General features: G+C 45.1%; 3 protein-coding genes across 5 annotated transcripts; 2 read left to right on the forward strand and 1 right to left on the reverse strand.

Annotated features, from left to right (window-relative positions):
- Positions 1-33,192: 33,192 nt before the first annotated feature.
- On the forward strand, positions 33,193-50,068 carry rorca (RAR-related orphan receptor C a). The gene is made up of 10 exons (XM_056275567.1): positions 33,193-33,647; positions 41,120-41,205; positions 41,354-41,495; positions 41,728-42,168; positions 42,346-42,467; positions 42,824-42,956; positions 43,975-44,082; positions 45,643-45,753; positions 46,086-46,198; positions 46,917-50,068. Exons 1-10 carry the CDS (start codon positions 33,641-33,643, stop codon positions 47,076-47,078), a joined length of 1,425 nt encoding a protein of 474 aa, XP_056131542.1. The 5' UTR covers positions 33,193-33,640; the 3' UTR covers positions 47,079-50,068.
- Positions 50,069-51,957: 1,889 nt separating this feature from the next.
- Positions 51,958-86,639, forward strand: sh3gl1b (SH3-domain GRB2-like 1b). The gene is made up of 9 exons (XM_056276264.1): positions 51,958-52,374; positions 65,943-66,011; positions 67,101-67,173; positions 67,395-67,538; positions 67,931-68,064; positions 76,260-76,418; positions 77,361-77,464; positions 79,139-79,272; positions 82,413-86,639. The coding sequence occupies exons 1-9, from the start codon at positions 52,330-52,332 to the stop codon at positions 82,604-82,606; spliced, it is 1,056 nt and encodes a 351-aa protein (XP_056132239.1). The 5' UTR covers positions 51,958-52,329; the 3' UTR covers positions 82,607-86,639.
- A 552-nt stretch (positions 86,640-87,191) lies between these two features.
- On the reverse strand, positions 87,192-98,224 carry mpnd (MPN domain containing). 3 transcript variants are annotated; one of them, XM_056277098.1, is made up of 13 exons: positions 97,758-98,224; positions 96,935-97,137; positions 96,434-96,655; positions 95,847-95,946; positions 95,616-95,694; positions 95,412-95,508; positions 94,461-94,533; positions 94,158-94,234; positions 92,537-92,705; positions 90,860-90,930; positions 90,184-90,273; positions 89,805-89,897; positions 87,192-89,034 (listed from the first exon to the last, which is right to left on the reverse strand). In XM_056277098.1, the coding sequence occupies exons 1-13, from the start codon at positions 97,759-97,761 to the stop codon at positions 88,948-88,950; spliced, it is 1,365 nt and encodes a 454-aa protein (XP_056133073.1). In that variant the 5' UTR covers positions 97,762-98,224; the 3' UTR covers positions 87,192-88,947. The 3 variants fall into 3 exon arrangements, with proteins under 3 accessions (XP_056133073.1, XP_056133074.1, XP_056133075.1); XM_056277099.1 differs by lacking the exon at positions 97,758-98,224 and adding an exon at positions 97,626-97,749; XM_056277100.1 differs by lacking the exon at positions 97,758-98,224 and having other exon boundaries at positions 95,847-95,944; positions 96,935-97,071.
- Positions 98,225-144,179: the final 45,955 nt, after the last annotated feature.

The following is a 144,179-nucleotide window of genomic DNA, read 5'->3' on the forward strand; positions in this document are numbered from 1 at the left end:
CGGCTGGATTATGAAGCCGTTCAGAGTTTTTTTTTTCCTCAGCGCTGAGCTGTAAGTAGGTCAGAACAGATACCCCCCCACCCACCCACCCCCACCCTTTCTCAATTTCTCTCCTCCTTTAGCCCCCTCCCTCCCTTGTACGTTCCCCTCTCCCCCTCCCCTTCCCTCTCCCTCTGACTCCAGCGGGGTTTCTATCCATTATCTCATTCTCTCTGTCTCAGTGTTTTCTCCTTTGTTGTATATTCTGTCATGGAAAATATGTCACCTTTTCCTTTTGACCACTAGCATGAATGTTCAGCGTTAGGTCTGAGTTTTTTCTTCGTCCGTCTCGATAAAAAAGTAGCCCTATTCCAGGTTTCCAATTATTGAGGTTTCCAAACCTCCTGCACACTCGGTACATGCTGCCTGCCTGACTCAGTGATTACATTTTCATCGATTTAGCAGACTAAAATGTTGGAAAATTAAGGCACGCTTCGGGAATTTGAGATGACACAGACTGTGTAGGGTCACAGTTCAGAAAAGTGTTGTCGGGAATGTTTAAGGGTCTCGCATCAAAACGCAACGCAAAGACCAAACGACGATGACACAGCTGTGAGCTGAAGTAACAGCTCTGACACACTGGATCCCAGTCTCTGTGCCAGCAGGGTTGCATAATGTGAGGTGCATTAATCGCGTATGTTCACCTGATTAATCAAGAGAGAACATTCATTCCCTGAGCTCTGCACACACAGAATTATAATGTTCTCATTAGATTAATCTTGCCGTATATGGTCTCATTTACATCTGATGCTCTGTGCTGCTCAGCCAGGCTGAAGTCTATTATGTAAGGAGCCTGAGCAGCCAGGATAACAGTGTGATCACCAGGGGTCGTTGTTTTACTATCTGCGGTTATTAATCAAAACAACCCTCGCCATATGACTCTAATAAACAGAGACGGAGAGGAGGGGAAACATAAACAAAGACTAGTTCCTCACAAACAGACAAAAGATCCCTGTGAACCAAATACAACATTCAAATGATCTACTGTATCTATTAGCCACAAGATGTTGGTCTTCATTCCAGGGATGAGAAAATGAAGAACAAGAGCAATAAGGCATGCTGTCGTGTAATGCAATAAATGTGACTTTAAAAATGCAGCTAAGATGAGAGTGAGGCCTCTCCGTAACTCAGCAGTGGCTGTCTACCAGGTAGTGGTTCTCTCTGCCACCTAGCCAGCTATTCTAACCAAGCAGCTTAGACTTGGCAAGAAAGGTGAACACGATGAACTACCTGGCAGAACCGTGAATAGAAAACCAACTGGAGATCAACTTCCAAAATAAATCGTTCATCCTAGGTAGGTCTTTATCTACAAGTTAAGATGAAGAGACTGTGCTTCGGTGATCCAAGAGGACAACGGAGGACGGTTTCGAGATAAGGAGATAGACGGAAAGGCAAGAGAGGAAGAGTGCAAAGGATGAATGGAGGAATGAATGGATGGAGCTTTCTTCACTCCGCAGAGCCTCAAGGCAACAGGATGGAGGAGGGCCGGCGAGATAGTGAGAATAGAGGAAGTAGGCCACCAGGTCAGAGAAAAAGAGAGTGACAGAGGGACGGCAGAATGAAGGATGGGCGGAGAGGAGAGGGAAAGAACTGGGCAGGGAGTACAATGGTGCGAGTGTGAAAAATACTCTTTTTTTCTGTCTCTTCTCTCCCTTCTGTCGCAGGCTATCAACTGTTCCTGTTTGTGTTTACAGTCACATCCTGTGATTTCATCTTTGTGTATGTGTGTGTGTATGTGCATGTGAGCAAGATTGTGTGTTTGCAATTTTTTTGTGTGTCGTACGTTTATGTGTGTGTGAAGGACGGAAAAAAAAGAGAGAGAGAGAGAGAATATGGATAAGAGAAAATTAGAGGGAGGAGGAAGAGAGCGCATGATTACATGTGTCAAAAGGAATATAAAATAACGTCAGCTTGGACTGATGACCAACACTGCAGCATGGTTTTATTGTCACAACAAGGGCCTGTCATGGTATCTGTCATTATTTGCAAAATGTGTGTGGACGGCGCGTTGCAGTTTCATGTGCAAATGGGTGTAGCCTAGGTAAATAGGTCGGTAACACATGGCATATCATGCTGATTCATCGGGGATAACTAAATCCTCATCGCCATGGTAATCTAATTGCCACATACCACCCACTTATCCTCTCATAATCCATCATTTGCCAATAGTACAACAGTTTGCCGCTCAGCATCTCCTGGTGTGAAGGACCGAACGGTTGTGATTGAGACATTGGCTCTCAAACTAGAGGTTAAGAAAAACCTGGAGAGCCAACAGGCTGCAGGATTAGATGGCAACGTGTTCAACAACCATGAGGGGGCTGGACACAAAAGTATATTTACTAAACGCAAGCAAACAGTTCATCGTTGTTTGTGTTTTAGATTTTTATAATGTACGTTATAAGCGTGTTGTTCTTTTTTTTCCATCTCCCCCCCTTTTTTTCCTCCCCAATTGTACCTGGCCAATCACCTCGCTCTCTGAGCTGTCCTGGTCCACCCCCTCTGCCAATCCGGAGAGGGCTGTAGACTACCACATGTCTCCGCCGATACATGTGGAGTCGCCAGTCGCTTCTTTTCACCTGACAGTTAGGAGTTTCCACAAGGGTACATAGCGTGTGGGAGGATCACGCTATTCCCCCCAGTTCCCCCTCTCCCCTGAACAGGTGCCCCGAATGACCAGAGGAGGTGCTAGTGCAGCGACCAGGACACATACCCACCAGCTTCCCACCCACAGACACAGCCAATTGTGTCTGTAGGGACGCCCAACCAAGCCGGAGGTAACACGGGGATTCGAACTGGCGATCCCTGTGTTGGTAGGCAACAGAACAGACCGGTACACTACCCGGACGCCCTGCGTGCATCGTTCTTGATTATTGCACTTGACTGAGTGGTTCATTGAGTTAGCACAGCATATCACTGGCTCTTGTGTAACTGCTCGCTTCGGTCTCTTTTTGTTGTCTCTTGGTTCTCCAGTTGTTTGCAACAGTGAGGAGGAAGATAAATGGCTCTCTGGACAGGACAGCTGGGTTAGAGCTGGCATGTAGATGGAGAGAAAGAGGGAGAAAGGGAGAGAGAGACAGAGACAGACAGAGAGAGGGGCCCCCAATTCAGCCCTGAACAGCCTCTTCATTGATAGATGGTTTGTCCAAAATCCTGGTTGCCACAGGCCAAAGACAGCAGAGCGGGCATGGGTGTGATTTAAGATCTTTCAAGCATGTGTGGAATTTGAGACTCTTTTACTTTTGAACAGAGTGGCCCAAAACACCTGTTGACTGTTCCAAAATTCACAGGCCAAAATTTTCCAAATTTAACATTAGCACGGCAGGCAGGTATTCCCCTGGTGCTCAGATCCTGCTTGAAAGGTATGACTGACTGTCCCCATAAAGTGCCCTTTCTGTTTTTCTTGGGACCAAGTGAAAACGCATATTCTTGCCCAGTCTGCGCTGGGACACATGCACTCATTTGAGAATGCCTGCCAAAACACAGACATACAAATACATACAACACACACGCACACACACAAATTTACACATGTAAGTATCTATACACACACCTACAATCTCCCATTCTCTCTCTCTCACGCACACTAACATTTTTTCTGTCTCTGCTCTCTATATTTCACACACCCACAGAGAGAGAGAGAGAGAGAGAGAGAGAGAGAGAGAGAGAGAGAGAGAGAGAGAGAGAGAGAGCAAGCAATCCAGGTGTAGTTCAACACCTGTAATCAGCGTTGGTGATCAATCAAATATGGCAGCGTTGGGGCCTTTACACTCCGGGGACGTGACGAATAAACAACATGAAAATGCGAAATACTCTCCTGCGAATATTTCACATTAAAACTATTCACACTGGTACCGATACGAATTTGCGACAGAAATCCAGCTTTCTGTCGCAAATTGACGAGATGCGAGGGGGTCCCCACCCGGCGGGATCAGGTACTGCGGTGCAGTGTATCTTATTCTCTCCCCTTCGCTCAACATGGACTGCAAGACTGCAAGAGAGGGGCGTAACTTAAAGTGGGCGTGATTTAAAGTGCGGAGTTGGGCGTGACTTGCGCAAATCACACAGAACCACACGAGATGTCAATAAACAAAATGGCCACCCGCACTTGTTGTCATTGGCTCATTGGCTTTTGTGAAGTTTAGTTCAAACAAATTAGTTATAACATATTTTGTAAAGTAGTGTATTCCGATCATATCTAAAAAGAGTTTACAGATAACCACCATAGTACAAGTCATTGAAATAATGTTTGTGGCTCACCTCTGCACTTTTAGTTACGCCCACTTACGCCCCTCTCTTGCAGTCTTGCAGTCCACAGACAGACCACTCTTCCTCTTCGGGGTCACGAGGGGGACCGCCGCCCGTTGCCGGTCCGGCCTCCGCCGGGCGCATTTCCTCCATTGTGGTGCGCCGCGACCAGTTTGGGTTGGCAAGGAAGTGTTGCACTGCTACCAACTCCACTACATCCCAAAGTAAACTACATAAGCTACTCACTATCCTGATAGCCTACTTGTTCGGCAATATTCCTCGACAAGTTGTCCTTGAGTTCATTGTCTTTATAATTTTGGTGTCCTTTGTCATACAGGGTGAGATGAGAAAAACAGTCAACAGGTCCACCATTGTCATTAGGGGTTGTGACGTAACGTCCGTTCCATGCAATGTGATTGGTTGATGCCTTTATTTGCTGTGCGAAAACTCGGAAAAAAATGACCTCGTTCCAAAAATAATAATAAATGACGTCACTTTTTCGCCGTGTAATATTTGAGTTCTGTATTTAAAGTACTCGTGACAAAAACAGCAGTTAAAAAAAAAATAGATTGATTGTGATTATTTCGCACAAAAAAAATAACTTCCCCGGTGAATAAAGGCCTTTAGGGTGCTAACTGCCTCTACTGGTGGTTAGAGGCGCTATCTGCTCCTCTGTCAGTTCCTCGGCCTGTGGAGGAAAAACAACCCTCTTGATGTAAACAAGTGTGTTTTTCTCTTGGCTTCGGCTCCCTGAGCGGTAAACAGGGGACTCTGAAAGTCAATCTGGCCTTAAAGGAGAACAAACATTGGCAATATGTAGTGTTAACGTCATGCCAATAAAGCCATTTGAATTTGAATTTGAACAAACATACCTCTCTGTGTGTGTGTGTGTGTGTGTGCCAGATTTTTCTATCATAATGGGGACCAAAAATCTGGAACCATCTACCTTGTGGGGGACATTTTATGGGTCCCCATGAGGAAAATGGTATATTTTAGGGTTAGGACTTGGGTCTAGGATTAAGGTTAGAATTAGGATTAGGTTAAAGTTAGGGTAAAATTTAAGGTTAGGCATGTAGTTGTGATGGTTATGGTTAGGGCTAAGGGCTAGGGAATGAATTTGGTCAATGAGGGGTCCCCACAAGCATAGGGTGACATGGTGTGTGTGTGTGTGTGTGTGTGTGTGTGTGTGTGTGTGTGTGTGTGTGTGTGTGTGTGTGTGTACCCACTAGAATGTGTGTATCGAATCCATTTGTGATGCCAGCGCCACACACAATGTTTATATGTGCGTTTGTGTTATTTATGTGTGCCAACATGGGAATGTGCATGTACACATGTACGTCGCCACAGGCCTGTGCTCACGTGTGCACAAGTGTGTATTTTCAAGTGTAGCCTTGAGGACAGATGATTCATTACAGACAAGCCATGGGGTCTGGGGCCCTGCACGACTGTTGTTATGGGAGCAAGTGCTGGAAACAGAAGATCGCCTTTCAGTGTCATCTTCGGATTGTCGTGACATTGTCTTGATTTTCTCTCTTTCTCCATCTCGCTCTGTTTCTAATTCTTTCTCCACGTGCACGATCTGATGTTGCCATGTTGGTGTGGTTCCCACGGCATCATAATTCATGTTGCTCCAGGACCATCATTGCAACGGCCCAATTTCATTGTTGTGATATTGTGCGTTTGCAACATGGGGAAAAAGCCAAGAAAAATACCAAAGCTAACCTAACCTCAATCTAAACATAACCCTAACCTTAACCTAACACTTCCTTTACCCTAACCTTATTTGATAGCTAACCTTAACCTAACACTTCCCTTATCCTAACCTTAACCAATAGCTAACCTTAACCTAACACTTCCCTTACCCTAACCTTAACCTATAGCTAACCTTAACCTAACACTTCCCTTACCCTAACCTTAACCAATAGCTAACCTTAACCTAACACTTCCCTTACCCTAACCCACAGCTAACCTTAACCTAACACTTCCCTTACCCTAACCTTAACCCATAGCTAACCTTAACCTAACACTTCCCTTACCCTAACCTTAACCCAAAGCTAACCTTAACCTAACACTTCCCTTACCCTAACCCATAGCTAACCTTAACCTAACACTTCCCTTACCCTAACCTTAACCCACAGCTAACCCTAACCTAACACTTCCCTTACCCTAACCTTAACCCACAGCTAACCCAAACCTAACACTTCCTTTACCCTAACCTTAACACATAGCTAACCTTAACCTAACACTTCCCTTAATCTAACCTTAACCAACAGCTAACCTTAACCTAACACTTCCCTTACCCTAACCCACAGCTAACCTTAACCTAACTCCCCTTACCCTAACCTTAACCCATAGATAACCTTAACCTAACACTTCCCTTACCCTAACCTTAACCCAAAGCTAACCTTAACCTAACACGTCCCTTACCCTAACCTTAACCCAAAGCTAACCTTAACCTAACACTTCCCTTACTCTAACCCATAGCTAACCTTAACCTAACACTTCCCTTACCCTAACCTTAACCCACAGCTAACCCTAACCTAACACTTCCTTTACCCTAACCTTAACCCATAGCTAACCTTAACCTAACACTTCCCGTATCCTAACCTTAACCAATAGCTAACCTTAACCTAACACTTCCCTTACCCTAACCTTAACCTATAGCTAACCTTAACCTAACACTTCCCTTACCTTAACCTTAACATATAGCTAACCTTAACCTAACACTTCCCTTACCCTAACCCAGAGCTAACCTTAACCTAACACTTCCCTTACCCTAACCTTAACCCATAGCTAACCTTAACCTAACACTTCCCTTACCCTAACCTTAACCCATAGCTAACCTTAACCTAAGACTTCCCTTACCCTAACCTTAACCAATAGCTAACCTTAACCTAAAACTTCCCTTACCCTAACCCACAGCTAACCTTAACCTAACACTTCCCTTACCCTAACCTTAACCCATAGATAACCTTAACCTAACACTTCCCTTACCCTAACCTTTAACCCAACACTTCCCTTACCCTAACCTTAACCCAAAGCTAAACCTAACCTAACACTTCCCTTACCCTAACCCATAGCTAACCTTAACCTAACACTTCCCTTACCCTAACCTTAACCCACAGCTAACCCTAACCTAACACTGCCCTTACCCTAACCTTAACCCATAGCTAACCCTAACCTAACACTTCCTTTACCCTAACCTTAACCCATAGCTAACCTTAAACTAACACTTCCCTTAATCTAACCTTAACCAATAGCTAACCTTAACCTAACACTTCCCTTACCCTAACCCACAGCTAACCTTAACCTAACACTTCCCTTACCCTAACCTTAACCCATAGATAACCTTAACCTAACACTTCCCTTACCCTAACCTTAACCCAAAGCTAACCTTAACCTAACACTTCCCTTACCCTAACCTTAACCCAAAGCTAACCTTAACCTAACACTTCCCTTACCCTAACTCAAAGCTAACCTTAACCTAACACTTCCCTTACCGTAACCTTAACCCACAGCTAACCCTAACCTAACACTTGCCTTACCCTAACCTTAACCCACAGCTAACCCTAACCTAACACTTCCTTTACCCTAACCTTAACCCATAGCTAACCTTAACCTAACACTTCCCTTAATCTAACCTTAACCAATAGCTAACCTTAACCTAACACTTCCCTTACCCTAACCCACAGCTAACCTTAACCTAACACTTCCCTTACCCTAACCTTAACCCATAGATAACCTTAACCTAACACTTCCCTTACCCTAACGTTAACCCAAAGCTAACCTTAACCTAACACTTCCCTTACCCTAACCTTAACCCAAAGTTAACCTTAACCTAACACTTCCCTTACCCTAATCCATAGCTAACCTTAACCTAACACTTCCCTTACCCTAACCCACAGCTAACCTTAACCTAACACTTCCCTTACCCTAACCTTAACCCACAGCTAACCCTAACCTAACACTTCCTTTACCCTAACCTTAACCAATAGCTAACCTTAACCTAACACTTCCCTTACCCTAACCTTAACCAATAGCTAACCTTAACCTAACACTTCCCTTACCCTAACCCACAGCTAACCTTAACCGAACACTTACCTTACCCTAACCTTAACCCATAGCTAACCTTAACCTAACACTTCCCTTACCCTAACCTTAACCTAACACTTCCCTTACCCTAACCTTAACCCAAATTTAACCTTAACCGAACACTTCCCTTACCCTAACCCATAGCTAACCTTAACCTAACACTTCCCTTACCCTAACCTTAACCCATAGCTAACCTTAACCCAACACGTCCCTTACCCTAACCTTAACCCATAGCTAACCTTAACCTAACACTTCCCTTACCCTAACCTTAACCCATAGCTAACCCTAACCTAACACTTCCTTTACCCTAACCTTAACCAATAGCTAACCTTAACCTAATCGATAACTAACCCCAGGGGCGGAGGCAGACATTGTAAACACTCAGGGCTTAGCCTGAGGCCCAGGGGCATGTTCCCCCGGGGAGGTCCCCCCACCCCCATTTACATCGGCTATATGCACTATTTTTCAAGCCATTTGAGATAAAAGAATGCATAAAAATATGCACTGTACATCATTTGGGAAAAACATGGTAGTTGCCCAGGGGGAAAAAAATCGTCTTGTAGAGCCTACATCCTATTTTCCATCCAATTGTTCTCACACGGTCTTCATCATTCTGAACCCATAAGAACAAATGTGGACGATGACTAATTTCCACTCCTGCCACCTAAAAAGAGGCAAAAATTATCTGACGTTACTATTTTTAAGTTATATAACATAGGTTGGGTAGGAATTTGGTGTAAACAGCACTACTAATGTTGAAACCTATTTTTGTGATACTATGATGGAGTCGAGTTCACAGGATGAATGTTTTGCTGACAAATTTCTATATTTGAATCTCAGCTCATCTCATCTTCAACCACTTTTCCGGGGTCGGGTCACGGTGGCAGCAAGCTAGGTAGGGCACTCCAGACGTCCCTCTCCCCAGCAACACCCTCCAGCTCCTCCTGGGGGATAGTGCAAGTATACTAGTGCTAGTACACAAGTACCAAGTAGTGTCAATTTTGCCACCTTTGCAATAAGTCAGTTCATGAAATTTTTTCCCTGCTAGATATTCCAGTCAACTATAAGTGGTATTATTGAAAAGTGGAAGCGTTTAGGAACAACAGCAACTCAGCCATGAAGTGGCAGACAACGTAAATTCACACAGCGGGGTCAACAAGTGATGAGGTGCATAGTGTGTTAAAGTCGCCAACGCTCTGTTGACTCAATAACTGCAGCATTCCAACCTTCCTCTGGCATTAACATCAGCACAAAAACTGTGCGCCGGGAGCTTCATGGAATGGGTTTTCATGGCCGAGCAGCTGCATTACATCACCAAGTACGATGCCAAGCATCAGATGGAGTGGTGTAAAGCACACTGCCACTGGACTCTGGAGCAGTGGAAATGTGTTGTGTGGAGTGATGAATCACGCTTCTCTGTCTGGCAGTCTGATGGACGAGTCTGGGTTTGGTGGATGCCAGGAGAACGTTACCTGCCTGGTTGCATTGTGCCAACTGTAAAGTTAGGTGGAGGAGGGATAATTGTATGGGGTTGTTTTTCAGGGGTTGGGCTAAGCCCCTTAGTTCCAGTGAAGGGAAATGTTAATGCTTCAGCATACCAAGACAGTTTGGACAATTCTATGCTTCCAACTTTGTGGGAAAAGTTTAGGGAGGGCCTTTTCTGTTCCAGCATGACTGTGCTCCAGTGCACAAAACAAGGTCCATTAAGACATGGTTGGGTGAGTTTGGTGTGGAAGAACTTGACTGGCCCACACAGAGCCCTGACCTCAACCCCATCGAACACCTTTGGGATTAACTAGAACGGTGATTGCGAGCCAGGTCTTCTCATCTAACATCAGCGCCTGACCTCACAAATGCTCTTCTGGATAAATGGGCAAAAATGCCCGCAGACACACTCCAAAATCTTGTGGAAAGCCTTCCCAGAAGAGTGGAAGGTGTACAGCTGCAAAGAGGGGGCCAACTCCATATTAATGCCTATGGATTTAGAATAGGATGTCATAAAAGCTACTGTAGGTGTAACGGCCAGGTGTCCCAATACTTTTGTACATATAGTGTATGTGTTAGTTTAGATATATGTGTTAGTATGTGTGTTCTTGAAGTTCTTTTAGTTTTTAGATGTGTTTTTGTCTTTGTTTTGTTCTGCTGTGGGCTGGGGGGAAACGATATTTCATTTCATTTCCTGTACGGAAGTACAGGAAATGAAACGACAGTGTTCCTGACTCCTGATTCCTGATACGTCTTTATGCATGCTCAATAATCCAGATAAGGAAATCAAAGGAAGAAAGTTGAATCAGTTCATCTGGACACAACGTTTATTAAGAGAGATACGTTTCATCACTCATCTAAGTGAGCTCTTCAGTCTCAACTGACTACAGGTATCCCCACCCTTATAAACAATACAGTGGAATAACAACCGAAAACGATTGGTTTCATATGCAAATTGCCGTGAGCATTAACTAGAGTTTTAATGCCAATGTGATTCAAACCAGGGTTTTACTGCTCCACAAGGCAGCATCGCTAACCGCTCAACCAAAGGGGCTGACCCCCCGGCCAATTGGCCAGTGAGTCTTTTTAGTAGTTTACATGTACTATTCACAGAGGATTGAGGAACAGTTGCAATCACAGCGTTGTAAGATGGTGACAGATGTACTCTTAGCCCCTCCCCCCCGCCCAAGATGGTCGTTCCCTCTTCACATAGATGGCCTCTTTGATTCCCCATTCAAACCAGCGTTGCTCCCTGTCAAGGATGTGCAAACCCTCATCCTTGAATGGGTAGACTGTGGAGTCCTGGCCTGACGTATTAGCTCTCCTGTGTTGAGCCATCCTCTTGGCCGTCCAACATCACCAGAGATGAGAGGAAAGTTCTCATGACTCTCAGTAAGGACAATAATATCATCATCCTTCTGGCAGACAAAGGCAGATGCACTGTTGTATTAAACCAGACAGACTATCATGAGAAAGTTGTGACGTTACTTAGCGATGAGAAAGTTATGACATTACTTAGCAACATGAATACTTGTGAGCCCCTGAAACGAGATCCAGGCAGTGGTTACAAGAAAAAAGTGATAGACTGTCTGAAGCTTTTAGAACAGGACAGCACTATTGACAGAATGTTGTACTGTAGATTATACCCAGAGGAAGCAACACCTAGTCTGGTTTACCTAAGATACATAAACAGGATGTGCCATTACCGCCTATTGTTTGTATGATTAACTCAGTGACCTATATGTCAAGTCAAGTCAATTTTATTTGTATAGCCCAATATCACAAGTTACAAATTTGCCTCAGTGGGCTTAACATCAACACAACATCCTGTCCTTATACCCTCTCATCGGATAAAGAACAATTCCCAAAAAAACCTTTAACATCTCTAACTTTCTTAACCCGTTGGTAGGCAGTAATTAACATCACATTCAGAACACTATGGATTTTGTGGATAAGGTGAGGGACATCATTATGGGGGGGGGGGGGGGACAATGGTCTCTTATGATGCTAAGTCTCTCTTCACGAGTGTTCCTGTTGATGAAGCAGTGGCGGGAGTCCATATGAAATTACAAGGTGACCCCACCCTTAGCAATAGGACCGCCCTTAACACTGACCAAGTGTGTCCGCTCCTGAAGCTGTGTCTTCAGTCCACGTACTTCACATACAGGGGGCAGTACTTTCGGCAGAGGCATGGGTGTGCTATGGGTTCCGCAGTCTCACCTGTAGTGGCCAACCTGAATATGGAAGCAGTGGAAAAGAGGGCTCTGATGTCCTATCCAGGGACACCACCTAGCCATTGGTTCAGATTTGTGGATGACACCTGGGTTAAAATTAAATCTCAGGACGTACCACATTTCACCGTCCACATTAACTCTGTGGACAACCACATCAAGTTCACCAGGGAGGATGTGAAAAATGACAGGTTAGCCTTCTTAGACTGTGAAATTGCAATTGGTGATGGGGGAAACTTGATTGTTAATGTTTGCCATAAACCAACATATACTGATCAGTACTTAAGGTTTGACTCTCATCATCCACCGGAGCACAAACTAGGGGTCATCAGGATGTTGTACCACCGAGCTGACAACGTCCCCACCGACACAGCAGCTGGGGAAGGGGAGAAATCCCACGTTAAACAGGCCCTGGTTAAGTGTGGTTATCCTAACTGAGCATTTGTCAAAGCCAGGAAGACGTCCAAACAGTGCACCAGCCAATCAAAGGGAGAAGGACAACAACTGCCAGTGGTGATTCTGTATGTGGCAGGAGTGTCGAAACAGTTGAGCTGTGTATTTTGCAAACATCACATCTCAGTTGCTTTCAAACCCAAAACCATGTTGCACCAGAAACTGGTCCACCCCAAGGATCGGGTCCCCCAGCACAAACAGAGCAATATAGTAAACACTGTTAAGTGCCAAGAGGATTGCCATGCCTTGAACATCTGGGAAACCAAACCGACACTGGCCAAGAGGATGGCACAACACAGAAGAACTAACACGTCAGGTCAGGACTCCACAGTCTACACCATCTACAGCCCAGTGGCCACTCTTTCAAGGATTAGGATGTGCACATGCTTGATAGGGAGGAATGCTGGTTTGAATGGGGAGTCAAAGAGGCCGTCTATGTGAAGAGGGAACGACCATACCTGAACCGGGGGGCTAAAATTACATCTGTCGCTATCTTACAATGCGATGATTGCAACCATTCCCCTATCCTCTGTGACTAGTACACATTGGCACTGAATCTCTAGTTAATGATCACGGCATTTTGCATATGAAACCGATCATTTTCAGTCATTATGCCACTGTATTGTTTATAAGGGTGGGGATACCTGCAGCCAGTTGAGACTGAAGAGGTCATTTAGATGAGTGATGAAACATTTCTCTCAATAAACATTGTGTCCAGATGAACTGATTCATCTTTCTTCTTTGAATTATTCACATATCGTATCAAAACACTCAAACTGATCTCCAAACCAAACCAGCCGAATAAGCTAATTTTTTGTGTAACCAGTTATCAATATCAATATTAAAAACTCACATTTTGTGCCAAAAACATCTTAAAGTACCCCTCCAGACAAATTTTAAAGTTTAAAATACTCTGAGAGATGGTTAATATGTTGTTTAACATGGTTTTCCCGTATAAAAAGTGGGGGGAAAAACAACTCTGAAAAGGGACTGGAAGCACATCTACTCTTTCTCACTGATTAAGAAATTCAGGCTCTATGAGTATGCAAATATCAAAGGCCTTGCACCCCGCCCACCACCACTACTTGCTCCATATTGACTGGTGAAAGGGCGGTGCGCATCAAGATGGGTAGAGTTAGAGCAAACATCGGAGATTCAGCCATACATGTTCGAGCTTCAGTCAGACCCAGACTCAGACTCAGTTGTGCACCAAAATCAGCAACTAGCAGACAGATGTATCAGAATAATAAGTGTAGTTAGCTTCTTTTTTGGGGGGGGGTTCCCCCTTTTTCTTCCCAGTTGGACTTGGCCAATTACCCCACTCTTTCGAGCTGTTCCGGTCGCTGCTCCACCCCCTCTGCCGATCCAGGGAGGGCTGCAGACTACCATATGTCTCCTCCAATACATGTGGAGTCGCTAGCTGCTTCTTTTCACCTGACAGTGAGGAGTTTCACCAGGGGGACATAGTGCGTGGGATTATCACGCTATTCCCCCCAGTCCTCCCTCCCCGACAGGCACCCCGACCAACCAGAGGAGGTGCTAGTCCAGCGACCAGAACACATACCCACATCCAGCTTCCCACCCGCAGACACGGCCTTATCAAATTGTGTCTGTAGGGATGCCCGACCAAGCCGGAGGTAACACGAGGATTCGAACCGGCAATCCCTGTGTTGGTAGGCAATGGATTGGACCGCCATGCAACCCGGATGCCTTGCTGGCATCTTTTATTTTTGTATGTTATTTGTTAGCTTGTAACAGGCAGTGGCTGACACAGCAGTGGTTGTGAATCTGCTACGATGTTAGTGTGTTCACATTGTCACATTATTAATTATATGCCAGACGTCTAATCAAAGTTTGCATAGAGACATATTCCGTCTGACTAAGATTTTTATATTACGTGTAATATCTATCTTGATAGCCGACCAAGTTTGCCTGGGAGCTGGTTCATTGGCTGTAGTCTAAAATTCAAAACCACTGGGACGTCAGAGTGAGGTGACCCGCACCAAAGTTAAGTTTATGGTTCCCAGAGTTTTGTTTGGGACCAAACCCGTAAAGCAACAGTGGGGTGAACCCCCTGACACCAACGGCTCCTGACGCCGCTCCATCAGCCCTCGGAGCGCATGACGACGGATGCGTTTAGTGGTGCCGCCGGAGCAAGGGGGACCTGCACGAGCCCGGTCGAGATTTAAGTCCAGACTGGAAAAGAGGTTTACATTGCACACTGCGGCTACCATCATCATTTCATATGGCCAAACTTTTGAAATGTTAGTGAAACACATAGTTTACAGTTTTACTATTACCTAACTAACTAGCAAAACGCTAATGTAGATAATGCTATTCATAAGTCACAAAGGACATTTGTTACATACAGAAAGCTTTCATTTGACTGCTGGTTGAGTAAGGGAGATACATAATTTAAACATCGACTCCCGCTCGCTGTCGCAGTTCCAGAATAAATAGTCGGCACAGCATTAAACTTCACAACTTATTACTTGAAAACCCAGTGACTATTACATTAAGTAATGGAAACACTCCATATTGAAATGAGCATTGGAGATACGCTGTCCTTCCAGATTTGGGGGCATGTGAGCCCAATGTAAATAAATTCCAACTATTTTATCAGTGTAGTGGGATTTTTGGGTCGATAGTGCAAGGAAGCTCCAGGGTTGTGTTTACATCCAAAAACTGCACACTCCATCATGTTTGCTGTCAAAACTTTCACTAAGCTAATGCAAACTCGCTCTCTGTACCGACAAGTCCGCTCTGTGCAGGACTTTCCAGGTTTCTTTGCCTACCCTGCATTTGCATATTAGCCAGCAATTGGCTTTCAGATTTGTGACGCGCCAAATCTAGTTTGCCTGGCGTACTTTTGAATCTCAGATTTTAGGGAAGAGCACAGACAGCAAGCACCTCCTCTAATAAAGGAATGTGAAAACACTGCTCTGGTTACACACTTTGCACAGATACAAGTCAGTATAGTCAAGGCCAGACAATTTAGGGGACACAAACGTGAGAAAAACACATTTTTGAGTGTAGGGGTATTTCAAACTCACATTAGACATCACACCAGTGTCAATTTCTCTCATCTCTCATCATCAGCCGCTTCTATGGGGTCAGGTCGTGGTGGCAGCAAGCTAAGTAGGGCACTCCAGACGTCCCTCTCCCCAGCAACGCCCTCCAGCTCCTCCTGGGGGATAGTGCAAGTATACTAGTACTAGTACACAAGTACCAAGTAGTGTCAATTTTTGTGTCAAAAATCGGAGTCATAATTCAATCAAACCTGAACACACAGACATGATACACATATTCTTAGATTCAGTATGACTTACACTTTCAAAGAATTCAATTATATCCAATGTCCATTGCAAATAAATTTCCATAAATCTGTTTAGAAATCAGAGAAAAAGGAGCTCCTTATAACTCCAAAACTTGCTAGGGAATCATCGCGTTTCAACGTTTTCTTCAGTATCAAAGTAATCCAGTGATAGTTGTCAGTACATCGAATGGCATATAGCAAAAAGATATTTATAATAACTAATTTGATATTTTCCAAAATATAAATAAAAGTTAAAAAAAGGGGGCTCGTGTTATAGCCCTGTGGGCTAATGTTTGGCAACATATTTCCTGTTTCTGTTTAGTTTACATCTGTTCATATAAGTGACAACTTTTTAAACCCATCCACTAAGGATGCACAACCCAGTGCATTCTTAGTGCCGGTCCCAAGCCCGGATAAATGGGGAGAGTTGCATCAGGTAGGGCATCTGGCGTAAAACCTTTCCCAAATCAAATATGTGGATCATAAATCAGACTTCCATATCCGATCGGTCGAGGCCCGGGTTACCAAGGACCACCACCGATACTGTTGGCCAGCAGGGTGCCAGTGGAAACTGCTACTGTAAGGCAAAGGAGAAAGAGAGGGGGAGGGCATGTCCAGAGGCAGTGGGAAACGAGGTAGGTAAGAGTGTGGAGGGGTGAGTCGGAAGTTTGAATGTTGGCACTATGACTGGTAAAGGGAGAGAGCTGGCTGATATGATGGAGAGAAGGGAGGTAGATATAGTGTGTGTGCAAGAGACCAGGTGAAAGGGGAGTAAGGCCAGGAGCATCAGAGGTGGGTTCAAACTCTTCTACCATGGTGTGGATGGGAGGAAAAATGGGTTAGGGGTAATTCTGAAGGGAGATTATATCAAGAGTGTGTTGGAGGTGAAGAGAGTGTCAAGACAGAGTGATGAGGCTGCTCCCGTTAGGGGTCGCCACAGCGGATCATCCGTTTCCATTTCTTCCTGTCCTCTGCATCTTCCTCTGTCACACCAGCCAACTGCATGTCCTCTCTCACCACATCCATAAACCTCCTCTTTGGCCTTCCTGTTTTCCTCTTCCCTGGCAGCTCCATATTCAGCATCCTTCTCCCAATATACCCAGCATCTCTCCTCCACAGATGTCCAAGCCATCTCAATCTTGCTTCTCTTGTTTTGTCTCCAAAACATCCGAGGGACAGAGTGATGAGTATGAAGCTGGAAATTAAAGGTGTGAGGATGAATGTTATCAGCACAAATGCCCCACAAGTTGGGTGTGAGATGGAAGAGAAAGAAGAGTGGAGTGAGTTGGATGAAGTGGTAGAGAGTGTATCCAAGGAGAAGAGCATGGTGATTGGAGTGGACTTCAATGGACATGTTGGTGAAGGGAACAGCGATGATGAGGTGGTGATAGGTGGGAATGGTGTCAAGGAGAGAAATGTGAAAGGACATAGGGTGGTTGATTTTGTGAAAAGGACGGAAATGGCTGTGGTGAATACATATTTCAAGAAGAGGGAGTAACACAGGGTGATGTATAAGAGTGGAGGAAGGTGCACACAAGTGGACTATATCATATGCAGGAGGTGCGATCTGAAAGGGATTGATTACTGCAAGGTGGTGACAGGGGAGAATGTAGCTAGGCAGCGTTGCATGGTGGTCTGTAGGATGACTTTGGAGATCAAGAAGAAGAAGAGAGTGAATGCAGAGCCAAGGATCAAATGGTGGAAGTTGAAAGAGGAAGACTGTTGTCTTACTTCTTCAACTTCAACTTGTTGTCTCGAGTTCCGCTTCCCATGTGGGAACATGGCAGCACGATTTCATGTTTGCAGCAGCCTCACCCAGTACTGGTGTGGGAAGATGACGGCGCAAATTCACATTTGCGGCAGCCTCACCCAGTACCGTCCATGCAGTGTCTTTGTCCACGTCTGCATCTAAGTTTTGTCTTCGTTTGATGGCCGGGAGAGCTGGCGCTGGATCGACTTGGAGAGATTGGTCTGCTTCATCCTGTGGGCCCAGGGACCACAGCCTTGCCCGGAACTGCACCTGAGGAGGTAACACTAAGTGCGGTCTAACAGGATGCAGAAGCGGGGCAGGATAAGCTAACTACTATCCCATGCAGACCGGCAGTTCCGATAACACCAAGGGCAGTCTGGTGGCAGCCTCACCTGGCATTGACTGTAGTGTTTTTGATGTCATCATGTGGAGTGCAGGAAGGGGTGTCGAGGTGTCTGACTGAGAGAGCTGCCGCTCGATCAGCTGGGAGAGCTTGGTCTGCTTCATCCAGTGGGCCCAGGGATCACGGCCCCTGCCTGGAGCTGCGCCCAAGGAAGAAACATCGAGCGGTCTGATAGGACACAGAAGCGGAGCAGGCTAAGCTAACTGCTAGCCCATACAGACCAGCAGTTCCAACAGTCATCCTGGCTGGCGCTTGTTCCCTTGGACAGTTTTTTTTTTTTTTTTTTTAGTCTGGATATATGTGTTAGTTTGGATATGTGTGTTCTTGTAGTTTTTGTCTTCGTGTTATACTGCTGTGGGCTGGGGGAAATGGCATTTCATGAAATGAAAGTACATGAAATGAAATGACAAATAAAAGTGTTCCTGATTCCTGATTCAGGGAGGAGTTAAGGCAGGCACTGGGTGGTAGTGAAGAGTTACTGGATGGCTGGGCAACCACTGCAGATACAGTGAGGGAGACAGCTAAGAAGGTACTTGGTGTGTCATCTGGACAGAGGAAGACAATGAGACTTGGTGGTGGAATGAGGAACTACAGCAAAGTGTACAGAGGAAGAGGTTGACAAATCAGAAGTGGGATAATCAGAGAAATGAAAAAAAGCAGACAGGAGTACAAGAAGATCCGATATAAAGTGAAGAGAGGTGGTAAAGGCAAAGGAAAGGGCGTAGGGTGAATTGTATGAGAGGTTAGACACTAAGGAAGGAGAAAAGGACTTGTACCAATTGGCTAGACAGAGGGACCGAGCTGGGAAGGATGTGCAGCAGGTTAGGGCGATGAAGGATAGAGATGAAAATGTGCTGACAAGTGAGGAGAGTGTGTTGAGAAGATGGAAGAAGTACTTTGAGGGGCTGATGAATTAAGAAAATGAGAGAGAGAGGAAGTTGGATTATGTGGGGATAGTGAATCAGGGAGTGCAGTGGATTAGCAAGGAGTAAGTGAGGGCATCTATGAAGAGGATGAATAGTGGAAAAGAGGTTGGTCCAGATGACATACCTGTGGAGGAATGGAGGTGATTAGGAGATATGGCAGTGGAGCTTTTAACTAGATTGTTTAACACAATCTTGGCAAGTGAGAGGATGCCCGGGGTGTGGAGAAGAAGCATACTGGTACCAATTTTCAAGAGTAAGGGTGATTTTCAGAGCTGTAGCAACTACAGAGGTGTAAAGTTTTTTTATCCCCCTTTTCTCCCCAATTGCACCCAGCCAATTACCCCACTCTTCTGAGCCATCCTGGTCACTTCTCCACCTCCTCTGCCGATCCGGGGAGGGCTGCAGATTACCACATGCCTTCTCCGATACGTGTGGAGTTGCCAGCCGCTTCTTTTCACCTGACAGTGAGGAGTTTCACCAGGGGGACGTAGCACATGGTATGATCACGTTATTCCCTCCAGTTCCCCCTCCCCCCAAACAGGCACCCCGACCGACCAGAGGAGGCGCTACTGCAGCGACCAGGACACATACCCACATCCGGCTTCCCATCTGCAGACACAGCCATTTGTGTCTGTCGGGACGCCCAACCAAGCCGGAGGTAGGCAATGGATAGATAGCTATGCTACCCAGACGTCCCTTACAGAGGTATAAAGTTGATCAGCCACAGCATAAAGATATGGGAAAAGAGAAGTGGAAGCTAGGTTAAGAAGAGAGGGGATGATTAGTGAGCAGCAGTATGGTTTCATGCCATGAAAGAGCACTACAGATATGACGTTTGCTTTGAGAATGTTGATGGAGAAGTACAGAAGGAGTTACATTGTGTCTTCATGGATTTAGAGAAAGCATATGACAGGGTGCGGAGAGAGTCGGTGTGTTATTGCATGAGAAAGTCAGGAGTGGCAGAGAAGTAATGTAAGAGTGGTGCAGGATATGTATGAGGGCAGTGTGACTGTGGTGAGGTGTGCGGTTGGAATGACAGATGGGTTCAAGATGGAGCTGGAATTACATCAAGGATCCGTTCTGAGCCCTTTCTTGTTTGCAATGGTGATAGACAAACTGACAGACGAGATCAGGCAGGAGGTGTTCGTGGACTATGATCTATGCAGATGACATTGTGATCTGTCGCAAGAGTAAGGAGCGGGTTGAGGAAGCCTGGAGAGGGGGAGGTATGCACTTGAAAGAAGAGGAATGAAGGTCAGTAGGAGCAAGATGGAATACATATGTGTGAACGAGAGGGAGGACAGCAGAATGGTGAGGATGCAAGGAGTAGAGGTGACGAAGGTGAATGAGTTTAAATACTTGGGGTCAATTGTTCAAAGTAACGGGCCGTGCAGAAGAGAGGTGAAGAAGAGAGTGCAGGCCGGGTGGAGTGGGTGGAGAAGAGTGTCAGGAGTGATTTGTGACAGAAGAGTACCAGCAAGAGTGAAAAGGAAGGCTTATAAGATGGCAGTGAGACCAACTATGCTGTATGGTTTGGAGATGGTAGCACCGATGAAAAGACAGGAGGTGGAGCTGGAGGTGGCAGAGTTGAAGATACTAAGATTTTCATTGGGAGTAATGAAGAAGGATAGGATTAAGAATAAGTATATTAGAGGGGCAGCTCAGGTTGGACGGTTTAGAAACAAAGCAAGAGAGGCAAGATTGAGATGGTTTGGACATATGCGGAGGGGAGAATTTGGTTATGGGTTATTCTCATGTTACGTCACATATCATGTGACGGCAACACATCCGCCATGTTGGAGGACTATGGCTCCAATCCATAGGATACTGTGTTGCTCTCAATGTGTGATGCTAAACGTTTTCTAAACAGTCAGAGTTGACAGAATTTGTTTCAAGGTTTGATTCATTACAGAATAGCTATCGTGGTCCGATATTTTACAATGGTTAATTTCTGTGCTGTTTTTCGTTGTTCCAATCAAGCTGACAGAGAGTGGAACAAGTCCTACTTTTGCTTTCCAAAGATAATCATCCATCAAGGAAAAGCAACCTGAAGGTTGTCAGAGGAAAGAAGAAGAAAACGAATATAGAGGATAAGTCGGGAAGATCTTACAGATGAAAAATTAGTATCATGTAGAATTTAAGATACCTGTGGAAACAGCAGTTTGGTCCTTTACAAATTGAGGCAACAATAAAAATGACATCTGTCCGCATCCATGTGGGGCGTGTCAATGGCCTAGTGTGGATAAAATTTTCAATTTTACAAGGAATTTTACCAACAGACTAACTCAGTAATAAGGACAATGCTGGTAGGACAACAGTGGATAAAATTGCCTTGGTTTCCTGTGCATTGACAAATGTGTGTGACTCTAGTTCCTTCAGACTGATACAACTTTCAAGTTATATATTATTCCTTGTATAAAACTTTTTTAAGAAACAAAAACAATTAAAAATAAAGACAACATTTCAATTTTATTAGACATTTTTCAGTTGTGTGTCAATCATCATCAGCAGTTATAAGCTAAATCTTAAAATTACATGGTTTGAATATAATTAGTACAAGAGGGAGAGAAACTGCTTTTGTTCTGTAAATTTGTTAACATATCGGTCTAACATATTGTAGCGAATTCAGGGGGCAGCCCGACCGGACAGTCACAGCCGGGATGCGAACCTGTGGCTCCCGCACCACGGGCGACAACGTTAACCAGTCGACTAAAGGGTCCGAAACGTTAGCCCTTGGCTAAGGGGTCGAACCCTTTGGTCGAACGGTTAGCAATAGGAAATACAGGTTCGCGTCTCAGCTGCGGCGGTTCCTGCGGTAGCCCCCCCCCCCCAATTCGCTACAATATCAATAAGTGCGAGTTTTTCCATATATCTCTCCTTGGTTTTTTCATCTAAAGCTTGTACATAATTCTTGATTGAAGCCATCGCGGAATTGCATGAGATTGGCCTAACAGCCGAAAATCCTCAAATCGAATCTGATCCCTTGACCCGTTAGGTCAGAACTTTGTAAAATTTATTTTGCAAACTGTTTTTCGAAGAATGGATCACAACTGCGATGTTTTATTTCCGTACGTTTGTCCGATTTTCACTTAAAATTTCGTTCTTGATCGACAATGAGAACTTCAGTGTAAACAGTGGTTGCAAAGGTCTAGCGGTCCTCCAACATGGCGGAGCTGTTCGTTGTCAATGAAAAAGTTACCTGATTGAGAATAACCCATATTAGGAGAAGGATGCTGACTATGAAGCTGCAAGGGAAGAGCAAAAGAAGAAGGCCAAAGAGGAGGTTTATGGAAGTGGTGAGGGAAGACATTCAGGTGGCTGGTGTGACAAAGGAAGATGAAGAGGACAGGAAGCGATGGAAACGGATGATCCACTGTGGCGACCCCTAAAGGCAGCAGCAAAACAGGAAGAGGTGGAAACGGACGACCCACTGTGACAACCCCTAACGGGAGCAGCCGAAAGTAGTAGTAGTAGTAGGTGAAGGCTTTTAACGTTTAATGTAAAATTATGCAAAACAGTTCCTAACATTGTACGTTGCGGTTGTCGCTTATGGCAGACCTGACATAAACTAACTTGACAGCAGCGTAACTCATTTGACTGACAACTGTTTGAAAAAGTAATTATTTGGTGTTGGAGAGGGGTGGGACGTCAGTGTATTTGATTTGATTGCATTTGGCGCAGATCAACTGAATGAAGTTGTGTTGCTTAATGTTTGTACTATGCAGACATGTGAGCTGGTGAGACGATTAGCCTAATGGATCCCTTATCGCGTGACGTAAAAGCTGCGTTGTAAACAAGATGGGCGCGCAGAACGTGTGGCAAAACATGGTTGAGAAACAACGTGCGTACCTATGAAACTCCCAGATGTAGGCGTATAAAACTTAAAATTAAACGGAGAAAAGTTAGAAATTTGAGAAGATGGAAGTCTCAGAATATGTTGAAGGTCTAAGTAAGGAAGACAGAAAGCATTACGAGTCGAAACCTGCGCTAAGCACTGGAGAAAAACTTCCCGATCCGTTTATGCTTGCTGAAGCTCAGTGGACGAGTGATATCACGAAGTTGCCAAACATCGGCAGCAGGGATGTGCCTGACCACCTCATAGACACGCCAAGTATATTTACAAAAGAATCAATGGAGGCATACAAGTCTTTAGAAGCGTACGATTACTTTGTTGGTGGACATGTCCAAGACTGCTTTTACCACCCGTTATCGAAGGAAAACAAGTTTTGCTTCATCAAATCAAAAGGTAAGCCCTCGTAGTGTATCGAATTGTTTGTATTCAAAAAAAGTTGGTTTGTACGGTTATGAGATCGAAGCTGGAGTCAAATATGACCTCAAACATCATGACACAAGAAAGCTGACGGAATCGTTGTCAAACTTGGGAAAGGCTATAGGCATTAACAACTCAAACTTCGGTTTGGCAGTGGCTCTGCTAGGACACTATCGCATTTAGAGCTGTTACTTACGTATGTTCAATCACAATACTTATTTGTGTAAGAAACTGATACATACCAGATGTGAAACGTTCTCCGCAAATCTTCGCATTTGATATTTGCCCTTCTGACCACGCCTCCAATCCTCCCGAGTCGGGTCGCATGAATCCACGCCTGTCTTCTTCGTTTTCCCTTTCGACCTGCGATAAAAACGCAGACGCTTGTTTTTACCGTCTTTGTACAACCGACAGCGCAACAACTGTGAGGCGTTTCGTTTCGTTTTAAATCCATTTCTCAATGATGATCTCTTCGAAATGAACGCAGTATTGGCTACAAAGTACAAACACAAGACTCGTGGCCCCTTTTTGCCTCACAATCTGCACACGCACGTTTGGCGCAGGTAAATAAGGGAACACATTGGCTAACTAGGTAAAGTTAACTGCGGTTAACTCGTTAGCTAGCTAGCCAGCAATCCATATTAGGTTAGTCACCTAAATAACTCACTGCTACTAACCTAAGTGTCACAGGTGCAGATTCAACAACCTCAAAACATCTGGCCGCGGTTGGATGGCAGCCGCGGTTGGATGGCAGCCGAGGTTGACGACGCCTCATGAAAAATTCCATGTGTCCATAGCTAGTTAGCTAGCCTAGCGAGCTTACTCAATGAGGTGACACGACTGAATGAAAACGCCACACACACAAGACGACCCCCCCCATGTCAATGTTAGTGCGGACCTGTAGATGGCGCTATTTCCCCATCCTCGATCCAGATAGAGAGACTGGGGGGAAATGACACGAAGTTGGAAGTTATTTTAAAAACCTAAAAGATTCGGAAATTCTCAGAAGACATTCGGAGCTGGAGCACAAGAAGCCCCCCCCCCTCCGCTCCGCCTCTGGCAAGGGTGGGCAATCTTATCCAGAAAGGGCCGGTGTGGGTGCAGGTTTTTGTTCCAACCAAGCAATTGCACACCTGATCCCACTGATCAACCAGCAGAGTCTTTGCTGAGGAATTTGATTAGGAGACACCTGTGTGCAATTGCTTGGTTGGAACAAAAACCTGCACCCACAGATTTCCCACCCCTGGAAACCACAACCGTCTTTTTCCCCGAGTCACAAATACGTGACAGCACAACAACGTGATTAATCAGTTGCAATGACGGTCCTGGAGCAACGTTAATTATGATGTTGTAGGAACACCCACACGGCAATATCAGATACACCTTCTCACACGTTGCCTTCGGCTGACTTGCCTCGCCTCCGTGTGTTTCGGCGTCTCTCCGGAGTTCTTGGCTGCTTATGCTCCGTCACTTCCCGGCATTTTTTTTCTTTGTGGTATTTTTCATAGCAAACACACTTGAACGCACACACAAACAAGTCATAACATTTAGGCCCTGAGCTCCTCTTTTTAAACTGGAAGCACTAATTGGACGCTTGTGAGAAGCGCTAGTTGAGAGTGCCGCAGGACTGCTGAAATGCCCGTTCAAAGCGTTTAACATCTTCAACTTTAACTCCCGGAATTATGAGGGCTTAAAACACGCTGGGCTCTGATTGCTACCAGGAATTTTAACAATGTTTTCTTCTCCCTTGAAAACAAGATAGCGGAAGCTTGCGCCCACATGCATGGCATGTTATTTTGCTATTTCTCCTACTGTGGACCAGTGGCGTCACTGGCAAGGAAAGCCTGGTGGGGCACAATAAACCCTGTGTGGGCAGCGTCCGACTCGTCAAAGAAACTACACACAAACTTGCTCAGTGAATCCAAACACAATTGTACCTCATCAATGAATGAAATCACAAATGCACGCTGTAAAGCCCCTTGAGGCAAATTTGTAATATGTGATATTGGGCTATGCAAATAAAATTGACTTGACTTGACTTGACATTGACGTAACGCGACGCAGGAGTTAGCGGAAGTGGAGACGGGAAGGACGTCTTCAATAACGGCGTTTGATCTGAAACAACTGGTATATTTGTTATGCAGTGTCACATTACAAATCCAAAGTTGTCGTGCAGTATACGATCATTGTAGTCTGCAACTGTAATAACACATCAAAAGCAGAGCAGGGAACCCCATTGCTTTTCGGGCCTTAACCTACAGCCAAAATAGCACGTCTTGTAATAATACAAACTGGACTCACCAGTGACGTTCATTGCTGTCGTTCATTGCTGTGCATGTCGTTGACATTTATCCATGGTAAATCTTGCAGGCATCGCGAAAAATATGCCATTATCAATAATAGCACACGCCAACCAACAGGAAACTGGTAATGACCGCTGCAGTAGAAACCGGAAGTCAGTGGACTACAGTTATGTGTTGCCCCAGCGTTATTATTTTTCCCACTTGGATTCCGGGAAGACCCGCCCCTACTCTATCCCCGATTGGCTAACCCTATCCCTAACCCCACCCTAACCCTAACCTTAACCAACCTAATTAACGGAGGCAACAAGTACTAGCCAATCAGAGGCAGAGTTCCCGGAATGCGGGTCGGGGAAAAAACAAGGCGTTGCCCCATGGCGTTGCGTTAGCTGCGTAACAACGCCGATACCGTAAACGACGTTTACTAAATGTCTTGAAGTAAGTCATTCATTGTATTATTTTTTTATTGGCTGCGCTCAGCATGGGGCCAACATGATCGTGCCCCACAGCTCAGTATAGCAAATGCGTTGAACATGCGCACAATGTTTTCAACTGCTCACTTGGTCAAACGAACGCTGACGGGCTGGCCCCATGCTCACCAAAAACTGCTAGGAGAGGTACTGACCTTTACGCAACAGGTACAGGAAGACATTTGGGCTGTATCGGACAGAGCTACCGTTGTTATATATAATAAACGCGCAATAAAGTTACTTACAAAAATGGAATGACCTATTTTTTTTCTCCCTGTTAAAGATTTTTTTCTTCTTCTAGGGAGCTGTGCCTTATCCGATGTGAGGGTCTAAGGACAGGGTGTTGCTGTAAAGCCCACTGAGGCAAATTTATGATTTGTGATATTGGGCTATACAAATAAAACTGACTTGACTTGACTTGACCTAATGTAGAGACGCCGCACTTGTGGACAGTTTGCACTTCCTCCGTGCACTGCACGCACAAAAACGTACATCCACACGTGCTTTCATACACACATACCCACCCAGATAGCATCCGGATTTGGGCCACTTCAGGCAATGATGCGGCACTGATGGCCTTCTTCTGGCTCTGACAAAATAGATGTGAGCCTGAAGTGGCCCACATGTATGATAGCAAATATGGCCCAAATATGCCAAATCAAATGTGGGCATTTTTGGCAAAGATTTAGTGCTCTCGGCAACATGTAATCTGGATGTGACCCTGAAGTGGCCCGTGTGGTAAATGGTGAATGTGGCCCAAATATCACAAAACAAATACGGGCCACCTTTGGCAAATATGTGGCACAAGCGACATTGCTATGGTTTGGTTCTGGCCCAGATCTGACAAACAGGAGCGGACCGTCCAAGTGCCATCATTCCATGCAATATGTGGGCCGGATGAAGCGTCGGGGTGTGGGACGAGTCCGGGCCACAGCAATTTTGCTATCTGGGCGTTGACATATTAGATACAATAACGCCCTCTGACCTTATTTGTGTGGCTGAGATTCTTCTCAGTACTTGTTCAGTGTTCTTTCTCTACAACCTGACCTCTCTTCTAACACCTTCCCTTTTTTCATGTTGAGGCAGCAGGTTGCTTTGGAGAGCTGGCTGTGTAATTTCTGTTTTTCCTTTTTTTTCTAAGGGAAATCAAAAGAAGAAAGGCATTAAAAGAATAGCAAATAAGTGAGAAGTGGTTACAAAAAAAAAACACCGAATGTGAGACAGATCGGGTGTTGATCATATTAGATTAAAGAATAATGTGTAACCCTGTTGATTCTTTCCACCGTCAGGTTTTATTTACATCAAATGACAGCATGTGATTATTCCACACAGTAAACAGATATGTCTGCCCATCGTAAACAAGTTGAGATATTCAAAAGTCCCTGATAACCCTGTAAAAGCTTGCTACTCATATTTTTCTGTTGCTCCATCAGCAATGTTTCAATATATTTCTTGTCTCACATGGGTCCCATAGCATGTGGTGATGTTTTTTTCAAGACACACATTGTAACCATGGAAACGAGGAGGTCATTAACACTTAATTAGAAAAGGAGGAAAGGGGGAAAAAAGCTGTTGGGGAAAGATGAGATAATGGAACTTTTAAGGCTTGACCAAAGCACCAATGTTTTTGGCGCTTTATGGCTTTACCACAGCAAACCAGACAAGCCATTACCACAGAGAATGTGGAAATGAAGAGGCTTATTCATCACCAAGGCTGCAGTCACTTTTTTTGTTTTTTTTGCCAACGAAAAAAACAAGTACCAAAATTGTACGGTTCAAAGGCACATTTATAAACGTGAACATATAGTGTTTTCTGAGAAGAAGAAGAAGAAGAAGAAGGTTGCGGAAGTTGTGCGAAGCTTACACAAGACATGATCACAAATGATAAAGCCTGCGCTTTCTTTTATTAATGAGTATATCGCTAATAAAGAAGGCTCAGTCGATCATATCTCATACAATAGTCATCAACTTTAATTCATAGGATGCAATCCCCAGGCCAGGTGCTGTTGGATTACTCAACTTCCTCTCAAACTTCCGCCGCGGCTCACAACTTTCTTGGCATTACCATGATTGGCATAATCTCCCCTAGTTCCTAGTATTCCGTATCATGCTGTCTATGTTGATGTTTATTCCCCTATCTCTTCATCAGATCCCTTTATCTCCCAACTTTGTGCAAGCCTGTGGTTATTCATTCTTATGACAACTGTCAGATGCGATTTTATGTGTACGGCAGCGGAACAACAATGACTGACAGCATGACACACACACACAGATAGGCCTGTGCAGAAGCAGCACGGACAGATCCGCCGTGGTTAATGTCATCTTTAATTGGATCCTTATCGTTTAAATATGCCTGTCAAGACCGGGTAAACAGCGTGAATCAAAATGACAGGATGTGAAACTAATGTGAACCTTGGGGCGAGAAATTCAGCCATTGCTGGTATCAACAGCTGCTGATGGATGGAGGACAAATACCAAGCTGAAACGGAAGCAGTGGGCACCCCAGCTTAATCGCGCTCTTGTTTGTTTGGTTCGTGTTTAATCACGAGGGACACGTTCAATATGTCAAATCTGAGCAAAACTTTGCCTCCAGCCTAACAGCAGCGCATCTCTGCCCCCGCTTAATGAGGTTGGTAACCTGTGCTTATACTACATACTGAAGTAGAAATACTGCGGCTTAAGTTGAATAGTTACTCACAGTAAGAGCGCTTATCTAGAAAAATACTTCAGTGTAAGTGAAACACAAGCTCAAAAATGCTCCAAGCTCTTTCATTTTAAGTGGAAATGATTTGGAATTACGGCATTTTACAAAATCTCGGCCTTTTATGATGACAGACGGGTGACACCAGACTCCACTCGTGCCTCTGCAACGTTGTCCCTTTGTCCAGACTGTTGACAAATAAGAGATGGAAAATAGATCATCAAGATGGAATTACTGCTCAAAGATGTCAAAACAGCAAATCCAACTCAAGCGTTTGCTTGCGGCATGTGTGATTGGCCCTGCCTTCACCATACCATGTCTGTGTATGTAACTGAATACACTTGTTGACTGGACAACCCACCGGTGGGGGTTGGAGGAGAGAGGAGAAGAATGATGATGATAAAGTGTAAAATGAGGAGTAGCAGGTTGCATCCTATAGACTGGCACACTGACCTATTGATATGAACCTAACACAGGTGAAAGAGGCACAACACAGATTACAGGCCCACAGAGAGCCAGAGAGATAGATTAGCGGGCATTTGAAAGAGGAGAAGAGAGAAGGATTTAGCAGGATGAGGGAGAGGAGAGGAGAGAGGATTATGCAAGCCAGAGCTCCATCCTAAAATAATCCTCTCAGCATGCTGGGCTTTATCCATTGCAGGGCAGAGGCAGGTCCGAGCTATCAGGCCGCCGTTGCTTTGCGTTGTTGCCCGCCGTCCGTCCGCCGCGCTTTGCCTGAACACGCATGCACGGTTTGGATTTACGTTTCAACACCTCCCACTGTTTTGGCAATTGTCCTGTTTGCATATGGGGGGTCTGATGCATTGCTCCGTTTCTGACCCCGTCTCGGTTTCTTCCACAGCGGCTACCAACCCCCACCCTTGCGCCACAACCCCCCGCGCTCATTCTATCTGCCTTAATCTGGAAAGCTGGATGTGGCCTGCGTGCCTCTGCGTGAAGTTAAACCACTCCCTCTTTCCGTTCCCTCCATCTCCCATGTTCTAATTTGGGTATTGCCATGGTTACATAAGATTTGAGGTCAGGGGGTCAGTGACGTATGCGAATGCGAGACAGACACACAAGCGCGGTGACTGAGGGCATAATGCGCGCTTCCAAAGATGACAGACAAAGAAACGTTGGGCGGCATCAGGAAGGAAATCATCAAGACTGAGAAAACTTAAAAGTAAATGGGAGGAAGCAGAAGTTTACATCAGAGAAAAATAATGAAGCCGTAATCCTTTCAGCACATTTCCCCCGTCTCGTATTTTTAAACCGCGTCCAGGAAGAAGTAATTTGCAATTGCCTCGAACTTCATTTTCGATGGGGTTCGCGGTGTCAATCAACACCGTAAAACCCATCGAAAATGAAGTTCGAAGCAACTGCAAATTACTTCTTCCTGGACGCAGTGTGAGACAAAAGAAGCGCCACGACAGGTATAAAAAGCAACAGGTTTCGATGGAAGCTGAGGGGAGTTGTGTCAGAAAAGTACGAGTAGACCCTGTTTACACTTGGTTTTAACATGCGTTTTGGGCGATCGGATCACAAGTGGACGGCGAGACTCATCGCCGTTTACACCTGTGTCTAACATGCGTCTCCAAATGCATCCTGCTGACCACTTGTGATCAGATTTCGTTACACCTAAGAAGAAGAAAAATTCCTGTTAAGTCCTTGTCGGGACGCATCAGGGCGCACAAGATATGTGGGTAAATGCGTCCCAGACCACCTTGGCAAGTGGTTTGAGTAACCGGTTCACAAAAAGTTTTGGTGGTCGTTGTGCTTGTATTTAGCGCTGTCCACTTGTGATCCGATCACACAAACAAAACAAAAAAACGCATTTTAAAACCAAGTGTAAACGGGGTCGTATTGACAAAAATTGAGAATGGCGCGAATGTGAACGCCATTCACCCCCACGAGGCCCCAACACAAAGGAGGAAAAATACGACAGGCTAGGAATTGTGAGAAATGTGTGCACAATGGAGAAGGAGAAAGAAAGGGTAAAAGGGGGCCCAGAGAAAGCGAAAAGGACGGGAGGGGAGGAGGGGTGTGAAGGCTCAGTCAGACCTACTGTTGCTGCTCTACTAACCTACTTACTATAATCTCAGTCTTCTCCCCATTTCATAACCCTGCCCGGGTTACATCATACGCTCCTCATTATATACACATTTATAAACACTCTTTTCATCACGGCAATTATCGGCAGTGGTTTTGTATTATAAGCCAAGACTTGCCATGCATGTGGGTTTGTCTGCACTCTGCCCCACTAATTTACACAAACAGAAATACACAATCACACTTGTGTTACTTGCAGCAATTCACACCCCGCCTCCAGGAAACCCGTTTGGAGAACCAACGAAAACATGCTGACTAATTAGGGGGAAATCATCTACTTGCTGTGTAGCAAGCGTTCCTTTATTTAATGATGTAATGATGTGTTTGAAAAGTCCACTCCCGATTTAGAGATCCCAGCATGCAATACAGTCCATTTTATTTGGCTCCGTTTTGCTGGTCCGGTGATATAATCCCGTGTCGTAACATTATTGTGCCTTCCTCATCCGCCCAGAGGAGAATCGAAAAAAACATGACCGTTGCCCTCTCAGATGTGGCAGCGTTAATCATAAAACGTTACCGAGGATTACACTATAAATTACCCTGCTTCTCTGGGGGGGATAAAGAACTTTCTTTGTTCTTTATTTGCACAAGGAAATTACTCTTTGGTGTTTGGTTTGGCAACTGAAAATGTGCTCCGGCCATTTTATCAACTGGGGACGCATCGTTTGAATAAAATCGTATTACTCGTTAGAAACCGACTTCAGTTTTCGTCATGCAACTATCATGTGGGAGGAATCCTGGGAGTTCGGTGGAATACTACTGCTCGTTTTTTTAGATTCCAGTTTTTTTCTTCTTCCTCTTCAGCTTTTAGCTTTAACTTTAAATTGTAATTTCGTATGTTTCGCTTTTTAAGGCCGGCCCATAGAAACTGGATGAGAGTAGAGCGGACATTCTTCCCATTCAAATCAACATAGTAGGATGGTGGCCGCTCTGATGGCCGAGCGGTATTCGGCCTCTTGCAACCCGCTCGTCATGTGGCTGGGAGGTTCGTATCCCAGACTCGCCGTAACCGGTCACGGCCAGAGCGTCCACGGGGTAAGGCATTCATTAGGCCACCCTTACCCGAGGGATAGTGGGTGTAGATCGGTGTAGTGTTCGGGGACTCGTCGTTCTCCAGCGACCCCTCTGGCCCATCCGGGCGACTGCAGCCAAGCAACCGAAAGCGTTCTCCCTACGTCTCCTTCGCGGCCTGAGGGTAATGCAATCCACGCGAGGCTTCAGCGTGTAAAATAGCGAGAGCAGCCGACAGGAGCTGGTATTACGACTACTCCTTCCTGTGGAAACGTGAGCCAGGGGAGTTATTCGACAAGAGTTCCGGCCATATGCCACTGGGTTAGTCGGGTGGGATAAGGGGAAAAACTAGAAATAAATGTATTTTAAAAAAAAACATCGTGGGACGGTCAAAGCGGCGGCCATTTTTAATTGAACCGCTGTCATTGCAAAAAATATATATATATTTTAAAAAAATTTTTTTAAGTTTTTGTTCCCCCATTTTCTCCCCAATTTGTATCCGGCCAATTACCCAGCTCCTCTTGAGCCGTCCCGTTCGCTGCTCCACGTCCTCTCCGCCGATCCGGGGGCGCCCTGACCGACCAGAGGAGGCGCCAGTGCAGCGACCAGGACACATACCCACATCCGACTTCCCACCCGCAGACACGGTCAGTTGTGTCTGTAGGGACGCCCGACCAAGCCGGAGGTAACACGGGGATTCGACCCGGCGATCTCGCGTTGGTAGGCAACGGAATAGACCGCCACGCTACCCGGGCGCCATATATATTTAAATATGATAGTCGTAATGGGCTAACGTCCGTGTAAACTTCCGTATAAACCGACTTGCGGCAAGTCGCGGACTCTTTTTTTTCTCCAAGTCACTAAAGTGAGTTTTGCAGTAACGACCAAACCAGCAGCAGTGGAGTTGTACGAACATTTACGGCCCCGCTGAACTATGTTGTCACCATAACAACTAACAACAGTCGCCATTTTCTTTAGAACTACTCAAACGACCACGACAAACAGTTCAATGTCCGTACTCGTTCAGTTTCTATGGGTGGGCCCGACGCTTAATCGTTGTCTGCCACGCTGTATTTTTGCGCATTTTGATGAAATAAAATGTGTACTGGAAAACTTGAACACTTGGTGTGTGTGTGTGTGTGTGTGTGTGTGTGTGTGTGTGTGTGTGTGTGTGTGTGTGTGTGTGTGTGTGTTAGTAGTACATAAAAAATAAAAATCAGTCTTCATTTTAGGAGAAAAAGGCTCGAGAATCAGACAGCGGTGCATCAACAATTCCCACGATGTCCGCGTGACACACTGCCACACTTTCCCACGCACGCGTGAGCCTCCTTAAAGCGCGCGGTGGCTGACGCGCGCGCGGCAGCGCTCTCTCTCCGGTGGAGGGGGGGCACGAGGCGGGCCGGCGGAGCGAGATCATGTGTAGTCCACGCGCCGAAAGTAGGTTACAGACGCAGAGCTCGAGAGTCCATCAGGGAGGCGAAGTGCAAGCAGCGTTGCTCTATCACAGAAGACTTACGTGTGTGTATTGGTACATATATATGTATTTGCCCTGTCAGCCGACTTTATAAGTACAGCCCGGAAGAAAACAGGAAAAGGAAAACGCCGCTTAATGGGCACATTCTTCTCGTGTTGCGTTTTTTCGTTTTTCTTCATCGGTCGGTGCGGACAAGCGGTTGTCGAAAACATATGAGGATCTGTTGTTTCGCGGTTTCCAACGGCTCCTTTCTTGGGAGCGAAAAAGCCCCACGTTGCATTCAGTTTTATTTCAGTATTTTTTTCTTTTAGCTCCACTTCCATCTGGAGTTGTATGACTCGAAGATAGCAACCTTCAGCGTCAACATGAGAGGTGAGATTGCGTCTTTTTCATGTGTTTTGGATCCGGTTAAAAAAATGTCCGGACCGAGACGGACATTAGTCTTCCCTTCATCTCTTACGATGGAGGGAAATGGCCACTTTGAAACTGGGTCCGAAGTGCGTAGGGCACCGTGTCGGTTGCATGGGCGCATGGGAATAAACAGGCGGAATGCATGACATGGAGTTGGCCATGCTTATTTGTTTCATGGAATATTAATAATTCAGCTTGTTAGTTTACCCAATAACGTAATCTCTTACGTAATTTCCAAGGTTCGCCGATATTTTTTTCCTCCTAGAATGGGAAATTTGTTTGGAATTGGCCGTCTTTGAGCATGTTCCCACTGACTAAACTTTTAGGGTTAGACATCGCTTTGCAATTGAAATTCATACATTTCAATGCCCTTTGTGAACTTATGCAGCTTTTTTTGTCTCTGGAGAGAGGAATGCATTGAAACTGTAGTTACTTTATTTCGCCATCGAGCGACGCGGGTTATGTAAGAGGCAGCGCTCGGAGGGAGGGAGGGAGGGTGGGAGCTGTCAAACCACACGGGGGGAAAATGTCGCCCTATCCTTTTCCACTATCGTCAGGATTCATTTCATTTAACCTTTCTTTATTACGAGTAGACACGTCTCCTCCCCTTTTATCCTTAATAAGATTCACCTCAGTGATCTAAATATTGTTTGTTTTTGCGGGTTTTTTTTGTTTTTTTGTTTTGTTGTTGTTGCTTATATTCTGATATTGGCCTGTGTGTGTGTGTGTGTGTGTGTGTGTGTGTGTGAGAGAGAGAGAGAGAGAGAGAGAGAGAGAGAGTTGAGCACATCGGCGTGTTGTTGTCCGGCGTGTTGTTGTTTTCAGCATCTCAGCATGGGTGCCAGTTTGAGGCAGAAAGAAAGAGAAGGGGGGGGTCCGGTGTTCCATTGACCTAGTTCTGTCATTGGGGATTACACAGCATTCGGGGGGGGGGGGATGACAGGGAGGAGAGAAAGACCCGGTCGTTGAGGTCCGTCGTCATCATTTCGATAATTGATTATCATTGATTAAATCCGCCGACAGGGTTCTTGCAAGGCAAGATATGAGCTAAACTGGAGAGGCTGGATCTCACACTGACACAAGTTACCTCTTAGAGAGGCTGTAGCTACAACAACAATTATGATAATGATGATAATAAAAATGGCAAAAACGACAACTACTACAAATACTACCACTGCACTGCTACAACTGCCACCACTACTACCAATACTACTGATCATAACAGAATTGTCAGTATTAATATACACAAACCTTTTTTCTGGTTGAAAGTATTGTTTGAAAAAAGAATTAAATGATAATGATCTTGCAAGTTGTTGATGTTGGAACTTGATAGGAGAGAGGCTTTAAATTAAATATAATAAGTGGTGTCAAATCCATTGCATGTTATGTGATGCAGTGATGTCAGAGCAACAAGCCGCTCTCAGGGCAGAATCTTACAGCAGGATATGGGCACAGCAGGCCCACATTCACCCTGAAGCTCAGCAGGGTACCGCTAAGCTCAGCTTCCTCTGCAAGCTAAGGTTGATTACATCAGCCAGAATGTATGTCACCCCATTTCATGATCAAACACATTGGCACCCTGATTGTGTAACATGACATTGGAAGTTTTTTTTTTAAACCACAGACCGCAAATGAGTATGGGAAACACGACTAGCAAACCTCTAAAGGATTTTCAGATGTGTTACTGTATGTGCATGGTTTCTCTCAGCATAGTCCATCCCCTGATTGATTACAGTAAACACAGTTCTTTTGTATGTGTGAATATACTAAGACAATTACTGGAGATATTATTGCACAAACCAAAACAAATTGGGCAGATATAAACAAGAATCTGCGATGGAGATCAGCATGTTTAAGATGGACTATGACTTGGGCTATCTCGCCCATGGTCTGAAGTGCCGTGGCGTTGAAGGGTGGGATTGTGTTCGGACACTGCTCGCCCAGGATCAAAGGTGACCGTAATGCAGACAGGCTGCTCTCTGCTCACCAAGGACACTGCTGCACCGGACTGGGCCTCAGAGCTGCTATCTTTCTGTTAGGCCCTGGGGAGGTTCACAGTGGACTGCAGAATGTGTCAAGGTGCCCCTCTCTCGCTGACAAATGGACGCTAACATTGTGTTCCCCTTGACTCGAGTTTTACCTCTCACTGTGCCCTGCATGTGACAGCGCTTCAAAAAGCAGCATGTCATGTTGTTCTTGTAATTATTATGGCTCCTCGTGCAGTACTTTTCCTATTCTTTGGAGTGCAGAAATGAAAAACAATCTTTTTATTGCGATAGCAAGATTATTAGTTGAATCGCTGTTTGGCCTTGGAGATTCTAAGGCTGAGTCAAAATGATAAGTCATATATGTGTACTCGTTAGATTCGTGAGGCCAAGAAAGTGCTAAATACTCAGAGGTTTTCTGTGATTTAAGGAGACTCAGGTTGCTGTAGAATATTCTTAAATTTGTTCCTGTTGTCCAAAAGTGAATTTCCATCAGTTTCGTGCTGTGAACTGAATTCTTATGTGAGTGCTTGTGGGGTTGGGGACCCTGCTGGGTTTGAGCAAAGAGCTGCATACACAGCAGGATCAAGTCAATGCACTTTATCTTGTTTGGTTAATGTTAGGGGATTACTGAGGCAGCATTTGAGGCCCAGTTTCTTGGCAGACTTAACAATTATTTTGAGCATGAAGTGTAAAAAAATAAGGACTAAGTATGTCAGATATAATGCATTATTCACAGGAATGACCAAAATGAATCTATGAGAAGTCATAACTACGTAGAGTTCAGCTGGTATCGGCCAATCTGATGTCAGATCAACCAATTTAACTCACTTCATCAATAGTGTGAAATTATTAATATATTATAATTCATAATGCCAAAGAAAACATGTCTCGTAAATTACTATGTCTCAATAGGCAGTTTTATGAATAATTATTCGTTTAGAAGGCTTCAACTCTTTTCTTTTTACACAAGTAGGAAGCCAAAAATAAAAATAAAATCTATTCGAGTAAAATCTGTCAAATTGAATTGGTACGTTATCTTGTTTGCATTTGTTTGAATAATTCAAAAGTCTGTTTGGTGCATTGGCACATGGCAAACAAGTGCAATTGGAACAAGACAAACGAGACAATAGTATGAAAGACAAGAGAATAGCAGTAGATCAATATCTAAATGAACGAATGCTTCGTGCATTACATGAAAATAGTTTCCTGTGGCTGCACTTGTCTCTAAACAAGATAAATCCCGGAGGGAACCAAGCATGCCACCAGATTGATGATCTTCCCCTGCTAAGGCCAGTGGCAATGCCACTGTTACTTTTTATGGATGTGTGAAGATGGCATCATGCCATGCTTGGGGAACGCCAAATACATTGCATGTTGGTACTTCGCTCAAAACGATACACTCGTTGCAGATAGAAGAGAGAGAGAAAAAAAAAATTTGAAAAGGGACATTAATGTCAGAATCCTGCAAATGCTCCATGTAAACATAAACAAATCCTGTGCTCCAAATGAATAACGCTGTGAAGCAGTCCACCCAAGTAGGTAGGTAATCTACTTTTCTGGTTTATTCTTATACCTTTTGATGTTTTCTACAGGCTAAATTGTCCATTTTTCTTACTTAAGTCACACTACACTGAAGACTCCTTTTTGAAGAGAGTTTTTTTTTTAATTCAAATTACTTTTATTTCTCTGCTAAGTGTTGTAACACTGTCGTTTACATTTGTGCTGTCCTTGACTGCATTCACAGCAGAAAGAAAAATGCCAGGAAATACCAGCATCTGTGGTACCGCTGTACACTGCTCCATAGTGCTCAAGTCAGTGTTAGCTCTGCCGAGGCATTGCTCAATCCTCTAGTGTATATTTAAAGAGTTTGAGGTGAGCCCCAGCCCTTATATTTCTCTGTCTACATTCTCTTGGTAGGTCAAACTGAAGTGGGGACCATGAGAAGGCGAGGTTAGCGCAGCACTTGTAGCCGTTTGAAAACAGGTGGTAGGTGAGGCCCTCTTAGGAGAGACGAGATATAGAGGCCAGGCAAGAGAGAACAATACAAAGAGAGATTATGTTTGATGAATTGGCGATTCTTGGGTAATCTTTATACTCGGTATGTCACACAATGTACTGCAGTAGGCATATGTCATACACCCTCCATCCTTCCAGCCCTCAAAAAAGCCATTCTAATGTAGGTTAAGTATACAACATGGCAGGTAAATGTAAAGTGCAAAATAAACAGGACCTTTGGACTGTGTTTGATTAGGTGGGAAGAGAGAACAAAGTCTCTCGGGCTTTGGGTTTTATGGCACCGGTAATGAAAGTTCAGACCAATGAATGCCTGATTGACTGACATACTGACTGACTGACACAGAGAAGAGTCTTGTATCTCCAGATGCATGCATGGAGGGAGGCATTGGGTGTCACTGGCTTTAACATCCAGTTGCTTTACTGCACCGTAAAGCCAATGACTTCAAGTATTTTAATCGCAACGCTTTTGTCTGAAAATTACCATGAATCTTCTCCACCCACTCTAATATTAGCTGTGGTACAACATCACAGTCTTTGAAAGGAATATTGACTTCAGTTGTACTTGAGTTAGACATTGAGGCTGGCATTCACTGACCCAAGATGGCTGAATTGTTACGTTAGCATAACACCCCAACGCCAATGTAATTACATTCCCCACTGACTTTTCATAGTGACTTCTGACATGTTGTCTCTACATGGTTTTAACTGGTACGGAGGGGGGCACATACAATTAGATTTCCTTGTTCTTGCTTGTGTAAGAACTTAAACGGATTTTTTCTCAACAGTAAAGTTACAGTGTTTTAAGTATAACACGCGTATAGCACACATTTAGCAAAGGAACTATAGTAGTTCATTAAGGCGACAAGATCTCACACCCACCAAAACAAACATCCTTGGACCCGCTGGCTAAATCGCCCAGATTTCAAAAAACACTCGCAAAGAAATGTTTAGATGCCTCAATTTCACGAATCTGTGCAGTGTAAAAACTATATTGTATGTGAGTAGCATTCTCTTGTCGCTGATTTTTCATCCATTTTGAGCTATGGGACAGAAATAATCATGTGAGAGAAAGTCGTGCGATGATTTTGACAACTTTTGACTTGGTTACACACTGTGTTCATAATAGACTGGCGCTACAGAAGGAATTCTGCCCAGCCAATTGCACCGGAGTATAAATAGATTCATGGCCAGGCTCGAAGACGGATGAAATTTCATTCAAATACTTGGCGTGCTGCAACAAGTTGAAAGCTAGTATAAGTTACTTCTGCGCCACCTTCTTAAGTTTACTGGACTCGGTGTTCTTGGAAGAAAAAAATTCCAGATGTTACATAAGCAGTAAAATATCCTGTGGAAAACTATCACCCCACTTGAAAAGAATAGTCATCGATCTCCTAGCATGCAAACCCTTAGATTGTTTTTTGTTTCTTTTCTTTTTTCTTTTTTGCTCCAGAGCAAGAAAGAACTCTTTCCACCCACCCTTAAATCAGCGAATGAGCCAGATTTGTCTCCACCTTAAAACCCACAAGAAATCCGATTGCATCCCTTACAAGACTGCCTCCTCCTTTTGTTGAATGGGAAACTGTGTCAGTAGAACAGCTCCTGCTCTGAGCTCGGCGGTGCCGCTCAGCTGACTGGCAGGTGAGGCGGCAAGTCAGAGGCAGGGCCGCGCTCTGACCGAGCCAATGGGGAGCGGAGGTGGGCGGGAGGGAGTCTTGTCACAGCGTTGTCAGGACTACCTCCGCTGAATGAGTGTATTCATGGAATGTGGCCAGACGGCAGTTATATAACAGGGTGAGAGGAGGGAGGAGGGGGCACTGGATGGGGGAGCGGGGAAGGGAGTGACGGAGAGAGGTTTTTTTCCATTGCCCTTTATTTATTTATTTGCCTTGGTTGCAGTTTTGTAGGTTAATAGGAATTCTATCCAGAGGAAACGCTCGAGTGTCTTTACACTGTACCAGAAGGTTCACACTCATTCCCCGTAATGTTTTTCAAAATGCACATTTTTACTGAAATGGTGCCACTAACCTCATTTGCTTTGCCTTGGTGTAGCGTGTGATGCGTGTCCCTAACTATCCACAGAGTGGATTAGGCGATTGGTTGGGCGTGAGTACTTTTTAAAGGGCTTTTATAACAGCAATTTTCTGAAGAGCTGGTAGAGACTAGTTAATGTCATTGCTGCAATTTACAGTTACCTAATACATTACATCACCCAACAAAAGCAGTTTTAAAATTGTTTGTCGAACCCTGAGGTCCTGGCCAAATCAGATCTGGCGAATAAACGGGAACAGTCGCTTGCAGCATTTACTGAGAGTTGCCGTTAGAAGGCCAGCTATGGCGAATGTGAAGGCCTGTAAGGCAGGCCTTTGTTACCCTGCGAGCATTGAGTTTATCCAGTAGGAGGAGGGAAAGAGAGAGCTGGTGAAACTTTATAACCCCGGGCCTCAGCTAATGCAATTGACCTGCTATTCTGGGCTTGAGGAGCCCCAGCTACTTAGATAAACAGCATAATGAAAAGAACAGGCTGTTCCTGGATGAGAAGGCTCAGGCATTTACATTGAAGGCAAGGTGTATAACATACACATTACTTGGTTCCTTTGTTGAACTGGGAGATTTATCGCGCGCTTTCTATTTCTCTTGTTTCTCCAAGTTTCCCTACTTTTATCACAAATATTTTCTGTTATAAATACATAAAATACTGTCCAGGGTGCCTCCCCGCCTGCCGCCCAATGACTGCTGGGATAGGCTCCAGCATCACCGCGACCCTGAGAGCAGGATAAGTGGTTCAGATAATGGATGGATGGATGGATAAAATACATGTTGTGCCCCGTAGTGCAGCTAGGTGGAATTTCTCTACCATGGACGATATAGCCTAAATTTGCATGTGCAAAGTCTAGTGAGTCCAGCTTCAACAGGTGGTACCGCTTCCAAGGCTGTGTTTACCCTGCGTAGGTTCATGAATCTTCAGAAATCAATGCTGTCTAGAGTAAATATTGATTCATCAAAGACTGCCACTCTCGTTTGATATGGTAATGGCGTTTGATTGGTTGTGAGTCCATTCGGCATGATAGGCTTACGAGACAAATGTTGAATGTTCTCTGTAACTGGCACAGAGAAGCTTCTTTATCATAATGCCCCCGAACTATGGCCGATTGTATGGGAAGTCAGCCAAGGGTTATTTAAGAATTGTTTGTCACAAACTGTTGACAATACTTTAGTCTTTTACTGCTAGATAGTTTTCACAGTGAAAACTGCATTTAACAATAATTTAATCACAGTTAGGTATTATCTAACTTTCAGTACATAATTGTGACAAATGAATTCAAAGCTAAGCTGAATCATTGTCCCATTTTCCACATCCCTGAGAAAGAAACATAAAACAACGGGGTTTTTTTTCCCACTTACACGTATTTTTCTCGCTTTTACCCACAGCTCAAATAGAAGTGATTCCCTGTAAGATCTGTGGGGACAAATCATCAGGGATCCACTATGGTGTCATCACCTGCGAAGGCTGCAAGGTGAGCCATCATCCGCCAGGCTATTTAAATATCTTATTTATTCAAAATGAGCTTGGTTCTTTACACAATATCATGGCCAAGCAGAACTGAAGTCCCCTCACCACTGTTTCTGTATTTACCAAGTGCGCATGTCCTTCTCTTTATCCAGGGTTTCTTTCGACGCAGCCAGCAGAACAATGCCATGTACTCCTGCTCACGACAGAGGAACTGCCTAATTGACCGGACCAACCGTAACCGCTGTCAACACTGCCGACTGCAAAAGTGCCTAGCACTGGGCATGAGCCGCGATGGTGAGTTAAGAATGCACTGTAGCGTGTTAACCTCCACAGTTTGTTCACCGCAATAATCAGTCATTTAATCGCAATTTCTTAGAATCTTCAGTTTTTCCAAACTTAGATACCTTATTACAGACCTAATATATGAAACCCTCCTGTTAGTCTTTTAGTTTGTCATTGTTCAGTTCTTTGGTCAATGTTGGTTGTTTTTTAATGTGCTCTATAAATAAAGTTTTCTTGTTTTCAGCTGTGAAGTTTGGTCGTATGTCCAAAAAGCAGCGTGACAGCCTGTATGCGGAGGTACAGAAGCATCAGCAGTCCCAGGAGTGTGCAGGAAATGGCGCTCGTGAAGAAGGAGGTGAGATGGCGACACATGGCCGCACCTACAGCCGTGGCTCTAGTGCCGCGCTTAGTGATCTGGATGACATCACCACACTGCCGGAAGGCCTGCTTTTTGACCTGCCTCTGACCCCCGAGGGTGCAGGCAGAGAATACTGTAACCTGGAGATGCTGGGTGGCAGTGCGGGTAGCAGCTCCTCATCTCAGAGTTCACCCGAACAGACCAGCTTGGACTTTGTAGATGGCAGCCACCACATCAAGCACGAGTACCAACTGCTGCACGATTCTGGACTCTTCTCACATGCCATTATCAACCCACTGCCTGAGGGCTGCTCCCTTCTTGAGATAGGTTAGAAAAAAACTAATACAATACATGTTAAATCATGTTATTACTATGGTTTTTACCTCAATTACATTTCACTTAAATCATACGTATAATGTGATGTAATAGCAAACATATTTTAGTGTTTATTTATGTAGTTATTATTAATGAAAATACTAACAGTTGTTTCCTTTTGTTGTTCAGAGCGCATAACACAGAATGTGGTGAAGTCCCATATTGAGACCAGCCAGTACAGCACAGAGGAGCTTAAGAGGCTGGCATGGACCCTGTACAGCCCCGAGGAGACACGCTCCTACCAGACCAAGGTACAGGAGACCTTCTTTCACATATTATGAAACTGCAATGCACAGACACATCCTTGCTATGTGGTTCATACACTTTTTTCCAAAATTATAACATATTTTCCCATAAGACTTCTGTTTTACCTGTCTTCTCTTGCCAGATGTTTTACATTATATTTCAAAGACAGATGCAATAAATATGAATTTTTGCTTATTTGACCTCATCTAACCAAATTTTCAGTTTAGCAAGTTGTATTCAAAAAGTCACCTAACAAAGACACTGGTTATTGTCAAGCAGGCATCAACAGAGGCTGTCATACCAGCATCCTCATATACATTCTGTCTCTCTCTCTCTCTCTCTCTCTCGTGTTCTCTGTCAGTCTGCAGAGGTGATGTGGCAACAGTGTGCCATTCACATCACCAATGCAATCCAGTATGTGGTAGAATTTGCCAAGCGCATCACTGGCTTCATGGACCTCTGTCAGAATGATCAGATCATCCTCCTCAAAGCAGGTCAGTGTTTCACCATGGGAATAGATTACATTGGACATGTTGAATTTGCATTAATATTACAGTGCAGCTTCTTAGTTTGCTTTCTTGCATCACCTATTCATTACTAGGTGGTAATAATGTCTCAAAAACTATTTGACTCACAATAACGTACGTGCATGAGTCTGGTGTGCACACACCTTCAGAATCAGAAACATTTTGTCATTTCATTGCATGCACTTGCGCACATGAAATGAAATTAAACATCGTTTCCCCCAGCCCACAGCAGTGCAACACAAAGACAAAAACACATCCAAAAACTATTAAGAACTACAAGAACACATATAGCCAAACTAACACTTAGCTAAACTAAAAAAAACAAACAAAAACAAATCACCGTCCAGAGAACGAACACCAGCCAGGATGACTGTCGGAACTGCCAGTCTGCATGTGCTAGCAGTTAGCTTAGCCTGCCCCACTTCTGCGTCCTGTCAGACCGACAGTGTGACACATTTAGATTTGGGTCACTCATAGACTGTGTGTGTTTGGTTATAGAGGTATCAGACAGGCTCTTTTCACAGGACACATAACTCCAGCTAGACAGCTAGCCTGCAGGATAAGAAGCTAGTATGCTATTCTTTAATAATAATCCCTTTTTTCATATGACAGCACACTGATTTACGGGTTACAGAGGCCAAATATCCAAAACAGAATGACTGAAATGGCACGCTTTCAACAGTAAAAGTCATTCTGCTTTGTGACAATACCTCACCCTGTTTTTCCTCTCACCCAGCTTCTTTATTTGTTGTTTTTCTCAATTTATCATCCTGCCGTACACATAATTAATAGTTACATTTTTAAAAAAGGGTTATTTCTACTTTGTGATTTGTTTGTATTGAATGGCAACATTGAATTCATTTTGTACCTCGTGTTTTCTGCGTGCATGGGAGTGCAGTTTAGGGTTTTTTTGTTTTGTTTTGTTTTTTTGCCATTGTCAGTCTCCCTGTGCACGTTCGTAATCTCTTAATGTTCTTTTCTACAGGTTGCATGGACATTCTTCTTATCCGTATGTGTCGAGCGTACAACCCCATCAACAACACGATGCTTTTCGATGGAAAGTTTGCCAGTTCTCAGCTATTCAAAGCTCTTGGTGAGTCCACCTTCCTTCACACACTTTATCTCGTAAATGTACACACACACATAGTAAAGTATAAGCAGTGACTGTTATGTCCATCACAGTCAACCTTTACTCTCAAACACAAAGTAAGAAAATCTTAGGCTGACTTCCCATCTGTTTCATATTTGCCATCAAAATCAACCGAGTTTCTGTTTACGTTCAATATATTCTGTATTGCTCACTTGTACTGCCATATTTCAATTATGGTGTGGAGGTACGGCGGAACACCTACAAAAACAACCTACAATCGTTATGTGTACTACAATAAAGAGCAATAAGGATAGTAAACAATGTAGGGTATGGGAACCCACACTAACAAACTTTTTAAATTCACGGGCTATGAAGTTCATGGACCTGGTAGAATTTAAGACTGCATGAATGTTGTGCAAAGCAAGATATGATCTACTTCTTGGCAGCATACAACAACTGTTCTCAGACGGGGAGGGGGGGGGTTCAATTTAAGAGGAAAATTGAATTTTAAGAAACACTGTGTTTGTACCACTCACAAAAATATGTGTATTTCAAATTGTGGGGAAGTTTGTGGTTTAGATGAAGAACTCGAGGAAAGCACAAGTTTAAATCAGTTCAAAAAGAGATACAATTTTTTTTAAAGAGGTACAAGCATGGGGCGTCTGGGTGGTGTGGAGGTCTATTCTGTTACCTACCAACAGGGGGATCACTGGATTGAATCCCCCTGTTACCTCCGGCTTGGTCGGGCGTCCCTACAGACACAATTGGCCGTGTCTGTGGGTGAGAAGCCGGATGTGGGTATGTGTCCTGGTTGCTGCACTAGCGCCTCTTCTGGTTGGTTGGGGCGCCACTTTGGGGGGGGGGTAGCGTGATCCTCTCACGCACTACGTCCCCCTGGTGAAACTCCTCACTGTCAGGTGAAAAGAAGTGGCTGGCGACTCCACATGTATTAGAGGAGGCATGTGGTAGTCTGCAGCCCTCCCCGGATCAGCAGAGGGGGTGGAGCAGCAACCGGGACGGCTCGGGCTAGGAAGAGTGGGGTAATTGGCCGAGTACAATTAGGGAGAAAAGGGGGGGGTCAAAAAAGGGGGGTACAAGGATGAGGAGGAGGTTTCGCTCCTCTTATGACCTTGACACCCATGGTGGATGCTATTATTGTTGTTTCTTGGAAATCATTGTTATCGTTTTCCTTCTTCTTTTGTTTGTTTTTGTTGTTTTTATTTTTATTGCTTTTATTATTTGTTTATTGAGTCATTGTGAGATTAGGTATTGAGAATGCCATGCTCTGATGTGTAAAAAACTAAGTTTATTATTTAGGTTTATTAATTGAGCATTAGAGAAGGGGCAGGAAATTATAAGTAGTAACTTCCTCCTGCTCCTTTCCCAACATATAATATTTGTTGGATTCTCTATTGAGAATTCTCTTGTTGAATTGTTCTTTTTTTTATTTTGTTTTTGTTTTATTTATGCTTGATCTTTTTGTCTGCTTATTTTGAATGTTTGAAATAAAGACATTTGAATTTGAATGACAGGCCCATCCCCCCCCCCTTTTGCTCTCTTTAGGCTGTGATGACCTTGTGAATGCAGTCTTTGACTTGGCTAAAAGCCTGAGCCGCATGCAGCTGTCTGAGGAGGAGATGGCCCTGTTCAGTGCTGCTGTGCTGCTCTCGCCAGGTATGACTCCTGCAGATCCCACCAGGGAAATCAAACACCTGACAGAGTTACTTAGACAGAGGCAGAATTGGTTTATCCAAATCCAGAGATATTAACATCAAGGATTCTGCACTGAAATCGAAAATGGCTTCACTTTTTTTTTAATTAAACAGTCAAAATTGTCCACTTAGCCTTTTAAGGTTTCTGCCCTTTGTGCTAATGATTAGCTTACTCTCCTTTCTCCATATAGATATGTATATTATATTAACACATGAGAAGAGTTTTTCACTGAGTGATATTCAGTAAATCATAATTAGTCAAACTGAACTCGTGTCACCAACCCCTCTTTTCAGACCGACCTTGGCTGACGGACACCCAAAAGATACAGAAGCTGCAAGAGAAGATCTATGTTGCTCTACAGCGCTGCCTACAAAGAGACAGCTCACAAGAAGAGAAACTGGCTAAGGTATGGAGGGCTCAAGCTCCACTAGGCATAACACAAAATCTTTGCTTGTTTGGGGCGTCCGGGTAGCATAGCAGTCTATTCCGTTGCCTACCAACACGGGGATCGCCAGTTTGAATCTGTGTGTTACCGCCGGCTTGGTCGGGCGTCCCTACAGACACAATTGGCCGTGTTTGTAGGTGGGAAGCCAGATGTGGGCGTGTGTCCTGGTCGCTGCACTAGCACCTCCTCTGGTCGGTCGGGGCGCCTGTTCGGGGGGGAGGGGGAACTGGGGGGAATAACGTGATCCTCCCACACACTACACCCCCCTGGCAAAACGCCTCACTGTCAAGAAGCGGCTGGCGACTCCACATGTATCGGAGGAGGCATGTGGTAGTCTTCAGCCCTCCCTGGATGGGCAGAGGGGGTGGAGCAGCGACCGGGACGGCTCGGAAAAGTGGGGTAATTGGCCGGATACAATTGGGGAGAAAAAGGGGAAAAAATCCAAAAAAATCTTTGCTTGTATTTAAACTTGGTGCTACTACACAGACATATAAAAAAGCTGTACCTCTAGAGCACTGCTGTATTGATTTGCTGCATATAAGTGAAATCATGTTCAACATTAACTAAAGTTATCTTAAACTTATAATAAAAATGCATATAGAATTGAAAATAAGTTTAATGCATATTAAAAATGTGTTTTCTGAATTTCTTTTTCATTCCTTTTCATTCTCCTCTGCAGATGGTATCCAAACTTCCCGTAATGAAGTCCATCTGCAATCTCCACATTGACAAACTGGAGTTTTTCCGCCTGGTTCACCCTGAAACAGCATATACCTTCCCCCCTCTGTACAGGGAGGTTTTTGGCAGTGAAATCACCTTTCCAGACTCCACAGAGGGCTAACTCTGTTTAGCAAAAGAGAGTGATTCATGTAGAGAAATTGAGGTTAAGGGAGGGAGAGCGAAATGTGGCAAACAGCAGAAACAAAACCAACCAGCAGCTCAGTGACAATCCTGCACGCTACACTTTAGGACACACTCCTCTCACCTCTCAACTCCCACCCTGATGGAGTAGCTTACACTACCCTTCAAGCCAGGCCAAGTTACTTCACTTTAATACTAGGTGCTGCAGGGTGCTCAGTGCATGCTACTTAATTTATAGGGACTTTAAAAAAAAGCCTATATAATTTGTATTAAAACATATTTTTCTATGAGGTGACCCCTAACCTCCCATCTAGTTGAATTCCTCTCTAAAATTAGTGTGACTTTTTTCCCAGTTCTCAGTTCCTGTAAGCTAATGTTGAATGTACCCCCTCTACCCTCAACCGTTCAGCACAGCCCAAGGCTTGATACAGAATGTACATACCTCCCTAATCCTGACCCATTTTGTGGAGATGTGCTGTAATGATGCCTGTTTTAATTCTCATTGTAGTCACAGTGCTTTTTTTTTTCATTTCATATTTTGATAGCGCCCATATTTTGCAGTTTTGTATCTTACGAGCAAACTGTTTAAAGGGACCATGATCAAATTCAACATATAAGCAGGGTTTTTGTTTTGTTTTTTTAACTGTACAAACCATGGATAAAGACCCCACGCGTCTGCTACCATGTATGTACAAACTCTTGCACACAGCCCTAAGACATAGCACTTATGCTGACCTACATGGGTATTTTTACCAGCACACCTCCGGACACTGATTTTTGAGCTCTTTATTTTTTTAATGCAATCAATGACCTCAATCCTATAACCCCCTTCCCTTTGCAAATGCCACTTAGAAAGAGAATGAGCGTGAAGAATCACAGAAGTATTGTGAAAGTATTTTCAGATGTTCCTTTTTTTATATATACATACGCCTATATAATCATGTAAGATGAGAGTAGTTATGAACTCATGTGCAGAGTGAGGGGGAGACATAATTGAAACGGAAAAATGGCAATGTAGTGATTGTTCTCAGGTCTCTCAAACAGATACTGCCTGACCATACCTGGGGGTTCTAGGATGAAATGATTGAACTAACTTAAAAAAAAATCCAGTGGATGATTAGCACTTACCATGAGTCTTGGTTAGAATTCAAAATGAATTCCCCTGTTCCTAAGACTTTATGGGTTCATTCTCGAAAACTGCCGTCTGTGAAAGCTCTCTTTTGAAAGGTCAAATATGGGACGCAACCTCCGACTTCAAACATGCTGTATAATCCCTGTCTAAGGAAACTGACTTGTGGGGTAAAGGTTTTACCTGGAAGAGCTTCAGGAACTTTTCTCACCTCAGGCTCCACCTCACAAGTGTGCCTCCATCCAAATCTCTGGCACCATGAGAACCAGTGGGTCCAAGAGATTTCTGGGACTGCAGACAAGCATACTGGGAGTAGCTGAAAGAGTTAATGGCAAAATGCAAGAGAGCAAATACACCGAAACAGTTTCCCTTGATCCCGTCTAACATGGATTCAAAGCAAAGACTGGAGAGTGGACTGGTGGATGGCAGTATCATTTAAGCTCCTTAGGCCATCATTTGAGGGGGGTATTTTCTGCCCCCTGTCCCACAGTCAGTGAAGGTGTTCCAATTTACAAATTAGGTCCTCTATTCCTGACCCTGCTCCCTTACTACCTCACCCTCTTTATACACTACATGGCACAGCAAAGGGTTGACAGAGCCGTCAGCTACCCCCCTGAGTTGGAAGTAGAGAGCTTGAGCAGAGGAAATCTTATCCTTACCTCTTCTTTGACAAAAAGAGACAATCTTAAATCAGACCTTGGATGTCCATTTCTATTTAATATATCATAACCAGTTTTCACTTTGCACTGCTGGAACAGTGCTGCTCTCCATACTCTATATGGTCCTATATAGCTAGTATGAAGGGGAGATATGCTTCTTCTGGGTGCTTAGGACATTGGCAAAGTGGGGATTGTGCAATAATGTCTTTCCCGTTCTTCTCGGTTAGGAGGCCCTTGTTGCCCTGAACGGTTTATTAGATTCCATAAGCACTCCGGCACAGATGGGAAGTTGACAGTGCAGCAACAAAAGGTGGCACTATTAAGATTAACAACCAACCCAGAAAACTTCTACACAGATCAAATATTAACTAACATTATCTGATGATGGTTTGTAAGGTGGAAGATGATTGTAACAAAGTATAAATACTTTGTGTCGGATTGTAGAATGTTGCATATGTTCATTACAAATGAATATAACGTAATTTTGCAGACCTCAACTTTCACAAGGAGTCCCAATTTAAATGCATGTTCTAGGGACAGTTTGCTAGGTTTGTGGTAACATTTCCATTTAGAGTTACTCAGGGAGATAGCTGGGCTCTCAGTTCTACAGTGTCTTCGGTTAGAATAGCGAGACACCTTGCACCAACATAGAAGACCTTAAAACATTGATCACTGTGTACAGTTGATGTTCTTGTGAATGTTTGATCACAAAAGTATCAAAGATGTTATCCCTGTCTAATATCACTTTCGCAGGACTTGAGTCTGACTCTTAGAGGAAATAGGATCTAAAACGTACAATGAAATATAAAAGATGGATTTTAATCTCTGAATCTTGTGTTGGTTTTGTCGTGATATTTTGTTTCTTCATTGCTTATTATTATCTGTACTGTCTTCTCATCAGTTTAGTGTCCTTTTTGTCTCGGAGAGATGTAATTCTATTTTTTTTAAAAGAGCATTTTTAAAGATGTCTCCCTAAAGTTTCTCTTTTTGTCATGATCCTTGTGTTTTATCATATTTTCAAGTCTATTTTAAGAGTTTAATTATTGAAATCAATATAGATTTTAATAAGAAATAATTTATGATATGGTATGGATATAAAGCCTAAGAGGTTATTAACACAGTAAGTGTTATTGTTGTACAATGGGGATACAATTTGTGGATTAAAGAATGTAATAAAGGTCTTTTTACAGTAAGCATTCCCTCCAGCCTTTTTTTTTTTTTAAATATGAGACAAATTCTGTGAGAAGTTAAACCATTTTGAGTAAGTCGGCATCATTGTTTGGAAAAAGGGCCTCCCTTGTTGTTTGGAGACTCAAATTGTATAATCATATCCATTACACTACACTACATTGTGATGTCGACCTACAATGACATATTTTGTGTGGGTGTGTATATATATATATATATATATATGTGTGTGTGTGTGTGTGTGTATACATTGGCAGCTGATGAGTGCGCGATGTACGAAACAAGTTTGTACTGCTATGTATTAAGTTTTTTTTCCGACATCTATCTTGATAAATATACATATACACACATATATAAATCCAATAATAATAATAATTGGATTATTTTGCTCCTTGTTTGTTGAGAGTCTTCCCTACCGTTGAGGTTTTATTTAATGAAATGAAACCGGTTATTTTATTGCCCCGTGCGGGATTCGGTACGGGGTGTATTGCACCACAAGGCGACATCACTAACCGCTCGGCTAAAGAGTCAGACCCGTTAGCTAGGGACTAACCTGTGTTATTAGTTGTTTACAATATCAACACGGATACAGGAAAAAATATGTTAATGCATTTTATGCAAAAACTATAATGCAAAAAAAATCTAATGCAAGAAGATTTTAATGCAAAGTTTCCTGTATCCATGCTGATATATTCCGCTCCTCATTAGTAAAGCACTCAACACCAATGACGGAAAAAAACTATATATATATATATATATATATATATATATATATATATATATATATATATAACCCAGTGAGTCAAGTAAGTAAATTCTTTATGAGACAGTACAAGCCTGTTTCATGCCATAAGCAATCATAAAGAATTTACTTGACTCAATGGATTATTTTGCTCTTTATTTGTTGAGCACTTTCCCTGCCGTTGAGTGTTTCTTTTAACAAAGGTATACACACACACACACACACACACACACACACACACACACACACACACACACACACACACACACACACACACACACAATTAAATTCAAAACTTTATTGCAGATTCAGACAAATACAAATAGGTAAAAGACAAACCTCAGACAATACACGGAGTCCACACAATAACATAACTGGAACAAATCAGTCTTATAAGAAGGCAGCTATACCACTGCCGGGATTGGTAGCGTGTGGCACTAAATCTTACATAAGTTAAACTCGTGATGATTACATTATCAGAATCATTATGATTGCTGCTTCGCTATAGTCTTTTTAATGTGTCCGTTTTGGTCCGGCGTGATTTGTCTGCATTTTTGTTGCGTTTTATTAGGACCGAATTACCGTTCTCAGCTTAGTTTGTCTGCACTCCAGCCGAGTCTGTTTTCCGGAACGCTCCTTTGATGTAGGCCACGAAGCATTGGCCGCAGGTTTCCGGCGGAAGTGGTTCATAACGTGCGCCTTTGATACAATGACCTCATCAACGCGCCTTTGGTCATCAAGACGCCGGAAAGCGTCGCTTTTTTTAAAACATTTTTTTTCCGTAGGGGCAGATTAAAAGATTATTACGCAGATTAAAAACAAGACCAAGAGGACATATCTGCTATATTTTTGTTCTGAACCCGGCCGCCCGTGTCTCAAGTAGAAGGCCCAGAAAGTTGACTCAGTTCATCTGGACACTGACTTCCTTACCTGATTATTCATCAAGACAATTTCAAATGGAAATTTTCAAGCGGCGTCTCCGGGGAGTTCCCGCTAGGAACGCCAGGGGGCGGTGTGACCGCACTTATGAGTCCACCCTCTTCGCATAGGGGAATGTGATTTCTGCAAAGCGGGGTTGTGCAGCCTTTATTGACCCGTTTACGTGTTTTTGCCTTTTGTGCTGGCTTTTGCGCTGGCTATACCAACGGCGCGGCTGTAATTCGCGTGTAATAACGGCACTAATTGCATGGGTTTTCTAAGTTTTGTCTAGTTGTTTTCCCCCCTATTCTTTTAGTGTGTGTGTGTGTGTGTGTGTGTGTGTGTGTGTGTGTGTGTGTGTGTGTGTGTGTGTGTGTGTGTGTGTGTGCGAGATACGAGCACCCTCGACGTAGACGTGGTCAGTTTACAATCAGTTGGCGTGTCCCGACCCGGAGACTGGTGCGCTGGTGCTGCGCTTTCCACCTCAACACTTTCTGTCACCTTTTTTTTTTTTTTTAATAACACGTTAACTGTACTGTGTCTGTTACTCGTTTACGTCTTCGGTGGAAGTGCGAGAAGACGGTCCGGCCTCAAGATGTCTGTTGCGGGCTTGAAGAAACAGTTTTATAAAGCCAGCCAGGTTAGCGAAAACATTCCTTCTCTCCACTCTCAGCTGTCGTTAGCTTGCTAGCCTCGGTTAGCACCGTTGGCTAGTTGTTACTTAGGTAGCAAGCTAACGGCTAAACTAGCTAGCTAACGTTTGCGCTTGTAGTTTTTTTTGTTTTTTTTTATAATGTGTTTAGCTTCTGGTCAGTTTTTGATGCACACGTAAAAAATTTTTAACCAACGCTAGCTTAAGAAAAACACAACATTTTGTATGAAAGCGTATCATAATTTTTTTAACTGTCTTTCTCCCAACAGCTGAAAAGCTAACAGTACTCAACCGGTCATGGCATTTTGTTTAGCCGTGCAAACGTCAAATGTTAGTGAGTGTCGGCTCAGTAACATGTGACGTGTTTTTGTTTTTAAATAGCTGTTCCTTAATCTTTCCCAAAGTAAGCTAGTTCATTTGTTGGGACGCATCATCACTACCTGTTAAGTCACCGTTACTCCATACAGACAGTAAAGTAAAGCAGTCGACAAGATTTTAGATTTGGGTCTCCTGTGTTTGTCTTGCTTGCCTGGAGGGCTCTCTGGTTGCAGCTAAGGGAACACAGTCAAGAAGCGCAAACAATCACAGCGAAAACATCTAATAAAAGCCCATATAAAGCTTTGAAAACGTCCCTAAAGTTTTTTTGTTTGTTTTTTTTAAAGGGGGGGGTGAAACGTATCCTCGAGTTTCCTTTCCCTGGTTATCACAACATCAGCATGCGAATCTCGGCGACTTTCGACTCAGTTACTCTTATGTTTTTCATATGGAGTCACTCATGACTGTTTGATTTTACGATTTAACTGTTTAGTCTTGGTGACTGGTTTAAATCCTCGGTTAGAGGCCTGCCCTTAGTGATGGGAGCTGGTTGTTAAATGAGACTTTTGGAGTTTTTCTTCCCTGAGTCCCTGCTGATCTCAGCAGGAAAGACATTTGGTTGCTGGCCCAGCTTCCTGTCAGGAGCAGACCCGGATCCCTGTTGGTTAGGCAGATAAAAACAAGAATGAGAGAAGTTGTCATGCACGGGAACATCAGTATAATGGGTAGAGAACGATCTTTAAATCATTAATGAATGCCTGTGTGAGGGAGGGTTAAAGGCTGTTTTCTATGTGAGGTAGAGGTTGAGTTATCCAGTGTTGCAGATAAGCAGATGGACAGGACGAGTGCTTTGCCCTTATTGGACTGCAATGCAGTTACTGTTCTTGCCAAAACTCAATGAGCATGAGAGTCAATAACATGCAGGACAGGAAATAATCTTCCCTGCTCTCCGATTCCGCTTGTTAGGCTCCTTTTTTTTAACCACTATACCACCAACGTCACACTTGCATTGGTGTAGGACCTTTTCATGACAACGTAAGAAACAGTGGTAGGTTAGCAAAATTACTGTAATTATTTTTATGACCTGCTGCTCTGATCGTCTACTCTTTAGGTATGCAGGAAGTTGGCCAGTGACAGTTCGTACCCATATCCAGTGTCTCCCACACACTTATTTTCTCATTGTGTCTGTCTTTCCCTTTTCTGTTTTTGATAAAAATCCTGTCACACAAAATCTCAAACAAAGAAATGTTCTGTAATTCAGAAATTAAATTCCAGTTGGCACACACTCATAAAATGATACAGAAGTTGTGAATGTGCCATTGGAATTAATGTTTAAGCTTAGCGGGTGGTGACCAATGTCAGATATGTCTCTCAAAAGCATATCAGACACAGTGCTCATATAATCTTCCAAAAGTTAACATTTACTCCTGGATGGCCACTGCTGTCTGTTAATGTAGCCTGAATATGTGATTAAAAAAATTGAGAATTGTCCATCTGTGTTTAGGGCTACAATCCTTACATTGTGACTGAGTTGAACACAAATGCAATTTAGTAGGCTATTTTTTGCAAGGTAATATGTACCTGTCAAATATTTAGGTTAGTAGTTAACTTGTTGCTTATACTATTTTTTTTCTCAATTTAATGAGCTCCAGGTGGGATTGCAGAGTGATATCACTGCACTAGCCTCTTTACAATTTAACTTGGCCAGGAGGTTCACAATCCTTAAACCTTTATGTTTTGTGGGCTTATTTATTTCGAATAATATCTCTCAAGGTAGAAAAGGGAATGACTGCTAGTATTGTATGTATTGTCAGAGAGGAGACTGAGTCACCATCAAGAACCTTTCTCAGAAAAAAAATGTCACAGCTCCTTCCCTTAACTGAGTATGCAGCTTGTGACATATGACCATGTTTGTGTGTTAGTCAACAGTAAAATAAGTCTGTCAGTTGCAAAAGTTTATTCTATTAACACTACCCTCACATTCTTTTCTTCATTTGAACCACTTAGGCTCGTTGATGAACCCAAACGTTTGTCATACCTAAAATGTATGCCACAGCAAAGTTTGTGTTGTGAAATAAGGGTGGAGGCTTGCTGTAAGGCTCATCAGTTAGTTTGAATTTACCACTAGGACAAGAGACACTGCCATTGTTAGGCTGTCACATTCTGGCAATTTATCTGCTAATCTTGATAATCATTTGGGTCATCTTGAGACGTATCCTCCTCCAGCCATCTACAGCAAAACCTAGGGTTTTCCCTGCCTAGCCAAATCACATGCAAGCCACCTTTCTTAAAAAAAATCTGACGAAAATGCACAGATTTTTTTTTAAACACCAAAACTATCGTGCCTTTTATCAGGAACTGCTTTGATGCGCTCTCTTTATGCTCGACGCAGTGTCCCTGACGTTATCGTGTTTCTTGCGTCGAACTTGTAGCTCATGCGCCAGATGCCGAGGCCCGCACCACAGAGTCTCGCGCGTGTACAAACATACCAAATGCGCGCAGGTTACGCATGGCCCTCGAGTGTGGAGGCAATGGGGGAATGGCACATTGCACGATCAAGGTACGTGATGAATTGCCGTTATTTGTGAGGGAAACTAATGTGTTTGCAATGAAAGCGAGGTTAGCTTGAAAGCCATTGCCCTCACTGCACCAGTCCAAACAGCAGATGTCAAGTTAGTAAGCAAAAAGACGCATTCATTAGGCACATTTGGGACAATATGACGTAAAATGTTACAAATTACTTTCTCATAACAAGACCCTACTGAGGAACAGACTCAAAAGATGTCAAAGATATCCACTTAGATGTGTGCTGCAGGGTGGCTGTGGATAAACCACCCCAAGACACACGTGGCTGGAAGGATCTTGTTAAGATGTTTTTATATAAAAAAAAAAAAAATAGAGCCAAGAGAGTGTAATTTGCACAGAAAGATGGCACAATCTACTACTGAGTTTATTGAGTTTTATGTTGATTCCTGTGCCAAATTGTCACAACTTTTATTTTTCATCTTTTTGTTCCATCTTGATATGAAATTTAAATCCCTATGGACACTTTTGTCTGTCAAATCGTAATTTATTTTTCCACTTAAGTGCATGACCATCTAAAGGTGTGCCCACAAACTGTGTACACCACACATGCCATGCACATTCTCCAGCCTTTGCCAACTTAGTCGGGGGGGAAAATCCATGGAAAAGCCTGTTTTAGATACAATGAAAATTAATTTGATGCTTTCCCAGTACAACTTACACTATCAGTAAAAAGTTGTAGAACACCCCCATTTTTCCTGGTTTTTTTTTAAAAATGTAAGCAGTTCAAGTCCAGTGAATAACCTGAAAAGGTACAAAGGTAAGCAATAAACTGCCAGAGGTTAAAAGTTTAGGTGACCAAAAACTGAAAAATAATGCAAATTTCAGAGTTATAAGAAAGGGCCTTTTTCAGGGAACAAGTAATGGGTTAACAACTTACAGCTGTTGTGCAGCAATGGAAGTACATTGAGCCTTGAAAGTTGGTGCAAACAATTCCTAGAAGTGTCCCAAATTTGTAGATTACTTGCAAACCCTCTGTCTGTATAAAATCAGTTTTGGAACTGACTATGTTATTACACCTTCTGAAGCATTATTTAGACAATATTGCACTGCAGGACATAGTGTATTGCAATCACAATAGCGAGAAAAATGCAGCTAATGAAGGAAGACAGACAAACCCATATAACCCTTCAAAGTGTAGGTCTTACCTTTAGAGAAATTGTAAAGAAAGCCAAGATGTCTGTGAGTGAGTAGTTTCCTACACCATCAAAAGGCACCTCCGGTAGCTGAATGGTTACAGCGCATGCCACATGGTCACAACTCTCGCCGATTCAAATCCAGCCAGCCACCTTTGTTGCATGTCGTACCCCTCTCTCTCAATTTCCTGTCTGCTTCTTCACTGTCATTGTTTAATAAAGTTATAAAGGCTTACAGTGTGGGAAGGTGGTGGCGCAAATTCACGTTTGCAGCGGCCTCACCCAGCACCAGTGTGGGAAGATGGTAGCGTGAATTCACGTTTGCAGTGGCCTCACCCAGTACTGTCCATGCAGTGTCTTTGTCCACGTCTGCGTCTAAATTTGTCTTCGTTTGATGGCTGGGAGAGCTGGCGCTGGATCAGCTGGGAGAGCTTGGTCTGCTGCATCCTGTGGGCCCAGGGACCACGGCCCTGCCTGGAGCTGTGCCCGAAGAGGTAACACCAAGGACATAGCGCAACACAGAAGTGGGGCAGACTAAGCTAACTGCTAGCTCATGCAGGCCGGCAGTTCCAATAACACCGAGGACAGTCTGGTGGCTGCCCTCACCTAGCCTTGACTGTGTTTTTAGTTTGTCGTGTGGAGTGCGGGGAGGTGTGTCGAAGATTTTTGGCAGGGCGAGCTAGTGTCGGATTGGCTGAGGGAGCTTGGTCTGCTGCATCCTGTGGGCCCAAGGACCACGGCTGTGACCGGAGCTGCACCTGAAGAGGAAACACCGAGGGTGGTCTGACAGGACGTGGAAGCGGGGCAGGCTAAGCTAACTGCTAGCCCATGCAGACCAGCAGTTCTGACAGTCATTCTGGCTGGCGTTCGTTCTTCTGGACAGTGATTTTTTTTTTTTTTAGTTTAGATGTATATGCTAGTTTGGATCTCTGTGTTCTTGTAGTTCTTGTGGTTTTTGGATATGTGTTTTTGTCTTTGTGTTGCACTGCTGTGGGCTGGGGGAAACAATGTTTAGTTTCATTTCATGTGCGCAAGTGCATGAAATGAAAAGGTGTTTCTGATTCTGGATTCTGATTCTAAAAAAGCAAAACAAAAAAAAAAAGCCAAAAAAGGAAGCGTTTCCCTGACAGGAAGAGTTTTGGTAGACCCAAAACCACAACAGTATCAGAAGACACGTTTTTGAGTGTGATAGGCGGCTCACAGGACAACAATTTGAAGCACAGTTTAACACTGGTTTAAGTAAGCAAGTCTCAAATTTTAGTGTGAAGCGGAGTCTTCGAGCTGCAGGTTTGACAGGTTGACTGGCAGTAAGAAAGCCATTGCTAAGATGACAAGCTCTGCCAGTGGACTACTGAAGACTGGAAGAAGATCTTATGGACCGGTGAATCAAAATTTGAAATCTTTGGTTCATCTTTTGGTTTTTGTACTCCATTGAGAGGCAAAAGGATGGTTCCTTGGTGTGTGTGTGACACCAACTGTCAAACATGGAGGAGGTAGTATGACAGTCTGGGGCTCTTTGGCTCGCTCCAGAGTTGGCAACTTGCACAGAGTGATTGGCACTCTGAACCAAAAGGGCTACCACAGCATTTTGCGGTACTATGCAATACCCTTCAGTCTATGCCTAGTTGGTCAGGGGTTCATCCTTCAGCAAGCCTGCACGGTGACCCAGTGGTTAGCACTGTTGCCTCACAACAAGAAGGTCCTGGGTTCAAACCCAGGCCATCCCAGGTCCTTTCTGTGTGGAGTTTGCATGTTCTCCATGTGTCTGCGTGGGTTTCCGCCAGGCGCTCCGGTTTCCTCCCACCATCAAAAAAGACATGCATATAAAAGCCCTCACACATCAGGCCGACCATCGGCTATCGGTGAGCGTCTGTGACCCTAGTTTTTGTGGTGTGTCCCGCACCGTTAGCACTAGTCGGACCCGTCGGCAGCTTTTCGGCCGATTCAGTATGTTGAATCAGCGGAGTCCGTAGGTGAGAGAGCTCACTGATTGGCTGTTCAGCTTAGCAAATCAGTGCAGAACGTACATGCTAGTTGGCCGTTGGCTGTAGTCTTTGCGGTGTGGTTCGAGTGCTACTTTTTTGCCCAGATGGCAGGCGATGTGAGGCAACGCAACAGTCGGCCTTTGTCACCGCCAGTTGCTTTGGTATTTCTAGGACCTTAGGGTTAATACTCCTGTCTGTGCCCCTGACCAAGGCAATGGAAAGAAGAACTGGAGTTGGTCCCCGGGCGTTGCAGCTGCCCACTGCTCCTATACAATCGGATGGGTTAAATGCAGAGAACAAATTCATCGTGTAAGAATACAATTCGTTGTAAGAATGCAATGTCTAATGAAAGGGCTTTCATTCATTCATTTCAAGATATTGACCCAAAACATCTCCAGGCTATGGCAGAACTACCTTAGAAGAAAAGAAAAGACAGTAGGCTTCAAATCAGAATGGCCAGTACAGTCTCCAGACTTAAACACCCTTGAGCTGGTTTGGGATGAACTGGACAGAAGGGTGAAAGCAAAGCAACCTACAAGTGTAACTAACACATTTGTGAGAACTTCTGCAACAGTGTAGGGAACAGCTTTCCAAACAATGTTTGATTTCCATTATCCAAAGGATGCCAATGAGTGTGTTCGGCTGTTATATCTGCAAAAGGTGGCTATTTTGATGAGTAGATGAAATTGAAATTAGATTAAATTTTGTTAAACAAAATGATTCCATGATTTCTTTATCTCCAATTGTTTATTCTATGCTTTAATTTCAGCATACATTGAGACTGCATATATTTCTAAAATGCTCAAAAGTGTTCAAATACTTTTTGACTGGTAATATCTACACAACATTTTTCAAGGTTGGTACATTAAATATGTGTCTATATAACCTCCTAGAAATGAATTTTCTGTTTCTCATGTTGTTGACTACGTAGAGTTTATTTGTGAGCAAATAAGTGAGATTTGAGACCAATATGTAAAGATGTTGCTTTTTTTCTTTGTCAGGAAATTATTCAATTGATTCACTTCTTCTGCGTCATAAAAACAGGGTGGACTAATAGGCTTATCATCTTATTTCAGATTTAGAGTACCTGGGTTGTCTCTAATTTAGGGATTCAACACAGACAATTGTTGTGGTTTAAAACAGATTCTGTTTGACATCTGTTTAACGCCATGTTTCTAATTCCAGACCAATACAGGTAGTGGGGCAGCTTAACTCCAATATTCATAAGGATTGTGCATTTTGTGATAAAAGCACCAACCTTGGTACATATTTAGCTTAATATATTTAGAAGAAATTTGGATATGGAGCCACTGAAAATTAACCCTGTAGTGGCCATGGCAGGCATGGACGTTATTAGATCGCTTTTAGCGGGGCTGTGGCCTCCCTAAATTTCATATCAGCCATTATGACAAGACAGAGGAGAATGTTACCTTTCCAGAGATACCAATATCATTGTTCTAGTCCAAATAGAACCAGAGATATGCCATTTTACATATCAGATGTCACCAATGCATGTTGAAAAAACTAAGTTCCCAGTCACTTTTGAGACATTATTCACATTTCAAAACATTCACGTGATAAAAGTACCAAATTTGGTACATACGGTATGTTGATAAATATATTGGGGAACAAATCTGGGTATTGGGCCACTCCAAATTTGCCCATTGCTACTAATCATCCCCACTAGATACTGCTGTACTGCAGCTACATGACAAGTGACATTGACAGTTCTGACAGAGCGTTTGGCAGGTAGGTAAAGAGGTGATAAAGAATAAAAGAAAATGGGTCAGTTTAGAAATATTTACTGGTAGATGACTCAGACAAAACCCTAGCTACCATTCCATAAAACTAGCTATCGTTAGCTAGCTAGCTAACATTCTAGTAAACTAGCTAGCTACCATTCTAGCAAGCTAGCTAGGTACTATTCTAGTAAGCTAGCTATCTAGCTACCTTTACATAGCTAATGTTACCTTGCTCCCATTCTAGTAAGCTAGCTAGCTACACGATATCTTTAGTACTATCCCCTTTCGGGACTAATGAAATGAGATTGACAATGAAAGGAAATTAAATAGAAATGGAAAATGAAATGAATCAATGATTTTACTGTAATAATCAACCTGATCTCTTAGAAATTTGTGAAATGACCACGCAATGCGGTGTTAAGAGGTCGTGGTCATTTCACAGATTTCTAAGAGATCATGTTGGTGTCAATTGTCTAAGTGACTCGTTGTTTTTATGTCTGTTATCATTGCAGGATGTGCCCTGATGAGCTGTGAAGATGCAACACAACTATTAGTAGTGGTGGTGGTTGCAGTGAACAGCTGAATACGTCCTGAGTACCGCTGTCTTTTATCATGTCAAAGAGCTTCACATTGGTAGACTCTGCACTTCCTTTACCATCCAGGTCTGGACATGCAGTCGAGACTGACTGGAAATTGTGTGTAATTTGCCAAGAGGACACAACAGAACCACTGACATGCCCCTTGCAGACTAAGCGAAAAAATGTAGGATCTGGGTACAGTTCACTTGTGGAGAATGTGGTCAGGTTCAATGACCTGGGTCAACTTCCAAGGACTCTCCAACTGGAGACACTTGATGAAGGCGATGGCATTGAAGCAGCTATGATTAAAATCCACGCTCAGTATCACAAGACATGCAAGCTCAAGTACAACAGCACAAAATTACAAAGCCAATCTACCATGTCCTCAGAAGAAACAAGTTGATGGTGTTTGGGTCTTCCACCCCAAGAAAGGTGACCAAAGGGAAGCAGCAGATAGTTTCGCTGAACAATGCCATGGAACTCTTCTCACGGCTATACATAGGTTGTAAGACAAGGGATGGAAACCTTGATATGTTCTTTCAACATGAAAACCAGGCATGCCCTCCTGCATTGTCTGATGGAGGAAATCTCAGCCTTGGTGTGAAGAGTGATCTCCTCTCATGATTGGAAGACATCACCAATGCCAGCTGTGAAGTTCCTAAAGCCAGCTGCATCATTCTTGATGAAGCAGCCGTCGTCCAGATGTTAAAACCAGCTGCAGCCAAGACTTTTGAGGAATATGGCAGAGATGTATTTATACCGTTCATGTCCACAAAGCTTCAAGTTGCATCCCGCCTGGACCTGGTATGGGACCTCTACACTCCTGACTCACTGAAGGCCAGTACACGAACAAGGCATGGAACAGGGGTGCGGCAACGTGTGGTGGCAACTGCAGCTATCCCAAGAAACTGGCAGAATTTCCTCCGTGTTGACAGCAACAAGACAGAGCTGTTCACATACTTGTCAGAAGCTCTGCTTAATTGGTTTGACCAGGGGGACAAGCAGCTCGTAATCACTGATAGAGAGGGAGTCCGCAGCAAGCCCCTACTACTAGACCTGTCATCAATTACACCATCCACCCATGAGGAAACGGACGCTCGCATGCTTCTACATGCATCCCATGCCGCCCAACATGGCCACTCCAGGATACTGATCGGAACTGTTGACACCGATGTCGTGGTTTTGCCTGTGTCACTCACCCAAAAGCTGCAACCAGAAAAACAACTGTGGCTGGCTTTTGGAACCGACAAGAGCTTCCGCTACCTAGCTGCCCATGAACTGGCTGTGGGATTAGGACCTGAAAAGTCACATGCCCTACCAATGTTTCATGCTCTCACTGGGTGGGACACTGTATCCAGTTTTGCTGGACACGGTAAGAAAACTGCTTGGGCAGTATGGATCGTTTTGCCAGACCTGACAGATGCTCTCCTGACGCTGTCCTCTGCACTAGGTGACATACCAGAAGAGGTCATGAGGAGCATAGAAAGATTTGTCATACTCCTGTATGACAGGACAAGCAAGTGCATGGACATCAATAAAGCACGAAAGAAGATGTTTGCAAGGAAGAACAACGTTCAGCTGATGCCACCAACAAAGGCAGCCCTGGAGCAACATGTGAAGAGGGCAGTCTATCAGGGAGGATATGTGTGGGGCCAGATGCTGTTACCTGCACCAGAGTGGCCTTCACCAGACATCTGGGGATGGACTAGGAACCAGGAAGGAATGTTGGAGCCATATTGGACAGAACTACCCGAGGCCTCCCACACCTGCCATGAACTGGTCTCATGCAGGTGCAAGAATGGCTGTGTGAAGCGCTGCAAGTTTAAAAAAGCAGCGCTTGAATGCACTGCCCTGTGTGCCTGTGAATGGGAGTGTTAACACAGTTAACTTTTCAAGTGAGATTGAGACGTTTGAGATCGAGAGCCAGTTGATAAGCAGTTACTTTCGTAAATAAAAAAAACAATAAACACTGTTGAAGTACTGAACTGTGTATTGTTTCCTGCAATTGCTGGTTCTAAACCTTGACCAACAGAAGAGGAGTGTTTAGGTATAGATGCCTATACATTGTGTATAGATGAATAATGTCTCAAAAGTGACTGGGAACTTAGTTTTTTCAACATGCATTGGTGACATCTGATATGTAAAATAGCATATCTCTGGTTCTATTTGGACTAGAACAATAATATTGGTATCTCTAGAAAGGTAACATTCTCCCCTGTCTTGTCATAATGGCTGATATGAAATTTAGGGAGGCCACAGCCCCGCTAAAAGCGATCTAATAATGTGCATGCCTGCCATGGCCACTACGGAGTTGATTTTCAGTGGCTCCATATCCAAATTTCTTCTAAATATATTAAGCTACATATGTACCAAGTTTGACGCTTTTATCACAAAATGTACAATTTTTATGCTAAGCTGCCCCACTAAGGTCAGGATGGCAAAAAAGTATTGCTACAGAGTTTGCAGTCTTACTTCTTTGGGCAAGTGAGGAAGTAGAGGGTTAAGGCTTCTCTTTTACTTTTGACTACAATCGCTTCAAGGTGTTTTTTCATTAATTGCCCTCCAACCACAGAAATGTTATATTTTCATACCTGAAGATGGCAGATTATTGATTAAAACAGATTCCATAACTTCCATTCCCAAACTTTGGTGCCATTTAAATGGTGATGTCCTTGATATTCATTTTCTGAGGACTGAACATTTTGGTTGAATAACTTATAATCCTGACTTCTGGTGTACTTAATGGCACATCTCAAATTCGAGTGGTCGCTTAATGCGGAGGAGACATGCTTCTACATAGGCACACGTTAAACATCTTGGTGCAGTGAAGACATTTCTGGGTAACCGTGGCTTGCAAAGGGTCATATTTTTACAGACTTGTATACCTCTAAAATGGCAACAGTGCATTGACCATGCTCACTCAGCAAAGCATAACCTATGTGAATTGGTCAAGCAGGGAAAGCTGTAAACTAACATGACATCACATGCAACCAAACGGGGAGGCTGACTCATTATACTGCATACTCTGACACAGCATAAACCATAAACCAACATAACCCATAACATAAAAAAGTGGATATGTACCATAGGTTTTGGCACTCCATTTTATTTTTCTTTCGCTTTGTTTCCAGATTTCTCTCTCTCTCTCTCTCTCTCTCTCTCTCTCTCTCTCTCTCTCTCTCTCTCTCTCTCTCTCTCTCTCTCTCTCTCTCTCTCGCTCTCTGTGTATTTTTGTGTATGTTTTTAAAATGTGACTCTGCTCATTCGACATTCAAGTGTGTAGGCAAACACGTGTGCTCACAAACACACTGACTTTTAAGCAAATTTAGCTCAATCTTGCCTAATTTTGCAGGATTTGTTGACAAAGTGGGAAGGAAAGAAAAATACTTCTAAAAAAAACGCTGAAAAGATTGGCCTACATTTCTTTCCACAACCAAGACCAATTGTTGCATGCAGTATATCATATAAGCCAGATGGGGAATATCTTCTTCTCATCCCACTGAGGGAACCTAAGCAATTAAACTGTGTAGCTAATAGACAGCAGTTCAGGATTTGAATTGCACTGATGTTCCAAATGAATCAAGCTAATTGTAATCATACATGACTGACTAGCCTGGTCCTGCCTGCCGCTGTTGTCCTCTTCTAATTTTGTTAAGAACCTCTTTCCTCAACATGTTTCAGACTGACAAGAATTCAGGCCAAAGAACGGCCGCCACAAAGACACGTTGAAGAGAAAGGTCATGATTTACATGTTTTGGTGATAAGCAGGTTTTCCTCTTTATATTTACCTCTTGGGTAGCCCATGTAATTGATTTTCCAAATGTTGTGTATCTTCCTTTCTGGGAAGGTTTGAATGAGTTCCACTTGTGACTTCTCCTTGTGTACTGCACTCGTATTGATCCAACTAGATCTAGTCTTGCCCTCGATGTTTTGCTTTAGGGATATTAAACCTACCTCCACTATTAGCAGTATCACTTCTCCAAGCCTGTGTAAAGGAAAAAGCAAACTGTTCAAAGTAAATTGGGCTGCAAATATTTCTTTGCAGGAAAGGTGGACACTGTCTGCCACTCCTTACACTGTACCCGACCAAAAGAATATGCTGAGGGATCTTGTGAGGAGATGCATGTGTTTTTTATTAACTTGTTTTGTGTGCGTCAGTTTTGGGATTTTTGTCTACTGAATAAACCCTTCCAGGGAAAGCTCATAGAAGTCGGCCTAATGGAGTCAGCTGGTCCAGCACTTGCTTAAGTGCATCCAGTCAAGTTCAAACAGAAGATACTTATCCCTGTTTGTGTCAATTTTTCCTATCGTTGTTTCCATGTAACTTACACGTCACTACAAATGATATTTGTTTATGTAATTTGTGACCCTGACATTTTGATATGTTCACTGCTGTGTAATCAATGCTGATGAATAGAGAACTCATCGGCAATACTGGTGTCTTGCAGATACAAGTAAACTGTTGATAACAAATGCAAATGCTAAATAGAAGCCCAGCTACAGGACTTGTACTATGGTGGAATGAAAGACTGGCAGTGGTGATGATGAATGTGTTTAACATACACTTCTAATGGGAAAGGCCTTATGGAGTAAGATTAGTTATGTGGTGTGTACGATAGCAAAGCTACGGCGTGAATGTGTTAATTTAACAATGATCTGGGGCGTCCAAGTAGCGCAGCGGTCTATTCCGTTGCCTACCAATACGGGGCTCGCTGGTTCGAATCCCCGTGTTCCCTCTGGCTTGGTTGGGCATTCCTACAGACACAATTGGACATGTCTGCGGATGGGAAGCCGGATGTGGGTATGTGTCCTGGTCGCTGCACTAGTGCCTCCTCTGGTCGGTCGGGGGAGGGACTGTGAGGAATAGCGTGAGCCTCCCACGCGCTACGTCCTCCTGGCGAAACTCCTCACTGTCAGGTGAATTGAAGCGGCTGGTGACTCCACATGTATCGGAGGAGACATGGTAGTCTGCAGCCCTCCCCAGATCGGCAGAGGGGGTGGAGCAGCGATCAGGATGTCTCGGAAGAGTGGGGTAATTGGCTGGATACAATTGGGGAGAAAAAGGGGGGGAAATCCCCCCCCCAAAAAAACAATTTTTTTTAACAGTGGTCTTTGGCTTGTTTGTAGTTATGTAGTTCCCTAGCATTTTTTCTGGAGATTATAATTCTGAGCAGCAGTGTACTGCAGTTTGATTGTGATCTCTTTTTTTCTCTACAGATGGTGAGTGAGAAAGTTGGAGGTGCAGAGGGAACAAAACTAGATGAGGACTTCAAAGACTTGGAAAGGGTAAGCAAGTCTTGTGGCCATACGTTGCTCTGGCGGCTGAGGCTACACATTAGGTTTTGCATAATAGAACATTTATGTGTAGGTTGTCTAGTCAGCTTTCACAAAACGAAAAAAGCTGTCTCAGTTTGCAGGCTGGTTCATGTCCGTAATTGGAAGCACATGTCACCAGTATATTGTGTGAACGGAGCACCTCAGCGTATAGGTAAAGCTTGCTAAACCCGACCCCATGGAGTAGGATTGTGAATTGTTCAAACAAATTTGGTTACAATTGTACAGGGGATGGGTGGACACTTGAAAAGAGCATGTATTGTATTTATGATTTAAATGCTTTAAATGCCTGTATAACACGTAAACCACAAATTGTAAAGAGCTCATGGGTTATCATAGTTCTGCATGTTTGGAGAGCTAGTCATATTTGAAATCTGAAGTTTGGCTAAATAAAAAAGCTGCACGTTGGCACAGTGGTTAGTGCAGTCGCCTCACAGCAAGAAGGTCCTGGGTTCGAGCCCCGGGGTAGTCCAACCTTGGGGGTTGTCCTGGGTCGTCCTCTGTGTGGCGTTTGCATGTTCTCCCCGTGCCTGCGTGGATTTCCTCCAGGTGCTCCGGTTTCCTCCTCCAGCCCAAAGACAAGGCGAATCAGCCGTACTAAACTGTCCCTAGGTGTGAATGTGTGCGTGTGTGTGTGTGCGCGTGTGTGCGCGTGTGTGTGTGTGTGTCGGCCCTTGGATGGACTGGTGACCTGTCCAGGGTGTCTCCCCGCCTGCCACCCAATGACTGCTGGGATAGGCTCCAGCATCCCCACGACCCTGAGAGCAGGATAAGCGGTTTGGGTAATGGAAGTTTGGATAAATGTATTTTTACTGTTTTTCATACTTGAGTGCTTCTTTGAATGACTTGTCAAAAAAACCCACTATCCATTCAGAAAACAAACTTCCCTCCATTTTATTTAGATTTCAGCAAATAATTTTTATACTTTTAAGATTTTTTTATACTTAACTTTCTTTTCTGACTCTTGTTGTGTTGACTCTATTTGTATTAGTTCCGTTATACACTTGTGATGTGCATATGGTCCCCGCCTGTGTTTTGTAGAAAGTAGATGTGACCAGTAAAGCAGTAGTGGAGGTTATCTCCAAAACATCAGAGTACCTTCAGCCCAACCCAGGTGAGAAGATGTTCTGTTATCACACCATTACAGTTACTTTCAGAACTTCTCATGGATATGTTGGTTACATTTTTGAAAGTTGGGGTGTTTTATTAATAAAGACTAAGTAATGCTCTATCATGTAGAACAGAAAAACCTAGCTGTGATGCCATCGCTTGTCTTTATCTATTTTGCCCTTTTTCTTTGCCCCACTGTCCCTTTCTTTCCCTGCACCTCCCCAGCATCACGGGCGAAACTGTCCATGTTGAACACCATGTCAAAGATCCGAGGTCAAGTGAAGAACCCAGGCTACCCCCAGGCCGAGGGCCTGTTGGGGGAATGTATGGCCAAGTATGGGCGGGAGCTGGGAGAAGACACTAACTTTGGTAGGCTGTCTGCATATGCATGTGTACAGTATGGGTTTGTCAGTCTGTGTGTGGCTGTTTGTATTGGAGTTTAAGGTTAGCTTATCCCTGACTCAGGTCTGGAGGGTTATGTCACTGTGGGTTTATAGTGTTTTTGGCTGTGCCTGTCTGTCTATCTGCGGCAAGCTTGTGGTACTCAGCGGTTGCTTGTAATAGATGGTGCGAGAACATTTTACTCTGCCTACGAAATGATTTTTGTCTATTTTCTGTTTCTTCAATCTGTGTTTGTAGTTTCATGCCGCCCTTTCAGTTTGTTTGTCTGTGAATGTCTGGCTTTGATTTGATGGTTACATTGCAGGGCAGCACTTAATCTTCTGATTTAACTGAACTATTAATCTGTGTCTGCATTCCAGGCGGTGCTCTAGTAGATGCAGGAGAGGCCATGAAGAGACTTGCAGAGGTCAAAGACTCTCTAGACATTGATGTCAAACAGAATTTCATTGACCCATTGCAAGGGCTCTGTGACAAGGACCTAAGAGAGATACAGGTACCATCACATTTAAAAAGGCATCAACATTCATGTGAATTGACCGTTGACCTCTTTTGCCATTATGAAGAAAAAGTATGTCTGTCAAGGCCCTGCCAATGAATCAAAGTAGCACCGATTATCCACTCTCATTCACACACTCAGTGGCGGCACGGTGGCCCAGTGGTTGACGCTGTTGCCTCACAGCAAGAAGGTCCTGGAGTTTGAACCCCAGGCCGTCCCAGGTCCTTTCTGTGTGGAGTTTGCATGTTCTCCCTGTGTCTGCGTGGGTTTCCTCTGGGTGCTCCGGTTTCCTCCCACCATCAAAAGATATGCATGTTAGGGTTAATACTCCTGTCTGTGCCCCTGACCAAGGCAATAGAAAGAATAACTGGAGTTGGTCCCCGGGCGCTGCAGCTGCCCACCGCTCCTATGCAATAGGATGGGTTAAATGCAGAAAACAAATTCGTAGTAAGAATACAATGTCAAATAAAGTGGCTTTCTTTCTTCATTCTAGTTTCCGCTTTTACGTATAATTTCACCTTTGCCCGTTTCCTCTTTTATTGGCCTCTTCCTTATTCTCTTCCTTGCTTTCCTTCTCTTTGCTATTGCTCATATTGCTGCAGTAGAATTGTCTGTAAGTAGCACTGTTCAGAGTCAAAGATTATACCAGAATTCTGCAAGCTTTTGAGATGAGTCAGCTGTTACTATATTAGGATCAATATTGAATATTGATCAATAATCTAATATTGGATTTTACTCATTAGATATGCGGCAGTCGATCAGCCGGTGACCGGAATCGGCTGGTTTTCAGCTTGATCTTGATCAGCCATGACTGATGCAGTCAGTCTCAGATATATCTGATTCTGTGCTGGTCAAATTTACACCCATGCACCTCATGATGGTTTACGTCGCACATACAGTGGCACAGACAGTGACGTCACAAACACACACACTAAAACATGTTGAAAACTGTTATTTACTTTGGGAAAGTAAAACATATTAGATAAAGTGGGATATACTGCAACTCATTTTCAGATGGATTTTATTTGTACAAAAAAGCTCTGTCCAGTAATCTGGAGCACTTTATTATTTTGAGATTTGTTTGAGTGAGAGTGAGATCAGGTCCTGTAACCTGGTGTAGTTTTGGAGAAAATATAAAAGTTATTTAAGCATCAATGTTTTATTATGAACATAAATTGAAATTTCCATTGAAGAAAAGTTACAAAAATGTTTGTGTATGCTGTCAGTTATAGTTCTTGAAAAAACAAAAATGGAATCAAATCTGAATCGGCAGGTCAGATTTTTTTTTTAAATCAGAAATTAGAATCGGCCAAGAAAATTGCGATCGGTGCATCTCTACTATTCATCAGGAAGTTAATTCAGTCATCAGTATTGTTGTCCAGGAGATTGTCAAACAACATACAATTAACTCCAACCATGTTTCATCATTTTTAGCACTCAGTTCCTTTCAATTATTCCAGGTAGACATGTAAGCTTAAAGTGCGTTGTTACTTACAGATCCACAAGATGTGATGCAGGGGCAGGTGATAGCCGCTGTGAGAGTTTGCAACTGCTTAAGAACCTCCTCTTGTTGGCTCGCGAGCGCCGCTTGCTGGGCCGAAAGAGAATCCACCGAAGCCTGGAGGGGTTGCACCTGAGCCCGGAGGCCCTGCATGGCAACAGCGGCCTCTTGTAGTTGCTGGCCGTGGGAGGCTGTAAGCTGAATCTGCTTATAGAGAGCAGCCTGGACAGGATTGGCGTCTGGGTTGTCTGGGTTCATAGTGAAGGCGAGTTCGTACTGTTATGGTTTGTAGAACGAACCCAATAGCGACAACACAAGACAAAGTAAAGCACCAACCTGGCAGGACTCGTAGAGGAGAGCCGGCCGGGCCTGGACAGAAGGGGAAGGCGCTTCAGGCGGAACTTGAGAATAGCTTCTTAAAAATGGGAAAACGTAAACTGCCCCCTTAATCCGAAAAGGAAAAAACGTAAACTGCTCCTTTAAAGTCCGAAAGGGAAAAAACGTAAACTGCTCCTTTAAAGTCCGAAAGGGAAAAAAACGTAAACTGCTCCTTTAAAGTCCGAAAGGGAAAAAACACAAACTGCTCCTTTAAAGTCCGAAAGGGGAAAAAACACAAACTGCTCCTTTAAGGTAGAAGTCCAACCGAGTAATAAGATCCACAGTGAGAGAGGAGAAATTAGAATATCAAAAACTTGATCTCAACTAGAAAATCACGATGGGAAAATCCAATGGGGAAAACACAAAGAGAGTTCTTCTCCGAACAAGCTCTCAAGGAGAACTGACACAAGGGAATAGTCAAACAAGCAAAAACACGGAGAATACTACAATCTGTACTCCACCGGGAGACACAGAAATGTCACAAAACTCGAGACGAAGAATTTACTCACGGGACTGTTCAGGACGAACTCGCGACGAGTTCTGGAAAGCAAACAAACTTATACTAGAGTGGTTAACGAGTAGATAGGCTGCAGGTGTTTCAGACGCGCCCTTCCCCCGCTCTCATTGCTGGTTGCCAGGTTGGTCAACAGACCGAGCCCTAACAGTACCCCCCCCTCTACGGGAGCCACCAGGCGACCTGCCAGGCTTGTCAGGGTGACGGCGATAGAACTCAGCGAGCAGACCAGGGTCCATGATGAGCTGGCGGGATACCCAGCTTCGTTCCTCCCCCCCATAGCCCTCCCAGTCAACCAAATACTGGAACCCCCGTCCCCTGCGTCGGACGTCCATCAGCCGACGGACCTTCCACTGTGGATGCCCATCCACAATCTCAGGGGGAGGCGGAGCTGGGGCCGGAGGCATAAGGGGGCTCTCGGAGACAGGCTTTACTCGGGACACATGAAAAACCGGATGGGTCTTCATGGAGGCCGGGAGCTTAAGACGCACAACTGCAGGACTGGGTACTTCCTGGATCTCGAAGGGTCCAACGAACCGGGGATTCAGCTTCTTGGCAGAGGACTGAAGGGGGAGATCCTTGGTGGACAGCCAGACTCTCTGTCCGGGTTGGTAAGCTGGTGCTGTGGATCGGCGACGGTTAGCTCCTCGTCTGGCACGTTCCGTAGCACGGAGCAGCGCAGCCCTGGTGATCTCCCAGACACGACGACAGCGGTCCAGATGAGTCTGCACGGAGGGAACCTCCACTTCGGACTCCTGTGCAGAGAAGACGGGCGGCTGGTAACCCAGGGATGCCTCAAAGGGCGAGAGGCCGATGGCGGAGCTGACCAAGGAGTTGACCGCATACTCGACCCAGGGGAGAAACTGACTCCAGGAGGTTGGCTTCTTGGCAGCGACGCAACGGAGAGCAGATTCCACACTCTGGTTCATCCTCTCAGTCTGTCCGTTAGTCTGCGGATGATATCCCGACGAAAGGCTGACCGAGGCGCCCAACCCCTTGCAGAAAGCACGCCACACACGGGAAACAAACTGGGGCCCTCTGTCTGACAAAATGTCCTTGGGAAGTCCATGCAAACGGAAGACGTGGCTCATCAGGAGGTCAGCGGTTTCTGAAGCAGAAGGAAGCTTAGGCAAAGCCACCAGGTGAACACCCTTGCTGAAGCGATCCACCACCGTCAGGATCACTGTGTTGCCCTGAGACGGAGGAAGTCCAGAGACAAAATCCAACGCCACATGGGACCAGGGCCGACTGGGAATAGGAAGGGGCTGCAGCAGACCAGCCGGTGCCTGGTGAGAGGCCTTGCTGCGGGCACAGATGGTGCAGGCCATGACGAACTCCTTGACGTCCCTCCTCATAGTGGGCCACCAGAACCGTCGAGCTATGAAAGTGAAAGTGCGGTGGACTCCAGGGTGGCAAGCGAGCTGACTGGTGTGGCCCCATTTGAGGATCCGAGACCTCACTGAGTCCGGAACAAACAGTCGGCGAGGCGGCACGTTGCTCGGGGCTGGACTGGAGCGCAAGGCGCGCTTGACCACCGTTTCAAGGCCCCAGGCCACCACGCCAACGACCTTGGTCTCAGGGAGGACGGGACTTGGCTCCACCGTTACAGGTTCCTTAAGGTGTTGACGAGACAGAGCATCTGCCTTGGTGTTGCGGGAGCCAGGACGATAAGTCAGTGTGAAGTCGAACCGACTGAGGAAACTGGCCCACCGTGCCTGCCGACCATTGAGACGTTTGGTTGCCCGGATGAACGTCAGGTTCTTATGATCAGTCCAGATGGTAAATGGATGCTCTGCCCCCTCCAGCCAATGGCGCCATTCCTCAAGTGCAGCCACTACAGCGAGAAGCTCCCGATTACCAACATCGTAGTTCTCCTCGGCGGGAAGGAACCGGCGGGAGAAGAACGCGCAAGGATGAACCTTCTGGTCGGCCTCTGATCGTTGGGAGAGCACAGCCCCCAATCCGGTGTCCGAAGCGTCCACCTCAACTATGAACTGCCTCTTGGGATCGGGATGGAGTAGGACGGGGGCACTGGTGAACCTCTCCTTGAGCGACAGAAATGCAGAGCGAGCAGCTGGGGACCAGACGAACGGCTGAGAGGGGGAGGTTAGACGGGTGAGGGGTTCTGCTACAGAGCTGTAGTTTCGGACGAACCTCCTGTAAAAGTTCGCGAACCCGAGGAAGCTCTGCAGTTCCTTACGTGACTTAGGATCCGGCCATTCCACCACCGCTTTGATCTTGCGAGGATCAGCTCGAGTCTTGCCTCCCTCCACGATAAAACCTAAGTAGTCCACTGACTCAGAATGGAACAGGCATTTCTCAGCCTTGACGAACAGCCGGTTACGAAGGAGGCGTTCGAGAACCTGCCGCACGTGCTGGACATGCTCCTCGAGGGACCTGGAGAAGATGAGGATGTCATCAAGGTAGACGACAACGAATTGGTCGAGCATGTCGCGAAGGATGTCATTCATGAGTGCCTGGAACACCGCCGGGGCGTTGGTGAGGCCGAACGGCATTACCAGGTACTCATAATGACCACGGGGAGTCTTAAAGGCTGTCTTCCACTCGTCCCCTTTCCGGATCCGAACGAGATGGTAGGCGTTCCGGAGATCCAGCTTAGTGAAGACAGTCGCCTGGGTCAGGGGTTCGAGGGTGGAGCTCATCAGAGGCAGGGGGTATTTATTCTTGATGGTGATGTCGTTGAGTTGGCGATAATCAATGCAGGGTCGGAGACCACCATCCTTCTTCTTAACGAAAAAGAAACCAGCTGCCACCTGGGAGGATGAGGGTCGGATGAGCCCTGCCGCCAACGATTCTGAAATGTAATCGTCCATAGCAGCCTTCTCGGGGATGGAAAGGCTGTAAAGACGACTGCTAGGGAGAGAGGCCCCAGGACGGAGGTTGATAGCACAATCATATGGCCGATGCGGAGGGAGAGACTGAGCCCGCGTCTTGCTGAAGACCTCCCCGAGATCATGATACTCGGGAGGAACAGAGGAAAGATCGGGAGGAGGGGCAATCGGAACAGTCTGGACTGCTGGACCAGGTGCGGCCTGAAGACACCGGGCGTGACAGGAGGAGCTCCACTCCAAAATGTTACCAGACGACCAAGCAATGTGTGGCTCATGCTGAGCCAACCAGGGACGCCCCAAGATCACAGGAACTAAGGGAGACTGGATGACGAAGAACTGAAGGCTCTCCACATGGTTTCCAGCAATAGTGAGAGACACGGGACAGGACTGTCGGGTAACACTGGCCAGGCGGCGCTCATCCAGAGCAAAGGCCTCTATTGGCCTCTCCAATTCCTCACATGGAATGTTAGCTTGAGCAGCAAACGTAGAGTCCAAGAAACACCCATCAGCTCCCGAATCGATGAGTGCGCCTACAGTGAGCCGCTGGTCTGCCCAAGCCAGGGTAACGCTCACAAGATGGTTAGCCGGAGCAGGATGGCGGGAACAGGAAAGACGGCTCACTAGGATCTCCCGGGGTCCCAGTGAGCCTAATCTTTTGGCCGCGTAGGACACTCGCTGATCCGGTGTCCCTTAAGACCGCAGTAAAGACAGACACCTGCCTTGAACCGGGCCTCACGTTCAGCGGGAGTCAGTCGTGTACGCCCGAGCTGCATAGGTTCCTCCTCTGTCACTGTCTGGGAGGAGGAGAGGCTTGCCACAGGGGAAGTGGAGTGCGACGAAGAAGAGCCCCCTTCGGAAGCTCTGGATGGCTGAGAGGTAGAAACGGTTCCCCGTAGACCTCGCTCGCGCCTTCTCTCGCGGAGACGTCCGTCGATGCGGATGGCAAGGCTGATAAGGTCGTCGAGAGAGGTAGGATCCTCCCGGGTGGCTAGCTGATCCTTGACGGCATCGCTGAGGCCCCTACGGAAGGTTACCCGAAGTGACTGGTCGTTCCAGCCACTCTCAGCCGCAGCCAGCCTGAACTCGACTGAGTAGTCAGTGACACTGCCACTGCCCTGCTGGATCCTGCTCAATCGGACACCCGGATCCTGACCGTACACTGGATGATGGAATGCCTTCCGAAGCTCAGCCACAAAGTCATCGTAGGAAGAGCAGAAACTGGCCCCCATGGACCAGGAAGCAGTGGCCCACTGAGCAGCGCGGCCAGTCAGCAGGTTAGTCACGTAAGCAACTTTTGCAGCATCTGTGGTGAACCCCCTGGAATGGTGGGCGAAGACAAGCTCACACTGCATGATGAACGTGGCACAGGTCTCAAAGTTGCCATCAAAAGGCTTGGGATTGGAGATACTGGGCTCCCGGAAATCCGAAACATAAACGGTAGGATTGTCTAAGGCAACGGCTGCGGGCACTGCTGGAGGAGGGGCGGCCGGAACTGGTGGGACAGCTGGCTGGATGGTGATAGCCGCTGTGAGAGTTTGCAACTGCTTAAGAACCTCCTCTTGTTGGCTCGCGAGCGCCGCTTGCTGGGCCGAAAGAGAATCCACCGAAGCCTGGAGGGGTTGCACCTGAGCCCGGAGGCCCTGCATGGCAACAGCGGCCTCTTGTAGTTGCTGGCCGTGGGAGGCTGTAAGCTGAATCTGCTTATAGAGAGCAGCCTGGACAGGATTGGCGTCTGGGTTGTCTGGGTTCATAGTGAAGGCGAGTTCGTACTGTTATGGTTTGTAGAACGAACCCAATAGCGACAACACAAGACAAAGTAAAGCACCAACCTGGCAGGACTCGTAGAGGAGAGCCGGCCGGGCCTGGACAGAAGGGGAAGGCGCTTCAGGCGGAACTTGAGAATAGCTTCTTAAAAATGGGAAAACGTAAACTGCCCCCTTAATCCGAAAAGGAAAAAACGTAAACTGCTCCTTTAAAGTCCGAAAGGGAAAAAACGTAAACTGCTCCTTTAAAGTCCGAAAGGGAAAAAAACGTAAACTGCTCCTTTAAAGTCCGAAAGGGAAAAAACACAAACTGCTCCTTTAAAGTCCGAAAGGGGAAAAAACACAAACTGCTCCTTTAAGGTAGAAGTCCAACCGAGTAATAAGATCCACAGTGAGAGAGGAGAAATTAGAATATCAAAAACTTGATCTCAACTAGAAAATCACGATGGGAAAATCCAATGGGGAAAACACAAAGAGAGTTCTTCTCCGAACAAGCTCTCAAGGAGAACTGACACAAGGGAATAGTCAAACAAGCAAAAACACGGAGAATACTACAATCTGTACTCCACCGGGAGACACAGAAATGTCACAAAACTCGAGACGAAGAATTTACTCACGGGACTGTTCAGGACGAACTCGCGACGAGTTCTGGAAAGCAAACAAACTTATACTAGAGTGGTTAACGAGTAGATAGGCTGCAGGTGTTTCAGACGCGCCCTTCCCCCGCTCTCATTGCTGGTTGCCAGGTTGGTCAACAGACCGAGCCCTAACACACTGTCCTCTTTGCATGCTTCAAAATGTGATTCTTTCCTGTGCATACTCCTGATGGATAGCCAGCAGCGAAGAATCATCTAATCACCCAAATTTTTGAACTTTTTCATTTTTATGATGAGCTCAGGAGCAACTGTAAGATTTAATTTCAGTAGTCATCCTCCATGTCTCTCTACCTCCTCTTGCGTCAGTATCGATTGCTCTCCATCCGTTTGAATTTATTACAGACTCAGATGCTCCTTGATCCTCAGTACCAACTGAAGAATCTGCAGTACTCTCAGCAAGACTGCACATACAGATTTTTGGGGGTCATTTGTTCAGTTATATTTAAACTTTCCACTGTCCTCAATGCTTTCAGTTGTATGACAAAGTAGATTTTTTTTAAAACAAGCACAAAATTGTGTTCTTCTCAGCATCACCTGAAGAAGCTGGAGGGCCGTCGCCTGGATTACGACTATAAAAAGAAGCGCCAGGGCAAGATCCCTGATGAGGAGGTCAGACAGGCTCTTGAGAAGTTCCACGAGTCCAAGGAGGTGGCTGAGACCAGCATGTACAACCTGCTGGAGACTGATGTGAGGACCTGTTTGCATATGAGGATGTGTCTCTCCTGAGCAGCTGGTGTCTATGTTTCCATTTAGTAGAGCTTGGACTTGGTGTATATCTTGATCTTGAAGAACAGGTGATGTGTACAATAGCATAGCAGGTGTTTGTTGACACATGCCTCCCTGTGATTTGTTCATTATCTCTTCGCTCAAATTGATTTCCTTGTTCATTATTTTGTTATATTTAGTTTTATTGCAGAAAGGCCCAGAGGTTTGTTGCAATAACAAGCTTCTTTGTGGTATTTCACGAAGCTGGATAAGCGGGCTAGCCAGATAACTTTGAAAAGGATACTGCAACATCCTGGTGATAATGATTTGATTCTGTGAAACTACATTTGAAATGTTGGTTTGGGTATATGATTTGGCCATACAAATTTATTATTGCTAGCAAAGAACAACATTCAGTCAGTTATTACGTATAATTTTTTGAAATTTTCTGGCTAAAAAGCTAATCCTGTTTAGTGGGGAAAAAAACACCAAACTATTGACATTCTGGGAGTGGGTAGTGCCATCTGGAGGCCGATGGTCCTTTCTTTTCTACTTCTTGTGGCATTTGTTTAGTTTGAACTTAATATTACTTGTGATTATTCATCACCCCTTAAATAACCAAAAGTGAAATTGTAGTCACAGTAAATCATTTATGAATATTTATAATAGTTTTGCACCATGAAGCAAGATGTTTGCAGCTGCGGTAGGGTGAGGTTTGTATAAATACTGTGCTTACGCTGCTAGCTGGGTCATTTATTAACCAGAATTTAAAACCCTTTATCCACAGGAATGCCTCTCAGCTTATTAAAAGGCATTTTGCTGATTTATTTCTGTGTGTGTGTGTGTGTGTGTGTGTGTGTGTGTGTGTGTGTGTGTGTGTGTGCGCGCGTGTTCGTGTTTGTGTGCGTGTGCGTGTATGTTCAGATAGAACAGGTGAGCCAGCTCTCCTCTCTGGTGGAGTCACAGCTGCAGTACCACAGACAGGCTGTGCAGGTCTTGGAGGAGCTCTCTGACAAACTCCGAGATAGGTACAATAACGAAGTCTCACACACACAAATACGTGTGCGCACACACACACACACACACACACATACACGCTTTTATATATATAAATATGTATATATATATACACTACCGTTCAAAAGTTTGGGATCACCCAAACAATTTCGTGTTTTCCATGAAAAGTCACACTTATTCACCACCATATGTTGTGAAATGAATAGAAAATAGAGTCAAGACATTGACAAGGTTAGAAATAATGATTTGTATTTGAAATAAGATTTTTTTTACATCAAACTTTGCTTTCGTCAAAGAATCCTCCATTTGCAGCAATTACAGCATTGCAGACCTTTGGCATTCTAGCTGTTAATTTGTTGAGGTAATCTGGAGAAATTGCACCCCACGCTTCCAGAAGCAGCTCCCACAAGTTGGATTGGTTGGATGGGCACTTCTTTGAGCAGATTGAGTTTCTGGAGCATCACATTTGTGGGGTCAATTAAACGCTCAAAATGGCCAGAAAAAGAGAACTTTCATCTGAAACTCGACAGTCTATTCTTGTTCTTAGAAATGAAGGCTATTCCATGCGAGAAATTGCTAAGAAATTGAAGATTTCCTACACCGGTGTGTACTACTCCCTTCAGAGGACAGCACAAACAGGCTCTAACAGGTACTATTTAATGAAGATGCCAGTTGGGGACCTGTGAGGCGTCTGTTTCTCAAACTAGAGACTCTAATGTACTTATCTTCTTGCTCAGTTGTGCAACGCGGCCTCCCACTTCTTTTTCTACTCTGGTTAGAGCCTGTTTGTGCTGTCCTCTGAAGGGAGTAGTACACACCGGTGTAGGAAATCTTCAATTTCTTAGCAATTTCTCGCATGGAATAGCCTTCATTTCTAAGAACAAGAATAGACTGTCGAGTTTCAGATGAAAGTTCTCTTTTTCTGGCCATTTTGAGCGTTTAATTGACCCCACAAATGTGATGCTCCAGAAACTCAATCTGCTCAAAGAAGTGCCCATCCAACCAATCCAACTTGTGGGAGCTGCTTCTGGAAGCGTGGGGTGCAATTTCTCCAGATTACCTCAACAAATTAACAGCTAGAATGCCAAAGGTCTGCAATGCTGTAATTGCTGCAAATGGAGGATTCTTTGACGAAAGCAAAGTTTGATGTAAAAAAAATCTTATTTCAAATACAAATCATTATTTCTAACCTTGTCAATGTCTTGACTCTATTTTCTATTCATTTCACAACATATGGTGGTGAATAAGTGTGACTTTTCATGGAAAACACAAAATTGTTTGGGTGATCCCAAACTTTTGAACGGTAGTGTATATATATATATATATATATATATATATATACACACACACACACAAACACACACACACATACATATTTTATACATATTATATATATATATACACACACACACACACACACACATACATACATATATATATATATATATATATATACATATTTATATATATAAAAGTGTGTGTGTGTGTGCGTGTGTGTGTACACACGTTTTAACTGGCAGTTTCCTCTTTGGGGTAACTTCTTGCCCAGGAGCAATACATTTCACAATGCACATTACATGGGAGTGTAGGGCAGGTTGAGTGAGAGCCTCTTTAGTAAGTGTTGGTTAGGATTATTTGGAGGTTTTGAAATAAGCATTTGAAATTAGTTTTTTTTTCCCTTCCAGGATGAATGAGGCTCAGTCCCGACCAAGACGTGAATACACACCAAAACCTAAGCCCATCTTTGATTTTGGAGATAATGACCAGTCAAATGGTGGCTACACAACGTCAGTTGCTCCGCCACCCTCACGTAACTCTGGTAAGGAATGACTGGGCTATGGGCCATTTATTGCTGCAAACGCAGACCATTTATTGTCGGCTATGCACACCCCAGAGCAAAAGAATTTTTGATTGTTTTTGGCATTGTTCGCATCTCTCGGATTTGTTTGTCCCCCCCCCCCCCAGTTTTATATCCTTGATCCAGCCCATGGTTAGGAATTGAATGAACCTATAAAAGAATACTCAACGTCAATCTCATTGCATATGTGGCATAAATTTCCATGCTACATGGTTGTTTGATTTTAAAGACCTGGCTGGACATAAGACTTTTGTGCACAGTTTACTTTGAGCGCATCTACATTTTCCGTCAACGTTGTAATGTATCACAGCTTCACTGTAAAATTTATATTTTGGCGTCATGGTGACCCAGTGGTTAGTGTTGTTGCCTCACAGCAAGAAGGTCCTGAGTTTGAATCCCGGGGTTGTCCAACCTTGGAGGTCATCCCAGGTCATCCTCTGTGTGGAGTTTGCATGTTCTCCCCGTGTCTGGGTGGGTTTTCTCCGGGTATTCCGGTTTCCACCACCATCAAAAAGACATGCATGTTAGGGTTTATACTCCTGTATGTGGCCTGAACAAGGCAATGGAAAGAAGAACTGGAGTTGGTCCCCAGGCGCAGCATGAAGGCAGCAGCTCACTGCTCCTTGCTACACAGATCACAGCTAGGATGGGTTAAGTTGCAGCAAATGAATTTCCCCAAGGGGATTAATAAAGGAAAGTTAATTAATTTATTAATTTTCCCAGCGAAAACTGAAACATTAGATCACAGTGGGTCAGTTCAGCTTGGCCTTCTCTAGAATTAACTATTCTTACAGCTATTCTGCTATACATGCTACCGTGAATGGAGCATGAAATGTTGGATAGGTGATTGTTGCATTATAGCTCATTCAAGTATCGAACATGGTGCTTCTTCTATATGTTGTTTGTTTTTTTGCGTAGCACAGGAAGAAATCCCGTGGGTGCCCTGGCTGTGCCAATAGGATAAACTGCTCTGTGTTACATTAGCGTCTAAAGGCGCTTTTGGACTGGAGGAACTTTTTCATACTTCTAAGAACTGTTGGAGGGACTACCCACTTTTTATTGTGTCTGCACTGGCAGGAACTGGGAATGATTGTAGTTCTTCGAACGCTGTTTTGAGTGACTTTTTTAGTTCCTACTTCAGGGTCAGTGCTCTCCCAGCAAAAGAGGAACCTTGAGTGACACGTTTACGGTGATTGGTCCGGATGTAAGTGTACATTGATTGGTCGAACACATGAGCCAATGCACCGCTGGCAACCGCCATTTTTAAATGACCTATGGAAAATGTTAGCTCTGTACACAACAGCTCTTAACATTAGTCTTTAAAAATGGAACAAAACACGGGCAAACAGACCGACAGTGAAGTCCAGGCTTTATTGAGCCTGTATGCAACTGCAAAGTCTAAATTCGCACGTATCCTTTCCATTTCCATTATTATCATGAACACGATACGCAACAAACACAGTTCCGATCATGGCGTCCTCTGTTGTTGTTGGTGGTGTTGGTGTTGTATCACGAGCAGAATGAGATAAACATTTGTATTCATACACATTTGACGTTGGTATACTAACCATGCAGAAATGACGTTGGTATACTAACCCACCGGCTTACGTTACTTCAATGTTCCTGGAAGTGTGACTGCAAACAGAAAAAAGCTCTTGAAGGTTCGTAGTTCTCAGGGAGCGTCCCCAGCGGGTAGTTCCTCTCAAACAGTCCCCAAAGCTGTTTGGTCCGAAATTGCCTTAAATCTGTTCATTTTTAATGAATGCAGGTACGATACAGGCAGTTTTAGTGTCAAACAATGTTCCCGTCATGACACCAAGGCTCTCCCTGTGGGATGGCAGACTGGCCATGCCGTGAAAATATTAAATATAGGGCCGCAGTGAAGAAGAAAGATTGGGAACCCAGAAATAACACACCATGTGTGTTTTTTGTGTGTATTGAAAGGATAAAGAGAGAGGCAGAAATTTGCTGTGTGTGTGCGAGCATGCATGCGTGTGTAGAGGGGAGGGGCAGCTGTCATTTGACTGCCCCCTTTCTCCAGTTGACCTTGTTCCTCTTTCCTGTGACATCATCAGAGCCATCTCTCCACCTCTCCAGATTGTCTTTTCGGAAATCCAGATTGCGTGAGTCAGATTGTGTGGGCCAGTTTTTTTTGTTTTTTTTTATGGTGTAGAAATGGCACAGTGTGTTCTGATCAACTACCACTGTGTAATGGGGGTTGTGTGAAATGGCTTGTTTAACAATAGCTTTTGCCTTTTACAAATGTTTGACTCATTGTCGCAGATTTTAACAAAGGGCTGCAATGAGCTCACTTCCAACTCTGATTAAGCAGCATACAGAGCTTTTTGACTGGGACATAGTTGGACTCAGTGAGTTCAGACTAATAGACATTATAGTTCATACTCACCCCTCATCACACACACTTTTTATTATACTCTTATATTAATTTCAATATCCTATGATCATTAGATTTAAAAAAAATGTTATCCTTTAGTTGACTGAAAAGAGATGGTGGTAAAATAGAGAGGATGACTAAAACCATTCCTATTTCTAGACTGCATAGCACTAGCTGGCAGCCTATGGGGTAAATCTGATACAATGAAGAGTTTGTTGGGAGACAAAAAAGCCTGGTTTGTCTGTAAATGGAGCTGTACTCTGCTCAGTTGATCTATGTGTGAGGTCAGAGAGAGAGAGAGAGAGAGGGATGGATGGAGAGAAAGGGTGAGAAAAAGTGAGAGAGAGACCCTGTCTTGAGGTGTCATTGCATTTGGTTAACAAATGTTGACTTGGTTGACTCATTATATATATTGCCAGTTGGAGGCGATGCACTTCCTAAACACTCATTAACATGTGATGTCATGGTAAAGTTGAGCTAACTGTGAAACTTACTAATGTTGCACACTTAACACACACAGTTTGTGAGCTCTAATATGAAAGGCATGTTTGCAGTGTGGCAAGCTTTTCAAGAGGCTTTACACTGCTATGGCTCTGCAGTGTCACAAGGGGATGTGGAGTGGGTGGGGTGGCAATTAATGTAACCTCATTTTCTATTCTCATCTCCCCTGATTTCTTCCCTCTTAATTTTCCTTTTAATTCCTCAGCACCAGAGCAGCCGAGCTGTAAAGCGTTGTACGACTTTGAGCCAGAGAACGAGGGAGAGTTGGGCTTCCGTGAGGGTGATATCATCACCCTGACCAATCAGATCGACGAAAACTGGTACGAGGGAATGCTGCACGGCCAATCAGGATTCTTCCCTCTCAACTATGTCGAGGTTATTGTACCCTTGCCACACTAAAAAAAAAAAGTGCTCCAAAGAGAGCAAGAGGGTGCGATAGACTGGTAGAGGAGAGAGAGAAAGTAATGAGTTAATGTGTCAGGGAGGAAAATGAATGCAGGGAGGGTTCGCAGAGTATTCATTTTCTTCATCGAAACCAACATCACCATCACCACAAAAATGCACTTTTTGTCACCTTGACTGTAGAGCAGGTGAATTTGATGGCTTTTCACATTCCGGATCAGAAAAGTAACGAATTTAATATCAACTTGTCTCACTCAGAGATGCAGAGATTGAGACAAAGATGGGACAGGCTCTGAATAATGCCATCTTTAGTGAGAGATTCAGATACCTGTTGCCTAGCTGATGTATGCTAAGTATTGACGAGTAATATTTTCCATTAACTATGAATAACTGTTCTTCAATAATAGAAAGTGAAAGAATTGAATATGATGGTAACCTGGTTATGGTGACTGTAATGACAGGACATGTATTGTGATCTCCATTGTAAAACTGCAGTCAAGTTGACCACCCATACTGTATGTCCTCCAGGACTGAAAAAGCCAACTCGAGTGTTGAAGTGCTTCATTTATAACTCAACTGATAAGTTTTCTAATTTCAAATGCAATACATTTATAAATGAAGCCACTCTTCATGCATTGCTCAGATTGGCGCGCCACGCTTGACGCCACCTGCTGGCTTGACACAGAATCATATTCAAGTGACAAAAAACAAAACCCACAGATACTTGTGAGGTTTAAAATGTAGTTGAGAAGGGTTTGATCAGAAAATACTGCATATCTTTTTTTTATATATATATATTTAACCTTAAATTTGATTTAATATGATACTTTAGCTGATATGGGTCTCACATTTTAAACTGGAGTTTCAAGTGTTTGTTTGTTGTTGTTTTTTTTTTTAAACCCGATCTTAATTCTGGGATCGTCTACACTGCAGCCCTCACCCTCCGGCATTTGGCGCTCTCAACCATATAGCTTCAAGAGAACCCAGCAGGTCTCATGCAGTGGTTTCTGTAAATTGTTTCAGTATTTCAGTTGTTAGATAGAAAATGTTGTAATTGCACCTTTGACCTCAGAGATTGAATGAGATCGATGTGTATGATATAGACCACCCTCACCATCACAATACAGATCCAAAGTTTAACGCTAATGTTGCACCTTTTTCCACTTGACTTTGTACTGTTTGTTGCTCCTAGTAATGTGACGTAGGTCAGTCGTGATTTTACAATTGTCTAACAGTCCGTTCGAGAGGAGATACAGCCAAAAAGTCTTTATAAAATGCAATAACAGGTATCATCTATTGGGCCTGTGCACCACTTAGGGCTATCAAGGTCTATAACATAGCCATATATCAAATTTGGGTCCTGTTTCCATTAGTGTCTATTTAGTTATTTTTTTATATTATAAGCCTATTGACACCATCGTAAGCGCCTGTTTACTACATGCTGTGCCTGAATAGATAACGCTGCTGGCAGCGTCTCAGTCTCACATGCACTGCATGCTTTCCTACTTGTCCTTCTGCCCTTGTGTCTTGGAGAATGTGAAAATTGAAACGCTGTGTTGCAATGGAATTACCTTACTCTTGTGCTGACCCTGTGATTCTGATTATTGACAGTGGTTGGGATTCTTTTCTGTTTGGTTATTGGCAGGAGAGGCCAATGTTGACAGGTGTTGGTGCTACAAAACTACCCAGCTATACTGGCTATGAAGTCTAGTCCAACATACACTGTATGAGAGAAAAATTAGGGTTTCTTGCGGGGGTCACATTAAGAGAAAAGGGAAGATAAACACTGATGAGCCAAAACATTATGACCCACTCACAGGTGAACCGAATAACGTTGATCATCGCCAAACAAGGGCACATGTCAAGGTCTGGGTAGATTAGAGGGTAAGCGAAAAATCAGATCTCGTAGTCAACGTGTTGGATGCAGGAGAAATGGGCAGGAGTAAAGACCTCACTGACTTTGACAAGGGTCAAATTACTATGGCCAGACGACTGGGTCAGAGCATCTCTGAAGTAGCAAGAATTGTAGGGTGCTCCCAGGCAGCAGTGGTGAGTACCTACTGACAGTGGTCTGAGGGACAAACCACAAACTGGCAACAGGGTATTGGGCGCCCCAAGGTTCACTAACGTGCAAGGGCAACGAAGGCTATCCCGTCTGGTCTGAACTGACAGAAGGTCTACTGTGGCAAAAGTCACAGAAATCTTAATCATGGGTATGGGAGGAATGTGTCACAACACACAGTGCATCGCAACCTTCTGAGTATGGGGCTGCGTAGCCGCAGACCGGTCAGTGTCCATGATGACCCCTGTCCACCGTCGAAAGTGCCTACAAATGGGCACACGAGCATCTGAACTGGACCTTGGAGCAGTGGAAGAAGGTTGCCTGGTCCGATGAGTCCCATTTTAATTTAAATCACATGCATGGCCTTGTTACGTGTGTGTTGTTTACCTGGGGCAGTAATGGCACCAGGATGCACTTTGGGAAGATGACAAGCTGGTGAAGGGAGTGTGATGCTCTGGGCAATGTTCTGGTGGGAAACCCTGGGTCCGGCCATTCTTGTGGACATCAAATTTGACATGTGCCACCTACCTAAACATCGTTGCAGAACAGGTACACCCCTTCATGGCAATGGTATTCCCTGATGGCAGTGGCCTCTTTCATCAGGATAATGCACTCTGACACACTGCACACATTGTTTGGGAATGATTTGAGGAACATGGAAGTGTTCAAGGTTTTGTCCTGGCCTCCAAATTCTCCAGATCTCAATCTGATTGAGCATCTGTGGTATGTGCTGGACTGACAAGTTGGCGGCTCCACCTCGCAATTTACAGGACTTGAAGGATCTGCTGATAATGTTTTTGTGTGAGATACCACAGGACACCTTCAGGGCTCTTGTAGAGTCCATGCCTCGGTGGGTAAGCACTGTTTTGGCGGCACACGGAGGACCAACAGCATATTAGGCAGGTGGTCATAATGTTTTGGCACATCAGCGTATTAAAAGCTGTTCTTTGATTTGGATGATTTCAGAAAGCCCTGTTACAAAAACAGTATTTACCCCTTTTTTCCAACCCGGCTGGCTCAAGAGGTCTGTACAACTGTTAAAATTGTGGAGGGTCTGTGGCTGAATTATGCATACGTACTGCGTTCATTGGTTATATGCAACTATGAATACTGCAGTGATTTTGTAAGTTCCTCACCACAGTAAACTGTCCTGTTCTCTCTCCTCTCCTGATCTTTCAGTCCATCACTCCACTCTTCCCCACTCCTTGGGTTTGGTCCCTGTCTGATATGTTTACATTTCTGACCCTAGTACATTTCAGTGGTAGTAGAAAAGAAGCAAAAGTTGAAAGCCGATATTTGGTGCTGACTGGATCACACACTATCAAATATAGTTTCTTGCTAGCTTTGTTTTTAGTGCCTTTGGAAAGGAAAGGAGGGAAAGTAACTAATACAACCAAAATAACCTTGCTACTTAATGAATGGTCGTGAATTTCTTTACTTTTGATATTGTTTATTGCTAGCCATTGGCACTTTGCTGTGTACAAACAGATGCATGTGTGTACACTGTGCGCCTTGGACACTACAGGCGGTTTCCTGGACATGGATCGAGTAGTCTTTAAGACTGAAGTTTTATCACCAGACATCTCCAGTGGAAATTATATCTGAGTAACCACTGCTTTAAATCCATATTCAGAAAAACAGCCCTGATTTTTTTTTCTAAAGGGTTATGTATCTGTTTAACCTGTCAGGAGTGCTAGAGTCACGTTTTAAACAATAAAAAAACATTCTAGCTCGATAGTATTATTTTTATATACAAGACATAAACTTTTTAAATTAATCTTTGCATGTAGTCCTATATGATAACTTTATGATATCTTGTAAATGTATGTCTTAGTTTAAGTTTCCTCCTTTCTGGAATGTCATGAGTACAGAATTTAACCGCAATATTTTGTCGTTTATTATCAAAATATTTGTACTTGCTTCTCATCTTGTCCTCAGCTTTCCCTCTTTGAATAAATAAACAACAAAAATGGTCTTGTCGCGTCTGACGGTGACTTCTTGCCCTGAGCTCTACATGGTTTTGAACATGTCGAATAGATTTAAGTCAAGCAAGGGCATGTGGGGGGCATGGCGGTCTATTCCGTTGCCTACAAACACGGGGATTGCCAGATCGAAACCCCGTGTTGCCTCCAGCTTGGTCGGGCGTCCCTACAGACACAATTGGCTATGTCTGTGGGTGCGAAGCCGGATGTGGGTGTCCTGGTCGCTGCACTAGCGCCTCCTCTGGTCGGTCGGGGCGCCTGATCTGGGGGGAGGGGGAACTAGGGGGGGGGCATGATCCTCCCACGCGCTACATCCCCCTGGTGAAACTCTTCACTGTCAGGTGAAAAGAAGTGGCTTTTTTAGAGGAGGCATGTGGTAGTCTGCAGCCCTCCTCGGATTGGCAGAGGGGGTGGAGCAGCGACCAGGACGGCTCGGAAGAGTGGGGTAATTGGTTGGATACAATTGGGGAGAAAAAGGGGTGGGGGGAGAGAAAAAAGAAGCATGGGGTGCAAAAGGAATCAGAAGTCCACATCAGATATCAGTCATCTTTTATTAGTTCCAGTGTGTGTATTTGAATGGTTTCTAGATCATCAGTCAGCAGGCTTAAGGCATTTTTGTCTTCATATTTTACATCACACAATCTACAAGTGTTAATAAATACAGTACAGGTAAAGAGGAGGAGATATACTCTTAACAACCAAAAGGGTTGGGTTCTCACAGCAAAAAAAAAAAAGCGACCATACAGGAACACACACAGCACGCATACTAGCCCAGTTTAATGAAACACCCGATAAGATAATCAATTATATTTGATGAGCACCATAGAATAAAATGACTTTTACCAGAATGTAATCTCCCACCCGGTAGACTTGAGGGACACAAAAACATACTTTCAAAAGTCACTGAAGTAATCCTGATAAGTTCAGCAAGACTGACTCTCGGCTGAAATACTAAGAGCGATGGAAGACCAGAGTGGAGATAGCATGCTCGACAGCTTTTGCTTCATCAAAGGGAATGATACTTGAATAGAAAATATTTTTAATTGTGAGGTGTTAAGCCAAATTTAACACTTCAACACATACTTGAGTTTAATGCTTGTTTGTGTTTTTCAAACCAAAGCACCACTTTTTTTTTCGTAAAGGCAATTGTTGCACATTCAGTTTTGCACTGTAATGCTTATATCTGGCATCATCTGTTCACACAAAGCTGGCAGACTGGCACATTACAACCACGTGTTAGAGCCCAGTGTGCATGCAAACAGACAGATGGGATGGTTTCTAGCCCAAAACTATTCTCTTTAGTTCCATCCAGCCATTATCCAAGCCGCTTATCCTGCTCTCAGGGTTGCGGGGATGCTGGAGCCTATCCCAGCAGTCATTGGGCGGCAGGCGGGGAGACATCCTGGACAGGCCACCAGTCCATCACAGGGCCGACACACACACACACACACACACACACACACACACACACACACATTCACACCTAGGGACAATTTAGTATGACTGATTCACCTGACCTACATGTCTTTGGACTGTGGGAAGAAACCGGAGCACCCGGAGGAAACCCACGCAGACACGGGGAGAACATGCAAGCTCCACACAGAGGACGACCCGGGACGGCCCCCGAGGTTGGACTACACCAGGGCTCGAACCCAGGACCTTCTTGCTGTGAGGCGACCGTGCTAACCACTGTGCCACCGTGCCGCTATTCTCTTTAGTTCCCTCCAAAAACGTTCAACTTTGGTATAATGTCTGTTTTAACAGGCAGTAGACTCTTTTTTTCTGACTCTATTGCTTGGAATAAGGTATCGATAGGGATGTCACTATCTTGGGTCAATTTAGCAAGTGACTTGATTCTGTTTATAGCGCATGTAAACATTGTGTCATGACGGGTTACTTCCTGCAGTTAGGCAACTAATTGAGGTAAATTATGAAATGTTGTATTTTTGTAGACGCAGAAGTCCATATCAAACAAGACAAAGTTTTGCCAGTTCTAGTAATTTTGCTTGTTTTCATGGATGGATGAAGTATATAAAAAAAGCAAACAAAAAACAAAAAGTGGTGTGAATAAGTAAATGTGGCAACAACTGTCAGAGGTTTACTGGCGAATCTGTAAAATAATGCTAAACAGCATTTGAGGCATGTGTGCAGTAATTAATCAAGCAGTCTTCACATTGTATGTTCATAACACTAGACCCGTCGGATCCGTAAAGGGAAGTGCACAAATGCAAACAACGAGGGAACAACTTGAAATGGATTGACAGGCACACACTCACACATGCAGAGGGGTTGGCTCACTGCATGTTGGTCAGCTGGCTGTAGACGTGCTCTAGGATCTGGGAGTAGGCCTGGTCTTTTGGAGCATGGCCACTCAAAGAGCCCTGAGGGGGAAAATCAAAACAGGTTCAACACGAAATCTGACAATACAAGAATTGGCAACATGAAATAGGTTTAAGTAAAGTGTCTCCTTCTGCTTGCCATCGCAACAACTTCTACAGCCTAGGAGCTGTTTGAAATTTCAGATTCAGACTTTATTTATCCCAGAAGGGCAATTCAGTTCCACCATCTACCCAGATCATACACAAACTATCAGACAAGTGGCAATCAGCAGCATGTCAGAGACAACAGACAGATCAGTACATGGGCTAGAGACACACACTGGCGCTATCGTGTGGCCAGGTGAAGGATAAAAATTCAAATATGTTAAAAGAATAGAATAAACAAATAAATGAAGCATCCTAAGATGCACGTTACATTCCACCACTACATTCAGTGAACGTACAGGCCCACAAGCCATGTGAAAAACAGACAAGGTGTAAACCAACTATTGGGGTTTAAAACAATATAAAGCATTCATTTAAAATGACTACTCTCGGCATTTAACAGCCTGATAGTGGAAGGAATGAAGGACAGAACAGTGATTTGTTTTCCTAGGGGGCGCTTTATAGTGCCGGCCTGAGGGCATTACAGTGATTTCACTGGACAGGACGTGGTCAGATTGGCTAATAATTCTTTTTGCTTTCTGGGACACACATTTCTCCCAGAGGAAGCACAATATTGTATAATAATATTGTAATTAATATAATATATAATACGATATTGTAATGTAATGATATAATGTATATTTCTGTTTTTCTCGCTACGGTTCTACCTTGATCTTGTCCATCATTGTAGTATTGGGACACCAGTGCTGGCTGAACTGGACAAGGTCGGGTGCTCCCCTGTAGTAGTTAATCAGCAGCATCTACAGAAAAGTGCGAACGGAAGTTGTTGGGGTTTTTTTTTTAAATTTGCAGTATCTTCGGGGATAGTTGAAGAAAATGTCTGAGAATGACATGCAGGATTTGTGCCCCAGGCTATAGCAGGGCCAACTAAAACAACACTCACTATGGGAAACAACATCACAGGATCATTCATTCACACTACTTCTGACAACCAAATCAGTACGTTTTTTTTTCTCGACCATGTGTTCTGTATATGCAGTATTTATAGAGTACATTTCCAAACGAGGCTAGAACATCAGTAGCTACCATCTCATTGAGGACATCGCTGGTGAGAAAGTTGTCCTGTACGTAGGTAACCTCCACAGCCACTGGGATGCCGTAGTCATTGGGCCGTTGCTGTGGTAAAGGTAAAGATGTTTCTGGTGAACAATTTCAACTGAACCAAAATGAACACTGGAAAAAATAAAAGCTCCTGGTGAAACCTCCATCTGTACAGATATTGGCGAAAACGGACGGTGGTGAAACTTAATTGATAATCTGTGTTGATTAAAACAGTCAAAGGGGACACAGCAAGAGAAACAAGGAACAAATGTGGATTAAAATCTATATTGAAGAGAAGTGTTGGACAATAAGGGAAATGTGACTACGATCGGAGAACCTTACACGATATCAGTATAATCACAATATCTGCTTACACAAAAATACAATGTTAACAGTTTCATCACACTGAACTGTTTGGGAAAGTAAAGTGTAACAAACCAAAATTAGTTTTCAAATAATTTTAATAAAGATTCTCATCATCGTATAGCTTCGGCAATATATACTAAAATTGGAAGGAGATTCTCGTCATCATTAATTTAGACAACAAAATGTGTTTCATGATATGACAACATCCAGATTTCACCCCGATACAATGCCAGTGACAGACAATAAACAACAACAATATTGAATTATTGCCCGGCCCTGTTACACGCGTCCTCACCTCAGGCGGTGGCACTACCCAGAACGGTGTAATGGTGGACGCCACGCCCTGGTTGCCGTGGTAATAAGGGCCTGGAAAAAAAAAGGCATCTCAGCTCAGTCGCCCCGAGTCTTAATCCCAATCCCTCCATCTGAACCACGGGACACAAAGCGTTGTTTCCAACCCTAATTCTCCATCAGTGTCTATCTAGCCCACTTGTCATGGATTATCTCCTCCAACAGAATGGACCAGTCCTGTGTCAGACAGCATTAGGGGTGGGACGATTCACAAATCTCACGGTTCAATACGTCACACGATTCAGGGCTCACAATTTTGATTCAACACGATACAGTGGACGCCTTGGTACGCAAGAGACAAAACACTGTTGCAGTTCTCTATTTTTCATTTATTTTAAGAATTAGGCCCAACATGTTGGCATTATCAAGGCACGTAGTCACACGTAATGCCAAGTTCTAACAAAATTTTGTGCTATCTTTTGTTGTTGTCTAACACAATTGCTTTACTTTTACACTTTAAAAACTACTAGACACTTGGTACTACTACTATCAAGACAGTCATTTTGACCATTTTGGATTTTCAAAGTTTAATAAACTTTGTGGAAAAAAAAGATACAGACTTGCCGCTCCCTGAATGCTCCTAAAATTGCATATATTTGCATTAAAATTAATTTTAGATCAATTGCGCAAAAAAAGTTGTAAGATCTACCTAAAATGACCATGAGCGGTCAAAATGACCACGCGTGACTTGCGCATCATCGTGCACGTCATGTCACTATTTATGATGCGTGTTGGTCATATCATTTCCTTCACAACGGTCAGTTCTTTTTTTACATTTCACGTTTTATAGGCCTTGCTACGTTTGTTGGATTAGCAATATGTGTTTTCCGTTTTGTTTTTCAGGTATTATTTCCAACATGTCTGGTTACAGTCGCCGTTTCAGACGCACCATGACTACCACTGAGGTGTTGCAGTATTTACAGGCGTTGGACAGTGGCCGTTTTAAATTGTTTGAATAGTAGTATTGTAACAACCGTGGATGAGTACTTGCTAGCCCGTTGGCTAACGGGTCGGACCCTTTAGTCGACTGCTTAATGTAGTCACCCGTGGTGCGGGCGACCCGAGTTCGCGTCCCGGCTGCGGCGGTTCCCGGCTGTCCCCTGAATTTGCTACAGTATTAAAGTTGTTAAAATGTTAATTTTGGTGTCAGTCGTTTCCTAACAGACATACTAACACATTGCAATGCATTAATATCTCAAGTGGGTATTTATCTTGACAGAATATAGTTTAAAAATCAGTGTTCATTTTGACCGCCTATGGTAATTTTAGGTAGGAGTAAAATCCCGGTCGTTCTAGTGTTAATAACACGCGATCTCACAAAATGGGGAGTATCTCGAACCATGAAGGCCGTATCGAACGATTCCGAATTCGATCCAGTATCGTCCCACCCCTAGACAACATCCACCCTGCTGAATTGTGACGAGTCCATTTTCTTTAGGCTGTTTTGTGTAGTTGACCCCATGCTATGACCTCTCTGCGGACGAGGGCCAGCAAGAGAACGTCCCAGTGAGGATCATTAAACTCTTACATTGTATTTATCCGTGTTCTCGGCGAGACCAGTACCGATGACTTCACCCTGTAAACCCTCCAGTAACATAAACAATAATAAACAGACACTAACCACAGATGATCCCTAAGCAAGGCTGGAAGCCGTTGTTGGAGCCCTGCAACCTCAGCTGGTGGTCCATCTGGGAGTCAATGTCCTGAAGTGATGGGAGGGCCGGACCTCGCGGGTGACTGTGGTACCAGCCCACCAATGACAGACCGCGCATGAACAGGTTCTGGCAGATCTGGATTACAGTAGGGGTGACACGTATTAACCAAAGTCCAGTTTAATCTCAACACATGGATTCCCTCTTCCTCTTTTATTCCTTTTCACCCATTTAACGACTACTAATGGTGATTATTATCGACCTTGTAATTGAATACTAGAGCCACAATGATCATACCTCTGTTGTTCATTGCAAATGAAAATAGGAAAACAGATATGCATCTTACCATTGAGACTATTCTCATTACAAATCTACATTGCATGCATCCATATTCCAAAATGCCTTAACCTACCGATGAGCTTATTTGCAGCTGAATTACTTCTAACAACAGAATTACAACAAATTAGAGGACATTTATTTTCTTATTGCTGAATATTGCATTCATTACACTTCTTCTGGAGACTTGTGAATTTAAATGTCTGTAATTTAGAATTATATGGCTTTACTGTGTCGTTATGACTGTTTTGACACCGCGGCCAATACTAATCAGAGATGCACCGATTGCAATTTTCTTTGCCGATTCTGATTTTTTTCCCCCCTAAGAACTAGAATTGACAGCTTAAACAAACATTTTTGTAACTTTTCTTTAATGGAAATTTCAATTCCATGTTCATAATAAAACACTGACTTAAATAACTTTTACATTTTCTCCAAATCTGCACCAGTTTACAGGACCTTCTCTCACTCTCACTCAAACAACTTTCAAAATAAAAAAAAAGTGTTCCAGGTTACTGGACAGAGCTTTTTTTTTTTTTTTTTCCCCTTTTACAAAATTACCGTACTTGGCCAATTACCCCATTCTTCCGAGTCATCCCGGTCGCTGATCCACCCCCTCTGCCGATCCAGGGAGTGCTGCAGACTACCACATGCCTGCTCTGATACATGTGGAGTCGCCAGCCACTTCTTTTCACCTGACAGTGAGGAGTTTCACCAGGGGGACGTAGTGTGTGGGAGGATCACACTATTCCCCCCAGTTCCCCCGGCTAATAGTCTGTAGGGACACCTGACCAAGCCAGAGGCAACACGGGGATTCGAACCGGCGATCCCCATGCTGGTAGGCAATGGAATAGACCATTACGCTACCCAGACGCCCTGGACAGAGCTTTTTTGTGCAAACAAAATCCAACTGAAAATTAATTGCGGTATATCCCACTTTTTCTAACATTTTTTTACTTTCCCAAAGTAAATGTCAGTTTTCAACAACATATTGTAGCATGTTTGTGTGTGTGGCTGTGACTTTACTGTCTGTAACGTTACTGTCTGTGCCGCTGTGTGTGCGACGTGAGCGAGTCGTGCAGCGCATGCATGTAAATTTTACCGGCACACAGTCACCAGTCATGGCCGATCAAGCTGAAAATCATCCGATTCTGGTCACCAGCCGATCGACCAGTGCATCTCCAATACTGATATAATACTTTATATTTGTCGTATTACATATTGTGGATTACTGAGTCACTGTGCATGTCTTACTTCCTCCTCCACAGCAGAGGCAGATTCTCTGTCTCCCAGTCGGGTTCGACATGGGAAGGCCCTTAATACAGTCAGCACTGAAAGACAGGGACACAAAGAGACACACAATGACCAAAAAACAGAAGGTTGTTGGCCTCTACTTGCACATTGTAATTTTACTGTATTGTTTCTTCTGGCACACTCCTACACACCATCATTATGTCTGAATAACGTGAAGGATTTTTGTTGCTGCTAATGACTGATGAACCTGGGTATCAAAATTACTCCAGTTTATTTGAGTTATTCATGGCTGAGTATACTCACACTGTGTGTTAGTATCCCATCGTCCTCCCAGATAACCCACCACTTCACTGGTGGTCAAGTGACAATGGAAGTCCTGATGTGGGCATAAAGGATGCAACGTCAGTCTCCAGCTCTTAATCCTCCCCCCTTTTCTCCCTAATTGTACTTGGCCAATTACCCCACTCTTCCGAGTCCTCCCGGTCGCTGCTGCACCCCGTTTGCTGATCCGGGGAGGGCTGCAGACTACCACGTCTCCTCCGATACATGTGGAGTAACCAGCTGCTTCTTTTCACCTGACAGTGAGGAGTTTCGCCAGGGGGACATAGCTCGTGGGAGGATCACGCTATTCCTCCCAGTTCCCCCTCCCCCCCAAACAGGTGCCCTGACCAACCAGAGGACGCACTAGTGCAGTGACCAGGACACACACCCATATCTGGTTTCCCACCCACAGACACGGCCAATTTTGTCTGTCGGGACGCCCGACCAAGCCAGAGGTAACACAGAGATTCAATACGGCGATCCCCGTGTTGGTAGGCAACAGAATAGACCATTATGCCACCCGGACACCCCTCTCCAGCTGTTCTTTGACATTAATTTGCCTTTCCACACTGGCTGACTAGTTTTAAGATAAGAACACACTACACGATGTGAAGCCCAATTTGGCCACGACAACTGATTTTCAAGATCATGAATAGTCTACACCGGTCTGGGCAAATTAGGGCAGGTCACCACAGGCCAGTACACATTATCTTGTGTGGGATTTTAAGATTCAAACCTCTCGCCTCCCAAACGTCAGAACCATCACAATTATATCAAGTATGACTCAAACTTGTCAACGACAAAAAAAAAAGAGAATGGAAAATCTAGAAATCTGCAAATTTCATTTTTCAAGTGTGCAGTGCCTTGTCTTTTCCCAGGCCTTTATAAAAGTTGTGTAGCCATGGTAGACCCTGAAATCTGATTGCCACTTACCATTAGCAGCAGTACATTACTGGACACAGCTACGTTGAAAGGCTGAAATCTGTTGATGGCTGAGAAAGCTGATAACTCAACTAGTGTGTGTGAATCTCTGCGGGCACAAATATACTCAAATTACAACCTTGTTCATTTGATGAAAAATATATTAAACGCTACTTACATAAGATGGCATTGATCAGTGTGGATAAAGGCCAGTACCTTGCAGCATCCCTGGTGCCCAAGCTGCAGTATCTGACAGGAATTCTCTCTCTGTCGGTTCTCCTCGGCACCATGATGTCTGTTACAGTAAAGATGACTTTATCAAACAATTTTCTAGATAGCTGAAATCACATAGTTAATATAACAGCAATAGGTACATCAGAGAGGTATACTGAAATGAAGTGGATTTCACATTAATAATTACACAGAATAGAATAGCATATGTTGTACCATGCAACCCAGGTTTGGTATTTTTGTTCTTGTCGTCTGCTGGCACAGCTGTCTTGCCTTCCTCTTCATCCTCATCATCTTCTTCTTCACTAACCAGGCTCTAGCATCACAGAAATATGGAAAATTAAAAGGTAATGGGTGGAATAGTTGGTTGTAAAAGCCATTGGGTTTATAAATAAAATAGAATTTACATAATTAAATAACATTGCAGTTTTACAAATGGTTTTCCTTTCCCAATTTAGAACAGGAAAAATAAAAATGATTGGACCTCATATAGGCTTTATTTTACATCATGTATTAATTTTCTCTCCATTTTTTCTGTCTGCTGTCTACTCAAACAGCCTTCTGTCATCTTTTCCTCTCTCTGTGTCACCAGTTACACCCCTACAAACCCAGTAGTCCCTGTCTCCTTGCTGAGCCTCACAAGTCTATGTGAGCTTTTTGTCTGTGTTTGGAAAATTCAATTGTTTAACATGGAAGCAATGTGCAAAGCCAAGAGACAGGAAATTGTTCTGGATGCGAGTATTTTCTTAAAATGAAAAGTAAAAATAAAAATATATATATAAATTCCTCTGCTCTTCTCTCACCATGTCTGCACTGGGCTGGTATTTGTGCAGCCAGCTGGTTTTGTACTGGACCAGCTTCTGTCCCCGGTAGCGGACTGACGCCCAGCCACAGCCAGACTTCTTGGCCGGGTTGACAAGACGTTTACAGTGTGTTGCCCAGGCACTGGGAGAGTTGAAGATCTGGCCAGTCTCAACCCAGCGGATTTTCCCATCATTCAGCAGGTCTCCCACAAACTTCTTACCCTTCGGGGGGAGGGAAGATTCAAATGAATGAATCAAAAACAGATGCAGTGAGGCAAAATACACTGTGTGTACATGTGTTGTTGGTTCGAGATTAAACATACCGCTTCTGGAAAACCATCATAAAGTGTAATTCATTATCATTAAACCATACCAAAGTGTAACGTGCTCACCGTGTTTAAGTACAGTTCTCTACAAATTTATTAGCTTTGTGATTCCTGATGTTAGATTCTTACTATATCCTTACTATGGTATAATCGGATGAATAACATGTTTTATTACCAGGTAGTGTATGGACAGCACGCCATCCCCGGGCTCCACCAGGCCGTCTTTGAGGAGCACTCGCAGGGTGATCCCTCTCCTGGTTAACAGGGAGCCACGGCCGGAGCTGGACCGCAGGTCTGCCTCCTCTCCTCCGCTCATCTCCTCCTCATCTTCCTCTCCTCCGTCCTCCACCACCTGTGGAGAGCTGGGCGGCTCTGAGCCTGCATGCACACGCACACACGCACATGAACACACACGTACACACACGCACACACACACACACACACACACACACAGGTATATTTTGGTATGCAAAGTTGTCCGTTACAGACATAGATGTGTATTATAATTTACTCAAATCCATACTACAGCCTTGATATAATTAGCGCCTTTTTATTTTTATTTCAATATATTGTTAAAGTCGTGTTATTCAGCAGTTAGGCATTTCAGTATCAGCCCAACACTTAACTTTCAGTTAAACCATTTTGTAATTGGCATATTATGAGTTACAGCGTGGTAAATGGCCATTCATTATGTCATGGTTTTAATGGCAGGCCTACAGTGATCACAGCCACCGTCATTCTTAATCGCCATGATATGAAAACAATCCAGCCCGGGGTGAAAGGAAATCTCAAGGGGGGGGGGGGACGACGACAAAGAAGCCAAAACATGATCTAAACTGACATTTCATGAATTGCCATTTGGCTACCGTATGTGTGCTTGCTTGGCTATTGTTTTCACGTCCCATTAGGCATGGCTCTCTCCCCGCAAGACGAGGCCCGGTCCTCACTCTTCATTTTACTTCGAACGATCATCAAAAGCCCTCTTTCCTTATTCTCACCCATGTCTCTGGAAGCGTCGCGGGGCGCCTTCGAGTCCAACTCCCGTCCGAAAGGTGTTTTCCTTTTTTTTAGGGCACTTTGGGGGTGCCGTGAGGGTGATCTCGGAGAAGATTTTGCAAAAAAAAAAAAAATTTTTTAAATGCACTTCGCCACACCGGCTCCGGGCTTTTATTCAAAACAACATAAAATGAAGGCGTCCGTGCGTCTCTGCGGCGTAGTTTCCTTGTTGTGTTGCTTTAATGTCAGTTCTCCCCTCCCCTTTCTTTCTCCCTCGCGCCCCGCCGTTGTCACTCTCCCCGTGTTCTAAACCTTTTTGTCTCATTGCGTTGCCTTGCCGGTCCATCTGCCGCCGTTCACATGTCCGTTAGGATTTAAATCGTGGCGAAACGCCGACATAGATTTGTGGGTCTTAGAGAGCGAGCGAGCGAGAGAGAGAGAGAGAGAGAGAGACGTCTTAATGAGAGTGGAAAAGATAATCGCGGTCCTTTCTTCCTTTCCTTTTTTTTTTTTTTGCTTCCTCCGGAAAAAGATAGTGTCGCTCTGCGTGCTCTGAAGCCGTCCGCTATTTGGTGTTTTGGAAAGCCCGGTTAAAACGGAAAGCACACCGCAAGCGGCTCATTTATATGTAAAAAAAGAAAAAAAAAAGAAAAAGAAAAATACTACAAAATGGCTTCGGCGTTAAATTGGGTAGCGTACAGTGCATCCTAAGTGCTTGTCCCATAACTGGCAGTGTGCGCAAGTCACATTCTACCCGTTTCTGTACGGCTTTCATCGCTGCCCCCCTTCCCCCCCCCTGCTTCCCACCACCAGCGCCTCTCCGTCGTTGCAGATAGACGGGACGCCGCCTGCAGGGGGCAGCAGAGCACCGAAAGTCTGGGACCAGGCGACATAAGGGGTGATTCTCCAAGAGTCATTTGACCCAGGACTGAATGCCGATTGTAAACCTTTCTCACTGGCCAAAAAAAGCCGTCTGTTAGCGGGTTTTTTGGCCAGTGGGAAAGGGCTATAATACTACTACTACTAATAATAATAATAACAGTAGTAATAAATCAATCTTATATAGCGCTTTTCTAACACTCAAAGACGCTTTACAATAAACGGGGTGAAACAAGACAACAGGTAAGCATAGCACAAGTATACAGGGGTGGATAGGAAGGGGGGCTACGAGAGGGAGAGGCGGCAGCCACACACGACACCAGCAGTACTCTCCGGCTTAAAGGGAGTTTTTCTGTCCCCAGGGTAATTTTCAAGAAAAAAAAACTTTTTTTTTAAACAATTATTGTATTTGTTAGAGTTTACTTGGGGTCAGCTGTCCAAAGTAACGGGGAGTGCAGTAGAGAGGTGAAAAAGAGAGTGCAGGCAGGTTGGAGTGGGTGGAGAAGAGTGTCAGGAGTGATTTGCGACCGAAGGGTACCAGCAAGAGTTAAAGGGAAAGTTTACAAGATGGTTGTGAGACCAGCCATGTTATATGGAGGTGGCAGAGTTGAAGATGCTAAGATTTTCACTGGGAGTGATGAAGAAGAAGAGGATTAGGAACGATTATATTAGAGGGACTGCTCAGGTTGGACGGTTTGGAGACAAAGCAAGAGAGGCAAGATTGAGATGGCTTGGACATGTGTGGAGGAGAGATGCTGAGTATATTGGGAGAAGGATGCTGAATATGGAGCTGCCAGGGAAGAGGAGAAGAGGAAGGCCAAAGAGGAGGTTTATGGATGTGGTGAGGGAAGACATGCAGGTGGCTGGTGTGACAGAGGAAGACGCAGAAGACAGGAAGAAATGGAAACGGATGATCCGCTGTGGCGCCCCCTAACGGGAGCAGCCGAAAATAGTAGTAGTAGTAGATTGTATTTGTTAGAGTTAGGTTGTGTTAGCTATAGAAAAAAAAAGATTTGTGTCTCAGTGATGACATTTTAATACTTTTTCAGTATGTTGGCCAGAATTTACCTGTTTTGGGCTTCATATACCCCTGATGTTGACTGCTGCGACAGTCGGAGAGTTACAATAAAGAGGACCAGACGTTGGGAATTGGTCTCCGGCTCAAATCACTGTTATGGATATATTAGCAGTATAAGATACATCCAGATAATATAGAGAATATATTACAGTGGCGACGAGGATGGGATACCTTTAATGTGAGAAGGTAAGCCCAGTAGTTAATAAAAGCGGACGAAGCAACGTGACGCTACAAGCTAGCTTACAGCCAGCTAGCAAGAGAAGACTAGCTAGCCAAGCCAAGCACAAGCATGGCGCATTTCATCGGCAATATTGCCGAATACAAGGAAGGTAAAGAGGACTTCGAGTCGTACCTTGAAAGATTGGAGCAATGGATGATCGTTAATGAAGTGGAGGACGGTAAGAAGGCCAATGTTTTCCTGTCTGTGATAGGCGCAGAAGCCTATGGCCTACTAAAGAACCTCTGCATACCAGAAAAACCGAGTAGCCTCACGTATGCAGTACTGAGCGGGAAACCAGCATCCCATTATAAACCCAAGCCACCAATCATAGCTGAACGTTTTAGATTTCAGAAAAGAAACCAACTAGAAAATGAGTCAGTAGCTGATTATGTGGTTGCTTTAAAGCACCTGTCCACACATTGTGAATTCGGTCAGCATTTAAATGAAGCACTGAGAGACCGATTTGTTAGTGGTTTAAAGGTGGAGGCTATTCAGAGAAAGTTGCTCGCAGAACACAATCTGACTTTTGCAAAAGCATGTGAGCTGGCCTTATCTATGGAAATGGCGTCAAAGAATACGCTGGAGTTTGCCAGCAAACCAAGCGGAGCTGCAACTGTGAATAAGATAGACAAGAAGAGAACAAGCAAGGGTGCGTGGAGAAGCAAGTCGTCCACCAGCGAGTGGAAAAGCAAGCAACCTACCAGTGATAACTCTAGACCACAGAGAACAGAAACGCACCAACCCTGTTACCGATGTGGAGGTAACAACCATGCAGCTCAAGTATGTAGGTATAAAACCGAGACATGCCACAAGTGTTCCAAGGTAGGGTACATAGCAAGAATGTGTAAAACTAAAAATAGACAGGGACATACACAGCATGTGGCTGAAGACCACAGTCCAAGTGAGAGAGTAGATGGAAATGAGGATGAACTGTTTGGTGCGTATCCGATGAATACAGTGTACCCCACGAATACAGTTGGTAATGGACAAAAGGACATTAAGGTCAATATTAAGTTAGAAGGGAACCCTGTAGACATGCAGCTTGACACAGGAGCTGCCTTAACCCTGGTATCTGAGATAGTGTATAAGGAACATCTCTCACACCTGCCACTGAAAGAAAGTAAAGTGCATCTGTCAACCTTTTCCGGTGAGAACATTCCCTTGATGGGCCAAGTGACTGTCAATGCGAAATATGACAACCAGAGTGGAGATTTACCTCTTGTGATTGTGAAAGGTGACAGACCAGCCCTCCTTGGCCGTAACTGGCTGGCCAATTTTAAACTAGACTGGGCAAGCATATTCTCAGTTACACCAGCAGGGGGCAGTGATAACACAGATGTAGAGGCAGTGTTACAGAGACACAGAGCAGTATTTGCTGAGGAGCCTGGCACTATTCGTGAATTTAAGGCAAATATCAAAGTGAAGCCAGATACAAAACCTGTCTTCAGAAAGGCAAGACCAGTGCCATACGCACTAAAAGACGCAGTTGAAAAAGAGCTAGATAGGCTGGAAAAAGCTGGTATTATCTCAAAGATAGACCATAGTCAGTGGGCTGCCCTGATAGTAGTTCTACCCAAATCAGACGAGTCAATTCGTATCTGTGGAGACTATAAAGTCACGGTTAATCAGAGTGTGGAAGAGGAGACCTATCCACTACCGAACGCCAAGGATCTCTTCGCCACACTGGCCGGGGGCACTCTCTTCAGCAAATTAGATCTCTCACATGCCTACCAACAGCTTGAGTTAGAGAAGGACTCAGAGAAGTATTTAACAATAAATACCCACAAAGGACTGTATGTTTATCACAGACTTTCATATGGAGTGTCGAGTGCACCTTCTATGTTCCAGAATGTGATGGACCAGATACTACAAGGCTTAGAGCATGTGACCTGCTTCCTCGATGACATACTAGTCACAGGCAGAACAAGAGAGGAGCACCTGAGGAACCTAGATGAGGTTTTGAGCCGACTGGAGAGCTACGGGGTAAGAGTGAAAAGAGCAAAATGTGACTTCATGCAGGAGAAAGTAGAGTACCTGGGGCATCTGATAGATAAGGAGGGACTTCACCCCACTGAGTCAAAGGTTGCCGCCATCATAAATGCACCCCAGCCCACAAACGTCACAGAGCTACGGGCATTCCTAGGACTGTTAAACTATTATGGCCGTTTCATGAAAGATCTGTCGACCGTATTGCAGCCACTACACCAACTCCTGAAGAAGGAAGTCGAATGGAAATGGACACCAGAGAGTGCAGCAGCATTCAAGGCTGCCAAAGAACAGTTAGTGAAAAGCTCAGTAGTAGTACACTACGACACGCAGAAACCACTGAGATTAGCTTGTGACGCATCCCCTTATGGGATAGGTGCGGTAATGTCACACATAATGGAAAATGGGGACGAGAAACCAATCGCCTTTGCGTCACGTACGTTGACAGAGGCAGAGAGTAAATATAGTCAGATAGAGAAGGAGGCGTTGGCCATAATATTTGGTGTGACCAAATTTCATAAATATCTCTATGGCCGCAAATTCAGTTTAATAACTGACCACAAACCCCTCCTTGCCATCTTAGGACCCAAGTCAGAAATCCCTACACTAGCCGCTTTGCGTATGCAGAGATGGGCACTGAGGCTTATGGCTTATGACTACAGTATAGAGTACAGAACATCAGCGGACAATGCAAATGCGGATGCGTTATCTAGACTGCCGGGGAAAGAAAAGGACAAAACAGCGGAGGAGAACAGCATTTTTTATTTCTCATTAGTAGATGAGCTACCCGTGCAGGCTACAGAGATTGCACAGAGCACTCTCAAGGACCCAGTCCTATGCAAGGTACTGGAACTGACCCGGTCTGGATGGCCGAGTTACATCAACGATGACACACTGAAACCGTACTTCAACCGAAGAAATGAACTGTCTGTGGAACAAGGATGCATTCTGTGGGGAATTCGAATTATCATCCCACCAGCACACAGAGAACGACTACTGTACGACCTACACCAAGGGCACCCCGGAGGGTGCAGGATGAAAAGTTTGGCGAGGGGCTATTTATGGTGGCCTCAGTTGGACAGTGATATCGAACGTGCAGTGCAGCAATGTGATGCTTGTCAGAGTGTGAGGAAACTACCAGCAGTAGCACCACTACACTGCTGGCAGTGGCCTACGAGAGTGTGGCAGAGGCTACATATTGACTTTGCAGAGAAGGATCAGCAACACTTCCTAGTGTTAGTAGACAGTCATTCAAAATGGCTTGAGGTGATCCCCATGGCAACAACTACCGCCGCCAAAACGGTCGAAGTGCTGCGGAGCATCTTTTCGTCCTACGGTCTTCCTGAGGAGATCGTCTCGGACAACGGTCCACAATTCACCTCGCTGGAGTACAAAACATTCCTGAAAAGCAACGGCATTAAGCAGACCTTGGTGCCAGCTTACCATCCTGCTTCTAATGGTGCAGCAGAGAGAGCAGTCCAGACGGTGAAAGCTTCACTTCTGAAACAGCTACTCGATGAGAAGAAACAAAACGTCACTATTACAGTGAAACACAGGCTCGCCAACTTCCTGTTGTCATACAGGACCACACCACACAGCGTTACAGGTTGCACACCAGCAGAACTGTTCCTCAAACGTCAGCCTAGGACCAGGTTCAGCCTGCTGAAGCCAGACCTCGCTCGAGTGGTGGGGGCCAAACAACAAAAGCAGAAGGACTATCATGACCAACCCGCCTCGAAGCTGAGACATCTGTCAGAGGGGGACTCAGTACTGATCCGAAACTTCCGTGGAGGAAAGGAGAGGTGGATGAAAGGGACAGTGGAAAAGAGACTCGGACCAGTCACCTACCTGGTGTGGAATGGAGTGAACCGACGTTCAGTCCACATTGACCATCTGCTGTTCTACCGACCCTCGAGTCCTCCTGAGGCATTTCAGTTTCAGGATGACCAGATGGGCATCAGCAACACCTACCCTGCAGTTGCGGATTTGGGGGGGAAAGGCACACCTGGAGCCGTAGGTGCTAGCCCGTACTCACCTGAAGATACACCCGTTCCAAGGATGCAGGCTCCGGAGAAGCTTGCAACACCCTTACGAGGTTCGGTGGGCAAGGCTGTGTCGCCTCCTCACCGAGCATCCACTTCCCCTGAGGTGGTTGAGCGCCGATACCCTCAGAGAGACAGGGCACCTCCAAAACGACTGTCTTTGTAAGATCAGCCGAGTTCCTGAATAAAAGAGTTCCTGAGAGACTAAATTGTTCAATTCCTGTTCAGAAAAAAATGTGAAAAAGAGTTCCTGAGACTGATAGGTAAATGGGCAAATGTGGGTCGAAGTGGGTTGTGTAACCAGTAATGACCAAGTAAAAGATGTTGAAAGTAATTTGCCATATCAGCATGTTTTAGAGTGATAATATTTTATTAGGGGAACTTCATAGTTTAAGGGGGAGGAGTGTAGTAGACCAACAGCGCTACCTAGTGGTGGTTAAGCTAGGCTCCCATATACCCCGGATGTTGACTGCTGCGACAGTCGGAGAGTTACAATAAAGAGGACCAGACGTTGGGAATTGGTCTCCGGCTCAAATCACTGTTATGGATATATTAGCAGTATAAGATACATCCAGATAATATAGAGAATATATTACACTTGTCCCCAACCCAGACTTTTTAACTTCCCCTCTATAATAAAGTAATAAAAATGGTTAAATTCATTAAAGCTTTACTTTGCATCTTCTCATAATAATTTAGAAATACATATTTCAAATTCATATGGTTTATATATGTGCAATTTGCACATTTTTTATAGATAAATATCATACATCTGTCATTACCATCACACCGAACATTTTAAGAGAGCGATAACGTTTTTTTAACCAACAACAATGTGGTTGCCATGGAAATGAGAAGTGCCCGAGGCGCCTGACCAACCATGGCAGAAGCATGACTTTTTCATGTCCACAAATGTAAGTAATTTAAACATTTATGTCCTGATCTGAGAGTATGTTTTATAATAATAAAAAACTACAAAAAAAAACAACAACTACCGATCCAGGGCCCACCGAGTGCTATTACGCATGCGCAGGACATTTCAACACAGTTGAAGAAGTCGCCAAACTGATGCTGTAGGAAAAAATGTCCAGCCCTTCGGAATTGGTTAAACTCGCGGGCACTTCCAACTCCTCCACCTCCTGGAGCTTGTTTCAGAAAGCAGGGTTAACCTGAACTCTGGGTTGACTGAGTTGTCAAACTCGGAGTTTTCGGTTTCAGAACAGCTGATCCGAGTTATGTTATGTCAGTCAACTCTGAGCGTCACAGAAAGTTGAATCGGTCCACCTGGACACAGCGTTTACGCTGTTTTCTCTCACTAAACGTTGTGTCCAGACGAACTGATTCAGCTTGCTGTGATTTCCTGACCTGGATCACTGAGCATGTTCACTCAGAGTTAAGCGCGTGAGTGACGACTATAAAAAGCCATAGGCTGTGTTCGGAACTGCCTTACTAACGTGCTATTCATACTAAGCATGACGTCAAAATGAGCATGTAGTTCGTTCCAACTGCATAGTATGTATTTTGGATTGATATGCAAGACTTTATAAATGGCAAATTTGGTACTAATGTACAGATTAATGTATTTGATGTGATGTTATATTTTGTGTTTTATGGGCTGGACAGCAATATTACCTATATAATTCAGCTTTTGGTTATTCTTGTTAAATTCCACATCCACAAATCTAAATGGTCTGACTTCAAACCTGCTTTCATCGATTTGTTGTTGAACTCCAGCAGTATGGCACCTTAACTGAAAATGTGGAAAAACAAAAAACAGGGAAACAGGAACTAGAGACTGGAAGCCATCCATGCTGCAAGATGTTCATTAAACCGTAAGCTTAACGTCATCCATGTTCTCCTGCGTGCTTTATATGCCATCAACCTCTACAAATTGGCGACGAGGTAACTCACCTGCTATACTACAAGTATAGATGACTTTTTTTTTTGCAAAGATGGCTGTAAATGTACCCAGTCCTGCCCCATTTCTGCCTTGTCCTGGGAAACCTGCTATCCAGTTGAAGACCTGGATGCGAATATTTGATAACTATCTCCTAGTCATAAATGCAACGGGGAATGCGTGGCCCGCTGCAAGAAAAGGAGCTGTATTGCTTCATTGCCTTGGAACCGGAGGTCAGAGGATCTTTTACTCACTGCCAAATACAGGGGATGATTATGATTCTGCTGTTGCTGCACTACAAGCACATTTCACTCCTATGGCTAATGTGGTAGTGGAATGCCACACATTCAGAAAACTAGTTCGAGGCCCACATGAGACTGTTATTCAGTATGTGGCGGCTTTACGAGAGCTTGCTTTATCATGTGATTTCGGAGATAAAAGTGATGAGATTTTGTGTGATCAGCTTATTGAGTACGTCTCAAATGCACACATTAGAGAAAGGCTGCTGCTAGAGCCTAACCTCACTCTAGACAAGGCTATCACAATTGCCACACAGATGGAGTCTGCAGTTGAACAGGCTAAATGCATTGTCAGAGGAAAAACCCAACTTACAAGTACAAGCTGTGCAAAAGAAATCACGTCGACCACGGTACCAGAATAAGCCGTCTACACATGTACCTACCGCTACGACCGCAAAGTCCTCACATACATGTTTCAGATGTGGATCTGACAGCCATCTAGCAAATGCACCCTCATGCCCTGCTGCTAAAGCAACCTGCAAAACCTGCCATAAGAAGGGACATTTTGCCAGAGTGTGTCGCCCTGCTCCCACCCACCCAGTGCGAGAAGTGGAGGTTCTGGAACTGACTGTTCTATGTATTCAAGAGTCTGCTTGCACAGCTGATAAAATAACATGTAATGTCAAAATCCAGCCATCAGACTCACCAGCCCATGTCATGGACCTGGTTGGTGACACAGGGTCCTCGGTGTCCATACTGCCCAGCTCTGTTTAAAGAGTATTTCAGTGAGTCACAGTTAGCGCCATCTACTGTTCGGTTGGTCACATATTCCAAGACACGCATATCTGTGATGGGATGCCTTTCAGCTACGGTGTCCAGATATGACATCACCGCTCCAGCAGTCTTCTTCATCGGGGAGAATGGAACGCCGTTGCTGGGTATGGATCTGATCAAAGCACGGAACATCCACATAGTAGGCAGTACTGTAATGTCTCATTCTCCTCTTGCTGCTGCTCCAGATGCCCCTGTCATGCCCCTGTCTGCCTCTCCTCCGCTCATCGGCTGTGCTAAAAACTTTGTGCACCGAGTCAAGGTTTCTGCATCTGTAACCCCGGTCCGACAAAAAAACGCGCCAACTGCCCCTGTCTGTGAGAGGTGCTGTCACAGAAGAGACAAACAGGCTCCTTGCCGCTGGTGTGATCGAGAGAATCGACGCTCCCGCCTGGTTGTCGCCTATCGTAGTTACACAGAAGAAGAAAGGAGGCATTCGTATGTGTTTTGATCTCCGGGAGCCAAACAAGGCTGTTGTCACGGACTGCTATCCACTTCCACACATAGATGAGCTGCTGTCCACTCTGCGGGGAGCCGCAGTGTATAAACGATCAATCTGGCAAGTGCCTACCATCAGGTGCCTGTACATGAGGAAAGTCGGGACCTTGCCACTTTCATTACTCATGATGGTCTCTTTCGCTGCTGCCGTGTGCCATATGACCTCTCCTCTGCACCATCTGCATTCCAAAAGATGATGGCTACCATCCTGGAAGGTCTGCCAGGAGTGCAAAATTATCTCGATGATATCGTCATCTACGGAGCCAACAGCACAGAGCATGATGCTTGTCTGAAGAAAGTCCTCCACTGTCTGAAAGAGGCAGGTTTACTCCTGAACGAGGAAAAGTGCTGCTTTAATCAGTCGAGTCTATGCTTTCTGGGTCACGTGGTGTCTGCCGAAGGCATCATGCCTGACAGAACACACTGGAGCTGTTCTGAACGCCTCAGCTCCAACAGACGATGCTGCACTGTGCTCTTTTCTGGGCTTGTTGTCATGGTACTCAAAGTTCATCAGAATCGGCGCCGATGCGTGCATGTATCAGAAAAGAATCTGATTTTCAATGGACAGCTGAGGCACAGAAAAGCTTTGAGAAAGTAAAGTCACTCCTGGTGAACAGTGCCTCCCTTGCCCTCTTCGACCCATTCCTGCCAGCAGTGGTGTCCACCGATGCCTCAGATTACGGCTAAGGAGCTGTGCTCACTCAGCTTCACTCTGACGGCACAGAACGCACGGTGGCTTTTGCCTCCCGGACCCTCACTGCAGCGGAACACAAATACTCCACTGTAGAAAAAGAAGCGCTGAGATCTGTCTGGGCAGTTGAGAAGTGGTGCACATACTTGTGGGGTCGTAGATTTACCTTATGTACTGATCATCAGGCCCTCCCAACCCTGTTTACCATGAAAGGTATAGGCCATGCTGAAATGCGAATTGCACGCTGTTCTGCCAGCCTCTTGACCAATGACTATGATGTGGTCTACCGTCCTGAATCTGAGAACTCTACTGCTGACTGCTTCTCCCGTCTTCCTCTACCTGTACCTGTCGACCCTGCTCTGGATGCTGAGCCAGAACTGGTTGCACATGTCACTGCTGCTCTTGGTGCTATGTCCATTGCTGACTTTGAGGCTATTGCTGCTTCGTGCCGGGAGATTTCTGCAATCCGTGAACAAACTGCTCGGGGCTGACCAAGGAAAGTGAAAGCGCTGAGTCCAGAAGTTGCTCCATACTTCCACATACGTCATGAGCTGTCAGTGAAAGACTCACTGGTGCTTCGAGGAACACATCTGAGTGTGCCAGTCTCCATACGCGCTACTCTTGTAGCCCTTGCACATGAAATGCACCAAGGGGTGATACGCACAAGGCAACACCTAAGAGAGCGCTACTAGTGGCCAAAGATGGATACCCTGGTCCACTCTACAATCCAGTCATGTGAGCCCTGTCAGTCTAACGACAAGACTGCGATGCCTCGCCCTGCTCCACCTAAGCCAGTGCCTTTCCCAGATAGGCCATGGCAACAGCTGGCTATTGATATCGTCGGGCCTTTTGAGACAGCTACGTGGGACTGTCGATACGCCATCACCCTGGTCGACTACTACAGCAAGTGGCCAGAGGTCGGTTTCTCTGCGAATGTCACAACAAAGGATGTTACGTCCTTCCTCTCCACTGTCTTCAGCAGACGTGGCAACCCTGAAGCCATAGTAATGGATAATGGTCCTCAGTTTGTATCTGCTGACTTTGCTACTTTCTTGGCTGAACGGGACATTGCACACCACAGAGTCTCAGTGTACTACCCTGCTGCAAATGGCGCCATCGAGCGTTTCGACCATGTCCTGAAACAGAGTGTGCAAATGGCAATCTCACAGTCTGAGCCATGGAAACCTACCATTACTGCCTTGCTGATGACTTATCGTGCCACACCGCATGCAGCTACTGGTGTTTCTTCCTTTCAGCTACTGCATGGCTGGAGGATGCATACAAAGTTCAGTGTTCTGCTGCCCTCATGTACTGACCGTGTCTCGGATGAGCAAGTACGAAGGAAGGTCACACACCATCAAAACAAGATGAGGTCATACGCTGATCACAAGCGAGGTGCACGCACTCCGTCTTTTCAAGAGGGGGATAGTGTGCGAGTGAAAACACCTTTCCATGTGCCCAAGGCTCACCCGAAGTTTGGCAAACCTCAACGAATCAAGAAAAATATGGCCAAAGCACATACCTACTGCAGGATGGTCGAAGATGGAATGCCTGCCATCTAGCTCCTGACATCTCTACAGTTCCAAGTCCACGGAACACTCCTGCTCCACCCACTCTTCTATCCTCTCCAAACTGTCCACGAGTCAGAAGGAAGCCTGCTTGGATGCAGGTTTATGTGACTGCTTAACTATGGGTCTCAAGATAGACTGCATACAAATATCCTTTCAGTTTTCTAAATGTAGAAACACACCTAGGTTGTGTTGATGTTCTATTATGCAGAATAATACATAATAATGTTGGCTAGAGTCCGAGTAATAACACTCTTGGTTATGTACACACAATGTTATTTTCTTGGCTGTGTTTGTTATTTCTTACACAGTACTGCGTAGAGACAAGGAACAATTTATATGTGTTACCTGTGTTGCAGGTTTACTAAATTCATTTTTTTTACCCCAGAGGAAAATTCTTTTTTTTTTTTTTTTTTACAAAGAGGGGAAATCTGTCCTCTAATGCTTGTACTATTATTTGGTTGTATTTTCATTTAAACCACTAGATGTCACTGCTAACGTTTGAGTATTGTTTTTATCAGAAGCGTTGTTGTGTCGTACAAAGGAAGTGACATACAGGGAAACAGGAAATAGAGACTGGAAGCCATCCATGCTGCGAGATGTTCATTAAACCTTAAGGTAAAAATCATCCATGTTCTCCTGCATGCTTTATATGCCATCCACATCTACACATTGCAAACAAGAAAGGGCTCAGAGCCGATCCTGGATGTAATCCCCACTCCACCTTGAACCCATCCGTCATTCCTACCTCACCACTGCAACACTGCTCGCATACATATCCTGCACCACTCTTACATACTTCTCTGCCACTCTCGACTTTCTCATTCAATCTACGCCGGATCTGCCATATGGGCAAGGGGCCCTGAAGCGTAAAAGGGCCCTCCACGATGGGAGAAAAAAAAAGTATGCGTTTTTGTCTTTATGTCGGGGTCCACAGAGGTGTGACACAAAGCTTGACCCATTCTCTTGATAACTATCCAATCAGAATTAAATAAAAGTTGTTTCCAAGAAAATTAAGTCTCATGATTGATTTGATTATCATGCCCTGTGATGGCCTGGCGGCCTGTCCAGGGTGTCCCCCTGCCTGCCCCCAATGACTGCTGGGATAGCCACCAGTATCCCCGCGACCCTGAGAGCAGGATAAGCGGTTTGGGTAATGGATGGATGGAAGGATGGATTGATTATTATATTGGTGAGATAGCTGGGCAAGTGGTGACTGGCGAGCAAGCGGCAATACACTGTATAGATTGGCTAACGGTCAAGAAGGTGGGCACAGAGAGCAGGTGATTTACACTGCGCAGATTCAAGATCAGTTTTTCTCCAGCCAAGTCAAGGTTAAAAACAGTGAAATTAATTTCTGCCTGACCCACTGTCAGTTAGGTTGTATCAGTGAGGCGTGTGCGGGAAAACTTACCAAGCAGCAGAAAATTGACGGCGTTAACCAAAAGCCTAGCGGGGCTGCCAGAAGAAAGAAAAGGAAGGAAAAGGAAGTGAAAGAATCGGCCACAATATAAAAAATGCAACTTGCTAGGAGCTAGCAAGTAGCAACGATAGAACCGGAAGCGCCTACCATCGGTAGCGGCAATGCACAGCCTCAGCTAGCTAGCAACGAAAACGTTAGCCTGGAAGTCTTTAGCTCCAGCAGCGACACACTGCTTCTGCTAGGGGTACAACAAGATAGGGAAAACGACGAAAAAACGGGCGAAGAAACGGACAAAGACAGGGATGACCGAACAGCGGAAAGTAACGTCACTTCAAGCTTATTTGCACTGGCAAGGTTTTGAGGACTTGATCACAGAGTTTGCAAAGAAAAAGTCAAGAAAGAAAAACTTCTAAAGGTAATAACCATTTGATTATGCTGTCTGTGCATTGAGCAGTATTATCTGTTGTGATTGGTGTGTTGCTGTATTTTTTGTGAATGAGTTTATGCCATATACTGTTTGCATAACGTGTATTGCATTACTGTGGTGTGATGCTGCTATATTGTATTAGTGTCAGTTTGTCAAGTTCATTATATGTTGGTTTTTGCAGTTCTGTGTAAAATTGTCTAGCTCACTTAGTGAGTCTTATTTTGAAACATGCGTTCAGCTGTGCTGTGTGATTACATTAGGATGGCATTGTTGTAACCCTATTCCTAGTCAGTCACATTATTATGTATCAGTAATAACGGGTGTGCTGTCTGCTTGGGTGGTTTTCCATGAACACAAATATTGCCACAGTCTAGAGTCATACACTGCCTTGGGGTGATTTAATCCATTGTTTCCTTGTTTTGTGATTTGTGAGTGAAATGGCAGTACTTGGTCTATTGAACTGTATAGGCATACCTACTCAGCTGGACTGGTTATTCAGCCTTTGACCAATAGGTGTGTGATTATGGTCTGGTGGATTTGACATGCCAGCTTGACTGGAAGCACACAATAATTAAGGTGGGGTTTAATGGCTGGGGCGTGGTGTGTGTGTGTGTGTGTGTGTGTGTGTGTGTGTGTGTGTGTGTGTGTGTGTGTGTGTGTGTGTGTGTGTGTGTGTGTGTGTGTGTTTGTGTGTGTGTGTGGGTATGAGCTTCAGTGCCCAGGGGCCCCTGGGGGCACTAATCCAGCCTTGCATACAATACCACACCTCCTCTCTCAGCACCCTGTCATATGGTCTCTCTAAATCCACAAAGAAACAATGTAACTCCTTCTGACCTTCTCTATACTTCTCCATCAACATTCTCAAAGCAAACATTGCATCTGCAGTGTGCTTTCATGGCATGAAACTATACTGCTACTCGCTAATCATCACCTCTTCTCTTAACCTAGCTTCCACCACTCTTTCCCATATCTTCATACTGTCGCTGATCAACTTTATACCTCTGTAGTCCAGCACATCTTCCTTATTCTTGAAAATCAGTACCAGTACTGTAATAACGGCTATGCTGGGGCGTCCGGGCAGCTTAGCGGTCTATTCCGTTGCCTGGGTGATTCTCTGAGACGGGTGCCTTTTGGCTGTCACCATTTTTGAAAAAAATACCTCAAACAATTGTATCACTGATCACTACGTCTGATAGTCGATTAGTTAAACCTTTGAGAAAATATATTTTCCCACCTCAGGCAAACAATGCTAATCATTATTAGGCATTTCTTTCTCACTAAGTCATTTTGAGTTCATCCCTGTCACAGACAACTTGGACCCTGTGTGAATATGATTTTAAAAGATATTCAAGTAAATTCTTGCAGAACCTTAATAATGACATGTCCCTTGTTTAAGATCACTTATTCTAAGTATAATGTTGTTTTTAAATACTCAAATTTTTGACTGCTAAGGCAGATAATTAGAACGTTATCTAAGATCGGCCTTCATATTTTATAAAAAAAATATGCATTAACGTTAGAATTTGATTAGATTTTTATATTATTTCTTATCCCATAAATTGTATACACAGTTCAACAACCATTAACCTCATATTTGTTATTATCATCAAAACATTAATAAAAACTTGTTAAATAACAGGGTTGAACTCAACGTGACAGGGTTGAAAATGATAACAGGGTTGAAGGGACTATCAATATTTCAATATGGTATGGATTTATTTACCTGTGAAATTAATAATAGTAAATACAATTCAAATGGAATTTTATTAAATTTGACAGAGGACAACAGTCAGATTTTTCAACTGTCATGAAAAAACATGAACCAAACAAAACATTTTATTAAGTATTTAACATTCAATATTAAATCAAAAACATCAAGCATAAATTCATCCAAGACATCAATGAAATGGATCTGTCCATATGGTCAACAGGAAAAAAAAAAAGGTAAAAAATCTACGTTCCTGGAATCTCATTTTGATTAAGTACACTCTAAAAACTGAACTGAACTCTAAAAGTGTGACTGCAAAACGTTAATTCATACATCCTATCAACAAGCAAACATATATTACAGACATCATGAATTGGGTCTGTCCATATGGTCAACAGTAAAAGAAAAAAAACTCTTGTGAAACGTACAGCCAAGCCTAGTGTGAAAAAACAACCTTGCTGGAAACTCATTTTTTATTACAGCTGGTATTCAGTCCACTCTAACAAGTGAACTGAACATGTCACTGTAAAATGTTGATTTATACATCCTTTATTCAGAAAGTCTGGCCCACACTTCTTTCTGAATTTCCATATGTTGTGATTTCACAGGCTTTGGGGGTGAGATGAGCTCAAGCACATCATCAACTAGATACCATAGTGCATCCTCACGACTTGGCCAAAAGAACCTGTTGAGTCCGACACGTTGCATGCATTTAACTTGAACATGGGTTTCATCCACAGCAAGGATTATCCCTGGATACAAATCTTTATCATATGTGAGCACACACATAATAGCCCTAGCACGTCTGGGTCTTCCCCAATGGATTTGTGTCTGCTTCTGTGACATAGCAACTGGCACCTTCTTGATGAAGCTGAAATGCTGTGTTCCAACACTCACAGGTTAACTGCTTCTGGGTTGAGCATATACAGCTGACATCCCAAGACATCTCTCCTGGAGCAAGAGTTACCACGTGGTGGATTCTCATTGTTGATGGGACTGCTGGTAGGTTTGATGGCATCCTCTCAAGTGCCTGCTCAACACTTTCACCATCAACAAAGAACAACTTGATTGATGTGTTGGTCTCCAAAAGGTCCTTGAAGAGCTCATGTGCATCTTGGATGTCCCAGCCATGGCTTATTAGCATGTCAGCAGTCCTCTTCAAGGCTTCTCCAACACCATCTGGTGCTCCCTTACCTCCCCAAAAAAAAATTCCAAGTTCCTGCCTTGATGCCTCTTTTCTCCAGCTCAGTGCTAAAAAGGAAAAAAAATGTCCTTCTGTTTGTATTGGGTACGAGGACCATCACTAAAAAAAGTGTATCACTGAAACCTCTGGGTAAGTTGCCTGCACATAATCCAATACAGGGTTCAGATGCTCCCCTATAGCTGCTGGGTTTTTTGTGCTTTGATGGGGATATTGTGCTGAAACAGGTTGGTTCTTGGCTATCACCTACATAAAAACTCCTGTATGTGGTGTCGCCTGCTGATGAGATGATCCAAAATGTACTGCTGGGATTTCAGAACTGTACATGCAGTTAAAGTTCTCTGAAAAACTGATGTGAATTAAACATTCATCAGTGCCCAAACTCTCCCTCAGCTCATGGTAGAAAACAAACTGTTGCCTAAGAGATGCTTCTTGAACTTGGTCAGGTGTGTGTGGAACTGCTCAGCACGTTTTTCTTTGTCCCTGCTTCAGTATCCCCTTTCCACCTCTCACACTCACTCCTGAGATATTTTTCCCTTCTCTCTGGGTCTGCATCCCTTCTTGTCCTGTACTCTCTTTGCCTCTCTGCTGGTGTTTTTGCCATTGTGATGTCTGAAAATACTGGAACATAAGAGCACATTAACAATTATTTCACATCAAAGTCTACAATTGAGTCATCTACTAAGAAGTGTCACATCAACATCCAACCCTGTCACAATGATTCAACCCTGTTACAATAAATAATGTGACAGGATCGAATGTGACGGGGTTGAAGTTTTTGGTTAATAGTACCCATAATTCCATATTTAGCTAAAACATTAGCACCACATAGCATTTAGGACACCAAAAACTTCTAATATTTTGCAACACTACTGTTAATTTTTTTTATAAAAAATTGTTTAGTATCATTAATTCATACAACAGAGTTGAACTGTTCAGCCGGACAATCTCAACTTGACCATAAAAAAAACGAAATATTGGTAAGAAAAGACACTGACACTTGCCTTTCTTTGCAGCATCCTTTCCAAAATACTTTTGTGATGTCACTTCCTGAATGTTGATGTCCCAGGGACTGATCCATTATTTTTATAGGGGGCAAATGGTATAGCGTGATGGGGTTGAAAACAAACTGGAGGATGTGTATAAATATTGCAGTTTCATAGGTAATTCATATATTTTTCAGAAAAATTATATTTTTAGTTAAAATAGACAAACAAATGATTATATTAGCAGCAAAATGTTGGTTTTAATTACATTATTTATTTGTTTTTAATTCAATGAAAATGTAATGATGGTCAGTGAGGACATGCAAACATGTTTGTCATCTACTATTTGACAGCCCATTATTTAAAAATAAAATAAAACAAATTTTTATTCTGTTTTGCATTATAACACAAAGACACCTAGTTCTATTAATTGATGGCTTAAATTGTCTTTTGAGGTTTCCTTTAATTGAAAATCTTTGAAGTAAGTCTGGGCAACTTAAGGGCACCCGATTCAGAGAATCACCCGCCTACCAACACGGGGGCCGCCAGCGTGATTTTTGTTTCGTCCCCGTTTTCCAGGAACTCTGCCTCTGATTGGCTAGTACTCGTTGAGAGAGCGTTCACCTGGATTCCGGGAAGACCCGCCCCTACTCTATCTCTGATTGGCTAACCCTATCCCTAACTCCACCCTAACCCTAACCTTAACCAACCTAATCAACGGAGGCAACGAGTACTAGCCAATCAGAGGCAGAATTCCCGGAAAACGGGTACGAAAAAAATCATGCGGATCGCCAGTTCGAATCCCTGCGTTACCTCCGGCTCGGTCAGTGGTGCAGACGTAGTTCCGGTAAATATCTGCCAGCACTTCCGGTTTTGACATGACCGAGCGAGGACGTGTTCCGAAGTCTCTCCATTAAACTTTCATATGTTTCCTACAAATGCAACGATTGAATTCTCGAAACAGTGGACATTGTTGCTATAATTTGCTACTAATTAATTCTTAATGTCCGGAAGAAATAAGAACCGCGTGGGAAACAGCAAGTCAACAAAGCCGACCGACAGCTCTGCTAGCTAGCCAAATAACAGGTAAAATGGCGGAGCTGAACACGGGACGAAATTATTACCACCAGTCGCACAGAGGTGAAAGCGCTACTCGGGCAGAGATTATGACTGAATTTCGTGCAACAGCTCTAACTATGCGCGAAGAAATAGTTAAAGAACTTCGTTCCACAATAGCTCCACTACAGACATCAGTGACTGACCACGCAAATAAAATCACTGCCCTGGAAACTTCCGAAAATGAAGTTACGGATCGGCTGTCGGAACTGGAGACGTGTGCCGCCCTGGCTGCGGACAGTGTCAAGCTCAAAGCCACAGTGGATGACCAAGAAAATCGGCCCCGTCGACTGAACATACGTGGGGTTGGCTTACCTGAGGGCGAAGAGGGCGCTGTTATGTATGCACACATCGACAGTGCTGCATTTGATTTGGTGCTGTTCTATTGTGCTGGGATCGATTGGTGATGCCTGCGGGCTCTGGGTTGTTTGATCGGGTCTGCCTTTGATGCTGTGTCAGTCTAAATAAAGAATGCCACGGAGAGGTTGTGTCGAGCGACAGCGCTGTGTCCTGACGTGATTTAAAAATACAATATTGGCGACGAGGATGGCTGATATCTCTCTCCCACCACCTGCCCCCTTCCTGGCATTACCTGGCGAGCCTCCGGTACCATGGACTCGCTGGCTACATAGTTTTGAAAATTACATCATCGCCTCAGGGCTCGACGACGTGAGCCAGGCTAGGAAGACGGCTCTGTTGCTACACTGCTTGGGAGCAGAGGGTCATCGTGTGCTCGGGTCTCTGGGGAACGTCACAAGCTTTGCCGAAGCTGTGGGACTTATGAGCACCCATTTCGCTGCTCCACAGAGTGCCCTCCTTCGGCGATTTATATTCCGTCAGCGACACCAACTGCCTGGTGAGTCTGTGCGGCAGTACGTAGCTAATTTGCGAGGGCTAGCTAGCTCATGCAAGTTTGGCGCGCTTCAGGACGAGATGGTTCGCGACCAGCTAATCGAACACACCAACAACGCAAAGGTGCGTGAGACTCTCCTGCTGGAAAAAGACGATCTGCTGCTGTCCATAGCAATTACCATCGCACTACAGGTTGAGGGAGCAGCTGAGTGTGCTGCTATGCTAAATACACAGCAAGTGGCCACCTCCAGTCAAGCTGCCAACGACTCCTCCCTCTACTCACGGCTGCCCCTCGGGACGCAACCCAACCAGAGCGAGGCGGGCGCCGACTCCACTGGGGACGTCTTGCAACTGCAACGACGGCGTTCTCGGCCCCGCCCTCAACAGTCCTGTGGTAACTGTGGGTCTCGGTCTCATGTTTCAAGGGCTCAGAACTGCCCTGCCCGTGGCCAGACATGCCGTAGCTGCGGTAAGCACAATCACTTTGCCAACGTCTGTCGATCTTCCCCGGCTGGGTCAGAGGGCCACACCCCCCAGTCTTCAACCGCCGTCATTCACAAGGTGAGCTCTGGGCCAGTGTCATTCAAATCATGCACAGTCAACATTAATGATGTGTGCATCCCCCTGCTGTTGGACACCGGTGCAAGTGTGTCTCTCCTGAATGTTGATACCTACAGTCAATTTTTCGGTTCACTGCCACTGTCCGCACCCTCAGCTGTCCTCTGTGGGTATGGTGACTCCAAAATCGATCTGGTTGGCTCTCTCCAAGTGACTGTCCGCTATGGAACCAAGCTGGTGCCCAATGCAGTTTTTCATGTGGCACGCCGTGGGGCCAACCTGATGGGCCTGGACCTGTTCTCCGCTCTGGGGTTCTCCCCCTTAGACACAAGGGGGGCAGCAATCCTGACTGTCGCCACACCTTGGCAGCAGAAGTGGCCATCGCTGTTTATGGGGCTGGGCTGCCTCTCCGCCTTCACCCATCAACCTCTCCTCAACCCTGCTGTGAAATCTGTCATCCAACCACTGCGCCGCATCCCGTTGGCTCTCCGTGATGGGGTCTCCGCCGAGCTGCAACAACTGCTGGAAGCTGGCATCATTGAACCGGTGGACGCGTCACCTTGGGTCTCAAACCTCGTGGTGGCTAAGAAGAAGTCGGGGGGCTTGCGTGTCTGCGTCGATCTACGTGCAGTAAATAAGGCAGTGGTCCCTGATAAGTATCCACTGCCCACCTCAGAAGAACTCACTGCTCAGTTCTATGGCTCTGAGGTGTTCTCCAAGCTCGACCTCAGACAGGGGTACTTACAGGTGCCCCTCCACCCCAGCAGCCGAAACCTCACAGCCTTGGTGACACATGCAGGAGTGTTTCGCTACACCAGGATGCCTTTCGGTCTCAGCTCCGCCCCTAGCTGCTTCCAGAAAATCATGGTCTCCGTGCTGGCTGGCATACTGGGCGTGGCCATTTATCTGGACGATATAGTGGTACACGGGCCCACCAGTGAAATCCACGACAAGCGCCTTAACATGGTCTTCGCAGCCCTGTCCAAGCACAAGCTAACTCTCAATGCTGAGAAATGTGTCCTCTCTGTGCCAGCCATCGACTTTGTGGGGTTCCGGCTGTCAGCGAGCGGTGTAACTCCACTACAATCCAACGTGGACGCCATTCAGGCCATCCCTGAGCCCAGCTCGGCCGCCCAGGTCGCCTCCTTCCTGGGTATGACAAGTTACTACCTGAGGTTTCTTCCCCAGTACTCTGCGACCACAGCCCCCCTGCGCCAGCTGCTGCGTAAGGACGAGCCATGGGTGTGGTCAAAGGCATGCAGTGACGCTGTGCGTGATCTCAAGACTCAACTGACTTCACCACCAGTGTTGGCTCACTTCGACATCTCCAGCTCCACCCTTGTGACCTGTGACGCATCAGCCACAGCGATAGGGGCCGTGCTGTCTCAAACCCAGAATGGTGTGGAGAAGCCCATTGCCTTCGCCTCCCGTGCCCTCAACCTGACCGAGCAGCGGTACTCCGTGGGTGAGCGTGAGGCGTTAGCCTGTATCTGGGCTTGTGAAAGGTGGCACCTCTACCTCTATGGCCGCTCCTTCACCCTCAGGACAGATCACCAGGCCCTGACAGCGCTGCTGTCCACATCTGGGACAGGCCACAAACCCCTGAGGCTGCACCGCTGGTCTGACCGCCTCCGCCAGTACAACTTCAGCCTGCAGTTCACCCCAGGCAGAGACAATGTTGTCACCGACCTGCTCTCTCGCTCTGTCTCCACCCCAGCTCCACAGACGGACACTGACTGTGTGGAAAAGGACATTGTCCAAATGTTACACACACCCCTCCAGGCCACTGTCTCTCTGCAGGAGCTGAGGGCAGCCTCCGAACAGGACCCTGTCCTCTCCCAGCTCCGCACCTACATCCAGAACGGCTGGCCTCACAAGGTCCCAGAGGAGCTGGCTGCGTTCGCCCGAGTCAGACAGGAACTCTCCTGCTGGAACGACACCTGCGTGGCACGTGGGTTTTGCACAGTGGTCCCAGCTGCTCTCCGTGCACGTGTTTTGAATACGGCGCATGAAGGCCACCTGGGCATTGTGAAACTGAAACAGCGCTGCCGAGACCTGGTGTGGTGGCCGGGGATAGACAGAGATATTGAGGCTCTGGTGAAGGACTGTTCTGCCTGCCTTGTGAGTGGCAAGACTGGCCACCAGGCTCCCCCACCCCTGCAACCTCTCGCCTGGCCCTCTCAGCCCTGGGAAAACCTGCAGTTGGACATTTGTGGTGAGATCCATGGAGTTCCCCACCACCAACGCTTCATGGTGGTCGCCTACGATCTACACTCAAAATGGCCTGAACTCACCACTTCCGGCACTGTGACCTCACAGATCATCATCGACTTCCTGGACTCTCTTTTCTCTCGCTGGGGCCTCCCAAAGGCCATCACCACTGACAACGGCCCTCAGCTGGTCTCTGCTGAGTTCACTGCTTATCTCGAAAGCAAGGGCATCCGTCATATACGCACTGCGTACTACCACCCCCAGGCCAATGGCGGCGTTGAACGTTTTCACCAGTCACTGAAGAACGGCCTCAGAGCACACATGGCCCAAGGGTGCTCTTTCACGCAGGCCATCCGTCACACTCTGCTGCACTATCGGGCCACACAGCACTCGACCACAGGCGTCTCCCCAGCCTCTCTCATGCTAGGCCGGGAACTGTGCATGCCCCTTGACAGGCTCCGCCCCTCCACACCTCAGGCACCTCCCTCTGGGGTCAGAGCCTCAGTCACTCGTCAGCAGACGCGGATGAAGCAACGGTTTGACCAGTCAAAACGAACCAGGGTGCCAGACATCAATGTGTCAGACTGGGTCAGGGTCCGCAGGCCCCACAGGGACAATAAAATGGCTTCATACTGGTCCTCTCCTCTCCAAGTCACCCGTCAGCTGGGCCCAGCCACTTACCTCCTCAGCGATGGCACTCGGTGGCACTCCAGTCGTCTACGGAAGGTGTCAGCTCCGCCACACACAGCTGGTGACACAACCATAGCCATTCCCTCAGCATGCGAGGCGCCCCGGGGCTTCATGCAGCTCCTACACGGGCCCCAGACATTTCTGGGCCTCAGCTTCCCCTGCCATCTCCCTCCCCACCTCGGCCTGCCCAGCCTCAGGCCGCCCCGCGACCTGTTCGCACACGTTTACGCCCTGGCCACCTAGAGGACTTTGTGTCAACCTTTCATGTTTGAAATCCTGCCGGGGGGGGGGGGGGGAATGTTATGTATGCACACATCGACAGTGCTGCATTTGATTTGGTGCTGTTCTATTGTGCTGGGATCGATTGGTGATGCCCGCGGGCTCTGGGTTGTTTGATCGGGTCTGCCTTTGATGCTGGGTCAGTCTAAATAAAGAATGCCACGGAGAGGTTGTGTCGAGCGACAGCGCTGTGTCCTGACGTGATTTAAAAATACAATAGGCGCCAACCCTTCATGGGCCCCTTCCTAAAGGAAATCTTGGGCGATGATACTTTCGCCAACACGCCAGTTATAGTCCGAGCAAATCGCACCCTCGCAGCCAAACCGCCTCCAGGCAAACCTTCGAGAGCCATGCTGGTGCGGCTGCACTATTACCAGGCGAAGGAGCTGATTATCCGCACATACCGTGAACGTGGACAGCTGTTATACGAAGGGAAAAGGAACCATATATTCCCGGACTATTCTGCAGCGCTGGCCCGACGGAGAGCGGAGTTTAAGGACGTGAAGACACTACTCCACCAAGCCGACGTTAAGTTTGGTCTGGTCTATCCTGCCAAGTTACGGTTTACTTGGCAGTGAACTGTACACACTTTTGGTAATCCCGATGTGGCGTTTCTCTTCTTCTTGACCACAATTCAACCTACGACCGAGCGACCGGACAACAGATAATGTAGCCTTACCTAAGGAGAGAGGTATGCCTTGGCTTTGGCTGCGTACTGCGTAGGGATTTTTTTTTCTTCTTCTATCTATTATACAATTTTAGGACGCTCATGTTAGTATATAGCAGCACTTTTTGGTTTAACTTTTTATAATCCTATTCAGTCAGTGGCTGCCTTTATTCAGTTTGTGGGCCACATAGGACATATTTTAACGATTCTTCTCATTGGAGAACATGACATACTATGATTTGCTTTGTGTCTGTTGAGACGAGTCAGATTTATAGATACCCTGTGACGTCACTGTATTTTAACGCAGCCATTTTTGTGTCCGGGTCACAGCTGCACAACCACTACTGCCAGAGTAGACTAGTTGTGATTCTAGAGTATGTAGACACAAAAAAGTTAATACAATATGCCTGGGATATGTTGTGCTGTTGGCCATAACAGCAGTCATCAGAGAAACCCCAGACTACAATTTTATTCAATCCAAAAGGAGCTAGATCGGCGGAATAAATTGCTGGCTTCAATCAGAAGGGACCGCTGACAGCCAACTTCTAAGTCCAGATTGTGCAGTCAACACTTGGTCAACGGTAAGTTACGTTTGCCTTTAACTTAGCTAATTATTATTTATATCTTTTAGCTCCCTTTGCCAGGAAAATGCGTACAGCAGTATCATACGCTTGTTATTTGCATACATTATGCTAATGTTAGCTAGCTAACTATTCAGATTGTGTAGTAAGCTAGCTAACGTTATCTTGCCCTGTGAGGGAAAAGAAGTAACGGTTAGATTTATTACACTAATCACTTGCCCGGCTATTTTTTAAAAAGGAAAGTTGTGGCGGACACTAGGGGCTATGCCTCTCACCCAGCAGGACTGTGAGCTGGGGGCGTGGTTTACGCACTCGGGCTCTCCGGTGCAGGGTTGTTCCTGCTGCAGTTGGTTTTTGGAGTGTAGGAATAAACATCAAACTCGCCTTGGTCTCCTGTGTTTTTCCTAATTCCTGCCACATTGGTGACCCCGAATTGAACATGTTTGGAGCAGAAGAGGAGTGTGAATCCACTTCGGCCACGCCGCCCCAACTCTCACAGCCGGCCGTTCTCGCCGCGGCTGTGAAACTCCCAGAGTTCTGGCAGAGCGACCCGGCCTCGTGGTTTCCAGCATGTCGAGGCGCTGTTCCACCTGCGTGGAATCTCCGCGGACGACTCCAGATACTATTTGGTCGTCGCTGCGCTGGACCAGCAGTCCACACGCCGGGCCATGCAGCCGTTGCACGCCCCTCCGCAACACGATAAATACGTCGCCCTCAAACATCTTCTGCTCCGGAGGTACAGCCTATCTGCCGCAGAGAGGGCAGATAGAATCCTTTCCCTATCCGGTTTGGGCGACGGGACGGCTGTGGATCTCATGGACAATATGCTGTCGCTGCTAGGCTCAGACGAAGGCGGGTTCCTTTTCCCGCACGTTTTCCTGCGCCAGCTTCCGTCTCCTGTGCGCGCGGCTTTGGCTAACTCCCCGTGTCTGGCCGCTGGTGACTGCCGAGGTTTGGCTGAGGAGGCCGATCGGGTGCTGCTGGCTACCAGACGGTTCTCTGTGCAGAGTGTGGTGTCGGAGCCTCTGCAGCCGACGTCGGAGGACGCGGACCCGGCAGTGGTGGCTGAAGTGACTGCCCGGAGACGGCGCGGGAGAGGCCTCTGTTTCTTCCACCAGCGGTTCGGCGGCAAAGTGAGGCGCTGCGTCCCTCCGTGCACGTTTGAGGTGGCGGGAAACTCCAGGGCCAGCGCTCAGTAGCAGCTGTGGGCGCTGGTGGACGTAGTGAGCTGCTCTTAATTAAGGACACGATGTCAGGAAGACGGTTTCTGGTGGACTCAGGCTCGCAAAAGAGCCTACTCCCTCCTGCTAAGACAGACAGGTCGGCCGAAGGCGGCGGCCCACAGTTAAGTGCAGCTAACGGTTCGTCCATTGCGACGTTTGGCACAAGGTTGGTGACTGTTTGCTTCCACGGGCGCCATTTTGAGTGGGACTTTGTAGTGGCCGCCATTACGGTTCCTATTATTGGCGCGGATTTTCTGTGTGCTAATGGTCTGCTGGTTGATGTTGCAAACCGCCGTTTAATTGATGCTGTGTCTTTCGCCACTGTTCCGTGCGAGACAGGGGGAGCCGGGCCGTTAACACACGCTAACTTTTTAGCATTAGGGGATGTTTTTCAGCGTTTGCTAGCGGATTTTCCATCGGTGACTACGCCTGCCTTTTCCACCGCGGTTACTAAACACGGGGTAGAACATTTCATTCCCACTCTGGGACCGCCAGTTTTTGCGCGCGCGCGGCGCCTCGACACGGTAAAATTGGCTATATCTAAGGAGGAGTTCGCCATCATGGAGCGTCTGGGTATAGTGAGGCGTTCCAACAGCCCGTGGGCCTCGCCGCTTCACATGGTGCCCATGGCGGATGGGTCGTGGCGGCCTTGCGGCGACTGAACAACGTCACCGCCAATGACCGCTATCCCATCCCACACATACAGGACTTTTCCATACGCCTGGCAGGTACCACTATTTTCTCTAAGGTGGACCTGGTGCGCGGCTATCATCAGGTTCCCGTGCGCGCAGAGGACGTGCCCAAGACCGCAGTGATCACCCCGTTTGGGCTTTTTGAGTTCATGCGCATGCCTTTTGGCTTGAAGGGGGCAGCGCAAACCTTTCAGAGGCTGATGGACTCGGTGTTGCGTGACCTTGATTTCGTGTTCGTTTATCTCGACGACATATTAGTGGCCAGTCCGTCAGCTGACGAGCACCTGGCGCACCTGAAACAGGTTTTCCGTCGTCTGGACGAACACGGCCTGATAGTCAACCCGGCCAAGTGTCAGTTTGGACTGCCGGTGATTGACTTCTTGGGTCACCGCATTTCGCCGCAAGGCGCGGTCCCGTTGCCTTCTAAGATGCAAGCGGTGGCGGAATTTCCCCGCCCAGTCTCTGTTAAGGCATTGCAGGAATTCTTGGGCATGGTGAATTTCTGTAACCGTTTCCTCCCTCGCGCTGCCCACCTCCTTCAGCCACTTTATGAAGCCCTGCGGCTTAAGAAGGCTAACGACCCTGTCGACTGGACTCCCGAACAGGTCCAGGCCTTTGACGGAGCTAAGTGCGCCCTGGCTAACGCTGCCCTCCTCGCCCATCCCAAACCCACGGCGTCCATAGCTTTAACAACCGATGCGTCTGACATAGCCGTGGGGGCTGTGGTTGAACAGCGTGTGGCGAATGCGTGGCAGCCACTCGCATTTTTTAGCCGCAAACTGCGAGATAGCGAGCGCAAGTACAGCGTTTTTGACCGGGAGTTGCTGGCACTGCACCTTGCAACCCGGCATTTCCGCTTCCTGCTGGAGGGTCGCCCATTCACGGCTTATGTGGATCATAAGCCGCTGACTTTTGCCATGTCCAAGGTGACTGAGCCGTGGTCTGCTTGTCAACAGCGCCACCTAGCGGCGATCTCCGAGTTCACAACGGACATTCAGCATGTGGCCGGGAAGTCCAACCCTGTTGCTGATTGTCTGTCGCGTGTGCTTGTGTGTCCTGTGCACCTCGGTGTGGATTTCTCCGCTATGGCTGCCGACCAGCCCAGCGACCCGGACGTCCTTGCCCTTAGGTCAACGCGTACCGGTCTCAAGGTAGAGGACGCTGTGATGCAGGAAGGCAGTCCTGCCCTCCTCTGCGATGTCTCCACCGGCCGTCCCCGCCCCGTTGTTCCAGTGGCCTGGCGCCGTCGAGTTTTCGATTCGATTCACTCCCTCTCGCACCCTGGAGTTCGGGCGTCGGTGAAGTTGGTCGGTTCCAAGTTCGTCTGGCCTGGCCTCCACAAGGACGTCAAGGAGTGGGCAGCTGCACATGTAGCGTGCCAGCACGCTAAGGTCCACCAGCACACTAAATCGCCCCTCGAACCGTTTCCGATCCCGGCCAGACATTTGGTAGAGGGCCCTGGTGGGCCCTCTACCTTCTTCACAGGGTTTTACGCACCTGCTCACAATGGTAGATTGGACCACCAGGTGGCCAGAGGCTGTCCCTCTATCCTCCACAACATCCTCGGATGTTGCACGCGCTTTTCTTTCCTCCTGGGTCGCCCGTTTCGGCACTCCGTCAGATATCACCTCAGACAGGGGCCCCCAGTTCGTGTCAGAGCTCTGGTCGGCACTTGCACGATCCTTGGGTGTGCAGGTACACCGCACTACCGCGTATCACCCTCAGGCTAACGGGTTGTGTGAACGTTTTCACCAGTCGCTCAAGGCAGCGCTGTGCGCTGCGCTCTCGGATGGTAACTGGGTGGATCGTTTACCTTGGGTTATGCTCGGGTTGCGTTCAGCTCCTAAGGAGGACCTCGACGCGTCACCCGCTGAGCTGGTGCTCGGTCAGCCACTCCGCGTCCCTGGGAAATTTTTGCCTGGGAGTTCCGCTCCTCGACCCCGTCCGGCCGTTTATCCTTTTTTGTCCACAGCACTCGGGTTCCAGGCCCCGTTCACCACTGTTTTCCGCGGTCGTTCATGCCTGCGGAGCTCATGTCGGCTCGTTATGTTTTTGTACGGCATGATGCTCACCGCTCGCCCCTCCAACCCCCATACGGTGGCCCATTTCGGGTTCTTGAGACGGGTGCTAAGGGTTTTGTGCTAGATATGGGTGGGCGTAGGGAGCGTGTCACGCTTGAAAGGCTTAAACCAGCACACAGGGTGGCAGGCGAAGTTGTGTTTCCGGCCCAGGTTCCCCGTCGGGGTCGTCCTCCTTCCAGGACCCTGGCAGTGTCTTCACGGGTTCAGCATTCTGCTTCTCCGCCGGCTTTGGACTGTGTTTCACCTACTGTTTCGGCTGAGGGACGGCGCAGCCGTTATGGCAGGCTGCTTAAGCCTCCAGTGAGACACAAATTTTCTTTCCAGGAGTCTCTTCTGGGTGTTCGGGGGGGGGCTGTGTGGCAGACACTAGGGGCTATGCCTCTCACCCAGCAGGACTGTGAGCTGGGGGCATGGTTTACGCACTCGGGCTCGCCGGTGCAGGGTTGTTCCTGCTGCAGTTGGTTTTTGGAGTGGAGGAATAAACATCAAACTCGCCTTGGTCTCCTGTGTTTTTCCTCATTCCTGCCACAAAGTGTTATTAAACCCAATAGTTACATTACATTACAGTCATTTAGCCGACGCTTTTATCCAAAGCGACTTACAATAAGTGCATTTAACGTAGGAAATCAGGAGAACTACTAGTCATCAGAGGTCCTAAGTGCATCTTCTCTCTAAACAAGCATCTAAGAGCAAAACCGGTGCTAAAGTAAAAGCGTGAGAGTTTTTTTTTTAATGGGTGAATACAATAAGTGCTAAGAACAAGTAACAGGGTAGTAGTTCTTGAAGAGGTGAGTTTTCAACCTGCACCAAAAGATGGACAGCGACTCCGCTGCCCTGACATCAGTGGGGAGTTCATTCCACCGCTGTAGGGCCAGGACAAAAAAGAGCCATGACCGGGTCCATTGGCAGCAGGGGCCTCTGAGTGACGGGGCAACCAGGCGTCCTGAGGCAGCAGAGCAAAGTGGTCGGGCGGGGTTGTAGGGCTTGACCGTGGCCTGGAGATAGGAAGGAGCTGTTCCTTTCACTGCCCTGTAGGCTAGCACCAGAGTCTTAAACTGGACGCAAGCAGCTACTGGGAGCCAGTGTAGGGACATGAGAAGGGGAGTTGTGTGGGAGAACTTAGGGCGGTTGAACACCAGATGAGCTGCAGCTTTCTGAACAAGCTCCAGAGGTCTGATGGACGACGCTGGGGTGCCAGCAAGGAGGGAGTTGCCGTAGTTCTACCCTTACTTACCTCTGCACTTAGTTGAATATGCAGTAAGGTAGAGAGGAACACTGGAGCAACCTGGGCAGTTGAATCCTTTTTATTAAGGTGCAAGTGAAAGAACTACCAGGGTTGCTCCAGTGTTCCTCTCTACCTTGATGCTTGTCCTCACTGAGAATCACCGGATTGCCGATCAGCAGATGCGCGCTGAGATCACCCTTCTTATTAAATATACATTACCGTACTTACCTGCAGCATAAAGGTGAATGAGAGAAAATGTCTGAGAGAAAAAGATGAAAGGGAAATTACCTTGCTCTGGTTGGTCAATGTCTTGATGGTATGAACACATGTAATATTCTGCCATTCTTGCCTCTCTGTCTGCTTAGGAAGAAAAATGAAAACCCCATGAGCCCTGATTATGTACCCAGCCTGTTTGCACACACTTCAGCTGGATAGCGGCAGAAAAACATCTATGCCAACAGTAGGTTTGAGCATACCCAGCAGGTGAAATGGAAAAGGATTGAGACTTTGGCCCCTAGCAGTGACATTGACCATGAGACTGTGGCCCCTTCCAGCACCAGCAATGACACCGACAACACCATGGGAGTACAGGCAGACTGTGAGCACAATTACTCTCAAGCCACTCATAGCCCAGCCATCGTGGAACCATGCTCAAATGCAGCCTGCAAAGCTACAGTCAAAGCATTAACAAATGTGTGCGCTCGACTTAGAGCAGAGGTTCATAGTCTAAAGGACAAAGTTGATCTGCTTTCTTTTAATGAAGAGGGATTTAAAGGAAATTATACAGGAACTCACAGGTCTTCCAAGCTATTCTAAATTAATGGTTGTCTTTACCTTTCTGTCAGGATTTCTGAAGGCTAGTCCAAGACTGACTTCCTTTCATAGCTTTCTGTTAACACTGAGGAGAATTAGGCTCAATTTATCTCTATATTTTTTTGGTCTATTTATTTCGTATGTCTAAGACAAGTGTTGCCAGAATATTTAATAGCACATTAGATGTCATGTATGTTAGACTGTCACCACTTATATTTTGGCCATGAAAAGAACAAATTCAGGTCAGTATGCCCATCTGCTTCAGGGATAACTATAGCAACTGCACTTCTATCATTGACGGTTTTGAAATATTTATAGAGAAGCCAAAGAACTTGAGAGCTCGTGCACAGACATACTCTTAGTACAAGCATCACAACACTGTAAAATACATGATATCAATAACACCACAGGGTGTTATATCCTTTGTGTCAAATGGCTGGGGTGGACGCACAAGCGAGAAGCACATCACAGAAAACTGGATATCTTCACCAGGAGATGTCATTCTTGCAGATAGAGGCTTCAATGTCAAAGATACGGTTGGCCTGTATTGTGCACAGTTGAAAATACCAGCATTCACCAAAGGCAAGCAGCAACTGCATCCACTGGAACTAGAAGCAACAAGGGGACTGGCTGCCATCACGATCCATGTGGAAAGAGTCATCGGCCTGGTCAGGAACAAGTACACCATCCTTCAGACCACCATTCAATTGTCTCTCTGCCAAGCAGCCACTCAAAGACAACCTACCTCTCTTGACAAGATGGTAACAGTTTGCTGTGCTCTTTGTAATATTTGCGCATCTGTGGTCCCCACGGGATAGACAGGCAGTAAATGTGACCTTTACTGTAACCTGTGGACTTATTGTGTTTGGCTTTAAATAAACCAACAGTAATATAGTTTACTTTTAATACAAAAGCAACCTTAACGTCTCCAGTAGTACATCATTCATTTCATAATGTCTCCTTCCATTTAAAAGAGTAACTATGTAGGGGTTAGAAATCATAATTTGTCTGCCATCTAGCATATATGCTATGTTTTATATATATATATATATGTGTGTGTGTGTGTGTGTGTGTGTGTGTGTGTATATATATATATATATATATATATATATATACACTGCTCAAAAAAATAAAGGGAACACATAAGCAATGCAATGTAGCTCCAAGTCAATCACACTTTTGAGATATCAACCTGTCCAGTTAGGAAGCAACACTGATTTGTGAATCAATTTCACCTGTTGGTAAATTGTCTAATTTCCACCAGGTGGAAATTAGACAATTTGCAAGACAACCCCTATAAAAGGAATGGATTTGCAGGTGGTGGCCACAGACCATTTGCCTGTCCTCATCTTTTCTGGCCGATCTTTGGTTAGTTTTTCATTTTGCTAGTGCCCTCACCACTAGAGGTGGCATGAGGCGGTATCTGCAACCTACAGAAGTTGCTCAGGTAGTGCAGCTCATCCAGGATGGCACATCAATGCGTGCTGTGGCAAGAAGATTTGGTGTGTCTCCCAGCACAGTGTCCAGAGCATGGAGGAGGTACCAGGAGACAGGCCAGTACACCAGGAGACGTGGAGGGGGCCGCAGGAGGACAACAACCCCGCAGCAGGACCGCTATCTGGTCCTTTGTGCAAGGAGGAACAGGAGGAGCACTGCCAGAGCCCTACAAAACGACCTTCAACAGGCCACTAATGTGCAGGTTTCTGCTCAAACAGTGAGAAACAGAATGCATGAGGATGGTATGAGGGCCCGACGTCCACAATTGGGGCCTGTGCTCACAGCCCAACACCGTGCAGCCCGACTGACCTTTGCCAGAGAACATCTTGGTTGGCAGATTCGCCATTGGTGCCCTGTGCTCTTCACAGATGAGAGCAGGTTCACATTGAACACATGTGACAGACGTGAGAGTCTGGAGACGCTGTGGAGAACGTTCTGCTGCCTGCAACATCCTCCAGCATGACCGGTTTGGCGGTGGGTCAGTGATGGTCTGGGGAGGCATATCCTTGGAGGGCCGCACAGACCTCTACGTGCTAGCCAGAGGTACCATGACTGCCATTAGGTACCGGGATGAGATCCTCAGACCCATTGTCAGACCATATGCTGGTGCAGTGGGCCCTGGGTTCCTGCTCATGCATGACAATGCTCGTCCTCATGTGGCCAGTGTGTCAGCAGTTCCTGTATGTCGAGGGCATTGATGCTATGGACTGGCCTGCACGTTCCCCAGACCTGAATCCAATCGAGCACCTCTGGGACATCATGTCTCGTACCATCCGCCAACGCGATGTCGCACCACAGACTGTCCAGGAGTTGACCGATGCCCTGATCCAGGTCTGGGAGGAGATCCCTCAGGAGACCATCCGTCGTCTCATCAGGAGCATGCCCAGACGTTGTAGGGAGTGCATACAGGCACTTGGAGGCCACACACACTACTGAGCCTCATTTTGAATCGTCTTGAAGAATTTCCACAGAAGTTGGATCAGCCTATGTTCTCATTTTCCACTTTGATTTTGAGTATGATTCTGAATCCAGACCTTAATGGGCTAATGATTTTGATTTCCATTGATCATTCTTAGGTTATTTTGCTCTAAACACATTCCTCTGTCTAATAAATAAAGATTTTCAGCTGAAATATTTCATTCATCGAGGTCTATATTGTGTTTTTAGGTGTTCCCTTTATTTTTTTGAGCAGTGTATATACATATATATACGTGTGTGTGTGTGTGTGTGTGTGTGTGTGTGTGTTTATATATCTACTCATATATTTTCGTAATGTGTGTGTGTGTTAGTGTAGATAGCGAGACCGAAAACTAAAGCATTTATGATCCTAATTCTTTTTGGAGGTGGTAGGTATTGTCTCATAGAGTAAGGGAAAAATCTCAGAAAATTAAAATTATGGATAATTATGCATAAGTATGCAAAATATGCATTTTCTAAAAATGGCTAAAAACCACTTTTCTCGGCATTTCAGATGATTCTGAGCATCTTTGATTTTTTCACCTATATAAAAAAAAATTCTGGGACTTAAAAATGTTTTGGCATTATGCAAAATATATGCATTTTTGCAAAAATGCACTTATGATCCTCATTTTTTTTGGAGGTGGTAGGTATTGTTCCAGATAATAGTTTTTTGTTGTTTTTGGTTTTTTTTGCTACTAGCAGTAGTACCCCAAGATGATATTTTTGGTTTCTTACAAGGTCGTCTGGAACAACACCTAATATATAGCACGCTGGGTTTAGTGGTAAATCAAATCCCATAATATTTTGAATTTCCATATGGACATCTTTCCAGTATTTAGATGGTTTAGGGCAGTCGACGAGTCGACGGGAAGCAGTTTCTCCTCCATCACTCCGATCTCCTTGAAATGAAGAGCGTAGCAGTCAAAAGTCTGCAGTGGTGAAGCTGCACTCTGGCCAGTCATCACACAGGAGCGCCAACACTCCACCGGCTGCCTCCTCTATGGTCTCTTTCAGCTTGTTTTTGCTGGGCGTGGGCAAGTGCTTAAAGGGGGAATAGATATTTCTGGCTGTGGAGCTGCAAGGGGCAGCTGAGTCGATTTCTGCCAGTATAGGGTGATGGCGCATGGTAGACCCGACAGGAGTCCTAAAGGCTAAGTCAGTGTTGCACCCCTGTAAAGGGGAGTAATAAAGGTAAAACACAAGACACGATGTCGCTTCAGTCACGTCCACTGTTGGAATGGACGAACGAAGGCCACGTGCTCCCCTCTACCAATAGCTCAGACACAAGCAATCAAGAACCAATCAGTGATTAGCGGAACACTCTCAAAGAAACAAACTTTGAAGAAAAGAATACTGTAGAAAACAATATAAAACAGTAATCATGGAGATTTTCCCAAAATAACATCAGAAATTAGTTATGTTTTGAACACAGATTATCCCTTTTAGTTTATCACTCTATGCTTGTTTGCCTGGGAGACCAGAGTAGTAGATTACCGACCACTTGACCAGCAGATCACAATGGATTTCACCTTAATCAGTTTTTACCTTTGTAATGAATTATGTTTTCTTTTTAACCATGTACTGTCACTAATTAAGCATTCTTTTGCTTACTGTTCTTAGCATACTCACATAAACATTTTTAGCATTTTAACGTCACTTTTATATTTTAACGGCACATTTATAACCATTACATCAGCATCTCCATTTCCAACACCTCCGTTTCTTGCCCGGCATAGTGCCAGAGATCGTGTTACGGGTTGTGCAGGAGGACCCAGACGACCACTCGGGAGGGGGAGGACTCTTAGTAAAGTTTAATGAAAAGTAACAACGTCAGGTTGTGTATGGTGCTCAGGTAGTTTTGTTTGTGGGGTGTGTGAATATGTTATGTGTAGTGACAGGCGGTAATGTGTCTAGCTACACTCACCGGCCACTTTATTAGGTACACCTTGCTAGTACCGGGTTGGACCCCCTTTTGCCTTCAGAACTGCCTTAATCCTTCGTGGCATAGATTCAACAAGGTACTGGAAACATTCCTCAGAGAGTTTGGTCCATATTGACATGATAGCATCACGCAGTTGCTGCAGATTTGTCGGCTACACATCCATGATGCGAATCTCCCGGTCCACCACATCCCAAAGGTGCTCTATTGGATTGAGAGCTGGTGACTGTGGAGGCCATTTGAGTACAGTGAACTCATTGTCATGTTCAAGAAACCAGTCTGAGATGATTCAAGCTTTATGACATGGTGCGTTATCCTGCTGGAAGTAGCCATCAGAAGATGGGAACACTGTGGTCATAAAGGGATGGACATGGTCAGCAACAATACTCAGGCAGGCTGTGGCGTTGACACGATGCTCAGTTGGTACCAAGGGGCCCAAAGTGTGCCAAGAAAATATCCCCCACACCATTACACCACCACCAGCAGCCTGAACCGTTGATACAAGGCAGGATGGATCCATGCTTTCATGTTGTTGACGCCAAATTCTGACCCTACCATCCGAATGTCGCAGCAGAAATCGAGACTCATCAGACCAGGCAACATTTTTCCAATCATCTATTGTCCAATTTTGGTGAGCCTGTGCGAATTGTAGCCTCAGTTTCCTGTTCTTAGCTGACAGGAGTGGCACCCGGTGTGGTCTTCTGCTGCTGTAGCCCATCTGCCTCAAGGTTCGAGGTGTTGTGCGTTCAGAGATGCTCTTCTGCATACCTCGGTTGTAATGAGTGGTTATTTGAGTTACTGTTGCCTTTCTATCAGCTCGAACCAGTCTGGCCATTCTCCTCTGACCTCTGGCATCAACAAGGCATTTTCGCCCACAGAACTGCCGCTCACTGGATATTTTCTCTTTTTCGGACCATTCTCTGTAAACCCTAGAGATGGTTGTGCGTGAAAATCCCAGTAGATCAGCAGTTTCTGAAATACTCAGACCAGCCCGTCTGGCACCAACAACCATGCCACGTTCAAAGTCACTTGAATCACCTTTCTTCCCCATTCTGATGCTCGGTTTGAACTGCAGCAGATCGTCTTGACCATGTCTACATGCCTAAATGCATTGAGTTGCTGCCATGTGATTGGCTGATTAGAAATTTGCGTTAACGAGCAGTTGGACAGGTGTGCCTAATAAAGTGGCCGGTGAGTGTATGTGTTAGTGTAAATTATCCTAAGTGTGTGTAATATGTGAATGGGGCGTTGGGTGTTGCGTAAGTATGCGTGTACCAGCAAAAATACCAGTCCGAAGGCAAAGGGGAGTCAATGAGTAGTCCAAGTTCAAAGCCAAGAGGTAGTCCGAGGAGGTTGGTTGGCAGACGAGCCGGCTCTGTGTAACAGGTCAGAGGTATGCTATGGGAAGATCTGGCAATGGTTAGAGAGAAGACCAGGTTCTTGGAGGAGTTGAAGGGATTGCAGATGGGGAACAGCTGAGATGATTGTAGATGGGGCACAACTGAGGGAATGAGTGGCCAGGGAAGTGCAGAGCTGTGCTGCCAGTAGATGGCATCAGAGGCGCCATTGGGAGGTGCTGGGGACCTCAGGGTCTGAGTCCGGTGAAGGTGAAGGTGAACGCACCCCAGCTCTAGTCCATGGGCCAGAGCCCAAAATTTCCTATTTCGGTACACTCAAGGTGGCAAAACTTACTTATAATTTTTGAAAGGATCCATGTCTGTAGATGATATTTTGGTATGATAACCATTCCTGAGTGGCAGCTGTATCACAGTTATCAGCTCATGAAGTTAACCACCCCCTAAAGTAAATTGCATTTTAGACGCTGGTGCATATCCTGGTTTAGCCTCATGGTCAGGACATTTTTCAATGTTCTATAATATTGTCTTTGGTATCATTTTAAAGGGGACCTTCTTAGCTTTCATTCAAGCCCTGTTGTGGATATTTCTCACAAATATAGAGGTCACTTGAGCTCTTCAACCCGTCAATAACACACATCTTTCTGCAATGTTCGCCTAAACTATATACTTTCTTTTAGCCCTGTGGCATCTAGGAATATCAGGGACACAAAACACAAAAACTGGAATACTCACAGGACTGTAAAGATTCAGGAAATGTATAATATACCCATACTATTTCATTGTGTGAGGTGATTGTGAACCTTAAATTAGAAGGGCATTATTACTAAGAAACTAACTAGACCAAAGCCAGTTAGTCCATGGGTCAGACCAGATATCGATATCACCCAAGGTGACACAACTTCACTGGTGCCATTTTATTTGGTACACTAACAGAAGTAAAATAATACATGATAACCTTTCCAAATGAGCAGCTATTTCATTTTTCTTTCAGGAAACCTGTTTCTGTGCCTCTCACGATTGTGTATTTGCCCAGATTTTTACAAATATAGCATTTCAACACCCCTGGTACTGATTAGCCTAGCTTAAACTCTGGGACAGTTCTTAGTTGGCCAACAACCAAGGATAACCAGTACTGTGTACTTCCATTCATTGTGCTAAGCTAGGCTAACGTGCAGCCAGATAGCTTTCTACTAAACACATATAGAGGAAACTGGTATCTATCTTCTTGTCTCACTCTGGAGAAGATTGTAAGCTAATTTCCCACAATGTTAGCATGTTCTTTTAATGTATATGTTAATATGATTAGTTAAAGTGGCTACGAGGAACTTTCATCTTGTGTTGATTTTAGCGGCCTCATGTGGACAAAATACAGCTGTTGCATAGCAACTAGGTAATGTATCTATTTGTGGCTATGTAAGATAAATAATGGTAATATGACGCTGGTGAAGCAAAGTAAACTTTGTTTTAGTAGTGTTCATACACCTAAGTTACATGTATTTGTTTGTATGTGGCAGGTGAAAACTGACTGAATATGGCCACTGGTGAACAAGCAAGTTTTTACCCAATACCAAAGCGCCCACGGGTGGAGTGCATTATCCACTGTTCTGATGATACAGATAAGCTGGTTTCACTACAAAGTGTCGACTCATGGAGAACTCTGCTCAGGGCAGCTCAGATACGAAATCATGCACCAGTTTTGAAACTGGCAAAAGACATTCCTGAGGGACAGATTCCAGCAATCTACTACCACAGAAAGTGTCGCAGTATCTTCACTATGAAGCAAATTCTTGATGGCCTCCTTGCAAAAGAAAAGAAAAGTTGTGTCTCTGCTGAAGAGAAACAATCTAAGAGAGTAGCTCGACATGCTCCAAGTACATCTAGGACTTGTGATGCAGAGTGCATATTTTGTCAGAAAAACAGCAAATATCCCAAGAGACAGAATACGAGAGAAGTACTGGTGCAGTGTCGAGAACTGCGAGCTGATGCAAAGATCAGGAGTGCAGCCACAAAGAAAAGGGACAGCAGAATCCTTGCCATTGTGAGTAGAGACCTTGTAGCAGCTGAAGGGCACTACCACAGGTCATGCTATAGACTTTACACCAAAGAAGAGGTTTCCAAAGGAGAGGTTGCCAGCAATGAAGATGATGATGCTGCAGCCCAGTATGAAGCTGCTGTGAATAAGGCATACAATGAGCTGTTCCTCTTCATCAGGATGGAGCTTTTTGGCAATCCTCAAGTGATGACAATGACTGATCTCTCTTCTAGACTGGTAGCTTCAATGAACTCCCAAGGCATTGCCCAAGTCAAGGAATCAACCAAGAAGCACATAAGGCGAAACCTGGAGAATGAGTTTGCTGGAGCCTTGCAGATATTCTCTGATGAGAAAGGAAAATTCCTCCTCTATCCCGATAACTTGTCCATGAGGGAACTTGCCAAAGAAAATCAGTCTCTCAAAAGGGAGCTGCAGACCCTGAAAAGTGTCAGTGCACAAGATGTTATAGCCTAAGCAGCCATCAAATTGAGAGCAGACATTAAAAGTCAAAATGTTCCTCAAACCTGGCCGCCTGAAGTCAAACCAGAAGCAGAATGTCCTACCATTCCAGAGTCGCTCATTATCTTCCTGTACTCTCTACTCACAGGCTCAAATGATCCTGATCATGCATCCCAGAGAGTGCAGTGCCTTCTGCAGTCATTTGGCCATGACATAGTATATGCAGTGACATGTGGAAATACCAAGCCTTCCAAGCACATTGTTCTGCCATTCAGTGTCAAATCGTTGACAGGAAATGTAGAGTTGATAAACATCCTCAACCGACTTGGTCACAGTGTGTCCTATTCACAGATGGAAGAGATCAACACTGCCCTGTGTCTCCAGAAACTCTCATCATCAGGGAGTGGCATTGCCCTTCCAGCTAACATCCATCCTGGCATATTCACAACTTTAGCCTGGGACAATATCGACCGTCTTGAAGAAACTGTCAGTGGTGAGGGAACATCTCACAGAGTCAATGGGATTGCTGTGCAAGCAAAGCCAGTCAACCCACTTCCTGTCCAACCCATGCCCACTGTTCCCAAAACAAAGAAGAGAAGCATTGATGGACCCCCACCAATGTTACCAACTTACAATGCTGGACAACGGGTAGGGCCACCACAAAGCAAAAAGTCAGATGCCGATACTGCAGCCAATACTAAGCTTGCCAGAGAGAAAAACCTTCTTTGGGTCCTAGCACGCATGTCACAACAAGAAGAACAGTCAGTCAGCAGCTGGACAGGCTTCAACATCCTGACTCGAGGAGAGATGACAGTCATCCCCGACAATATAGGCTATCTGCCTACCATCAATGCTCCAGCGACACAAATGTCTACTGTCAACGAGGTGCTTAACCAGTCACTGAGCATCATGCAGTGCTTAGGCCTGAGGAAGATTGTCTGTGTCTTTGACCAAGCCCTGTATGCGAAGGCTTTCGAGATCACATGGAAACACCATGACAAGTTCCATGATATCATCGTTAGGCTTGGGGTATTCCACACCATCTGCACACTGCTGGCAATAATAGGAAAGCGTTTCCAAGATGCTGGACTCAAAGACCTCTGCATTGAGTCTGGCATGATTGCAGAAGGCTCAATTGCTGGTGTTATGGATGGCCGCAAGTACAACAGGGCAGTGCGACTACACAAGCTCCTGTATGAGGCTCTCATGCGACTGACCTTGAATGGTTTCCTGTCCTGGTTGGAAGAAACTCACAGGAATGACATGGTTCACCTGAATGAGACACTGAAGACCATTGACAGCCTTGGGAAAGAAGTCTCACAACATGCTTTGAAGGAGGTCCTCGAGAACAGCTCTTGTACACGCATCATGGATCTATTTGAAGTCTACCGTGAGTTCCTTAGAGGTGGAAACGGCAGCCTCTCGAACTTCTGGATGTCCTATTTGGACATGGTTGAAATCTTGTTGGGGCTCATCCGAGCATCCAGAGAGGGAGACTGGATGCTACACTTGGCTAGCATTCGAGCAATGATCCCATGGTGCTTTGCTTATGACAGGATGAATTATGCACGCTACCTCCCCTACTACTACGCCCAGATGTCTGAGCTGCCCATCACACACCCAGATGTGTACACAGAATTCATGGAAGGAGGCTTCTCAGTCCAACTGGGCTCCACCAATCCCTTTGGCCGAATCCCTGTTGACCAAGCTATAGAAGAAACGGTGAACAAAGACACCCAAACAGCTGGAGGGACAAAGGGATTCAGCTTGAAGCCAGGAGCTGTGACCAAATATTATCTCACAGCTGAGTATAGAAGCATGTACCTCAGACAGCTGAGAGACCTGACAGGTCAAGGCAGGTGCAAATGGTCTCATCCAGATCTACAGAGTCCAAGGATCAAGAGAGATGAAGCAGATGTCCAGTCTCTCATGGACCTTATGGAGAATAACTGGCTCAATCCTATGTCCCCTGATGAGATTGATTTGGTTAGCCTCTCCACTGGCAACATGGCTCCACCTGATGTGACCATAGATCTCTTGAGAGCTCTTGAGAAAGGAGAAGAGGCCTACCAAGCATTCCAGCAAACAAGGTTAGATGCAGACCCACCACCTGTGAAATTCCACGACAAGATGACCAAGCAAAGTCTGAAAACATTCTCCAATGTCAGCACAAAACAAGCTCATGGAAAGAAAGCACAGGATGTGGTTCTGAAGGCAGATAGAAACCTTTTCAGTCACATGATCCTGGTGGCTGAAAGCAGGAAGGTGAATCTGAAGGATGTCCTTGCCTACCCATTGGGCCCACTACCATGGGCACTGGCAAATGCTGATGGGTCCTTACGAAAAACAAACAAGGCTGCACTTGCCAGAGAGCTTGAAAACAATGTATCTCCTGCAGAAGACATCCCAATCCCATCTACTTCCATCATTGATGGGATGAGCCTGGTCCAAAAAATGAATGGCAACAACAAAACCTTTGCACAGGTGGCAGAGTCAGCCTTGACCCAGGTCCTCCATGAGGGAGCACAGAGTGGGAGGATTGATGTTGTTTTTGATGTCTATCACCAGACTTCGATCAAAGATGCTGAACGACTGAACCGGGGTGGAGACATCACTCTCCAGTACAAGAATCTTGCAGGGGGACACCACGTCCAGCAGTGGAGAAAATTTCTGTGCAGTTCCTCCAACAAGACCAGTCTCATCAAGTTTCTGGTGGAAGAGTGGAAACTCCCACGATACAGAGCTATGCTGCATGGCAAGGTGTTGTACATGACCTGTGAGGAAACCTGCTACAAGTTGACAGAAGATGGGTGTGAGGAAGCAGCAGAACTGCACTCCACACATGAAGAAGCTGACACCCGTCTGCTCCTGCATGCATTGCATGCAGCAAATGCGGGCTCAAAGTCAGTTATCATCACAGCTGAGGACACTGATGTCATGGTGCTTTGTCTTGGCTTCAAGAAGGACATCACCTGTCCCATCTACCAGAAGTGTGGGACTCAGAACCGCACACGGTTTGTCGACATCACCAAACTGGCAAGTTCACTTGGACACAGCATCTGTGACAGCCTAATTGGCTTACATGCCTTCACAGGCTGCGACACTGTCAGTGCATTCGCTGGTCGAGGGAAGCTGAATGCCCCGAAGATAGTGAGAAAGCACGCTTCCTGCCAAGAGACTTTTAGTCAACTGGGACAGACATGGAATGTGAGTGATGAGCTGTTCCAGAAAATTGAGCAGTTCACCTGTCGGATGTATGTTGCTAATAGCAGCACTGCTGAGGTGAACAAACTGCGTTACCAGCTCTTCTGCACCAAAAGGGGAGAGGTTGAGTCCAGCCAGCTGCCACCATGTAGAGACTGTCTCTTTATGCATGTTCAACGAGCCAACTATCAGGCAGCAATATGGAAGTGCTGTCTGCAGGCTAACCCTGTGGTGCCAAGCCCTACTGAGTATGGATGGACAGACGACGAAGGCAAGCTGGCCATTTACTGGATGCGCTCCCCACCTGCACCAGATGTGGTCTTGGAAATGCTAACATGCAAGTGTGTGCATTCATGCAAAATGCCAAGCTGCATGTGCCTGTCAAATGGACTTCCATGCACAGACATGTGCAGGTTACAGACCTGCAGTAACCAAAAACAGCAGGATGGTCCAGAACTGGACTTTGAACTTAGAGAGTCAGATGATGAGAGAAACGAGCAGTTTGATGATTCTGATGGTATTACTGTGGTAGTAGTCTATTGATGCACAGGATGTTGATTCTGGACTTGGTTACCCAGAGCTTGATAACAATAATGTAACCATATTCACATATACCCATTACCCTACCCATTACCATTACATATACCCACTAATGATATGGGATTACATGTATCATTGACTAAGTATATGTAAATGTCAATGTTGTTTAAAATATTAAAATAGTTCATTACCTTACTATGGTATTCCTTTTTATCATGTATTTTGATTGTGTATTTAAACAAATGTATAGAGACCAGTTTGTGACCTAACTGGCTTTGGTCTAGTTCTCATTTAAGGCTCACAATCACCTCACACAATGAAATAGTATGGGTATATTATACATTTTCTGAATCTTTACAGTCCTGTGAGTATTCCAGTTTTTGTGTTTTGTGTCCCTGATATTCCTAGATGCCACAGGGCTAAAAGAAAGTATATAGTTTAGGCGAACATTGCAGAAAGATGTGTGTTATTGACGGGTTGAAGAGCTCAAGTGACCTCTATATTTGTGAGAAATGTCCACAACAGGGCTTGAATGAAAGATAAGAAGGTCCCCTTTAAAATGATTCCAAAGACAATATTATAGAACATTGAAAAATGTCCTGACCATGAGGCTAAACCAGGATATGCACCAGCATCTAAAATGCAATTTAGTTTAGTGGGTGGTTAACTTCATGAGCTGATAACTGTGATACAGCTGCCACTCATGAATGGTTATCATACCAAAATATCATCTACAGACATGGATCCTTTCAAAAATTATAAGTAAGTTTTGCCACCTTGAGTGTGCCGAAATATCGTCTGGCCCATGGACTGCTCTAGTGGTGAGGAGTGGATACTCGGGCGAAGCCGAGCGCCGTGGAGGCCGAGAGGGAACAGAAGCGGTAGGTTGCGGAGTTTATGAGGGTGAAACCGTAACAGATCGCCTCATAACCATAGGAATCTTTGTTGAGTCTTGTGGGTCTGTACTTTGAAAACACAACAAAATTACAGTAAACGTTTCAATGCAAGAGTCACATTGCTTCCCCCCCCCCCATCCATTAGCCAAACTGCTTATCCTGCTGTCAGGGTCGCGGGGATGCTGGAGCCTATGCCAGCAGTCATTGGGCGGCAGGCAGGGAGACACCCTGGATATGTCACAGGGCCGATCCTTTTTTTTAAAAAATTTCAAGAGCATTAAATAAACTTTATTGTGGTTAACGATAGATCAAAAGATAACTTCAGCTGTGTTTGGAAGGTATGCTGATGGGTTCTGCTGGGTCTTAGCTACCATAGATGAGGACCGCGGTCTGGATGGGTTCCCTACAGACTGGACACAGCTTATTCTTCTTTTGCAATTTCTTGGTGCATGTGTAGCAGGCTATCAAGTGGCCAGTGCGTCTGTTGACGATACAGCCGTCTTTTGGCTGGGACTGACAGATGATGCAGGAGTCCAGACACACCTCTGGGAATCTGGTCTCCATGGAGTTGGAAGTGCTCCAGCTCAAGGATGCGGGGGGGGGGTGCTCCTTAGAGTTTGAGGAGGAAGGAAGGAGAGATATTGGGGTAGTGAGCGTGTCCTGAGAGTAGTGTAGGACCTCCTGAGAGTTTAGGTTGGACGAAGAATTCGATGGAGAGGTTGTCAGGTGTCAGGAGGAGATGAGGAATTTTAGCTCCTTCCATCTGGAACGTATACTTCTTTGTTCTCCTCAGCCTCTGCTCCTGGAGATTTTCCTGCTACTGATTGATCAGCCAAAGTGCAGGGGGCAGGGCTTTAGACTCAGGGGAAGCAGTATTAGTCTTGTTGACAGAGAGCTAAAGTAGCCAATTAGCTTCAGTGATTTTGGTATCTTCATCAGAGGAATCATTTGTCTCAGAGATGATGACCTCATGAGCCTGGTCTAAGAATGTTACAATGTTAAAATTTCATTTAGCAGACGCTTTTATCCAAAGCGACATACATCTGAGATTTAGTACAACACAGGGAGGTGACAATGCAAGTAAGTACCAAAAAACTAGGTTCAAGTCTTCTGCGTTGTGCTCAGTTTTCAGGCAGTTGTCAGTTGACATCTTAGTGACAGTTTCAGTTAATTTACTCTCTTTACTGATGGTTCACATCCTTCTATTTACCGCTTTTGTCAAGATTTACATTCTTGACAGCCCAACAGCTTGCCCTTAATGATGTACTGATCCAGATAGAAAATCACATCCTTCATTGCAAAAACATCCGTAGTTAGTTCCACCTGTTGTAACAGTGAATGGAACTCAGCTTTAGGTCTCACTAGTTTATTGTCTTCTGTGTTGCGCTTGATGTTCAGACAGTTGTTAGTTGACAATTTCAGTTAATTTGTGCTCTCTACTGATGGTTCAAATCCTTCCATTTACCGCTTTTGTCAAGAATTACATTCCTGACAGCCCAACAGCTTGCCTTGGAAGTATGCTCAGCATCACTGATGTTGTATAGAAAACTAACGTTGGCAAAAAAAAAAGAAAAAAAAGAAGTGCAACAAGAAGAATTTGTTCCAAACAGAGTATGTCCACTATGTGTCATGAACAATATGAGGGCTGAGAATGTTGTTCAGATAGATGATCGATTTTGCAGAAAAATGGTGACGCGCAAACAAGATAATCATCAGGGAATGATAAAACATCAAGAAGCATATTCATCATCATAGTTGTCAGAGTTGATGGATTCTACCTCAAACTCCACACTGAAGTTATCGCTGTCAGATAAACTCACATCTGACCTTCCAGATGTGCCAAGTTTCAGATGATTGGCTTCTGTGCCTTTTCCTGCCCACTTCCCAGTCCACCAATCACACACCAAGACAAGCTGTCATCAAACGTCAAGGAGTAACTGTCAGACCTCCTCCTCATACCCCCCGCCTCCTCCCCTTCCTCATCCTCTGCGCGGTGAGAAGGACCTTGAGTTATCACGGCCACAATGTTCTTGCTGATCATGGCAAACAGAGTTGGGGGCTCCTTAACAGAAAAGTTGTCGATGGCCTTGAATTATAATGGCCGCAGGGTTCTTGCGAATCATGGCAAACAGGTTGAGGCTCCTTTACAGAGAAGCTGGCCACTATGTGTCATATGAACAATATGGAGTCTGAGAATATTGTTCAGATAAATGATCGATTATGCAGAAAAATGGTAACGCGCAAACATTATAATCATCAGGGAATGATAAAACATCCAAGCAGGGTCTGATAACCCTCTACCAATGGAGCTTTTTGCAGGGTATTTGTGCTTCCATATCAACTGGCTCTTCCAGAAAATGACATGCCATATTTGACACTGCCTTCAGTTTGCAGACTTCAGCTAAAGAGGAGGAGACACTCAGGGTTAGCTGAAGAAAACCTGTCTGTGAGCAGGTTAGCCTCACGGAATGTGTTGCCATAGTAACTGACTCAAGAGTTTGCTTTGTGAATCAAAAATCCAGAGTTTCCTTCAACTCTGAGTCAACTAATTGAGTTTTCACTAAACTCGTTTTTTGAAACAGGGTCCTGGTGTTACTTGTTTCGTGTGATTTTGGTTTAGGTACTGGTTTGGTGTGATGATTGCTTAGGTTCTGGTATGTGGTGAGTAGTTTAGGTATGGGGTTGGTTTGGTAAAGGTAGAACGAGTAGGATTTTCCTAACGCTCAATGTATTGACTTGTAAAAAAATAATCCTAGATGTGTGTGGCATTGTCTTGTCTCTGGAGAGACCCTGTCCTCTGCCTGTATTTTCTTATTTTTTTTGTTTCGCTTTGTACAGAACGTTTCTGGGTGTTAACCTTTGGGCAGCAGAACTCTA

This window comes from Lampris incognitus, chromosome 3, assembly GCF_029633865.1.
Source record: "Lampris incognitus isolate fLamInc1 chromosome 3, fLamInc1.hap2, whole genome shotgun sequence".
In the NCBI taxonomy this organism is placed as follows: domain Eukaryota; kingdom Metazoa; phylum Chordata; class Actinopteri; order Lampriformes; family Lampridae; genus Lampris; species Lampris incognitus.

What these genes read in the sequence shown, in the direction of transcription:
- sh3gl1b (XM_056276264.1), top strand. Translation starts at nt 52,330, where the DNA reads ATGTCTGTTGCGGGCTTGAAGAAACAGTTTTATAAAGCCAGCCAG. An exon ending in AGTTTTATAAAGCCAGCCAG is followed by an intron (nt 52,375 to 65,942) that starts GTTAGCGAAAAC and finishes TTTTCTCTACAG; the next exon opens with ATGGTGAGTGAGAAAGTTGG. An exon ending in GGGAGAAGACACTAACTTTG is followed by an intron (nt 67,539 to 67,930) that starts GTAGGCTGTCTG and finishes TCTGCATTCCAG; the next exon opens with GCGGTGCTCTAGTAGATGCA.
- rorca (XM_056275567.1), top strand. An exon ending in ACTGGGCATGAGCCGCGATG is followed by an intron (nt 41,496 to 41,727) that starts GTGAGTTAAGAA and finishes TCTTGTTTTCAG; the next exon opens with CTGTGAAGTTTGGTCGTATG. An exon ending in TGCTGTGCTGCTCTCGCCAG is followed by an intron (nt 45,754 to 46,085) that starts GTATGACTCCTG and finishes CCCTCTTTTCAG; the next exon opens with ACCGACCTTGGCTGACGGAC.
- mpnd (XM_056277098.1), bottom strand. An exon ending in TACCAAACCTGGGTTGCATG is followed by an intron (nt 95,695 to 95,846) that starts GTACAACATATG and finishes TTACTGTAACAG; the next exon opens with ACATCATGGTGCCGAGGAGA. An exon ending in CCTCTGCTGTGGAGGAGGAA is followed by an intron (nt 92,706 to 94,157) that starts GTAAGACATGCA and finishes ACTGTAATCCAG; the next exon opens with ATCTGCCAGAACCTGTTCAT.